General features: G+C 42.8%; 1 long non-coding RNA gene across 1 annotated transcript; it reads left to right on the top strand.

Moving 5' to 3' along the window:
• Positions 1 to 13,377: 13,377 nt before the first annotated feature.
• On the top strand, positions 13,378 to 108,784 carry LOC122817356. Its single transcript, XR_006367218.1, has 2 exons — positions 13,378 to 13,530; positions 108,325 to 108,784. It is a non-coding gene; the product is annotated as an uncharacterized LOC122817356 (long non-coding RNA).
• The last annotated feature ends 35,395 nt before the right edge of the window (positions 108,785 to 144,179 follow it).

The following is a 144,179-nucleotide window of genomic DNA, read 5'->3' on the forward strand; positions in this document are numbered from 1 at the left end:
GTCCAGCAGTGACACAGAGATGATTCCCGGGATAAACCTATGATCTCCCATCCACAGGTCAAGATTTCTCTTGAACAGAGCCAGCGAGGTGCTCTGCCTCACATGGAACGGGATTTTATTCCACAGCATAGGGAGTCTCTGAGTGATAAATCTATCCCTCCAGCACGTCCTATTTATATCCGTGCTAAGGTTTAAGTTGCTTGCTCTAGTGGTTTTGGTGGATTTGGATTTTTTGAGGTGGAGCATGTCCATTAATTCCGGGTTGGACATGGCCTTGTATGTCAGGCACATGTCACCTCTGAGCAGACGGTATGCAACTGAATAGAGCTGGAGTTTCTTCAATCTGGCAGCATATGACAGATTTTGGAGTCCCTTTATCCTTTTGGTGAGGAACTTTTGGGGTCTCTCCAATTGCTGCAGATGTCGGGTGAGATACATCCCGAATGGGGCATTGTACTCGATCATTGGGTGTAAGTGTGGGTGTAAGATGCCTAACTCGGATACGCATGCTCGTTGTGTCTACTGTTTGGGCGTGGATCATATTAAAGCTGACTGTGACATTTATGCTAGTTTTAGTAATCTTACACTACCAGAACGTAAAACTAAGCTTATTTTAAAAGGCTTAATCAAGACACCTTTTTCAGAGGCTCTATTTGGGTCAGAGGTCTCATCCCCTCCAAAGACTAAACAATATAAGGAAAAACAGAGTCACTCAGTTCCTGCATCTCCATCAGTTATGGAACCAAGTCGGCTCCGTGCTTCGCCGGCGCCCTCAGCGCAGACCTCTTCGGCAGCAAGCTGTGTATCTTCTCCCTCGGTGCCATCCAGGATATTCACCCCTATTTCAGTTCCAACCTCGGCACCACTGACTTCGGTGCCATCCTTGGTTCTGACATTGGCTCCTATGACTGCACCTGCCTTGGCACCATCCCCGGCCACAGTGCCGACAGTTTCTTCGGCTCCATCGGCTCCAAAACTTGAATATCTGTGAAGGGCAAGATACTTGCGACCATTTTTTGGGTCAGAGGTTTAGCCCCTTTCTAGAAAGACCTGATTCTCCTTCAGCAGCCTTCTTTAGATCCACTAGGAGTTTTTCTGAATTAGATTTAGTGCTGGTTGTGGACCAGCTTCTGGCAGCTAGGCGATTGCCTATTCCAGCTAGACCTTCCGTCCCTCTTGGCTCAGAATCTTTTACTATATCTTCCCCTGTTTATCCTCTTCCGGCCTCTACCCAGATCCTGGAGATCTTGGTACCGATGTCCACTCCAGAGCATACAGTCTCAGCTGCGATAGTTTTTCCCCTCTCGGCACTGACTACCCTTGCTGCATTGGCTCCAGTGGAGCCGATGCTCTCTCAGAGCAGTGCTTGGACCGTCTGTACCTTGGTACCTAGCCTGGTGCTATTTTCTCTCTGATGCCATCTATGTCCACAGCTCTGATGGCTTCCAGTCCTCTAGGAGCTCCTCAGGGCGGGGTGTGACCCTGGTCCTGAGGTTGTCCATCCCGGTTCCAGGCTCCCAACCCTCCTCGGGCGGGCCTGCTGACCAAGTGATGGAGAAGGTACTTGACTCCACAGGCTCGCAGTCAGTACCAGTGACATCAGTGTCAGAACCCTCCCTAGCATGCACCTCTCCCTCTATTTTGGGAAACTGGGCACGGGAGTCGCAAGACCCCCCCTTTGAAGGGAACCCCTTCTCTGGAGTCCTCCTCAGAAGATCCCACTGGGGAGCCACCCCAGAAGAAACGCTGCAGGAGGAAGCACCTTGATTCCCCGGAGGAATCTATCACTGAAGACACTGATTGTGATGAGGGGGAAGGATCCCCCACTGTCTCCCTCAGACGATGTCTCATTCGGAGCCATTCTCAAAATCCTCAAGCAGCTGGGAGATCGGAAGTCCTCTAACCCTTCTTTTGAGGAATAGGTGTTCTTGCAGGCCTTCCGTGCCTGATCATCTACTTCTTTGGTGACCCCACCTGCAGATGACCTTGTTAAGCTCATTGTGCAGCGTGCCTGGAAGGCCCCGCTCAATGTAGAACCTGTCCCCTGGAGACCAGACAAAATTTTATCTACACCTGAAGACCAGCCCCACTGGTCCAAACAGTTGACAGTTGATTCTGTGGTCGTCGTGGCGGCCACCAAGAGGGAACTGGCAAGAAAGTTCCACTATCCATCCTCCGAACAGGGAGTCCTGGTCCATGGACAGACTAGGGAAGCGGACCTATGCTTCAGCAACCTTCGCCATTCGTTCGCTGAACTATCTGGCACACTTTACTCGCCTCCAAAGAGATCTAATTTCCGAAATGTCTTCCTCTTTGGTGGGGGTACTGCCTAATGAGGTGTGTGACACTGTCGCCTTGCAGCTAGCGACCCTTGAATCCTTCTCCAACTCCTCGATGCGTTTGATATCTTACACCACCGTGGGGGCAGCTCGAGCTGCCACATCAGGCATTGTCATGAGACGCAATGCTTGGATGCGGTTGTGTGACTTTGCAGACCCCTTTAAATCTTCTTTCGTCAATGCACCTGTGGACGAATCTGCACCTTTTGGACCCAAAGTACGAGACACATTTGCACATAGTGTGAAAGATGGAAAGACCTTGTCTGCTGTGGGCATACGCTTTTCCAACCCCCAGAGGTCTTACTCCAGGAACCAGAAGGGAGGAAAAATGTGGTTCAAGAAATCCCAAGGATCTCTTTGTGTCACTCGTAGTGAACAATCCCCCCGGGGCAGAGGGGGCAACTGATATGGAAGACTCCCCTTTCGGGGTAGAGGGTGTCCGCATAACCAGTGCGCTAGAGATTCTTTCTCTGGCAGACCCTACCAGCGCTCCTGAAGAGTGGCCAGATTGCTTTCCTCTGGAAGCAGATGGGGGGGGTCTTTTCTCTCTGCACCTAAGAGCCTGGCATCTTATTATTACCAATGTTTGGGTGCAGCGAATAATATCCAGTGGCTACCAAATACCATTTGATTTAATTCCCAGACCCGTCAAATGAATCCCCGATGTACCACCCAATCAGAGGAAATTAGCAGCGTTAGAAATAGAAAAGCTGCTAAGAAAAAGTCATCCAACCAGTCCCACCAGAGCAGACAGGATTCGGGTTTTACTCGAGGTTCCTTTTAGTGCCAGAAAAGATGGGACTGGAGACCAATCATGGATCTCAGCCTACTAAACAAATTTATCAAACCTCAAAAATTCTGGATGGTCACAGTACAGTCCATTCTTCCCTTCCTAGGGAGGGACAACTGGATGTGCTCTATAGACCTCCAGGATGCGTACTACCACATAAAGATGGATCATCACTCCTGGAGGTTTCTCCGCTTCCGGCTGGGAGCCAATCACTACCAGTTCAGGGCAGTGTCATTCGGTCTCTCGACAGCCCCCCAAGTGTTCACCAAATGTATGGCAGTTGTGGTAGCTCATCTTCGACTACAAGGATTCCAGGTGTTTTCCTATCTAGACGATTGGCTCCTTACTGCTCCGACCAGGAAACTCCTAGTCCGCAGCCTCTCTTAGACTCAAGGTCTCTCTCCGCTTGGGGATTACAATCAACAAGGACAAATCTCAAATGTCCCCAACGAAGATACTGGAATTTATTGGAGCAGTCTTCGACACAACATCCTGTCAAGCTTCTCTCCCCTCTCACAAGCTTTCGAAAATAATACACCAAATCCAAGACCTTCTTCCTCAGACCTATGTACCAGCACGTCTTGTACTGCAACTCTTAGGCTCCATGGCAGCTGCCATTACGTTAGTACCACTGGCGAGGCTGCACATGAGAATCCTGCAGTGGCTCCTTTCCACACAATGGTCATTTCTAACTCACCCACTCAACCACATGATACGTCTTACAAACCGTTGCAAGGAAGAAATGCTATGGTGGATGAAGCCACAAAAGAATCTTTGGTGTCAACCGTTCTGTCTTCCTCAGCCCACGGCCATGGTGACCACGGATGCTTCCCTGTTAGGGGGGGGGGGGCATTTCCAGGGAAAGACAGTCCAAGGCACCTGGTCTCCCATGGAGGCCAATTTGCACATAAATTTTCTGGAAATCAGGGCAGTTCTCTTAGCGTTGCAAGCGTTCCATGCATCCCTACCCTCTGAGACCGTTGCAATTCAATCAGACAACATGTTGGCCGTCTGGTTTAGCAAAAAGCAAGGTGGAACCAGGTCTTATCCCCGCTGTTGGGAAACCATCAGGATTTGGCACTGGGCGATAGCTTCCAACCACTTTCTTAGCAACGCACATTCCCGGGAGCTCCAACCTTATTGCGGACAATCTGAACAGGAACATCCTGATGCTTCACAAGTGGTCCCTCAACCCTGTAACTGCAGAATGGATCTTCCAACCCTGGGGCAAGCCTTGCTGCGATCTGTTTGCTTCCCCCATAAATTACAAATGCAGAAGCTACTTTGCCCTGATTTCCCCCTCAAGGGGAACCCCAGAGGGATGCTCTAACGCACGGTTGGCCTCTGGGTCTTCTGTATGCCTTTCCCCCCGTTTCCCCTCATTCCAAAATTTCTCCAGAAAGCTCAGAGGTTGTGAAGCAAAGTGATCCTCTTTGCCCCCTTCTGGCCCCGTCAAGTCTGGTTCCTGTTTCTATGGCCTCGTCTGATTCACAGCCCGTGGATCCTGGATCATTCCCAAGACCTGTTATCTCTTCCTCAGGGGACTGATTCATCCGAACCTCCACAGTCACAAGCTCACAGCTTGGTTCCTCCACTTCCAGTGATTGCCAGGCTGCCTGACATCCCGTCTCCTGTTCGTGAAATTCTTCTGGCTTCACACAAACCTTCCACCAGGAAAGTTTATTCTAGTAAATGGACTAGGTTCTCTATTTGTGCCAAAGATCAGAACTTAGACCCTTTCTCTATGCCTATTCAAAAGATCCTACAATACCTGACTACTGTTTTACATGTAGGAGCCTCAGCATCGACGATCACTGTACATTCAGCAGCTATCACCAATTCTCATAATGGACTTGATAATTCTTCGATTATGTCACACCGCCTATGCAAGACATTTTTGAAAGGAGTATTACATGTTAAAACTCCGGTCAAGCCTCCCTTAGAACCCTGGGACTTAACTTTGGTACTTAAGTCTCTTACAGGTCATCCTTTCGAGCCCTTTGATTCATGTGATTTAAAATTTTTGTCATGGAAGACCTTACTTCTAGTAGCACTACCTCGGCAAGAAGAGTATCTGAGCTGCAGGCCTTGAGTGTCAAGAGACCTTACTTGATCTTCCACACGGATAGGGTGTCCCTTCATACTGACTTTTCTTTCTTGCCCAAGGTCATTTCTGGATTTTCCATTAACCAATCTATTGACCTGCCGGTTTTCTTCCCTCAGCATTCTAATAGAGGGGAATACCTTTTGCACACCCTTGATGTGCATCGGCAGCTTCATTGTTACTTGGACAGGACTAAATCTTTCAGTAAAATGGATCAGTTGTCTGTGGCCTTTGCAGGACCCAGATTGGGTAAACCTGTTTCCAAAGTGACTTTATCCTCCTGGCTTAGAAACATCATTACCTTTATCTACCAACAGAATAAGCTATCCTTGCCTTCCAGAATAAAGGCTCATTCTTCCAGATTTATGGCTATTTCCAGATCCTCTATGGATGATATCTGCGCAGCAGCCACTTGGGCAAGACCTCATACCTTTATCTCTCATTACAAATTGGATTTGGCCTCCAGGAGACGAGCATCTTTTGGTTCTGTGGTGCTCAGGAATATCCTTCCTTAGGGCCACCCAGAACTCAAGTAGCTGGGGACTCGGTCCTAATAGTAATTAATGAACAAAGTTTTACAACAACAGATAAAGAAATTGTCTTACCATAACGTTCCATCTGTGTGGTAGATCTTTGTTCATTCATTACTTCCCGCCCTCCTTCCCCCTGCCTGGACTCCTGGTGAACTTTAGGAACTCCTGGTTAGGATATTTGCTCAGAGCCTTCTACTATTTTTCTATTACTACATCTATTATATAGGGGTGGGCAAACTTGATCTGGAGTAACTAAGAGAGGGGCATTATGGGTAGGTCTTAGCTGAGAGATTTTGGCTGGCGCGAGCTTGGAAACGGTCATATCGGTTCCGAGGACGGAACCGAAGTCCTAATAGTAATGAATGAATGAAGATCTACAACACAGATGGAACGTTATGGTAAGACATAACTTGTTTTTCATTGTGATTTGAGCAGTAGAACTGAAACATGAGTTTCCTGATTTCTTTACTAACTGTACCTTGTTGCATATCTACTCTGTAACTTGTCTTAGATGCAAATTCAGTGTTTCTACAAGGCCAAATGTGTTTTCATATATTGTTTTACTGAACATGCACTTTTAAACTGTATGACACATTTGTTGTTTTAGATAAAGCTTATATAAGTCAAACTGTTCAAAACATTAAAACCATTTGATGCAAAAAATAAAATGTTTGTCATTTCTTAGAAAAATTTTGAATATCCAATTAAAATTGTGACATCTTTGTAATAAAAAATCTTTAAATAACCTGTTACAATTGGCCATAAAAGGTCAGAGGTTCCAATTGCTAGTTAAATGTTCTTTCAAACTGACAAGTATGACAGTTCTAGAATAATGCTTCCCTAGCTGCAGATAGGAAAAAAGAATTGCTGTTGGTTATTAGAAACATAAAAACATCATCTGCTTTTCTTATAATGACAGTGTGTTACTTCTTAACATTATCATTTCCACAACAATATAAACATAAACTTCCATATGGATTCTTCTGTATTTAAATGAAATAAATTGTGGAGATGCATGTCACTGTAATTGTGTAATCCTTTTATTTAGTATTGACTATTTTCATCAGATTCAACTGTGGGTCGTCAGATCCAACCAGATCCGACATCAGCACTGCTTCTGAAGCTCTTCTGTTCCAGGGCTCTGACTCCTCCCCTACCCATTATTCCCTGAACTCTACCTCAGTACTCAAGATCTCATGTGCTGCCTGAAGTATTCAGTTGTGTCATCAAGGGCTCCAAATTTCGATATCCTTTTTAGTGTATTTCTAACTGATCTTGCCATTAGCATTCCTCCTCCCTCTACTAAGAGAAAATTTTCTGTCCAGCTAGTATTACAGCGGTTGTTACAGTTTGTGGTATTTAAGAGTTGGGTAGATTAGAGCAGGTTAGTCATATAAAGTGTGCTGTGTTCTTTTTTAGTAGATAGTTCATTCTTGGCATGTTCATAGATGGTTACGTAGGTAGATTCTGTGTGTGTGTGTGTGTGTGTGTGTGTGTGTGTGTGTGTGTGTGTGTGTGTGTGTGTATCATTGTGTGTGTGTGTCAGTGTGTGTGTCTGTGTGTGTGTGTGTGTGTGTGTGTGTGTGTGTACCTCAGAAAACGAAAAGCTCACTTACCTGACTTTCAAAAGACCGAGATGAAAATAAACAAACCTCCAGAACACTGACCGCTCGAATCATCGACATTTCACTACAGGTAATTAACCACTTGGACAACCTAGCAAACAAACTAAAAGCAAAGAAAACCCATCCATGTGAGGGGGGGGGGCTTTGCCCTCCACATTCCCCCTAACATATGCCAACTCTGACATTGCACTGCTGCTGAGGTAAGGGGCAAAGGTCAACATGGTGGCCAAGTGGTTATTCACCTGTAGTGAAATGTCGGTGTTCTGAGCGTCCGGTCTTCTGAAGTTTAGTTTTTTTCATCTTGATGATTTGAAAGTTGGGTAAGTAAGCTTCCGGGTTTCTGAAGGGTCCCCTCTCTCTCTCTCTCTCTCTCTCTATATATATATATATATATATATATATATATATATATATATATATATATATATGTGTGTGTGTATATATATATATATATATATATATATATATATATATAGATATATATATATATAGATATATATATATATATATATATATATATATATATATATATATATATATATATATATATATATATATGATGCCTTGTGATTTTGGATTATAGTTACCATAGATGAATTTTGTTTGTAATTTTTGTGGTCTGTGTGTATGTTTGTTTCCTGCAGTTTTATAGTAATGGCTGACAGGGATTTAAAAAATATATAGTGTGTGGTCACAGGCTCCCAACCCAGGACTGAGTGTTTACTGTTTGGGAGCTGCCCATCTCAACAGAGTACCAGGCCTGTTCTTCTTTAAGCTCCACGACTCTTCAAATTAGGAGGAAGAAATTAATTGTGAAAGTTTTCCTTCCCCCTCAGACAGGGTCTGTCATGCATTCCACTTACTTCACTGCCTTCCATCCTGCAAGCAAAGACAAGAGACCCAAGGGCAGGCAGAAAGAGAATGAAAAAGAAGTTGTTGAGAAAGCTAGACAAAAAAGACAAAGAGAAGATGACAAAGGAAAAATCGGACTCTGAGAAGCCCCAAAAGCACTCCCTGGATCTGACTGTGTTGTCTGATTAGGATCCCCAAAGTACCATGACACTTGAAGCCAGCAGTTCCTAAGATCCATCCTTCACCACCTCGGTTTCGATTATCCATGGATTGGGTGAGTCACAGACTACACTCACTGATGCTCCAAGAATGAAGGTACTCAAGACCATCTTCCGTGGCATCGTCAACTCAGTCAATCCATAAGCCTGACCGAACAGGAAGTTGACAGGATAATGAAGAAATTCCTCAGAACGTAGATTCAACTTGTGAGTCTCTCAGTGCCAAGTTCTGGGAGTGTACCCAAGTGTTGGGCAATCTAGCCTTCCTCCTCTTCTTTATCAAGTCCTGGTTTGCCCCTCATACCCAGCTGCCACAGATCTGATCAGTCCCGTAGCACCTTTGTCAAAGCTGACAGTACAAGTGACTTCAACTCTTACAGGTTCCCTTCCTTTTTTGGTTCCAATATGTTCAGATCTGGAAGAGACTCTGAGCTGTAAGCTTTGGTGCTGTGGCTCCAGGGGATGGGTCAGTATTGAAGTTGTTGGAGCTATCTCTTCTCCTCAGTACCTCAGCTCTCCATACCTTGGCACTGAGGTTGGCCTCATAGTTTAGACCTCTTGGTTCTGAGACTTACTTCCTCTCTTGGGACAGGAGGGCTCTGGCTGTCCTGGCACCCTCAGCCTTCAAGGCTTTTGAGTGGGTTCTTTTGATGATGAAGGAAAGAGCGCATCCATCCAGTTTGGTTTCATCTGAACCTTGGCTAGAATTGGCTTCTACTTCCCATCATCCTGACAGACAGGGGCAGTCAGTTCCACAGGCTTCCCAGGCTACATGCTGCATGTGCCTCAGTCCATCCCCCTAACAGGGAGTCTAGGGCTATGGTTCAATTTGGGAAACAGATGTACACTTCAGTAACTTTTGCCCTTAGTGTACTGAATTATTTTAGCCCATGTTACCAAATTTCAGAGAGACCTGATTAAGGAGATTTCCAAGTCTCTCTCAGGTATCCTGCCTGTGAATGTTTCAGAAAACAGTGGACTCCCAGTTTTGTACCCTCCAGTCTACTTCCAACATAACCATACAACTGCTTTTTAACACAGATGATGACATGACCAGAGCAGCAGGCACCGGCATTACAATTCGTTAGCACACCTGGATGCATCTTTGTGATTTTGCAGAAAGCTTTTAGATGTTCTTCTTTAATGCTGCCTTTGATGGTTCCACCTTATTTGAACTCAAAGTGAAAGAAATACTGACCAGGAGTCAACAAGATGGTAAGACTCTCTGTGAAGGGGGAATCCACTTCTTTGGTCCTCAGAGAACCTATTCTAGGCATCAGTGGACTGAGAAGATGTGGTTCCAAAAATCACAGAGCTTTTATCAAGAAATTCCTGGCTATGGACCTCCTCATGGCAGAGGATGAGGTAATAACAATGGACATCGCCCTGAAGGCAGACTGCATAACCAGGGCTTTCATGATCCTTTTACCAAAAAGCCTTTTCAGTACTCCTGAAGGGTTTTTCAGCTGCTACACTTTAGAGGCAGTTGGGGATGTTATCTCTACACTTGCAAGCCTGTCAAAACATAACCACAGATTCTTGCATGCTAAATATAATTTCCAGAGGTTACTCCATACCATTTTCCCTTCCTGCTATCAAGAAGAAAGTTCCCAGTGTTCTACCCAGACATTGGGAACTTGTAGCAGCAGGTATTTCCAAGCTGCTTGAATAGAGAGTCATCCAGCCAGTCCCAGAAGACCAGTTAGAATGCAGAGTCTGTTTGAGGTTCTTTTTAGTGCCCAAGAAAACGGGGGATCTCAGACCGTTCTGGATCTGAGCCATTTAAATTGGTATATCAAACAGACAAAGTTTTGGATGGTCATACTTCAGTCCATTTTGCCTCTAATGAGGAAGGATGATTTGATGTGCCCATAAATCTTAAAGATGCTTATTATAATGTGAAAATAAAGAAATGTTCGAGGAGATTTCTCTTTTTCCAGCTGGGAGACCGTCATTGTCAATTCAGAGCCCTGCTGTTCGGTCTCACATCAGCCCCCATGGTGTTCACCAAGATAATGGCAGTGGTGGCAACACATCTTCGCCTGATAGGGATACATGGCCTTACCTTGCCAATTGGCCCCTGAGCACTGCTTCCAGCAACCTGTTGTCAAATCATCAGGATATTTTGCTCTGTCTGATGCAAGACCTAGGAATCTTGGTCAGTCTAACCAAAAGTCATCTTATGCCTACTCAACAGATAAAATTCGTCAGATTCTAACTGGATACAAGCTTGCAGGTCGCCCAACTTCCCAACTCCAATGTGCTCTCACCGGCACTTTACTGCCACTGAAGCTCTCCATCACCCCTCTCTGCCAGTGAGACTAATTCTTCACCTATGAGGTCTAATGACTTGCACAATCATCATGGTTCCAGTGGCCATATTTTGCATGAAAGGGGTTTAGTGGACCCTAGCAGTGCAATGGTCCCAATTTTATCATTCACTTCATGCCAAGAGTCAATGCTGCCAAATTTGTAGACAACACATCCTGATGGGTAACGTCTCTTTCAGTGACAGAAGGGTGTCCATTCCTTATGGACCACCCTGTGGTGGTAGTGACAACAAATGCATCCCTTCTAGGGTGGGTGGGGGCATTTCAAAGGAAAGACTGTCCAAGGCATTTGATCACACAGAGATTCAACCTTCACGTCAATGTACTGGAGAAGAGGGCAGTCCTAGCACTGCAGACTTTTCAGAACACCCTCCCCAGGGGTATGGTATCAGTATACACAGACAGTGTGTTGGTGGTTTGGTACATCAGCAAACAGAAAAAACATGTTGCTATCCCTGGTGTTGAGAAGCCAGAAGAGTCTGACGATGAGCGTTGTCTTATATCCCTGGGTCATCCAATGTACTGGTGGACAAATTAAGCAAATCTTTCTTGATGCCTCACAAATGGTCCCTCGGTCTAATAGTGCCAGCTTTGATTTTCAGTCACTGGGGCCAACCTCTTATTCTACCTAAAGAACAAGTGCAGCAGTTACTTTGCCCTCATCCCTCTGTAAGGACGGTCAAAGAGGGGTGCTGTAGCCCACAATTGGCCCCCAGGTCTCCTCTGTGCCTTTCCCCCATTGCCTTTAATAAACAAGTTCATACAGAATGCAGGAATGTACAAGGCCAAGGTCATCCTCATTGTCCCTTTTTAGCCTCTACAAAAGTGGTTTCTTTCCTGTGACCTTCTGGTAAATCCTCCACAGTTGCTGAACCATTATCCAGATCTACTAACACACCCATCCAGACTGCCTCCTCCAGACCAGAAAGTCATAAAGATGGTTCCTCCGGTTCTAACCTTAGGCAGGCATTCCAGACTTCCTACTTCGGTTGTTCAGATCATATCAACATCTCAAAAATGGACAGCTGTGAAAACATATCATAAATGGAAGAGATTCTCTGTTTGGGCTATGTCAAGTGGTTTAGACCCCTTCTCTGCACCTATTCCTTCCATTTTAGAATTCCTGTGGGAACTTTCCTACAGCCGCTCCAGTTATTCAACTATCAAAGTTAAGAGTCTCTAAGGCCTTCTTGAAGGGAACTTTGCTCTTATGGCAACCTATCAGAGATGATGCACCTCCATGGGACTTTGCTATCATGTTACAGGCATTGACTCAGTAACCCTTTGAACTGACGTCCTCAGTTGATTTGAAGCTCCTCACTTGTAAAACAATTTTTCTGGTTGCAGTTTCTTCAGCCAAACTGATTTCAGAGATGCAAGCACTTTCCTGCAAGTCTCCCTATTTTGTCTTTCGCAAAGACAGTTTCCCTAAGAACTAATGTATCTTTCCTTAATAAGGTAGCATCCAAAACTAATTTAAATCAGTCAATAAGCCTACCAGTCTTTTTTTCTAAGAATTTCGAACAAGGGTGAATACATGCTATATATGCTGGATGTTCATCGTCAGCTTAGGTTCTGTCTTCACAGGACTAAACCATTCAGGAAACCATATCAATTGTTTGTGGCATTCTCATAACCTAAATTAGGCAAAGCAGTGGATAAGGTTACTCTGTCTGGATGGTTATCAGAATGCATCTCTTTTGTTTACAATAAATAGGGATTGTCTTTAAAATCTAAACCTAAGGCTCATTCCACAAGGGTTGTGGCTGCTTAAACAGCCCTTTTCAGTAGATTACCAGTTGATATTTTTGCAGCAGCTACTCAGTCAACAGTTCATACATCTGTATCTGTATAAGCTTGTTGAACAATCTAGATCACAGTCATACTTTGGTTCCACCATTCTCAGAAATATCCTTTCTCGATACCATCCAGGTCCATATGCTTGAGAATATGTCCCACAGATGAACTGGACGAAAACAGACATCATTGAATTTTAAAGTTAATTGCTACCCATAATGGTAGATCATCCAGTTCAACCTCCCTTCCCCCCTTCCAAATTGTCACAAATGGATTTCTGATGACTGAGTTGTCTCTGGTATACCCTGTCTGTGAGCAGTCCTTACTGCCTGTTTCTCATAACCCTGCTGGGTTTTTTTCTTTCCTATATTCTGGGGTTAGTCTTGAACAGAGATTTTATGATTGATATGCACATGTATAAGTTTACATGTGGATATACTTTCTAATGGGGTGCAAACTCGATCTGAGTTACTGAGGTGGAGATCAGAGAATTATGGTTAGGCGAGGATTCAGAGCTCTGAAAGAAAAGAGCTTCAGAATCGGTGCCAAGGTCAGATATGACAACTCATAGTTGAACCTGACAGAAATCAGACAATATAGAGCTGTCGTTATAGTAAGTAGATAACTAATTTTTTTAGGGTTTGCATTCAGTAAGAAGAAAAAAGCAAGTCAGTTTTTAGCGATTCTTATGTGCTTTGAATAACATAATGCTACTAAGAGGATGCAGTTAAAGGAAGATGATGTTGGAGGAATGATATCCTTGGAATATGATTTTTCTGTGTTAGGATGGAACCCAAACTAAAGGCGCTACAGAAGAAGTATGCAGAACTACAAGAGAAATCAGCAAATATGAAGAATATGACACAATTCTTAAACGACCTGCAAAATCTACAGGCAAAATATATGAAGTACTTAGAGAAAAATCCAAAAGAGGAGGAAGTGGTAAGAAATATTTACAGTATGGTTAAGTAAATTCTAAATAAAAATGCAGTGTTGGCAGCATTTCTACCCAGCCAGTCATTATAGCTCATAATGGTAATGCTTATTAGTTTAGTTTACAGGTAAGCATTGTCTTGTCTAGCCTTACCTGCATTTTTCTATACTATTTCTGTTTTAACATAAACAGCTTTTAGATTTAAGAAGCATTTACCATTACCTGCATTTGACATTTTTGTTTATGGGACATTAGTTTATATTTTTCATCAGACAGGAAAAATAAAGTGGAATCGTTATTCAGTCCTCTGGCCTGAAGAAATGAAGTGTTGTAACGAGAAAGCAGTAACCAGAGGAGTGTCACAAACATCATCATTTGAGGGTACTTAAATGAACTATTACAATGAAGTATAAGTAGTTGTTGAGAGAAAGAACAGTTAAGTGACACACAACTGTACATTTTCAAGAGAGTATTGCAACAGTCATTAATAACAACTGGGTATGTCTTAACTCTTGTAGTCTAAGTTTAGTCCAACATATCCCAGCAGTGCACATGGTCCCAATTTGACCCTTTGTCAGTCTTCTGGCTCTTTTTCAAACCAGTCCAGGCTCATCCTGCTTGATTGTTCTTTGCAAAGATGGTCTTTCACCACTGAAATTTAGAGTACAGTAGTTAAGTAGGATAAGATGATACTTATAATAAGGTAGTTTTTGATTAACTGGTTTTAAGGAATACACTTTACAGGTATGCATTTAAAGCTTATATACATAACACAAGCAGAAGGTTATAAATCAGAGTGGAAAGGAATGATGATAAAAATTGTGAGTGTCTAAGAAATAAGGAAATAATGGTCCTAAGGAGAAGTTGACTGTTTTATGAATAAACTAAATAAAATAACAATACAGAATATCATCAAGTAACAGAAAGCATTCTAAGAATTAAGCCAACAAAGGAATGGTGAAAGGAGATTTTTCCAAGAGGGATTACTTCAAGCAGGGATGTAGAAAATAGGCAAGAGGGGTCTGGAATTTACTGGAGAAAATTATCAATGAAACCAAGGTATTGGGAACGAATAACTAGAGATGGAAAGGTAATACTAGAATGGGATGCGGCCAAGCAGAAATTTGGACTGCAGATTAGAGACAAGAGTATAATCAAGGAATTTTTCAGTATTTTGAGCTTTAGAAATTTTGGTCTCGGTATTTTGAGTTTAGGGATTTTGAAAGTCAGTATTTTGAAGTGGACCCATATAAACCTCTCTCTTTCATTCTGTTTTGTTGTTTCATTATGGCTGACAGGCGTACCAGCTTTAAGAAATTTACATTCTGTGGGCATAAGATCCCTAATTCTGATGCCTGCAAGGAATGCGTATTTTTTTGGGTGCTGCCCATCTAGAAATTGACTGCTCTGTTTGCTCGGAATTCAACTCCTGTGCGTTGAGTGACAGGAGAATAAGTTGGTGTTAAAAGGCTTGCTACCTCCTTCTGCTGATTCTGTCTTGGCTGAGGCTCCATCCCCATCCCCTAAATCTAATAAAGGGAAGCATGACTCAACTCTAAAAGAAAAGGAGTCCAGGAAATGGTCCCCTGACCATTCTTCTAATTTGGCTGTGATTCCTGAGGCTCTAGCTAAAGTATCCAAGAAACCAGATCCAATGTCAATGTCGGATCCTACAATTTCAAGCACAAAATCTCCCTGAATCCAATATCTCCTCAGTTCCATTCACCTTTTTTTACAAGAGATACTAAGGAAGCACGTCAGGCCACCTTCCACTATTTCATCCATTAGGTCTTTCAGGAGCTTATCTGAGGCAGAGGTGGATAGGATGATAAGGATGTTTCTCAGGGCTCAAATTGAAATGGGTGTAATTCTGGCTCCCATCCGACCTATGAGCCTTCCCTCATCTCAACCTCATGTTATATCTCCTTCTTCGATCTGACCAGTGGTTTCAGATCCTTCAAGTCTGAGATCTTCGAGGATGTCCCTGTTGGATTTGTAGACTGGCCATTCTTCCACTCCAACCATGCTTCTGACTTGCCCTGGAGCCAGTGTAGGTGCCGGATCCAGGGTTTAGGGTTGATTCCGAAGCTGTCGGAGCCATCATTGCCTCTTGGCACCTCAGTGTTGGATACCTTGGCTCCAACTCCTTCCTCAAGGCGGGGATGCACGGGGATTCATAGTTATGTGAAGGTAGTTTTGACACTGATGCGACTGGCTGTTTCTCCTGTACCTTCTGCCTTTAACACAGTGGAGAGGGCTTTCTCTGTACCCAGAGAGAGGACACCCCTTATCCTCTTTGGATCCTATTCTTCTTCCTCCGTCAAATTTAAATTCTGAGCCTCTCATGCCTACTCCACTGGGACAGCCATCCCATACTAGCCTTCAGACAGTCCTCATCCAGGACTCCATACCCACTTCTGATACCTCACCAGACCATTCGACTGATGAGGTCCTTAGAAAGAGGGTGTGCAAAAGGAGGTACCTAGATTCCCCTCAGGAATCTGTCGTTGAAGACACAGACTGATGAATGCGAAGGGTCCCCAAGATCTCCACCTGTTGATGTCTTCTTTTCAGGGATCCTAGAAATTTTCTAACGGAGAGGTAGATGGTCTCCTGATACCCCTTCCCAAGAGGAGTCAGTGTTTCTGGGGGCTTTCAGGTCTGGCCCAGCAAAGTTCTTGGGTGGTCCCTCTGGCTGACAATTTGATCGACCTTCTCTCATGCCAAGCACAGAAGGAGCCTGATACAGTAGAACCCATACCTAAGAGGTCAGATAAGTTTTTAGCTGTACCCAAAGATAGGGCCCACTGGAGCAAGATAGTCCCAGTAGATGCCATGGTGATGGTGGCAGCCACTAAGAGGGAGTTTGCGAAACAGAGCTCATCTGTCCATCCCCCTAAAAGAGAGTTTAGGGTCTTGGACAGATTTGGTAGGTGCTTTTATGCCTGGGTGACCTTTGCTGTTCGATCAATGAATTATTTGGCACACTTCACCAGATCACAAAGGGATTTGACCCAAGGAGCTTTCCAAATCTCTGTCAGTGTCCTTGTCTGTGGAGGACAGAAAAAAATTTCTTCACAACTGGCCACCCTTCAGTCTGTTTCCAATGTGTCCATGAGGTTGATCTCTCATGCAGCAGAAGGTACCTCTTGGGCAGCAGGTTCAGGCATTGTGATCAGGAAGCACTCCTGGGTGCGCCTTTGTGATTTTGCAAAGCCCTTCAAGTCTTTGTTCATCAGTGATCCTTTTGATGGATCATCTTTGTTCAGCCCCAAAGTTAAGGAAACGCTTCTTAGACGTGAGCAAGATGGAAAGACCTTGTCTGCCTTAGGAATCAGTAAAAAGATGTGATTTTGCAAGTCCCAAGGGCCTTTCCAGGAATCATAAGAAGATGGTTTGTGCCGGGGCAGACGCTAACGGAAGATGCCATCCTTGTGGCAGGTGTGACCAGCAAAACCAGGTCTTCAGAGATGCTTCTTTGAAAAGCCCTACCAGTGCTCCTGAAGTGTTATCCGACTGCTGTACTCCTGAGGCAGTCGGGGGGGGGGTGCTTATTTCTGCACCCAGAAGCCTGGGCATCCATCACACAGCACACTCGGGTACAGTAGATTATATCCAGATGTTATTTCATACCATTTTCCCAAATTCCGACAGCAAAAACAAAAAACATTCCCAATGGTTCACCCTGTCAGAAGGAAACAGCAGCCTTGGAAATAGTAAAACTGCTAAAAAAAAGTGTCATCCAAAAAGTACCCCCAGACCACCAAGAATATGAAACTTAACTCCAGATTCTTTTTAGTGCCAAAGAAGATAGGGGACTTGAGAACAATTCTGGATCTCAGCCATCTAAACCAGTATGTAAAATATTCAAAATTCTGGATGGTCACAGTTCAGTCCATTTTACCTCTACTGCGAAAGGACAATTGGAAGTGCTAGACAGATCTTCAGGATGTGTACTAGCATATCAAAATGAACAGGCACTCTAGAAGATACTTGTGCTTCTGACTGGGAGCTACCCATTACCAGTTCAGAACACTGCCCTTTGGCCTCACCACAGCCTCCAGGGTGTTCACCAAATGTATGGCCATGGTAACAGCTCACGTGAGACTGCTGGGGTTCCATGTATTTCCATACCTAGATAATTGGCTCCTGGCTGACTCATCCAAGCATCTATTAATTCAAGCAAGGAATTACTTGCTTCACTATGTAATCAGTTGGGCAATATGGTCAGTTAAACCAAATCACAGATTATGCCTACTCACTCCCAGGAGTTCATAGGTTTTCATTGAGACACGATCAACTAGATGGCTTCACTTCCTCTAACAAAAGCAAGTTCATATTGTCAGGTTACAGGTCATGAAAGTGATCTCCCTTTCTTGTATTACAGCAAGGCTAATCCTTCAAGCATTAGGTTTGATGTAGCAGCAATAACTCTAGATGTGAATTTGTTAAATCTCGCTGTTTATTCTCACTGATGGGTTCGGAGCCAATCCTCGGCTCCAACACGGCCGATAGCAAAGCTCAAGGTTTGCCAGTAGCTTGAGACCAAGCCCTTATCCCACAATGCACTGCTGGAATTACCTCAGATCTAGTTTGCTGCGGCAAGAGAGATCTCTGTGATCCAGCTAGCTCGGACCATTTTGTGAAAAATAGCAAGTTTTTTGATAAAAATTCTTCTTCTTTCTATTATATCTTATTCATCTAAACAGTTTGTGTGTTGTTAAAATTATAATACAGAAATACTAGTTTGTGGGTTAGTGCCCTGTGTTGGCTTAATCTTCTTGTGTGGGCCTTTTAGCCCTATTTAGAGTTAATAATAATTCTTCTAGTCAGGTTTCTCTCAGTGGGACTTTTTAGCCCTGTATTTGAAATTTATAGTTTTACCTCTGTGGTAGATAGTGCCCGGTATGGGCTTAGTTTGCTTTCCTTACTTAGCGTTGGGTCTCTTTAACCTATTTAGATTTCAGTATACTGTTATTTGTACTCTACACGTTTGTACTGTTTAGAGCATGTCAGATAAAAAGTCTCATCCCAAATCAGGATTCAAGAAATGCCCAGATTGTGGGCAGAAAATGTCCGTCACTGACAGACACATCCAGTGTGTTTACTGTCTGGGGGCTAAACACCTCCAAGACACTTGCAGTATTTGCCATTCCTTTTCATCAAGATTTCTCTTGGAGAGAAGGAGGAAACTCATTGACAGGGGATTACTACAACATTCCTTTTCTGAAGTGTTGGGTAGCCAGGAAGGTGCCAGCACTTCTTCCAAATCCTCTAAATCTTCGGATTTGAAAGTTGTAAAAAAGGCAAGAACTTCAGAGGGTACAGAGTCATCGGTTCCACAGCTCTCAGAACAGTGTGTCCTTTGATTCGGAGCCAGGTCCCAGTCCTGGAGCCGGTCTCTGAGGTTCCCTCTTCTCCTCTGCTCCAGTCAGCACCTTCAGTGCATTCATCTAAGTCTTCAGTCAGCCTTTCGGATTTGGACATGGATCGGCTAGTGCAGAAGCTTTTACAGGCACCAGGACTTGCCAAATTGTTGTCGGCCCCAACCATTTCGTCGGAGCCAAAGAACATTTAACTGGATTTGTCTACTCCTCCTCTGAGCTGTACTGGACCCTCAGAGCCAAAGGAACCCGAACCGATTGTCGAATCTTTGGAGCCAAGACCCGCACCGGTGTTATTGGCTCCATCTACTTGGACGTCCTTGGCGCCAGCCGAAAACTCCAGGAGCCAACGCTCTCCCATTGGGTCCAGGGAGGATAGTCAGACTGATTTGTCGGCATCGACTCTTCCTCTTGGGGCTTCTGCTCGGATGAGCTCGGCTCCTACCTCTGGCTCAGAGCCCATGGTTTTGGTGCGGGAGGATCGGACGGTCCTTTCGGGTCCGTCTACCCCTTCTCGTCGGAGCCATGGCGCCTTCGATGCTATGAGGAGAGTCCTGTCTCCCAAGACTACGTCAGCATTGGTTCGGCATTCCCTCTCCCCTCAAGCTCCTGTGTCTGCTTCTTCATCTACCGGTCCCCCTAAGCGTAGAGACCGTGAGCCTCAAGTACCTCCACAGGGCATCCCCTGCTCTTCCGAGACCTCCCCAGATCTCCCCACTGAGGAGGTGCCCAGGAAGAGACTGTGCAAGAGGAGGCACTTAGACTCCCCACAGGAGTCTTTGACATCTGACACGGACTTGGATGAGTCAGAAGGGTCCCCTCAATCCCTCTCTGAGGATATCTCCTTTGCAGAGATATTAGAGATCCTTAGAGGGGCGATTGGCAGTCCTAGACCCCTACTGAGGACGAGTCCATGCTCTTGAAGGCTTTTGGGTCTCAACCTTCCACTTCGTGGGTGTCTCCGCCTTACGATGAACTCATGGAGCTGATTTATCGTAAGGCATGGGGAGTCACCAGAGGCCATGGAACCTGTCCCTCGCAAGCCAAATAAATTAATTTCTGCCCCAGTGGACAAGGCCTTTTTGACCAAAGGAGTGCCTGTTGATGCCATGGTGGTAGCTGCAGCCACCAAAAAGGAAGTGTCTGAAACATCCGGATCTATCCATCCTCCTAACAGAGATTCTAGGGTCATGGATAGATATGGGAAATGCATGTTTAGTTCATCAACTTTTTCTCTGTGATCACTGAACTACTTAACCCATTTTACGAGACTACAAAGAGATCTCCTGAAAGAGCTAGGAGATACTCTCCAGGGTACGGTAGCTGCAGGGGTTGCTGACAAAGTCAACACACAGCTCGCTACCCTAAACTCAGTTGTGAACTCGTCCATGCGTCTCATATCTTATGCAGCTGATGGTTCGAGTAGAACCGCCAGTTCAGTCATTGCTCTGCGAAGACAAGCCTGGATGCATTTCTGTTCCTTTGCGGAGCCCTTTAAGTCTTCTTTTATCAACACCCCATTTGATGGCGCATCACTGTTTGGGCCTAAAGTAAAGGAAACTTTAACCAGGTGTGAGCAGGAAGGCAAGACCCTATCTGCCGTTGGAGTCCATTTTTCTACCCCCTACTCGGCCCTACCCCAAGGGCCCTAGGGGAGGGAAAATGTGGTTCCAAAAAGCACAGGGAGCCTTTCAGGACACACGTGGAGAAACCCCCTCTAGAGGCAGAGGGAGGGGGTTATAACAGTAGATGCCGCTCCCGTAGCAGAGGGGGCCCGCAGCAACAGGGTGACAGGGGCCAGTTCTCTGGTCAACCCTACCAGCGCCCCTGAAAGGGGGCCCGGCTGTTAGGCTCTGGAGGTAGTCGGGGGTCGCTTGTCTTTGTACCCAGAAGCCTGGCTAAACGTAACATCAGATACATGGGTACAAAGCATCATTTCCAGAGGATATTTCATACCGTTCTCTTCCCCTCCCATTCCTGTAAACAGAATCCCACATGTTCCACCCAGTCTGAGGGAACAAGAGGTCCACAAATTGCTAGAAAAAAGAGTCATCCAACTAGTCCCAGCAGACCAAGTTGGATCGGAACTTACTCAAGATTTCTTTTGGTACCAAAGAAAACAGGGGACTGGAGACCTATCTTGGACCTCAGCAGACTCAACCAGTTTGTAAAGAAAGCAAAGTTCTGAATGGTCACCCTTCAGTCCATTCTTCCCTTCTTAGGGAAAGGCGATTGGATGTGCTTCATAGATCTCAAGGATGCGTACTATCACATAAAGATGAACAGACACTCCAGAGATCACCTGCATCATTACCAGTTCCGAGCCCTGCCCTTTGGTCTCACTACAGCCCCCAGAGTGTTCACCAAATGCATGGCAGTGGTCACGGCTCACCTGAGGTGTCTAGGATTCCAGGTGTTTCCATACCTAGACTATTGGCTCCTTGTCGCTACCACCAGGCATCAATTGACTCAGGCAACACAATACACTCTGACACTCTGCCATCAATTAGGCATTACAATCAATTTTGAAAGTCTGCCTTATCGCCATCGCAGCATACTGTTTTTATAGGAGCAGAGTTAGATACCTCAACCACCACTCTACGTCTTCCAATCGAAAGAGTCTCACTTCTCTGCCAACACATCAACTCACTGGTGTCAAAGAACAAAGCTACAGCAGCAGAGGTCTTGAAGGTGCTAGGTTTGATGGCGGCAGCAATCCTAGCTATACCACTCGCAAGGATGCATATGCAAATTCTTCAATGGCTCCTCTTTGCTCAGTGGTCTTATCAGAAACTACCGATGCACCACATGATTCTCATCACAAATTCTTCCAAGAGAGACCTTCGGTGGTGGTTGACGTCTCTTCGTGTCACAATCGGAAGACCCGTTGTTTCTCCCCCCCTAGTAGCCACTGTGACCACGGACGCTTCCCTGATAAGGTGGGGGAGGTATTTTCAGGGAAAGACTGCTCAAGGCACATGGACAGATCAAGAGTCACATCTGCATATCAATGTTCTGGAGTTGAGAGAGGTACTTCTGGCATTGCAGTACTTTCAGGACTCTCTTCCTCTAGGGGCAATTGCAATTCAGACAGACAACATGTCTGTGGTCTGGTACTTGAACTAGCAAGACGGAACCAAATCTTACCCCCTTTGTCGAGAAACCCTCAGGGTATGACAATGGGCTGTGTCATCCCAGCGTTTTCTGTTAGCAATGCACATCCCGGGGAAATCCAATGTGATAGCGGACAAGCTGAGCAGGGCAATACTTTTGCCTCACGAGTGGTCTCTCAACCGAGTTGTGGATTTGATTTTCCACAAATGGGGCCAGCCTTGCTGCGACCTCTTTGCCAGTCACATCAATACCAAATGCAGAAGCTACTTTGCCCTAATACCACCTCCAGAACATCCCCTGAGAGATGCACTCATGCTGCACGATTGGCCCCATGTCTCCTTTATGCATTTCCACCCTTTCCATTGATACCCAGGTTTTTACAGAAAGCAAAATCGCTAGGAAGGACAGTTATCCTCATTGCCCCCTACTGGCCTCGACAGATTTGGTTCCCCTTCCTTCACCATCATCTGCTGGAGAACCCATGGATCCTGGACCCAGTTCCGGACCTACTGACACACCCATCAGGGGACCACTATCCTTCACTGCAGTCCCTAAAGCTGACTGCTTGGCTAATCCACTTCCCCTAATTGCCAGGCTTCATTCTATCTCAGATGATACAAGACAAATCCTTTTGTCTTCTCATAAGCCATCCACCAGGAAACTGGACTGCAGTAAGTGGAACAGATTCACAATTTGGGCCAATATACAGAAACTTGACCCCTTCCGAGCTCCTCTGACGTCCATTTTAGAATTTTTGACAAAGATCTTTAAGGAAGGAGCAGCAGCTGCCACAGTTCAAGTCCAGTTAGCCCCCATATCAAATTTCCACCTTGGATTCGATGGGTTGAACGTTATGGGCCATAAGTTATCTAAGGCTTTTCTTAAAGGTGCCTTTCACATGAGACCTCCTGTCAAAATCCCGTATTCTCCCTGGAATTTGAATTTTATGCTGTCTCAAATTATTCTTCCCCCTTTCGAACAAGCATCTTCTTGTGATCTCAGATATTTGTCCTGGAAGACTATATTTCTGGTAGCCATTACTTCTGCCCTCAGAATGTCAGAACTTCAAGCATTATCTGAAAGGCCTCCTTACATGATTTTCCATGCTGATAGAGTATCTCTCAGAGCAAACCCCTCCTTTTTGCCTAAAGTCTGTTCTGAATCCAATATCAATCAGGTCATTGAGCTGCCAGTCTTTTTTCCCAACCACTCTAACAAATTGGAATACATGCTGCACAAACTTGATGTACACAGACAGCTCAGATTTTATCTTGACAGAACTAAGGATATTAGAAAATCAGATCAACTTTTTGTATCCTTTTCGGAGGCCAGAAAAGGCAATCCAGTGGCTAAAACAATTCTATCTAAATGATTATCAGATTGTATATCCTTTGTTTATGCGAATGCAAGCATGCCATTGACACACAAACATAAGGCTCATTCTGCCAGAGCCGTTTCTACGTCTTCTGCCTTTCAGGCTAAATTGCCCCTTGACAATATTTGTGCTGCAGCCACTTGGTCTAAGCCTCATACCTTTATCACACATTACAAAGTAGATGAGGCTTCCAGGGACAGGTCTTCTTTTGGTTCCACGGTCCTGAAAATGTACTCCCCAGGATTGAGGGTGCTAGGGACGCTACCCATCAGTGAGAATAAACGGTGAGATTTAACAACTTCACATAAAGAAGTTATGTACTTACCATAACGTTCCATGTGAGTTGTTTATCTCGCCTTTATTCTCACGTCCCTCCCTCCCTCCTGGCTGACAGTTGACTTAGAGTCTTGTATGTTCCTGGTTATTCAATACTTCTTCCCCTTCGGGAAGTGCTTCCTTGTAGAAATAAATAAAAGGGTATATATACTCGCAGCAAACAAGATCTGAGGTAATTCCAGCAGTGCATTGTGGGATAAGGGTCTTGGTCTCGAGCTACTGGCAAACCTTGAGCTTTGCTATCGGCCGTGTTGGAGCCAAGGATCAGCTCCGAACCCATTAGTGAGAATAAAGGCGAGATAAACAACTCACATGGAACGTTATGGTAAGTATATAACTTCTTTTTCCATTAGCCAGATTACATATGTGGGTCTTGCAGTGAACTCTTTCAGTACAGTGGTCTATTCTTCAGCATCCTTAATCACTCCAGTCAAGATTTCCAAAATTTGCAAGGAATATCTTCTTTGGCGGATTCTTTTAGAAAACGTATGTCAAAGTCACCTCTTTGTTCTCCCACAGTCAGTAGGCACAGTCACCACAGATGTCACCCAAATTGGAAGGGAGACATTTTTTGGGAAGGACAGTCCAAAGTGCATGGTCCCCAGAAGAGGCCAGTTTGCACATCAATGTCCTAGAAATGTGAGCAGTCCTTCTAGCATTGCAGGCCTTTCAAGATGTTATTCCTTCAAGGATGATTGAGCAATCAAACAGACAACATGTCAGTAGTCTGGTACATCAACAGATGGGAAAACCAGATCTTACCCATTGTGTGGCAGTTGGTGATCTCTCCCAGTGGCTTTCTTATGCAACACACATACCGGAAAACCAACGTACTTGCAGGCAGACTAAGTAGGTCCATTTTGATGTCTCATGATTGGTCTCTCGAAGAGTGGCAGAAAAGATTTTTCATCAGTGGGGCTAGCCATGCTGTGATCCTTTTACTTTTCCCCCCTCAACAAGTGCAGCAGGTTCTTCACCCTGGTCCCTCCATGGAGGGAGTTACCGAAAGATGCGCTAGTCCACGACTGGCCCTCTGGTCTCCTTTGCTCTTACCCTCTTTACCTCTCATCCCCAAATTTCTACAGAAAGTATACCAGTTGAAGATAGCAATCATCCTCATTGCGCCCCTGAAGCCACTGTTGCAACCGACAGGGATGAAGCACACGGACTTCAGTGGCCTCAAGTTGACCCATATGGTTTCCACAGTTCCGGTGATGGCTAGACAGTCCAGGCTTTCCTTCCTATTTTGACATATTCTTTTGTCCTCTTTGAAGCTTTCCACCAGGAACATTTAAAAAAGTAAGTTGAACAGATTTTCAGTTTGGGCCCTTCGGTGACACCTGAGCACTTTCCCTGCCCCAGTCTCGGTATTTCTCAATTTTTTGACTTCCATTTATAACAATAGGATGAGTTATTCTACTGTTAAAAGTTCAGTTAGTAACTATTTTAAATTTTCACTCAGGTGAGAATCATTCTTCCTTGGCTTCTTTAAAACTTTGCAAGGCCTTTCTTAAGGGTACCTTTTTACTCAGGCCCCCTGTTAAAAATCCTACCCTTCCTTGGAATTTGACTATTCTATTACAAGCTCTAACCCAAACTCCATTTCAGCCTTTGGCTAAGATTGACTTCAACAACTTGTCGTGGAAAACAGTTTTTCTGGTAGCTATCACTTCTGCTAGATGAGTACTGAACTCCAAGCCCCCTCCGCAAGATCTTCATACTTAAACTTCCATATGGATAGGGTTTCATTACGAATGGACTCTTCATTTTTTACCTAAAGTGGCTTCTGAATCCAACATAAAAGAGGTTATCAATTTACCTGTGTTGTTTCTGAAAATTTCCATTGAGAATACATGCTGCCTCTTTTGGACATACATCAGCAGCTTAGATTTTATCTGCACAGAATCCAAGATTTTAGGAAAACTGATCAATTGTTTGCATTTTTCTTCAAGAACAAATTGAGTAAAGCAGTGTCTAAAGTGACTCTGGCTAAATGTTTGGCTGATTGTATATCCTTTGTTTCTAAAGGAAGAGGTTTATCTTCACCTAATCCCCAAAGTACATTCCATGAGGTCTGTAGCCATCATCAACCCCCCATTTCCTATTTTCTACATGGGGTTGGGTATCGTGTTAACTGTTGCCATCTCTTTCAATTCAATGCTACACCCCTGACTACTTCGACATTCATGCCTGTCGCAGATCTTCTGTCACACAGTCCATCCACCTCTTTGCTAAACATCCTTCTTTCCTCTTACCTTCTTCCTGTCTGTCCCAAATCATCTTCACCAGATTGTTTTTTTGCTTTTCTGCACATGTCCAAACCACTGTAATCTGTTATATTTGATCTTTTCTGCAATTGCAGCTACTTTGGCTTTTGCTCTTATGCCCTCATTTCTTTGTCCCACAGTTGCATCCTACTAGCCTTCTCAGACACTTCATTTGCATCATAGCTTCCTCATTTGCTTTGCCTTTACTCTCCAAGTTTCTGTACCATACAGTAGTACAGTTCACACCACTGTCTTCTAGACATTACTATTCAGCTTCTTTCTGTCATTCACTACACTTGAGACTGTATGCAAGTTGGCTGTAGCCTCTCTGATTCTAGCTTTGATCTCTTCATTCAGAATTCCCTTCTCCTCAACCACCCATCCCAGGTGGGTCTATATTAATTAATCGAAATACGTATTCAGCAAAGGCTAAACAGCAAAATTCAATACAGTGAAGCAAGTAGTTTTTCCCAGGGTTAGGAACCACTCACCCTGTAGCACTCCAGAACACACACTGCACTAAATCAAACCCACCCAAGTGGGCTCCCCCCCCCAACTATATATACCAACTCCACGATCACATTATGGGGGGGGAAAGAGCAAAGTTGTGCTGATGGCCCAGCAGTCAGTATTATTACTTCCCTTTTCCTTTTGTCTCTAATATTCTGCTGAATGTGTATCCTGAAATCATTTCTTTGTCAAATTCACATGCTCATTCTTATCCAAATTTGTCTCCTGCAACATTGCTATTTGCACCCTACATTTCTTAATATAATTCATTTTTTCTGTTTTTTTTTTTTCAATACCTGTAAAGCCGTTTACATTACATGATAATATGGACAAAGTAACCATTACCATAGAAAACTATTATTCTCACTTATTTTATATGACAGTGATTTTGAAGGTTTATTTCTGACTTTTAGTTTACATGGAGACAATAACATTTGGCAGGCTGATCTATTATGTAGTTGCTTCTTCTCATCTCCTTTTTAACCTTTGTCACATTTTTCAAGACATTTTGTTTCAATGAAAGCACTCAAACAAAAAACTAAATGGATACCAGAACCCCAGCCCCAACCCTTTTTAATTTAGAACAAACATGCAAAACCACGTACATTCTACCCCTCCAGATAGTAGCAGTTGTTCCAAATCGACAGCAGTACTCGTAGGTAATACCTAAACTAAAATTTAAGTTACCCATCCTAAAGTGCATGTTCATAGATTCATAGGGTGGTACTAGGCTATCGGCCCTAGGACCTATACAAGCCTAGCTATAAAAATTCCCTGGCTATTTCTTCCCACAATATTTACTTCCCTGGACCCCTGTGTAGCAGGTGACTGACATGATCCCTGGGGTAAATTTCCTATCTCCCATCCAGTCGTCAAGGTTCCTTTTGAAGAGGGCCAAAGAGGCACTCTGCTTGACATGTATGGGCAGTCTATTCCAGAGTCTGGAGAGTCTCTGGGTCAAGAACCTCTCCCTCCAGCATGTTTTGTTCATTGTGATGACAAGGTTTAGATCCCTGGAGCGTGTGGCTCTGAGGGTTTGGGATTTCTTTAAGTGTAGCATGTCCAACAGCTCTGGGTTTGACATGGCCTTGTATGTTAAGCAGAGATCGCCTCTGAGTAGATGATATGCGACAGAGTATGGCTGGAGTTTTTTTTAGATGGTCAGCATAGGGCATCTGCTTTAGGCCTGTGATTCATTTAGTGAGGTATTTCTCCGGCCTTTCCAGTTGTTGCAGATGTCTTGAGAGGTATTCTATATTAGGTCTAATAAGGGATGAGTACAGTGGGACAATGACCTCCTTTTTTCTGGATGAAAGCCCTTAGTGATGAAGTGTGCCACATAGAAGGATTTCCTGACTGTTGTGGCGATGTGGTTATCGAAGGTGAGACCACTGTCCACCTGTGTGCCGAAGTCTCTTATCACACTTGCGGTGTTTAGTGTACTGCCACCTATGTGGTAATTTACGGGTACATGTTTTTTCCCAAAGGGGATAACTATACATTTCTTGGCATTGAGCTTGAACCCATGGCTCTGGCACCAAGCATCTGTTTCTCTAAGGCCCTTTTGTAGAATATCCACATTATTTGGGGATTCAGTAATGGCTCCCAGTTTGCAGTCATCTGTGAGCTTTGTTAGCCAGAGTCATTTAGTGTTGGCCTGTACTTCAGAGAAGTAGATGCCAAACAAGAGCGGTCCCAGGACTGCACCCTGAGGTATGCCACTTGTCACTTGTCTGGAGCTGGATTTGGAGTCGGCTACTTTTATAGTGTGTGTTCTGTCAGTAAGCCAGTTGACAACCCATCAAGTGACATAGGGATTAATGCCCAGCTTAGTAAGTTTATCTATGATTTCAGAGGGGATGGTGTCAAAGTCCTTGGCGAGGTCCAGATAGGCTGTGTGGGCTGCCTTACCCTCATCCACAGCTCTGGAGACTGATTCGAAGAAGTCAGTCAGGTTCAGAAGACCAGATCACGAACCCAGCCTGGGTGGGGTCCAGTGTTTGAAGGTTGCCAATGTCTTTGTTTACAGCCTTTGTTCCCACTTATACAAATTGCTTGTCTGTTCTTTTCTTATCTTTATCCTCATTAATTAGTTTTTGTGTGTTTGTGATTGAGTAGAAAGAAATTAATGGTAGGCTGTATTCTAATGTGGGTATAAGGACTTTTTTATTACAGCTAGAAGTGATTTAAGAAAGAAGCTGAGAGATTTTATAACAAAGGTTTAATTATACTACTGTTTTGTTTACTTTCTTGTCAGTATGTTGCATAAAGCTTAGTGCTGGATGCAGTGTAATCCCCAGTTATCTTTCCTCAAATACTTGAATAAGATGCAACCTTTGTTATCCTTGACCTGATTAGAAACCTAAGATCATAACTGTTGATTTAACTGGGTTCATAAGAAGTCTATTCTTGCAAGCCTGGATAAACAGGTTTCTGCAATTGTTTTGCAACTTTTGTTGGAGGTCATTATGACTTTTGCTGTATTCTGTAAGAGGATGTCATCAACATATATATATATATATATATATATATATATATATATATATATATATATATATATATAGTTAATTTTGTGGTACATAAACTAGGGGGTACTAGATCTTATTCCTTGTATAAGCTGTCCATGACTGCCTGGGAAGTGGCATCTCAGCACAATCTCTTCCATTAGGTAGCTTACATCCTGTCAGAGTAGAACTCAGTAACAGACACTTTGAGTAGATCCAGGACAGACCCTCAGAAATGGATCTTAACACCCACATGTCTTTAGGATATTGTTCACCTGTGGGGAATGTCACAAGTTAATCTGTTAACCTCCATTCACAATCGGCAGTTACAGAAATTCGTACCTGTAGTCCTTGAAACAAGACTGGAAAACAGACGCCTTCTGTTTCCTGTGGATGGGAATGTTCTCTATGCTTCCCCCCTCTGATTACCAGAGTCTAACTAAAGATCAAGAAAAGACTCTTGTGAAGGATATAACTGGGAACATATGTTTTGGGAGCGTAATCAGTTGGCAGAGTTTACAAATTCCATACAGGGTACTCTTGTCAGGAGTACTGGACCAGCAAATGAGTTTAACTAAGAAAATTATTTTTGAGCTGGGATACAGACTCTGCATTGACTGGACATAGTAATTCTGGTGGCTGCCTAAAAATCGAAACAAACTATACTTGAAGTAGTGAATATTGTAACAGAGATAAAAAAAAAAACAGGAGGTGGGATCTTTAGAAAAGGGTAGGAGTAAATTACATAGAAAAAAATGGAAGTTGTGAAAACAATACGTGCAAAAATGTTTTGGAGGAGAAATGACATTTAAAAGAAGGCATTGATTGAATAGTTTATGTAATGTTGCCTAGATTATAGGGTATATAATTGTGTGATGTACAATGTTTGTAATTGTGAACTTGTTAATATGGTTTGATTACTTTTATATAAGTGTATGTTTGCCTATGTCACAAGTGATAATTCAGTAAAGGTGTTTAAAAAGTAAGTTCTTCCAAGATTGTCCTGGTAACTCCCCGTTTGTCCAGACAACACCAGTTCTCCTTTCTCATAAATCTGGCCATGAGCAATTACCAAAAACTTCCTCAAAGAATGAACCTAGTCACATAAGACAAGGGATCTCTCATCCACTCCAGTATTCTGAACCTGACTGTTTGTGTGACGCGGTTTTTGATCCCTTTAAGATGCATCTTTACAGAGGAAGTACAACAAATAATAAGTAGGCTGGAAAACCTACTGAAATCTTTTTAGCTAAATGGAAAAAATGTCTAGCAGGCACTGAACCAGAGACTAGAAACTATCCCAGGCAGGTGTGCCACTGCATTTCCAGTATCTGAATGAATTGCTCAATTCTGGCCTATATTACATTGCAATCAAAATATACCTTTTGGCTGTTTCAGCTCATCTGCCATTAGATAACCCCCTTCCCCTTCTTTCCTGATTAAGCAATTCTTGAAAGGATTGTTACATATTGGACCACCTAGGAAACAGGTGGTTCCCCATTGTGATCTGAATTTTGTTTTGAAGAAACTGTTCCTCCATTTAAACCTTTGGCTAGTATTTTCATAAAATTTTGTATCTACTTATTACTGTCTTAAAAGAGTATCTCAGTTGCATTCCCTGATGTCTGCTTAACCTTTTTTTGTCTTTAATAATGAGAGAGCAGCTCTTGAAACAAATCCATCATTAATGCCTAGGTGGTTTTTGAGTCGATGCCAAACCAGACAACCCACCTTCCTGTTTGCTTTTCCCAGCTTAAAAGCAGACAGGGAAGAAAACTTAATTCCCTAAATGTCCACAGACCACTAAAATGCTACTTGGACAGGACAAAAGATTTCAGACTGGGAGACCAACTCATTATTATTTTTGAAGGTAAGTAGAAAGGGTAACCAGTTTCAGAACAGACATCTCCCACATAGTTATCCCAGGCTATTCAGTTCTTCTATTTTCAGTATCCCCCCTCGAATGTTACTTAACTAGAGACATGGTTAGTTGTGGGGCTTTTTGGAAAGGGGTAGATTCTGTACCCATTCTAGAGATAGCAGCTTATCCTCATAGGTGTGTACTATGCTAATGACCCTTGGGCCTTTACAAGCCAAGCCATAGGATTACCCTGGCATAGCGCCACCCGACCTTAGTTCCCAGTGCCTCTATCAAGTAGAGCCGCTGGAGTTATCGCCGGGGTGCAGTTTCTGTTTCTCATCCACTTATCAAGATTTCTCTGAAGAGGGTCAGCGAGGTGGTCTGCTTGACATGTATGGGAAGTTTGTTCCATAGCATGGGCAGTCTCTGGGTTATGAACCTGTCCCTCCAGCATGTTCTGTTAATTGTGGTAATGAGGTTGAGGTCTCTGGAGCATGTGGTGCGGAGGGATTTGGATTTCTTTAGATGTAGCATTTTAACAGAGCTGGGTCAGACATGGCTTTGTAAGTAAAGCAGAGATCGCCTCTAAGTAGGTGATATGAGACAGAGAATAGTTGGAATTTGTTGAGTCTGTCCATATAGGGCAAGTGTTTAAGGCCTAGGATGCTCTTTGTGAGGTACTTTTGTGGCCTCTCCAGTTGTTGCAGGTGTCTAATGAGGTACATGCCAAATGGGGCATTGTACTCAATGATTGGGCTAATGAGGGAAGAGTAGAGGGAGACAATGACCTCTTTCTTCCTGGATGCAAAACCCTTAGTAATGAGATGTGCCACATAGAAGGGCTTTCTGACCACAGTGGCAATGTTGTGGTCAAAAGAGAGGTTGCTGTCAACCTGTGTTCCCAGATCTCATGATGCCTTCTGTGTTCGGTAATTCATGGGAACCAGGTTTTTCCCAAATGGGATGATGACATATTTTTTGGCATTGAGCTTAAGGCCATGGTTCTGACACCAGTCGTTGGTCTCAGTGAGGCCATTCTGTAGGATGGCAATATCACTTGGGGGAGTTAATAATAGCTCCCAACTTGTAATCGTCTGTGAACTTTGTCAGCCAGAGTCCCTTCTTGTTGGCCTGGACTTGAGACGTAGATACGCAACAGGAGAGGACCCAGGACCGAACCCTGTGGGACTCCATTCGTGACTAGTCAGCAGTCTGACATGGAGTCAGCTACTATCACACTGTGGGTTCTATCTGTGAGCCAGTCTGCAACCCACCTAGTGATGTAGGGGTTGATGCCAAGCTTAGTGAGTTTTTCTATGATTCCTGAGTGGGGAATGGTATCAGAAGTCTTGGCCAGATCAAAGTAGACTGTATGAACCAACTTGCCTTCATCCACAGCTGTGGTGACTGACTCAAAGAAGTCGACCAAGTTGAGCAGGCATGATCTACTGTTCACAAAACCAAACTGTGTAGGATCCAGAGTTTGGAGATTTCCTATATCCTTGTTTATTACGTCCATGATGAGGCGTTCCATAGCTTTGCATATCAGATTCATCAGGCTAATGGGGTGATAGTTCCCAAGGTCTGTAGTCACTCCTCCTTTGTGGAGAGGGATAACTGTAGCAGTTCACCATTTGGTAGGGACAAAGCCTGAGTTGAGGCTGTGACTGAACAGGGTACACAGGTGAGATGCCAGTTCACTCTGTAGTTCATGTAGAACACAACCAGGGATATTGTCAGGTCCTATAGAAGCTGTATTCTTGGCCTTGGACAGTGCTGTTTTAACCTGTGCAACAGTAATACTGGGTGCCTGGCAATCTACTGGTATTGTGATTGGTCCTTTCGGGGGGTAAAGTTGGCACTGAATCTGCAATATCTGTTTGCTCATTATAGGAGGTATCATTGTGCAGTAGCTCAGAGCAAATCTTGGTATTGCCGTGGAGATTCTTTACATAACTATAGAAGGCCTTGTGGTTGTATTTACTATCTGCTGCAATTCTGTTTTCATAGCTAGCTTTAGAGGATTTGATGAGGGATCTCAACTTTTTGATGAGGCTGATAAGGGAGTTTTGCAGTCTTGGGACTTCGCCTTATTTCGCAACAGTTTCCACCTTCTGTTGTAGAGTTTGTTTATGGCAGGGAACTACCAGATTGGCTTCCCTTTTTTGGAGGAGAGTGTGTTGGTTCTATTGGGTATGGCGAGATCCATGTATTTGTGTATGTGTTCGTACAGTGCACTGGTGTATGATTCTGTGGTCACGCAACTATTCCCCATTTGCATGAGTGCCGCAAAGTTAGCCACCTCTGTTTTTAGGAGCCCAGAGTTAGCTTTGGAGAAGTTTTTCATGGTGGTTACCTGTGAGGGGGAGGGGTGGATTTCCAAGGTGAGTAGTGTGGTCTGATCTAACTAGGGAGGAGCTGACTATTGGTGTAGAGCAATGGTCACCCATGTTAGTAATGGCCAGGTCAAGGATGTTACTACCTCTAGTGGGGGTAAGAATGAGCTGGTCCAGGGCATTGGAATTAATGAACTCCAGGAAACATCGGGCATGTGTATTGGTACATGAGTAGTTTATTGCACTTCTGGTACCTCAGCTAACAAGCCTTCAAGGAATAAAATGTTATGCTATAGCAGCCTTTTTAAATCCCATCAATTTCATCTGCAAATACATTTCATTCATTAACCATTTAATTGATACAAATCACCACCCAAGCTTAAAGGTGTATTTACCTTATGTGAAAGAAAAGACAAACATATATTAAACCTTGCTATGAACAACACTATAACAATATTTCACAAATTATGCACATAATTAATAATAGTTCTTTTACTATTTTATTACTTTGAACTATGCCAAATTTAATGCCTAACTACCTTTCTACCTTCATTATTATCTAACAAAATTTGTGACCTAACATTCCCCCTTTAATTGCACATACATACATACATATATCTAGATATCTATATATATATATATATATATATATATATATATATATATATATGCACACACATGCAAACAAAAAAAAATCTAAACATCCAGTGAACTAATAATCCAGGATGAATTAAATTAATTTCATTAAACATCCCAATTTACTTCTAGATTCAATCCACGTGGATGTAGGGTTCCTTAGGTAATAATAAATTGTTTCCATCTTTAATAACCTATGTATAAGTTCATCCCCCCCATATTATAAATTCCAAAGGGTCTGACCAAAACACTGAAGAAAAAACTATCCACATTTCCCTCATGAACAGAGCAAAAATGTTGGGCCACTGGGCTCTCTAATCTCACATTTCTAACATCACCTGTGGTCCAATATTCTCAATTTAACCTTCCTTTTTGTTTGCCCAATATACCACATTGTTAGTGTGCATCCACACCCAGTGATGTAAATGACCCCACAAGAGTTGCATCGAAATTAATTTTTAGGTTATATGTAAAAAATCCAAGAGATGCAAAGTTTTTTGCAATTCCTAAGTTGCAGAAATCACTTACTAAACCCCCTGGGAGACAGATAGTGACGGGGGTGGGAGCATTTTTGCAAAACACTGACAATTTTTTTGGATTCTCAACTTAAGGTATTTCTTCCCAGGGGGTCAGACATATGTTAAAAATACTGCATATGTTTTGGAATGTATGGAGAAGATTCAGTGGAGTTCAGAGTATTACCTTGCTTTTGTGGATGTCAAATCACTCTGTACTAATATTAGAATAGAGAAGGGTTTAGAAGCAATCGTTAAAATGATGGGGGAGGGACCTAGAACTACTTACATTTGTCAGTTGTTGGAGTATGCCCTTACACATAATTATTTTGTCTTCGAGCATTTTATTTGCAGTTGGAGGGGACAGCAGTGAGGGCAGCTTTTGCCCCCTCTTATGCCATGTTGTTTATGGCTTTTTTTAAGAATTTGTTTGTCTACCCCAAATGTTTTTTCAAAAATAATGTGATTATGTTTAAACGTTTCATTGATGACTTGATATTTGTGTGCAAGGGAGATCAAAAGGAATTTGTAAATTTCATGGCCAATTTAAGTCAAAATTCTTTTGGCTTGGAGTTTGCATATAGAATTAGTAATAGAACTACGCAGTATCTTGATGTAGAGTTTTATGTAGATAAGGATGGAAAGCTTCGATATTGTCCTTTTCGTAAAATAACAGCTGCCAGTAATTTTCTAGAGGCTAGTAGTTCTCACCCATTGCATTTGATAAAGTCCTTACCCTATGGGGAATTCAAGTGTACCCTTATTAATACATCAAATAAACAAGTATTAGAATAGGAATTTGTTAGGGTAAAGAATAAGTTGCAAAGGAGGGGTTATAAGGACACATACATACAATCAGCAATGGATAAAGGTTAGAGGTATACCAAATAGAAAAAGTTATCAAGAGGGTTCCAGGAATGATTTTAATGCAAATGATTCAGAGGAAGTGGAGCCTATGTTTTATGTAACTAAATTCTCCCCTTTCTCAGATACCATAAGAGATTTGGTAAATAAATTATGGCCAGTAATTTGTAGAGATGAGGTGATAGGGAAGATATTCCCAAAGAGAGTTACCTTCTCATATGGTAGACTCAGCAATTTAAAAGAATTGCTTAATCAGAGAGTACAGAATACGGTGAGGAAAACATTGGAGGCTTTTCCTTGTGGAAGTTGCAAAGTGTGTAATAAAATTAAACATTTGGATGCTTCTGCCACTAATGGAAAGAAATTTTGGATTAAAAATTAATTTAGATGTGGCTCTTGTGGGGTCATTTACATCATTGGGTGTGGATGCACACCAACAATGTGGTATATTGGGCAAACAAAAAGGAAGGTTAAATTGAGAATATTGCAACACTTGGGTGATGTTAGAAATGTGAGATTAGAAAGCCCTGTGTCCCAATATTTTTGGTCTTTCCATGAGGGAAATTTGGATAGTTTTTTCTTCAGCGTTCTTGCCAGACCCTTTGGAATTTATAATGTGGGGGGGGAGAATTTATACATAGGTTATTAAAGTTGGAAACAAAATTTATTATTAACTTAGGAACCCTACATCCACGTGGATTGAATCTAGAAGTAAATTGGGATGTTTAATGAAATTAATTTAATTCTGTTTAGATGTTTTTTTTTGTTTGCATGTGTGTGCATATATATATATATATATATATATATATATATATATATATGTGTGCAATTAAAGGGGGAATGTTAGGTCACAGATTTTGTTAGATAATAATGAAAGCAGTAAGGTAGTTGGGCATTAAATGTGGCATAGTTCAAAGTAATGAAATAGTAAAATAACTATTATTAATTATGTACATAATTTGTGAAATATTTTTATAGTCTGTTTTTCATAGCAAGGTTTAATATATTTTTGTCTTTTCTTTCACATAAGCTAAATACATCTTTATGTTTGGGTGGTGATTTGTATCAATTAAATGATTAATGAATGACATGTATTTGCATATGAAACTGATGGGATTTAAAAAGGCTGCTATAGTATAACATTTTATTCCCTGAAGGCTTGTTAGCGGACGTACCAGAAGAAGTGCAATAAAGTGCAGCTATTCGCTTGGTTCCTGATTGTTTTTTGGAAACTTTATGGTCCTGTTGAATTTTGTGCTGTGTGTATTTGACTACATGAGTAGTTTACCCAGTTAATGGAGGGGTAGTTGAAGTTGCCTAGTAAAAGAGTGTTAGGTTGGACCATAATATTCTCCAGGGTGCTTAGGAAAGTGGAGTGCGAGTCTTGCGACATGGTTGGGGACCTGTAGCAGGCTACGACCTGAATCGCTGTCTTGCCTAATGTTAGCTGCACTTAAAGTATCTCTGCTGCATTATGTTGGGCTACCAGTCTGGAGGTGTGCACATCCTTTATGAATATGGAAACACCACCACCTTTGGAGCTTCGGTCCAAGTTCTGGTGCCAAAAGGTGCAGAATGAGTTATAGTGTGGTAGTGCAGGGGTGCTTCCTGCTGCCTTGAACCAGGTCTCTCTGTTACAACACAAATGTCGATGTTCTCCATTTTAAGGAGTACTTCGAGCGAATGCATTTTGAGATTTAGACTTCTAGCATTGAGCAGCACAACCCTCAGATTGCATTTGTTTGTAGCTTTTATGGTGGTAATTTGGTCTTTGGAACACCGCCTAAAAAAGGCACTAGAGGGGTGGCAAGAGCCTTGGTCAGTATCCCGAAGCTCAGGGGTGATGGATGCAGGCCATCTCTGGCAAAGCATCGAGGTTTGTCAATCATGTCATCCCAGGCAGACTGATACTGGCTCCCCATAGAATGACACCAGAAACTTAGCCAGTTGTTGAAATCCATAATTTTCTGCTTGTACTGTGTTATCATTCTAGGAGATGGCAGGATGCTGCTCAAGGCTAGGGTCATACCCACCTGGGCCACATAATCTGAGAGCCCTCCATGTGTCTCTTCACGTAGTCCAGGGAGGTACATCTCAGGTCCTTCACACCCACATGTACAATGACAAAGTCATATTTGTACCTGTTGTTGAGGGACCTGACTGCATGCATTATGTGACGGATCCTGGCACCTGACAGGAGGAGTCAGTGTACATGAGGTAGTTGCTAGATTGCTTCAGGATGCCCAAGTTCACCCACGTTTACCAGGTTAATAGGAGAAAGCACACAGAACTGACCTTTAGACATGCCTGGAAGGGTGGGCATTGATAATAAGTGCTGGATCTGTTTCCTTGTAGAACGTTTAGTGCTGGTAGCACTAAATGTTCTGCAAGGAACATTTAGTGCTGGTAGCACTTTGTAAAGTGCTAGACTAATAAGCTAGTATAAGTGCAGGAGAGGAGAGAACTTGTAGATCTAAGGGAAAAATTGAAGAGCAGACTAAGACACCGCTCAGAAGTTTACAAACAGTCCTGGATACAGGAAGTCTGTATCTGGAGTAGACAAGTTGCAGGAAAGGCAGGAAACAAGTGCAAGCTCGGGCTTTTAAACCGGAAAGTTGAGAGAGATGGAAAAACTGTCCAAACGGCCAATGAACTACAATTTCTGGGCCAGGAACCACTCCTGTTGTGGTAGATAGGCTACCTAGTGCTTACCACTCCCACTGATAAGCTAGAAGGCTTCCCTCCAACACAGAAAGGCTTGGGTGGGGGGGCTCAGAAGTTTACGGACTTGGACACAGCAAATCTGGGCTAGAATAATTACAGGAAAGAGGGAAACAAGTCCAGATGCAGGCTTTAAAGCCAGAAAGTTGAAAGATGGAAGAAACTGCCCAAAAGGCCAATAAACCACAATATCTGGGCCAGAAACCACTCCTCTTGTGGTAGATAGGCTGCACAATTTAACTAACTCTATAAAACTGATTCCTTTTCCAGAGCCAGAAGAGCATTTGCTAGATCTTTCTTCAGGGCTTCTACTCTGTGGTCCCACATCCCCCAGCCTATCTGTCTAAGCTTTTGCAAATGTCCCATACAGCTTTATGCTACTGCAACAGTGATCTAATGATGAACATAGTACAATTGTAGAAGCAAACTTGCAATAACAGTAGATAATTGAATGGATCACTCTTGCAGTATTAGCACCCTCCCTCCATCCTCCTTTTTATTTTTATATATTTTATATTTTTCATTTAGCCAGGGTGAGGTTCCCTTACCCTTTTACTTAGCCTTATGTCTCCTTTTATACCACCACATCCTAATGCTTCAGCGGATGTATAGTGTACATGGAAGACACCCAAAAGCTTTTGTGAACTGGACAGACACAATTCTTGGCAGGATATGCTCCATAATAGCTTTATGCTGCCGCAACAGTGATATATATGAACATCTACATTTATGGTAAATTTAGTTACACCGCTGTACTGTGGGCTTGGATATAGGCAGACTTTTCTGCATAGATCTCTCAAGTTTATGCTGCAGTATCATTTTGTCCTTCGATGATGGTGTGGATCTTGCCAAATCTGCAGAATTACTTAATTTGTGAAGCTGTGAATTAAATCCCTGAGTGTATCTCTACAGAAGCAGATATTTAGTGTTGTTAGTGACATACTCAGAGCCCCTTTTACTGACCGTGAAGAAAGTTCACTACAGTCTATTCTATTAATGACTGTGGTTCATCTTTCCATATACTGTATATGCGATTGGCTTAGTTAAACTTTATTTCACATCGCAATATCCAGTCCAGACAGGACAGTCTGTCACTTTTGTACTGCTAGTCTTGTGTTTTTCATTCTTCGTCCAAAATGATGCCTCCACTTGAGAATTATTAGTTTGTAAATTAAATCACTGTGCATTACAACAGGCATACATACTATTCGGTAAAAGTGAATATATAGTGTCAGTGGCGCAAAGGGTTGCACACTTGCCTTTTGTGCAGAATGTTGTAAGTTTTATTCCCACACCAGGTAGATCGATTTTTTGACACTGCAGTGCAGCATGAAGTAGTGCTGCACTGCTGTGTGCCATCCTACTTGAGTTGGTGGTAGCTTGGCAGGTGGATAATACTGCACCTGTAGAAAAGTATAAGGATCATTTTTTACAAAATACATTATTTACATAGTTACATTTTTTAATTCTTAGATATGTACATATTTACAAAATCATACAATTATTTGAATAATTTCATTTTCATTCTTGTATGCATACTTAATTCAATCCTCACTCCTTTATCCATAACCATAATCTGATTTTTCTTAACATTGACAACATCCATTTCCCATTAAACATTCTATCATTTATTCTCTCATTCCATAAAACTCATATTTCATAAAACATTTTTATCCAAATGTAATTCTGATTATTTACTTCTTTTCTTACAATACCCATATTCAATCATATCCATATTTATAAAATTAGTCATTGAAATCTCTGAAAAAAATTATATGCATAATTTATACCATATTTGTTTTACTCTCTTACATTTCAAAAACACATGTTCTGTGGTTTCTTCTTCACCACAGTGCAAACATATTCCTTCAGTTTTTCTTTTTGTGTGGCTTATTAGCTTTTCTGGTAATTTCTTTATTCTCTGTCTTCATAAAAATTCTTGACATTCTGTTTTATCACTACATGCATTTATTTCTTTTACTGGTTTAATCTTTTTCTCTGATGCATCTTTTCTGTGGATTAACACAATAACAGTCTCATAATATTTTCATACCATGCTTTTCTATCTTCTTCCATTTCATCAATCTTTATTTTCCACATTTTTATCTTTTGTTACTAATTCTCGATTTCTTCATTATAACATTCTTTTATTTCTTCTTATTGATTTCCCAAATTCTTCATACTTATATTTAAATAATATTGTTACTAAATGGTCATTTTTCATTTATCCATTTAAAAATCGTATACAAATTTAATGATGAAGAGTACAGTACTGGATTTAACATACCTAGTCTTCCTCCTCCTTAGTTCATGTACAGTACTCCCCTTTAAACTAGATTTAATCTAGCTGAAAAGGTGTGCACATCCTTTATGAATATGGAAACACCACCACCTTTGGAGCTTCGGTCCAAGTTCTGGTGCCAAAAGGTGCAGAATGAGTTATAGTGTGGTAGTGCAGGGGTGCTTCCTGCTGCCTTGAACCAGGTCTCTCTGTTACAGCACAAATGTCGATGTTCTCCATTTTAAGGAGTACTTCGAGCGAATGCATTTTGAGATTTAGACTTCTAGCATTGAGCAGCACGACCCTCAGATTGCATTTGTTTGTAGCTGTTATGGTGGTAATTTGGTCTTTGGAACACCGCCTAAAAGAGGCACTAGAGGGGTGGCAAGAGCCTTGGTCAGTATCCTGAAGCTCAGGGGTGATGGATGCAGGCCATCTCTGGCAAAGCATCGAGGTTTGTCAATCATGTCATCCCAGGCAGACTGATACTGGATCCCCATAGAATGACACCAGAAACTTAGCCAGTTGTTGAAATCCATAATTTTCTGCTTGTACTGTGTTATCATTCTAGGTGATGTTAGGATGCTGCTCAAGGCTAGGGTCATACCCGCCTGGGCCACATAATCTGAGAGCCCTCCATGTCTCTCTTCATGTAGTCCAGGGAGGTACATCTCAGGTCCTTCACACCCACATGTACAATGACAAAGTCATATTTGTACCTGTTGTTGAGGGACCCGAGTGCATGCGTTATGTGGCGGATCCTGGCACCTGACAGGAGGAGTCAGTGTACATGAGGTAGTTGCTAGATTGCTTCAGGATGCCCAAGTTCACCCACGTTCACCAGGTTAATAGGAGAAAGCACACAGAACTGACCTTTAGACATGCCTGGAAGGGTGGGCATTGATAATAAGTGCTGGATCTGTTTCCTTGTAGAACGTTTAGTGCTGGCAGCACTAAATGTTCTGCAAGGAACATTTAGTGCTGGTAGCACTTTGTAAAGTGCTAGACTAATAAGCTAGTATAAGTGCAGGAGAGGAGAGAACTTGTAGATCTAAGGGAAAAATTGAAGAGCAGACTAAGACACCGCTCAGAAGTTTACAAACAGTCCTGGATACAGGAAGTCTGTATCTGGAGTAGACAAGTTGCAGGAAAGGCAGGAAACAAGCGCAAGCTCGGGCTTTTAAACCGGAAAGTTGAGAGAGATGGAAAAACTGTCCAAACGGCCAATGAACTACAATTTCTGGGCCAGGAACCACTCCTGTTGTGGTAGATAGGCTACCTAGTGCTTACCACTCCCACTGATAAGCTAGAAGGCTTCCCTCCAACACAGAAAGGCTTGGGGGGGGCTCAGAAGTTTACAGACTTGGACACAGCAAATCTGGGCTAGAATAATTACAGGAAAGAGAGAAACAAGTCCAGATGTAGGCTTTAAAGCCAGAAAGTTGAAAGATGGAAGAAACTGCCCAAAAGGCCAATAAACCACAATATCTGGGCCAGAAACCACTCCTCTTGTGGTAGATAGGCTGCACAATTTAACTAACTCTATAAAACTGATTCCTTTTCCAGAGCCAGAAGAGCATTTGCTAGATCTTTCTTCAGGGCTTCTACTCTGTGGTCCCACATCCCCCAGCCTATCTGTCCAAGCTTTTGCAAATGTCCCATACAGCTTTATGCTACTGCAACAGTGATCTAATGATGAACATAGTACAATTGTAGAAGCAAACTTGCAATAACAGTAGATAATTGAATGGATCACTCTTACAGTATTAGCACCCTCCCTCCATCCTCCTTTTTATTTTTATATATTTTATATTTTTCATTTAACCAGGGTGAGGTTCCCTTACCCTTTTACTTAGCCTTATGTCTCCTTTTATACCACCGCATCCTAATGCTTCAGCGGATGTATAGTGTACAAGGAAGACACCCAAAAGCTTTTGTGAACTGGACAGACACAATTCTTGGCAGGATATGCTCCATAATAGCTTTATGCTGCCGCAACAGTGATATATATGAACATCTACATGTATGGTAAATTTAGTTACACAGCTGTACTGTGGGCTTGGATATAGGCAGACTTTTCTGCATAGATCTCTCAAGTTTATGCTGCAGTATCATTTTGTCCTTCGATGATGGTGTGGATCTTGCCAAATCTGCAGAATTACTTAATTTGTGAAGCTGTGAATTAAATCCCCGAGTGTATCTCTACAGAAGCAGATATTTAGTGTTGTTAGTGACATACCCAGAACCCCTTTTACTGACCGTGAAGAAAGTTCACTACAGTCTATTCTATTAATGACTGTGGTTCATCTTTCCATATACTGTATATGCGATTGGCTTAGTTAAACTTTATTTCACATCGCAATATCCAGTCCAGACAGGACAGTCTGTCACTTTTGTACTGCTAGTCTTGTGTTTTTCATTCTTCGTCCAAAATGATGCCTCCACTTGAGAATTATTAATTTGTAAATTAAATCACTGTGCATTACAACAGGCATACATACTATTTGGTAAAAGTGAATATATAGTGTCAGTGGCGCAAAGGGTTGCGCACTTGCCTTTTGTGCAGAATGTTGTAAGTTTTATTCCCACATCAGGTAGATCGATTTTTTGACACTGCAGTGCAGCATGAAGTAGTGCTGCACTCCTGTGTGCCATCCTACTTGAGTTGGTGGTAGCTTGGCAGGTGGATAATACTGCACCTGTAGAAAAGTATAAGGATCATTTTTTACAAAATACATTATTTACATAGTTACATTTTTTAATTCTTAGATATGTACATATTTACAAAATCATACAATTATTTGAATACTTTCATTTTCATTCTTGTATGCATACTTAATTCAATCCTCACTCCTTTATCCATAACCATAATCTGATTTTTCTTAACATTATTGACAACATCCATTTCCCATTAAACATTCTATCATTTATTCTCTCATTCCATAAAACTCATACTTCATAAAACATTTTTATCCAAATGTAATTCTGATTATTTACTTCTTTTCTTACAATACCCATATTCAATCATATCCATATTTATAAAATTAGTCATTGAAATCTCTGAAAAAAATTATATGCATAATTTATACCATATTTTTTTTACTCTCTTACATTTCAAAAACACATGTTCTGTGGTTTCTTCTTCACCACAGTGCAAACATATTCCTTCAGTTTTTCTTTTTGTGTGTGGCTTATTAGCTTTTCTGGTAATTTCTTTATTCTCTGTCTTCATAAAAATTCTTGACATTCTGTTTTATCACTACATCATGCATTTATTTCTTTTACTGGTTTAATCTTTTTCTCTGATGCATCTTTTCTGTGGATTAACACAATAACAATCTCATAATATTTTCATACCATGCTTTTCTATCTTCTTCTGTTTCATCAGTCTTTATTTTCCACATTTTTAGCTTTTGTTAATGATTCTGTATTCCTTCATTATAACATTCTTTTATTTCTTCTTATTGCTTTCCCAAATTCTTCATACTTGTATTTAAATAATATTGTTACTAAATGCTCATTTTTTTCATTTATCCATTTAAAAATCGTATACAAATTTAATGATGAAGAGTACAGTACTGGATTTAACATACCTAGTCTTCCTCCTCCTTAGTTCATGTACAGTACTCCCCTTTAAACTAGATTTAATCTAGAACCCCATATAAATGGGAAAAAAAATCTGTCTCATTTATTTTCAGAATCATAACTAAACTCGATAAGTATGCGCTTTTGCCTTTTAATACTGAATCAGTAAATTGTACTTTCTTCTTCTAGGCTATTATATATGTTTTCCATAGAGCACATTTTTTTTAATTCCTTTATTACTGTTTACTGTGATGTTCTTCGTGTTTCACCCTTGCAGTCATCACATTTGGGTTATCTGCCTGCAGGTAGCCCTCAGTCGGCCTGAATACCAGAGTCTTAGGATTTCTGTGTCGATGCTGTCGCTTCTGCCATGACGTCAGGTCATCAGGGGTACAAAACATGCAGCTGATGCCATTACATCAGTCTTTCTTGATGACTTGATGCACTATCAGTTCTCTGCACTTCCCTTTGGCTTATCTACTGCTCCCAGGGTATTCACAAAGTGCCTAGCTCCAGCCATTGCATTTTGCAGGCAAAGAAATATTCAGATTTACCCATACTTGACGACTGCCTGATTCAGGTGGAAAGTCAGGACTTGCTATTACAACACCTGGCATTTGTAAATAAACTTCTAACTTCACTGGGGTGCACCATCAACGAGAAGAAATCGCACCTAGTACTCTGCCAACAGATTGTATTCCTGGGAGCAAGCTTGAACATAACTTCCCAGATGGCATTCCTCACTCCAGAGAAACAAATTTATTTGACAACTTACTTCAACCTACTGGCCACAAAAAAACTGCTATCTGCAAGGAATACTGCAAGCTCTGTGGTTCATGGCCTCTTGCATTCTGTTAATTCCATATGCAAGACTGCATATGAGGAAACTTCAGTGGTATCTAAAAAGTCTATGGTGTCAACATTCGCAGGACCTGGAAACAATAATTCCTATCATCCATTGTCTGAGGGCAGAGTTCCTTTCGTGGGCAGAGGCCTGCAACCACAACAAGGGGCTCCCTTTCACTCTACCTCCTGCCGTCCAAACCCTAACAACAGACGCATCAGACTATGCATGGGGAGCTCACATGGCAGGGCAGTGCATTTAGGGCAAATGGAACCCAAAGCAGATGCACCTGCATATCAATCAAAAAGAAATGTTAGCTGTACAGAGTGCTCTGACAGCCTTCAAAGACCTTATTCTTCCAGGACAACTATTGGTAAAGACAGACAACACCACAGTTATGTCGTACATAAAATAGGCAGGACGGAACCCATTCCTACCCACTCTGCAGACTAGCCATGGCTCTGTGGAACATAGCCTTGAGCAACAAAGTGCACTTTCAAGCGCATTTCCTGCCAGGCAAACTAAATTCACTGGCAGATGACTTAAGCAGAAATTTCATGGACCCACACGAATGGAAACTGGAACCCAAAATATTCAAGCTCTTGAGGAATAAATGGGGGAATGGAACAAATGGGGGAATCCGGAGGTAGACCTGTTTGCCTCCCCTCAGAACTACCAGTTGAACAAATACTGCACCAGAACTCCCCAAAGTCAAGCTTGGAAAGTGGATGCCCTGTCCCTTACCTGGGAAAGCCTCTCAGTCTATGCCTTTCCCCCCCTGCCTCTCCTGTCGAAGGTTCTACTAAAGATCAAACAGGCAAGCCAAGGACAATCCTGATTGCACCAGAATGGCCACGCCAGCACTGGTACCCTCTTTTGCACAGTCTGACAGCCTGGCTAATCACCTGAGCTCATCTCTAGCAACCCTCAGGTGCTGGATGTCATTCTTGAGGCAAAGAGGCCTAGTACTAGAAAATCCTATTCAGAAAAGTGGAAAAGATACTGTTTCCGGAGCCAGTCTCAGGGGATGGGCACAACTGTGCCCATCTTACCTCATATACTAGATTACTTAACAGAAATGCTCCACAAGGGCCTATCATCCTTCTTTTCAATTAAGATTCATGCCTCAGCCATCTCAGCTCACTATAATACTGAGCCACCCTTCTTCTCTCATCCTCTGTTAAAAAATTCCTTAGGGGGGCCAAAAATTTAAGACTCCCCCCTCCCCAGGAGAGCTCATACTCCTACCTGGGACCTTAACTTTGTATTGGAAAAACTTACTCTTCCCCCCTTTAAACCAGCTGATACAGCAGAGTTGAAATTCCTCTCTTGGAAAACAGCTTTACTTTTAGTCATCACTTCAGCTAGAAGAGTGTCTGAACTGCAGGCCCTTATGGCAGTGGAACCCTTAGTTATCTTCCACAAGGACATGGTTTCCCTCAGGACTAACCCATCTTTTATGTCCAAGGTGGTGTCCAGTGTGGCCTAAAACCAGTCCATTCATTTGCCTACTTTTTTTTCCCTAATCCTCAGAATAAGGGGGAAAGGATACTGTATTCTCTGGACATGCACAGACAACTTAGATTCTATTTGGACAGGACTAAGCCTTTCAGAAAATCTGACCAGCTGCAAGTCAGCTTTGTTGCAGGGGCAGATGGGAAGGCCATTTAAAAGCAAACCATTTCGAAATGGATAGCACACTGCATCCATTTCTGCTAGAAGCACCATGGCAAACCTACCCCACAGGGGATAAGAACACATTCCACTAGGGCTGCATCTACCTCTACTGCATTTCTCAGAGGAGTCCCTACCAGGGACATCCTGGAAGCTGCAACCTGGAGCTCTGTGCATACTTTCACCAAGCATTACCACTTGCCTATTTTCTCTATATCCAGAGCTGGATTTGCCACAGCAGTCTTACAAGGCCTGATTGCCAGCCCTAATGCTTCTTAATCTACCTCCACCCTTCCTTAGCTTTGGGAATCAACCCAAATGTGATGACTGCAACAGTGAAACACGAAGAACATAGTATAGTTGTGTACACTTACCATAAATGTAGATATCCGAGTGTATTTACTGTTGCATTCCTGGTTACCCTCCCTCCAGCCCCCTGATTGTCTTTGCTTTCACCTATCCTTTTGGTTTGGCATATTTTGTACTGTGTGTATTTGCTTTTTGCTGGGTGTGTTACACACCATATAATTACTTCCTACTGTGGGGGCACCTGACATCTGGGGCAAGAAAAACTGATTTTATGGCGTCGGCTGCCTGTTTTATACCCTTGACAACCTGACGTCATGGAAGAAGCGAGACCATCCAGTGCAGAAATCCCAAGGCTCTGGTATTCCGGCCGACTGAGGACTACCTGCAGGCAGATAACCCAAATGTGATGACTGCAACAGTGAATACACTTGAACATCTACATTTATGGTAAGTGTACGTAACTGTACTTTCTGTTCCCTCCCTTATCAAAATGTATTCCTAATATCGAGATTTCTTTCATTGAAAACTGTATACTTGCTATTGTATCTCATTTCCTTTACTGTTATTTTATTAATTTATTTATTTATTTACATTTGTTGACCAGGAGAGTCCGACTGGACACAGGTCCATTTTCAGTGGAGGCCCGGGGAGAAAAGCTCCACATTAAGTTTATTTAAAGACATACCTATTTCTTTCAAACAATCCACTAAACAAAATATAACTTCTCTAATCCATTCTCTGCTTTTAGTTGTTATAATAATGTCATCTGCATCTTTCATTAAAACTGGAATTTCAACTTCTATTTGAGTTGCATAGTTTTCATTCTATAATTCACCTCACTGACTACTATATTAATTCCTAAAGCAAATAAAATACTACTCATAGGGCACCCTTGTCTTATACCATGTATTTTTTTACTTAACCATCCATTCACTAAAATTTTTACTTTATTGTTGCTGTACTCTGTCATAAACACTTGTTTAATTTTGTTAATAACATCTTCATTTCCCACAACATATGTTGAATTGAATCAAATGCTTTATTAATGTTATGTACCATAAGTTTTTTTTATCCTCTCTCCTATTTATATAATTCATTATTTCTCTTACTATCATTAATAATAATTGACACCTTTTGCCTTTCACACCATGTGCACTGTCCTCCATTATATATTCCACCTTATTCTCAAATATTTTTTGTATTATTTCCATAAATATTTTATAATCTATGATCTGATGTTGTTAATCTTCTTTCCATTCATCACTGATGGGTTCGGTTCCGAGCCCTCGGAACCGAGTCGGCCTATTACCAAGCTCGCGCCAGCCAAAAAAAGTCTCGAGCTAAGTCTCTACCAAAAATGCCCTTCTCCCTGTTACCCCAGATTTCATTTGCCACGTAGCCGTAAAGCCACTTTTCAGCCGAGCTCTCAGCTAAGTACAATCTTTTTTGATATTTGTGTAAAAGTTTTTGGATATCCTCATATTCTATTTTATAATCTATGATCTGATGTTGTTAATCTTCTTTCCATTCATCACTGATGGGTTCGGTTCCGAGCCCTCGACCGAAATGATGCGACCTATTACCAAGCTCGCGCCAGCCAAAAAAAGTCTCGAGCTAAGCCTCTACCAAAAATGCCCTTCTCCCTGTTACCCCAGATTTCATTTGCCACGTAGCCGTAAAGCCACTTTTCAGCCGAGCTCTCAGCTAAGTACAATCTTTTTTGATATTTGTGTAAAAGTTTTTGGATATCCTGATCGAAGGAAGGACACTCAGCAAACTCGGAGCTACAATATATAACATTAAGTATCCTGTTTTTTGTTTATTTTGTTCTTTATTTCTTTGTTGTTTATAGCACTTTGTGTACTGTGTATTTTTCTAGCTAGTTTCACTGTGTGTGAGGTATTAACTGGAAATTGTCCACTCTTATTAAGCATCTGTTGGGTTGTTTGTTTATGATAACTTGTTGCAGTTAAACTCTTTTTTCTAGTGGCTCCTTTAGCTGTTTAAAACTTTCATTTAAAGGCTCACTGCTGCTTTTCAGCTGGGAGTAACATTTCTGCAGTTTGTTCTAAGTAGTGGGGATATTTGTAGCATTTCCATAGTCAGGCTTGTATTTGGGCCTAATGTTTGTGGAGGCTGTGTGTCTGAGCACATAATTCAGGGACATCTTGTTTTAGCCAAAGCCATCAGGCATTTCAGTGAGAGAGAATTGTTTGAGGTCATTGGCTGACTGAGGTCTCCTGGACTACAGCTTAGACTAAGCACCTCATTGGTTCTTTTGAGATTTCTTTCTTAAAAGCTGTCTCAGGTTTCAACTTTCTGTTACCTAAGAAGCTCAGTTGTGAGTGTTCAGCCATTTTACAGTGAGCTGATCGAAGGAAGGACACTCAGCAAACTCGAGCTACAATATATAACATTAAGTATCCTGTTTTTTGTTTATTTTGTTCTTTATTTCTTTGTTGTTTATAGCACTTTGTGTACTGTGTATTTTTTCTAGCTAGTTTCACTGTGTGTGAGGTATTAACTGGAAATTGTCCACTCTTATTAAGCATCTGTTGGGTTGTTTGTTTATGATAACTTGTTGCAGTTAAATTCTTTTTTCTAGTGGCTCCTTTAGCTGTTTAAAACTTTCATTTAAAGGCTCACTGGTGCTTTTCAGCTGGGAGTAACATTTCTGCTATTTGTTTCCCACCCTGCCTCCCTGTTGGTATAGTGTTTTTATAGTTGGTGGCTTTGCAGTTGCCCGCCCCTAGTGTAAATTTGATCTGGGACCCTCCTCCCAGTCTAGTGTCATCACCTCATTCTACCCAGTACAGGGAGAGCATTTGAGAAGGCCAATCAGCTTAGTTTCTGCTACTCCTTTCTCTCTTTCCTTTCTCTCTTTACAAAAAAAAAAAAAAAAAAAAAAATTATCTGCTTTTACTGTATTTGTGTTTTTTCCTACATTATTTTGCTTTTGCATCATCTTAAAAGTACTCAATTGTATTTATTACTGCTTGGTGTAACTCATTGTAAGCCTTTTAGTTTAAGCACCTGGGCTTCAGACCAGTTTTACATTAGGAAGGTTTGTGGTCTGCACTGTAGTGGCAGAACAGGTAGCTTACATCCTTCTAAGTTGGGAACTGCTGATTGAGGGCTCAGTGTGTGTTATTCTAAAAGTGTATTAATTCTGGTTTAAGCACTTGGGCTTGAGGCCAGTTATTTTACATTAAGAGGGTTCGTGTTCTGCACTCTTGTGGGAGGCAAGGCTGGACTCTGTCCTTCTGAGCTGGGAATTTCTAGTTAAAGCTTATAGTGCCTATATATTTGAACTGCTTCTTACTGAAATTGGTACACCTCGTTTGCTGTAGCATAGACTAGATCCAGGCCTGCTGAATCTAGCTTTGTTTGTATAACTTGAGCACTAATCCAGGCATTCTTTAAAGTATTCAGTTGTATTTATTACTGCTGGTAGTAACTTGATTAAAGTGTAGCTATCATTTCTAAGTCTTTTGGATTAAGCACTTGGGCTTCAGACCAGTTGTTTTACATAAGGAAGGTTTGTGGCCTGCACTGTGGTGGCAGGACAGGTAGCTTACATCCTTCTAAGTTGGGAACTGCTGATTGAGAGCTCAGTGTCTGTTATTCTAAAAGTGTATTAGTTCTGGTTTAAGCACTTGGGCTTCAGGCCAGTTATTTTACGTTAAGAAGGATTGCGGTCTGCACTCTTGTGGGAGGAGAGGCTGGACTCTGCCCTTCTGAGCAGGGAATTTCTGGTTAGAGGCTTATAGTGCCTGCATATTCTAACTGTTTCTTACTGAAATTGGTACACCTTGTTTGTTGTAGCATAGACTAGATCCAGGCCTGCTGAATCTAGCTTTATTTGTATGCTTGTTGTTTGTTTATTTCCTGAAACGCTAATTCCACCTAAAACGCGGCCTTTTAGCACTTCTGTGGATCCCTAGTGATATCTGCATTGCTTACTGTACTTATTTCCTTGTTTCACTTGAAAGAAAGTTACTGTTTGTCGTTTTTGCATTTAAGTTACATGTAACACATTGCATTTAAGTTACCTGGCACTTGCTCACTAAAGCAATTATATAAGTCAGCTCTAAAAATTAAAAGCACTACACCCTCACAAACTCCCCTTGAGTACCTTGTTCCCCATTGGCCCTTTTTTCAATTATAAAGGAATTCCCAATACTATTCTAGCATGTCCAAAGGTCAGTTGTCAATCTCCTCTCCGGTCCAGCTGGTGAATCTGGGAATCTTGAGGCAATGTTACAACTGCCTCATGTACACAGACAACCCTCTCCTCCTCCCAACAAATTCCAACACATGTGAGAGATGCAACCATATAGCCAAACTGGAGGCTAAGCTCTCTCAACTCAGTACTGGCGTAACCAGTCAGGAGGAGAAGGAAACCACACTCACTACAATTCCAGTCTCACATAGACCTACCACGACAACAAACCAAACACATAAACACACAAAACATACTCGAGGCTCTAAATAAAAATCTGCCTAAGCAGCAGAGACCTCCAAAGCAGACATCCAAGCAACCGCTACCCCAAAACAAAACACGTGCAACACATAGCTCACAAAGCCAGTGTGCCAACAGTCACAGCCCTTAAGGCTAAACAACACACCTGATACACTTGTAATAGGTGACTCTATCGTCAGGCACACTGACGCCCGCCACCAGGCTGAACAAGGAGAAGGTCACGGTGAGCTGCCTGTCGGGCTAGGATCCACCACATAACACAAGCACTCAGGTCACTCCAAGGCAAGTACAAATATGATTCAGTCATTGTCCATGCTGGTGTGAATGACCTGAGACGCACCTCCCTGGGCTACATGAAAAGAGACATAGAGGAGCTCTCTGACCATGTAGCCCAGGTATGACCCTGACCTTGAGTAGCATCTTACCCTCACCAAGAATGATGCCACAATATGAAGACAAGATGATCAATTTCAACAATTGGCTTAAGTGTTGGTGTCATTCAAAGGGGATCAATGCCTGTCAGCCTGGGATGACATGCTCGACAAGCCACGATGCTTCGCTAGGGACGGCTTGCACCTGTCACCCTGGGCTTTCGGATATTGGCAAAGGCTCTTGCTACCCCATAGTGCCTTTTAGGCAAGGCTCAAAAGACAAACCCACCTCCATAGGTATCACAAGGGATAAGAAACTAAGAGTAATGCTACTCAACGCCAGAAGTCTAAACCTCAAGATGCACTTTTCGAAACTCTCCTTAGCATGGAGAACATCGATATCTGTGCAGTAACAGAAACCTGGTTCAAGGCTCCCGAGAGCACCCCAGCACTACCAGGTTGTACCTCATACCATGCTTTTCAGCCCCAAAACTTGGACCGAACCACAAAAGGAGGGGGAGTATCAATATTTGTCAAAGATACCCACACCTCCAGGTTGGTGGCACAGCACGAAGCATCAGAGACTATCCATGTGCAACTAACTGTGGGTAAAACTGCCTTCCAGTTTATAGCCTGCTACAGACCACCCTCCCAAACACAGGAACCCCACTTGGCCTTCCTGAGAATACTGGAAAATATGAAGGTCTCTCCAAACACCATTATATTGGGCGACTTCAACTACCCAAACATAGACTGGGAGCATTACTCTAGCTCCAACACCCTAGCCCAAAGATTCCTAGAATGTATAAACTCAAATGCTATGGAACAACTTGTTACCACTCCCACAAGAGGGGAAAACATACTGGACCTGATCATCACCAACATGGGGACACTATGCTCCAGACCAGAAGTGTATCCCTCACTGGTAAGATCAGACCATAAACTAATCTCACTGGATATTCACATCCCGACCCCACCCCCTGCCCAGAAAACCACAGTGAAAAACTTCTCTAAAGCAATTTCACGCCTCAAAACCGGCTGAAATCCTTCAAAGCCCCGGCCTGTGGAAAATACGCCCAGACCGCAGAATCCTTTATAAACACATTCTATGAACACCTTCAGGAATGCATGGATCATGCAATCCCAAATAAAACCAAGACCCAATCCTCCAAAGGCAGACGCCCTGTCTGGTGGACCCCAGCCATAAACAAACTATACAATAGAAGGAGGAAGCTACTACATGATAGAGCAAAATCCCAAAAGGGAAGGCATCTCTGATGAGTATTTGCAAAACTACGGGCACTCATAAAATCGTCTAAGGCCAGCTTGAGAGAAAAATTGCACAGGACACTAAGGATAATCACAAGGCTTTCTTTAGTTATGTTAGGAACCTGGGTGGGAATTCCCAGATATGCTCAGAATTAGTCCAAAATGACAAAAATAAACCGAGCCCACAGACATTGCCAACATCCTAGCTGACAGGTTCAGTGCAAACTTCTCCCCTCTCCCCACCAAAAGGACAAATATCTATCCCAACAGAGTGCTGCCCCTGACATCTCAGATGCTCAGGTAAGAGCCGCCTCTCCAAAGCAAAAACACAGCATCAATGGGACCAGATGGTGTCCCGGCTGCGCCCTACATGAACTCCAAGAAGAGCTAAACCCAAACATAAAACTACTGTTCAATCTTAGCCTTACTACAGGATATGTACCCAAAGAGTGGCGTACAGCAACAGTGGTCCCTCTCCACAAAGGTGGTGCCTCAACGGATCCTGGAAACTATCGCCCCATAAGCCTGACTAGCTTGGTCTGCAAAGCTATGGAAAGGATCATCATGGACCTCATAAATAAAGATATTGGGGACCTACAGACACTGGATCCTACCCAGTTTGGCTTTGTTAAGGGCAGATCCTGCCTCTTAAACCTGGTCGATTTCTTTGAAACAGTCACCAAGGCCATTGACGAGGGAAGGTGGTCCACACAGCCTACCTGGACCTCGCAAAAGCCTTCGATACAATACCCCACTCGGGCATTATAGATAAGCTCACCAGCTTAAATATAAACCCCTATGTCACTAGATGGGTTGCAAACTGGCTCAAGGACAGAACCCACATGGTTAGAATTGCTGGAGCCATGTCAGACTCCAAACCAGTTACAAGTGGCCCCACAAGGCTCAGTCCTGGGACCTCTCTTGTTCGGTATATATTTCTCGGTACAGGCCAACACGGAAGGACTGTGGCTGACCAAGTTCGCAGATGACTGCAAACTGGGCCATAATAAACTCTCCAGCCGACACAAGCATCCTCCAAAAGGGCCTCATAGTAACAGACAACTGGTGCCAGAGCCATGGCCTCAAGCTTAACGCCAAAAGTGTATAGTCATCCCTTTGGCAAAACAAAGTGCCACAAATTACCACTTAGGTGGTAATCCATTAAGTACAGAAGAAGTCATTAGGGACCTGGGGACCCAAGTTGATAGCAATCTCTCATTTGACAACCACGTGGCCAAAGTGGTTAGAAAAACATTTTATATAGCTCACCTAATCATGAAGGATTCACATCTAGATCAGGGAGGTCATCGCCTCTTTACTCATCCCTCATCAGGCCCATAATTGAGTACAATGCCCCTTTGGGATGTACCTTACCAGACACCTGCAGCAACTGGAAAGACCCCATAAGTACCTCACCAAGAGGATCAAAGGGCTCAAACAGATGCCATATGCTGCCCGGTTAAAGAAACTCCAGCTCTACTCAGTGGCATACCGCCTGCTCAGAGGCGATCTGTGCCTGACGTATAAAGCCATGTCCAACCCGGAATTAATGGACATGCTGCACCTCAGAAAATCCAAATCCCATCGAGCCACGCCGAGAGACTTGAACTTCAACACTGAAATAAATAGGACATGCTGGAGGGACAGATTCATAACCCAGAGGCTGCCTTCACTCTGGAATAAAATCCCAGTCCAGGTTAGGCAGAGTCCCACATTGACTCTCTTCAAGAGGAATCTTGATGAGTGGATGGGAGATCGTAGGTTTACCCTGGCTATCACTTCTGTGTCACTGTTAGACAGAGGCACAGTATACTAACCTCAAAAAAAGGCATAGCAAAATTAATTTAAAATGGGTGGCGAAAGCCAAACACACTCTGGCTAGGCTTATAAATGCCCTAGGGCAGATAGCCTAGTATGAACCTATGAACCTATTCTACTAAACCTTTAGTATTTCTAGTGTCTCTTCTTCTATCTGTATATTCTCCACTCTACCCGTTGTTACCATTGGTAAACTTAAGTACCATTGTTGGTACGGCCTTCTTCCCTTACCCTTATGGTATTTCTTCAATACCATAGCTGGTATTGCTTTCTCTTACCTAACCTGTTAACTTTTTATCTCTATTCAGGTTTTTCCCTTTCTTCACATATACAGTGTGTTGTGATAATGGTATTTTTTTCTTGTGATTTCTTGTGTTTTCTTGTGTTTTTTTCCGAACCAAGTGAATTCATTATCGTTGAATTATACAGTTAGTTGTGGTGTCCTTTCTATTAAAATGGCGGGTAAGAAAGGTACCTCTAGCTTTAAGCATTGTACTTGTAAGGGCAAGTTACCTGACAGTGACTTGCATGATGACTGTGTCTACTGTTTGGGAGTGGCCCACCTTTCGGTGCAGCCTCCATGTGATATTTGTCAAAGTTTCAGTCAATGCACTCTTAATGACCGCAAAAATAAACTCATTCTGAAGGGGTTACTCAAGTGTCCCTTCTCAGAGGCCATTTCTAAGGAGAAAAAGAGATCCCAATCTGTTCCTTCTTCACCATCGGGTGATCAGAGCAAACCTGAGAAATCTAAAGTCGCCGAGTTATCGTCTGAGCATAAATCTGCCTCTTCGGCTCCGACCGTCTAAAATCCTTCAATACCGACACCTGTATTGGCACAGACCCTGCCTCTGGCACTGATTATAGATCTTACTACACCTATTTCGACTTCAGCACCTGTAGCTACTTTGGCTCAGGGCACAACTTCGACTTCGATTTCCATTTTGGAACCAACCGTTTCCACAACTGCAAGTGCTACTTCGGCACCGAGTCTCCGGTCTCAAAACTAGAGACTTCGGTGCCGGCAGACATTGCACCATGGACCCGATACTCTGCCTCAGTAGACCTGTTTCTGGGCAAGTGTATAGCCCATTTTTCGAACATACTGACTCCCTGTCTGGATTATCCACTAGATCCAGCAGGAGCCTTTCAGAACATGATGTGGTGCATCTTGTGGACCAGCTGTTGGTAGCTAGGGGGATTCCATCACTTTCTAAAACTCATTCACCTGCTGGACTTGGGTCACCTTTTCCACAAACTCCATTTTACACTCCTCCTTCAACCATCTAGGTTCCGAAGCCTTCTGTTCCGACATTCTTCTTGGAACCCACCACCTTGGCGCCCACGGTGCATCTCTCTCTGGCTCCGAATTTGTCCCTTTGGTCTTTGGTTCCCACCGAAACAGTCCTTCCTCAATCTGGGGATTGGGGGATGGGCGCGTCGCCCCGGGGTATGGTGCCGACTTCCTCGTCGGCCCCCTCCTTGGCGTAGATGGCTGCATCTGTGCTGATCTTGCTTGAGCCTCCGCCCGTGGGGGCGGGTCTGTCGGAGTGGGGTATGACTCCAGTCCCGAGGTTGTCTTTCTCAGTTCCGGGCTCCCATCCCTCTTCGGGTGGGCCTGCTTGCCACACGATGGAGAGGGCTCTTGCTTCTGGTAGCACTCCTATGATGTCGGAATCCCAGTTTTTGCCCCCTGAGCTGCAGCTGTCACAGACTACCTCCCGTGACACCGGGCAGAGAAGCCGCAGGATACCCCTGTTCAGGATACCCACTCTTCTGAGTCCTCCTCAGAGATCCCCACTGAGGACCCACCTCGAAAGGAGACGTGCAAGAGGAAACACGTGGACTCGCCTGAGGAGTCCCTAACGGAAGACACAGATTACGATGAGGGCGAAGGGTCCCCACAGTCACCTCCTGATGATGTCTCCTTTGGAGATATCCTGGAGATGTTAAAATGGCGAGGTGACTGGAAGCCCTCCAACCCTTCGTATCCATGTTCCTGCAGAATTTTCATGTCCAGCCATCTACCTCTTGGGTGACCCCCGCCTGCTGACGAACTCGTCTAGCTCGTTGTGCAGTGTGCGTGGAAGAACCTGATTCCACTGAGGCGATCCCCCGGAGACCAGACAAGATTCTGTCCCCTCCTGCTGAGAATCCACACTGATCCAAAGGGTTACCAGTTGATGCTCTGGTGGTGGCAGTAACCATGAAAAAGGATTTGGCTGAGGAAAGTCCTGCTCTCCTCCCACCCAACAGGGAGTCTCGGGTGCTGAACAGACTTGGGAAGCGTGTTTTTGAATCAGGGACCTTTGCTATACAGTCCCCTGAATTGTTTGACACACTTTACGAAGCTCCAGAGGTACCTGATCTCCGAACTCTTTGGGACACTGGCAGGACAGTTGTCCGACGAGGTCAGGGACAAAGTAGTCTTGCAGCTAGCAACCCTGGAGTCAATATCCAACTCGTCTATGAGGTTGCTCACACGTGACCGAAGGGGTGGCTAGAGCTGCGGGTTCAGGCATTATGAGGCGTCATGCCTTTATGCGCATCTGTGACCTCGTGAATCCCTTCAAATCTTCCTTTCTGAATGCTCCCATCAAAGCTTCATCCCTCTTTGGCTCCAAAGTGAAGGACACACTGGCCAGGTGCGAGCAAGATGGAAAAACCCTGTCTGCCATAGGCCTACGATTTTCCAACCCTCAATGTACCTTCTCTAAGAATCAGAGGAGTGGGAAAATGTGGCATAAGAAATCTCAGGGTCCTTTCTGTGCCACACGTGGTGATGATACTCCCAGAGGCAGAGGGGGGTAACAACTCTGGAAGATGCCCCTATAGAGGCAGATGGTGGGGAGGTCCTCACAACCAAGGCTCCAGGGAATCTTTCTCTGGACAGCCTTATCAGCGCTCCTGAGGGCGGCCCGATTGCTTACCTCTGGAAGCAGTCAGGGGTCGTTTCTCTCTACACCAAGCTGCCTGGTGCTCTATGACCACCGATCATTGGGTGCAGAAGATTATCACCAGAGGTTACACCATTCCACTTTCTTGTCAACCAAATTTTCCAAGAAAACTTCCCGATGTGCCACCCAATTAAAGGGAAGCAGCAGCTTCAGAGATTATAAAGCTCATCCAACCAGTCCCACCAGACCAGCGCAGAGCCAGATTTTACTTGAGATTGTTTTTGGTGCCAAAAAAGACAGGGGACTGGAGACCCATTTTGGATCTCAGCAGCTTAAACAAATCTGTCACCCAAACCAAATTCCGGATGGTCACGGTTCAGTCCATCCTTCCCTTTCTAGGAGGAGGCAGTTGAATGTACTGTATAGATCAACAGGACGCGTATTACCACATCAAGATGGACAAACGCTCCAGGAGTCTGCTTCGCTTCCGGCTAGGAGTCGGTCATTATCAATTCTGTGCCCTGCCGTTCAGTCTCTCTACAGCCTCCAGAGTGTTCACAAAATGCACGCCAGTGGTAACAGCTCACTTGAGACTAAAAGGATTGTGAGTGTTTCCATATCTAGATGACTGGCTCCTTACCCACCCCCACCAAGCATCTTCTGGTAACTGCCCTACAACATACTGTCTCTGGCGAAATTGTTGGGAATAAAGATACGTTGGGAGAAATCAAATCTTATCCCTGCACAACAAATAGAGTTCATTGGAGCAGTCTTCAATATACATTCCTGTCTGGTATCACTCCCTCTTCACAGACTCCACTGATTGAGGCTTCAAATCTGAGTGATTCTTTCTCAAACATTAGTCCTTGCAAGACAAGTTCTCCAAGCTCTGGGCTCTATGACTCCGGCAATTCCAATAGTGCCTCTAGCAAAGCTACATATGCGAATCCTGCAATGTCTCCTCCTGTGTCAATGGTTCCCAAACTGTCATCCCCTGGATTACAAGATTCGAATAAGCAACTCTTGCAAGCAGGACCTGTTTTGGTGGAAGAGGCCAGACGAAGACATTTGGAGATGACCTTTTCAACCCTCCCAGCCCACAGCCATTTTGACCACGGATGCTTCCCTGATCAGGTGGGGAGGCCATTTTCAGGGAAAGACTGTCCAAGGCACATGGTCCACCTCAGAGGCCTACCTGCATACGTGTCCTAGAACTGAGGGCCATGCTGTTAGCGTTGCAGGCATTCCATGCGGCTCTCACCTCTGAGACAATTGCAATCCATTCAGACAATATGTCAGTGGTCTGGTACATCAATAAGCAAGGAGGAACCAAGTCCTACCCCCTTTGTCGAGAAGCCATGAGAATCTGGCAGTGGGTGATAGCTTCCAACTGCTTTCTGATAGCAACGCATATCCCGGGGAGCTCCAACGTGATTGCAAACAGATTGAGCAGATGCATCCTCATGCCCCATGAGTGGTCCCTCAACCCTCAGGTGGCATCTGTAATCTTCAGCCACTGGGGCCAGCCTTGCTGTGATCTTTTTGCCTCCCCATCAAACACCAAGTGCAGAAGCTACTTCACCCTACTTCCCCCACAGGGGGAGTCACCGAGGGACGCTGTGATCCACAGTTGGTCCACCGGACTTCTCTACGCCTATCCTCCCATTCCTCTGATCCCACAATTTCTAAAGAAAGCTCTTCGGTTGAGATGCAAGGTGATCCTCATAGCCCCATTCTGGCCTCGGCCAGTTTGGTTCCCCTTTCTTCGGCCTCACCTAGTATTCCTGCTGTGGATTCTGGATCCTCTACCAGATCTGATCACTCAATCCCAAGGGCTGAGTCACCTGAAGCTGTCCATTCTCAAGCTGACAGCTTGGATTTCCATTTCTGCTAGTCGCCAGGCAGGCTAACCTCTCCTCACCTGTTCAAGGGACTATATCAGGATAAATGGAAGAGGTTTTCCATTTGGTTCAAGGATAACATGTTAGATCTGTATTCGGCTCTAGTTACTGCAGTACTCAATTTCCAACTTCCACAATGGTATCGATAGTACTCCTCTTATTTCACCAAGGCTTTCCTCAAAGGGACCTCTCATCTCAGGGATCATGTTAGACAGCCCATAGTACAATGGAACCTCACTATCCTTTCTTCCCAAAGTGGTTTCTGAATTCTCTGTTAATCAGTCCATTGATCTACCTTTGTTCTTTCTGAATTTTGACAATAGAGGACCGTGCCACCAAACTATCCATAAATCTGAACAGCTTTTCATCTCCTTCTCGACCAAAATGGGAGAGGCTGTTTCCAAGATAATGAATCCATGCAAAAGTTAAAGCCCACTCCACTAGATCTATAGCAGCTTCCATTACAAATTGGACCTGGTCTCTCCATCTGTGTTGTTCATCTTCTTCAGAACTAAACCCATCAGTGATGAATGAAAGAAGATGAACAACACAGATGGAATGTTATGGTAAGACATAACTTTCCATATGATTTTAATATTCCACTACATAGTTCCTTATGATTTAAGCCTTCATTTAACTACTCATTAATGACACATAAAAGATAACAATTTGGACCAATTGTTACCATTTTGTTTAAATGTGTTTTTATATTATCTAATTTTAATATATATTTTTAATTTAAATTTTTTTTTTTTTAACTTGGTCTAAAAATTTAACTTCCCAAATTCTTGTGCATTCTGTCTTTTTTCTTTCTAAATATTTCTGCCACATAACTTAAAACAATTTCCATTATTTGATGTTGAATTTTTTTTTAATTTCCCTTTTTATCTTTCATCTCTCATTATAGTAGTATTCGTCTTCACTATTGTACTTAAACATGCTAATACTTCTTCCTTTTTACCTTGTAAAAAAAATGCCTTTGTTCATGTAATTCCTCGATTACTTTGTAGTTTCTTTTATAAACTTCTTTTTCATAATATTCTCTATTGTTGTTTTCTAAATTCTCAAACTTGTCTCTATATGTTTTGACACATTCCTATTTTTCTTCCTTTCTTATTTTAATCTGCCAATGGAAAAAAATCCTTTTATATTTCCTTCTAGAAATAATCCACCATTCTGACCAATTATCGTAAAATGCCCTCATATTAAAATGGTCCTTCCATAATTGTGCAATAAATTCCTTTCCTTTTGTCATGCCATTCTTTTTCATTTATTCTTTTTACACCCTTTCCTATTCAAATATATTCTTTATTGTTATTTATTTCCATCCATATTGCTAAGTGATCTGTAAAGCCTGTTGCAGTAGTTTTTCCTTCCACTGTCAGCTCTGAGTACATTGACTTATTTTTTCCTCTAGGTTACTAGAAGTCATGTCTTGCACCAAAGCTGGAGCTTGCACTGCTTTTTGCTAAACAGCTGTAAAAGTCTTCCAAGTCCGTGTTTTTTCCTCACGTTTTGTGATTGATTTATTTTTCAGGTTGTCTGAATTTCTTTTTTGCTGACATCTGGGCAGTGGACCTACTAGTCAGTTACTGAAATTTACCCCAAAATATGAGTACACTGGCTGTCTTCTGAGTTTCTGTTTTCACACACGGAGAGCTGAAATTAAGCTGTTACTCAATGTGCAGCCATCTTGGAAGTCCCCTTGTATATAACTATTGATGTGAAGTTGTTCAATCTCACCGTTCATTCATCACTGATGGGTTCGGAGCCGATCCTCGGCTCCAACACGGCCGACTAGCAAGCTCAAAGTTCTCCAGTAGCTCGAGAGCCCACCCCTTATCCCACAATGCACTGCTGGAATTACCTCAGATCTAGTTTGCCGCAGCACGAATCTCTTGGTTTCCAGCTTAGCTCGAGACTTTATTGGGAGTTTTTCAACTTTCAGCAAGTTATATTTTTTTTCTTTTTTTTATATACCCTTGTTCTATTCTTAGTAGCAGATATACTAGATAGTAGATAGTAGTTTTTTTCTGTGTTTATACCCCTTTACTCAGTATTATCTATCTTGCCTTCAGTCTTTTGGCCTTAGGATTAGTGATTAGTTAGCGATCTGTTTTGGATCTCTTATTGCTGTTTGTAGTTGTTTAGTTGTTAGTGCCCCTTTTGGGCTGTGTGTGAGTTACTTAGTTTAAAACAGCTCTTAGTTAATCAGTGTGCTTGAGTTGTGTAATGTCTGAAGATAAGGACAAGCATCCAAAGTCTGGGTTTAAAAAGTGCCCAGACTGCGGACAAAAAATGTCAGTCATAGATGCCCATGTGCAGTGTGTTTACTTTTTGGGTGAGGTACATCTGCAAGAGTCTTGCAGCATATGTCATTCCTTTTCCACAAGAGTGTTAGCTGAAAGGAAGAGGAAATTGACTGATAGGGTTATCATTAAAACACCCCTTTTCTGAGGCATTGTCTGACCAGGATGGAGCCAGTAAATCTAAATCTTCTAAGTCTTCCACTGATTCTAGATCCAAAAAAGAAAAGAGGTCAGAGAGTTTGGTGACTTCGGCTCCACTGCCCTTGGAGCCGACACTCTGCTCTTTTTGGAACTGGGACACTGCTTTGGAACCGGTTGCCAAAAAACCTCCTTCCATATTGCTTCAATCGGCTCCATCTGTCCACTCTTCCAGGTCCTCTGTCAGCCAATCTGATCTGGATATGGACAGGCTGGTTCAGAAACTTTTAAAGACACAAGGCCTAGTTAAATTGCTGTCGGCTCAGACACATCTGTCAGAGCTGAAGACAACTACCTTTGAATTGTCTGCTCCTCCTCTGAGCCATATCAGACCTTCGGAGCAGGAGGAGGCCAATCTGATGATTGTGGATCCCTTGGAGCCGACATCTGCTCCAGTGTAGTCGGCTCCATCTGCTCAGACATTCTCGGCGCTGACCGGAGACTCTAGGAGCCGACACTCTCCGGTCGGGTCCGGGGAGGATAGCCGTGCCAGCTTGTCGGTGCCGACTTTTCCTCTTGGGGCCTCGGCTCGGGTGAGCTCGGCTCTTACCTCGGGCTCGGAGCCCACAACTTCGGTGCAGGAGGAGATCGCGGCTCCATCGGAGCCATCGACTCCTTCTCATCGAAGTGGAGATGCATTCGATGCCATGAGGCGAGTGTTGTCTCCCAAGACTTCCTTATCTCAAGGTCTGGCCTCCTCTTCCCCTAAAGTGCCTGTGTCTGTTTCTGTTTCCTCCGGTCCTCCCAAGCATAGAGACCCAGAGCCACAGGTAGCCCCACAGGGCGCTCCCTGCTCTTCTGAGACCTCTCCAGAAGTTCCCCCTGAAGAGGTTCCCAGGAAGAGATTATGCAAGAGGAGGCTTTTGGACTCCCCCAGGAGTCTTATCACATCGGACACTGACCTGGATGAATCAGAAGGGTCCCCCAGATCCCCCTCTGAGGACATCTCCTTTGCAGAGATTCTTGAAATCCTTAGGCAGAGGGGTGATTGGCAGTCCAAGAGCCCTACCGAGGATGAGTTGGTTCTCTTGAAGGCGTTTGGGTCTCAACCTTCCACCTCTTGGGTATCTCCGCCGTATGATGAGCTTATGGATCTGGTCTCTCGTAGGGCGTGGGAGTCTACAGAATCTATGGAACCTGTTCCTAGGAGGCCTAATAAGTTTATTTCAGCCCATGTGGATAAGTCTTTTTTGACCAAGGGAGTCCCTGTTGATGCCATGGTGGTGGCGGCAGCAGCCACCAAAAAGGAAATGTCTGAGACTTCCTCATCTATCCATCCTCCTAATAGAGAATCTAGGATCATGGATAGATATGGGAAACGCATGTTCAGTTCAGCGACTTTCTCACTCAGATCACTGAACTACTTGACACATTTTACCAAACTGCAGAGAGATCTCAAGGAGTTGGAGGTATTCTTCAGGGTGCTGTAGCTTCGAGTGTATCCGACAAGATTGCCACTCAGCTCTCTACCCTCAATTCGATAGTCAACTCGTCCATGTGTCTCGTATCATACGCAGCTGATTGTTCGAGGAGAGCCGCAGGTACAGGAATTGCTCTCCATAGGCATGCCTGGATGTGACACTGTTCCTTCGCAGAACCTTTCGAGTCTTCTTTTACTAATACCCCATTTGACAGCTCATCTTTGTTTGGACCAAAGGTGAAGGAGACTTTGACGTGGTGTGAGCAAGAAGGAAAGACTCTGTCTGCCGTCGGAGTCCGTTTTTCCACCCCCACTCAACCCTTTCCCAAAGGTCAGAAGGGAGCAAAGGTGTGGTTCCGGAAAGCCCAAGGAGCCTTTCAAGACACACATGGAGAGCCCCCCTCCAGAGGCAGAGGAGAGGGTTTCAGTGAAAGATGCCACCCTCGCAGCAGAGGGGGTCTTCAACATCAGGGTGACAGAGATCACTTATCTGGTCAATCCTACCAGGCTCCTGAAGAGAGGCCCGGCTGTCCTACTCTGGAGGCAGTCGGGGGTCACTTATCTTTGTACCCCAAAGCCTGGTTAAATATAACAAGTGACAGTTGGGTACGAAGTATCATTTCCAGAGGGTATTTCATACCATTCTCCACCCAGCCTCTTCCCGTCAAAAAAATCCCAGACGTTCCACCCAGTCACATGGGACAAGCAGCAATAGAGGTACGCTGATTGCTACAAAAAAATTCATCCAGCAAGACCAGACAGGATTTGGAACTTACTCAAGGTTCTTTTTGGTTCCAAAGAAAACAGAGGACTGGAGACCCATTTTGGATCTCAGCAGGCTCAACCAATTTGTGAGAAAAGAGAAGTTCTGAATGGTCACGCTACAGTCCATACTCCCCTTGTTGAGGAAGGACAATTGGATGTGCTCGATTGATCTCAAGGATGCGTACTACCACATAAAGATGGTCAGACCATCCAGAGATCACCTGCGTTTCCGGCTGGGAGCCAATCAGTATCAATTCCAAGCTTTGCCCTTTGGTCTCACTACTGCCCCCAGAGTGTTCAAGTGCATGGCAGTAGTCATGGCTCACCTGAGGTGCCTAGGATTCCAGGTGTTTCCGTATCTAGACAATTGGCTCCTTACCTCCACCACCAGGCATCAACCTCTTCAAGCGAGAGAAGCTACTCAGACACACTGCGATCAGCTAGGCATTACAGTCAACTTCGAAAAGTCTGCCTTGTTGCCATCGCAGCATATCGTTTTTATAGGGACAGAACTAGACACATCAACCACCACTCTCCGCCATCCGCCAGAAAGAATCTCTATTCTTTGCCAACACATCATGTCCCTAATATCAAAGAACAGAGCACCAGCAGCAGAGGTATTGAAAGTTCTAGGATTGATGGCGGCAGCTTTTCTAGCAATCCCGTTAGCAAGGATGCATATGAGAATCCTTCAGTGGCTTCTATTCACGCAATGGTCTTACCAAGAACTTCCAATGAGTTACATGATCCTGATAACAAATTCCTGCAAGAAGGATCTTCGGTGGTGGTTGACGTCTCTTCATGTCAAAATAGGACGTCCTTTCATGCTTCCCCCTCCAGTTGCCACTGTGACCACGGACGCTTCCCAGATAGGGTGGGGGGGGGGCTATTTCAGGGAAAGACTGCCCAAGGCACATGGACAGATCAAGAATCACATCTGCATATCAATGTCCTGGAGATGGGAGCAGTACTTCTAGCATTGCAATACTATACTTTCAGGGCTCTCTTCCTCTAGGGACAATTGCAGTACAGACAGACAACATGTCAGTGGTCTGGTATCTGAACAAACAAGCCAGGACCAAGTCTAATCCCCTTTGCAGAGAAGCCCTCAGAGTATGGCAGTGGGCACTGTCATCCCAGTGCTTTCTGTTGGCAATGCACATCCCGGGCAAATCCAACGTAATAGCGGACAGACTAAGCAGAGCAATCTTGTTGCCCCATGAATGGTCCCTCAAACAAGAGATTGCGGACAGGATCTTCCGCAAATGGGACCAGCCTTCCTGCGACCTCTTCACCAGTCACATCAACAACAAATGCAAAAGGTAGTTTGCCCTAATTCCCACGCCAGGTCACTCCCCGAGGGATGCTCTTGTCCACGATTGGCTCCCGGGTCTCCTCTATGCATTTCCACCAATTCCCCTGATATCCAAATTCTTACAGAAAGCAAAGTTGCTGGGACGGACAATCATCCTCATTGCCTCTCATTGGCCTTGGCAGATTTGGTTCCCGTTTCTTTACCATCATATTCTAGAAGATCCATGGATCTTGGACCCAGTTCCGGACTTGTTGACACATCCGTCAGTGGGTCTTCACCCGTCATTGCAGACACTGAAGCTAACCGCTTGGCTGCTCCAATTCCCCGCATAGCCAGACTCTATAATCTTTCCTATGACACTAGTCAGATTTTGTTGGCTTCCCACAAACCTTCCACCAGAAAATTCTAAAAGTAAGTGGAAGAGATTTTCTATTTGGGCTTCTTCCCACAACATTGACCCTTATCAAGCGCCATTGTCTTCTGTCTTACAATCCTTGACAGAAGTCTTCAACAAAGGAGCAGCGGCAGCTACGGTACGAGTACATTTAGCTGCTATATCTAATTTCCATCTAGGAATTGATGATTTGAATATTGTGGCTCATCAATTGTCTAAGGCTTTTCTAAAAGGTTCCTTTCACATAAGGCCTCCAGTGAAGACACCTTATTCCCCCTGGAATTTGAATTTTATGTTATCCCGTATCATTCTTCCTCCTTTCGAGCCTGCATCATCTTGTGAACTAAAATTCTTGTCATGGAAGACTATCTTCTTAGTAGCCATCACTTCAGCCCGTAGAGTGTCAGAGCTCCAAGCCCTTTCCATCAAGCCCCCCTACATGGTCTTCCATACTGACAAAGTATCTCTCAGAACTAATCCATCCTTTCTGCCCAAAGTACGTTCTGAGGTTAACATTAATCAAGTCATTGAGTTGCCCGTTTTCTTCCCTAATCATACCAACAAATTGGAGTATATGTTGCATAAACTCAATGTTCATAGACAACTTAGATTTTATTTGGACAGAACCAAAGGCATTAGGGAATCAGATCAGCTCTTTGTGTCCTTTTCTGAGACCAGGAAAGGTAAACCAGTTGCTGGCTGTCAGATTGCATCACCTATACATATGCTTGTCATAATATGCCATTGTCTAGTAAGGTAAAGGCTCATTCAACCAGTGCAGTTTCTACCTAGTCAGCCTTTCAAACCAAATTGCCTTTGGATAACATCTGTGCAGCAGCCACCTGGTCTAAACCTCACACTTTTATAACTCATTACAAAGTGGATAAGGCCTCCAGGGACAGGGCTTCATTTGGTTCTACGGTTCTGAAGAGTGTACGTCCGTGATCCACCCAAGACCAGGGTGCTAGGGATGCTACCCATCAGCGATGAATGAACAGCAAGATTGAACAACTTCACATAAAGAAGTTATGTACTCACCATAACGTTCCATGTGAGTTGTTCCATCTCGCCTTCATTCTCACGTCCCTCCCTCCTTCCCCCTCCTGGCTGCCAGTTGACCTGGAGGCTGTCTTCATCTGGTTTTTCAGTGTGTATTCATTCCTCGGCAGATAATTATTGTACTATTATATGGTACGCAGCAAACAAGATCTGAGGTAATTCCAGCAGTGCATTATGAGATAAGGGGTGGGGTCTCGAGCTAGTCGGCCATGTCGAAGCCAAGGATCGGCTCAACCAATCAGTGATGAATGAAGGTGAGATGGAACAACTCACATGGAACATTATGATGAGTACATAGCTTCTTTGTATTCCAACTTTACATAATGTTACATAACCTCACTTCTCCTCCAGAGTGTTAATCTGCATGTAGTGTTTCCACAATTTCCATCTTTTATGTAATTTGCTCCTATGCTTTTCTAAAGCTCCCACTTCCAGTTCCTTTGTTTGTGTTACAATATTCGGTACTTCAAATACAGTTGGTTAAGACTTTGATTTCATTTTGTAGTAATTGCTTTTTTTTGGCAGCCACAGAATTAAACTTAGCAAGGTCTTATTATGTCTGGGCAATTTTGATCGTGTATACCAGCTCAAAAAAATAAATAAATAATTTCCTTAGTTACACCCATTTGCTCACCCAGTATTTGTGAGTACTTGGTAGGAAACCATACATATCTCCTTCTATTGTTTCCGTATGAATTACTGCTCTCCGTTCTTTTGATATCTTGGTTCTCCTCCCAGATGTGAAAAACAGCTTGCATGGTTTTGGTAAGCATTAGCTTTTATCCATAAGAAAAAGTATACTGCCTGCCTTTAAATAAACTAAATTTTGGAGTGTTCTGTTAAATGCATTAATGTGTTAAGACTGCTGGAGAGACTAATACTTCTTATTCACTTCCCACAGTTTTAAACTTTATTTTCCACTAACTTCCTTGCAACTGTACTTTTAAATGTTTACATCTCTCTCAGCAGAGTACTCAGAACTCTCAAGATTAATTGCTTACACCTGCCAGCAGCTCATTTCCAAGTAGAAGCATTCAACAATGAGAAAGAAAAAACAGTTTATAACTTTGCAGAATAAACATTGTACATAACAATCATGTAAAATTAAATTTTTCTTGAAATTTCGATGAGCTCTGTCATGCAGTTGCAGAACTATTAGCTGGCGTTTTGTATCTACCAGCAGCTCTTTGCAGTTACAGATGAACTATCTGCTGGGATGTGCTGATTAATCAGAAAGTGATGAACCAATTACTTTGAAGAATATGTATGGGGAAACACTAAAACTACTACTTAAAGAAGTGACAAGTAGTGAAAGCAAATTAAATCTGACATATTGAAGGAATACAAACAGATGCAAGCCTAGTAATATCAACCTATTCAGTATAAATCACTACATTGCAAAATTTGTTCATTTAATGATATCCGGGTTTTCTTTCTTAAAGCTGAGAATCAGTTAAATGAGACTATGCAAGCTGCTTTTAACATCATGAAAAAAAGCTGAGATGGGACAAGAATGGATGTTATGAGGGCAGAATGGAACACAGGCTGTAACATTTGTTAGCATGATTAAACAACTTTAGAATGAGTAAAAACCGTTGGTGTAGTTTTATTTTGGGGCATTTGCCCATATTTGTAGGGGTATGGTCCCTTTTTGGAAAGTGAAATAGTTGTGTGAGTTAGCTGTGAGTTAAAAGGGGTTGTATGGTTAAAAATTAATATGTTCTTAGTTTTTTGTTTCATGAGTGTTTTTATTGAAACAAAAAATCTGGGAAAATGTGACAATGGTCCTGCTGGACATTAATATGTGCACGGAAGTTGCATGATGGAAACATATTTAAAAAAACTGTTATGCAGACAATGCAAATATAATAGCGTCTTATCAGAATGACTGCCATGTCAATCATTTCATGGAATGTGTATGACAGTCTAGGTATGGGCAAGAAGCAAAGAGTGTTGAATTATATTAAGAAGTGTAGTGTGCAAATTGTTATACGAGACAAATTTAGATAAAATGAGCATGTGAAAAAAGAATTTCACAGAATGGTATTCAGCAGAGTATCAGAGCTCAAGGAAATATGTTTAATAGTGCTGATATTATGATGGGCTCCAGTAAAAATAGAGGAAAATAAGAAATGAAACATTAGTAAAGTTGTGGTAATAATGGGTTATTGGTAGGGAAGAAGCACTACATTAGCATATATTTATATTCTACTTATAACTACTATTAAAGAACTTAAGTGAACTATGGGAGAGATAATTACCCATCAACAAGGACTATTATTCATTGGTAGAAACTGGATATGCAGTATTGAAGACGTACCTGGGAACCTAAAAGGGAAAGTATAACAAAAGAGGGTAGATTTATGAAGCAATACATGAGAACGTTAGCTCTAGATGATTGTCGGTGTTGATGTGACACTCCAACCCCATGTGCAAAAATGGGGTTATGGATAGATGGATATGAAATTGTTTAGGACAAAGGATATCAAACCATAGCAGAACCTCAGACAGAATTTATGTATTATTCCTTAATGTACAATAACTGGGTTAGACTGAACATAAATTATATTTTCCAGGAGTGTGGGTATCTAATTGAAAGCTTTGAAATACATCCCAAAACTATTTCAGCCGTTATGCGGCAATAAAGACCAAGATAAAGATTCAGGGTAATCAAACAAAAATGAAACCCTGGCACTTTCCTACTTACCTATTAAAAAGAGGAATTTAAGGAATGGATAGTGAAAATGTGTAAACAGTTGCTAGGAAAATGTATACATATTTCTTCAGAAGAGATAGCCAAAGAGTGGGACACAATGAGACTGGAATTTAAAAATATGGTAAATATGAGGTAGATGTATTGGACAGGAATTATTTAGAGGGATTATCAAAGGTTAAAGTATTGCAGATGAGGGGAAAATCTGATGGAAAAAGAAAAGCAACAGTTGTTGGGTACTAAAGGAAAAGTAAACGTGTTTGCTATTAAGCAAGTATTTTTGATAACCCAGAGCACAAAAACTATAAGTACAATGACTTAGGAAACAGAAAATAGAGAGGTAGGGACCTTTCGACTAGAAAAATAGCCAGACTCTGTAGAGATATTAGAAATTCTATGAAAGTCTGTATAGAGCAGAGGAGATGGAACTAAGAAAAAGACCCAAATGGAAATACTTATACATACCAAGATTTGAGGATGATGAGGCTGAAGAATTAATAGCTAAGATGAAAGGGCTGAGATAAAAATGGTGATGTATAATCAGGCAACAGGGAAGTATCTAGGAACCAATGGTATTCCTGTAAAAGTTTAAAGATGAGGAGGGAAGAAACTGATAAAGATCTGGAAGGTTATGTTTAACAATATTTTAAAGGAGGAGCAGTAACAGCAAGAAAGTTGTGTTGGCTGTACTACCCAAAGAGAGTAAAGACACTTTAAATCCAACTTCATATAGGTCAGTTCCAATTCTGAACCATGATTATAAAGTATATATGTACTAATTAAGAAAATTGCTAAGGTGTTGCCAAAACTGATAAATAGGAATCAGTATGGCTTTGTGGAGGCAAACATTTGACAGCATTAACAGAATGAAGGAAATGTAAGCAGACCCCTTTATTGTTGTTGGGTCTTAATGTGGAGAAGGCATTCAGTAGAGTTAGTTGTGATTTTTATGAAATGGGTAATGGCAGCATTTATGTTTTTTAATAGAATAATGGGGTCTATTAGGAAGGTATATGAAGGGTCAGAGGCAAGAATCAAGTTGGGAGAGTTCCTCTCTGACAAGCTGTGTTTGAACAGAGGAGCCAGGCAGGGATGTCTTCTGTCCCTGTGTTATTTGCCTTCTCTGTAGAGCTATCAGCAAAGAAAGTAATGGACTCACAAATTCAAGGGTACAACTGGTATGGTACTCAAAAAAATTAGCCATTTTTGTACTTGATGAATCTAGAAAATTATATTTTAGTGTTCTGGAACATTCTGAGATAGTGTCAACTTTTTCAAGATATAAACTGATGAAAACAAAAAAGCTGTAACAGTAAACAATACTCCCACATTAAGAATTGGTTCAGCAAAAGCTGAAGTATTCAAGTGATTCGATTAAAAGGGATTATGTTATGGCAGCTAAGGATATGTGACAAGAGACTAAATAAAATATAATACAAAAACTGAGAAATTGGAAGCTGCTGACTATAGATATGGTTAGTAAGATACAAGCAATGAAAGTGTTTCTAGTCCCTTTAATACTGTATGCAGTTCAGGCATATTTGTATCAGCAAATAGTGAAGCTGGGCTTTCCATGTTGTCTGCACACTGAGTAACAGCTTAACTTCATTCAGCTCTTGTGTGAAAAAAGAAAAGGAAGGACAAGGACCAGGGACTTTGTCACTTTTAGTAAATCCACTTACTGGGTAGTAAGTACACTGCCTGGATACCAGCAAAGAAGAAACTGACAGAGACTGGAAGAAAATAAACCAGAAATGTCGAAGAGGAAACACTGACTGGGAAGAATTCTGCAGCTGTTCAGCAAAATGCAGTTCAAGCTCCAGCTTTGGTGCAAGACATGTCTTCCTAATGTAGAGGAAACAGTAAGTCAAATGTGCTCAGAGCTGAGCTAAAATAAATGAAACACTGAAGGAGTATATCAGCTCAAATCGCACAAAAATGGAAGAAGCTTTAAACAGATATTCACATGATCTGATAAAAATGCAAAAATCAGAGGTTAAAATGAAGAAAAAGCTTGTTGGCTGTGAGACTATTTAGGAGGAGATGTTGCAAAAATGGTAGAATTAGAGGACAGAGCACATATGGAAAATCTAAGATTTTCTACTGTACCAGAGAAACTAGAAGGAGCAGACTGTATTCGTGTTCTGAAGACACAAATAAGCAACTGGACTAATATTCCACAGCAGGGAAGTGTTAATTTAATGGGCATACTGTGTTATGCTCCAAACCTGGCCATGAGAAAGTGACCAAGATCTGTATTAGTAAAGATGCAAACCCACCAGCAGAAAGAGTTGATCCAGGTAAAACAGTAATGAAAGGGCAAAGTATTGTAAGATGGAGACAATAGAATGTTTGTGGAAAATGATTATTCACTGTATGCCAGGCAGAAGAGAAACAAATTTATTTCAGCCATCAGGGAATGTCGAGAGCAGGTGTGAGATTCAAGCTGCTGTATCCAGCTGTCTTCAAAATGTTTTTTTCCTGGTGGATCAAAGTCATTTTTTTAATGCAGAACAGACTAAGGAGGGAGTACTAAAGTTTGACAAAAAGTGAGCCATCAAGCAGAAGGAGAGTCAGCTTCTCATTCTTCTGATAGTAAAGTACACCAATAAACTTTGCCAGTGAAACCTTTTCAATTGTTCCAAAGGAAAATGCTTGAAAGACAGAGAAAAGCACAGGAGTTGACTAGAAGATTTGGGAGTAACTTGGAATAGAACCAGATTCTGGAGAAGGGAGATGGAGATGAACAGGAAGACCAGCATCATGGAAATGAGTGAATAAATGTGAGAATGCAAATCCATCCGTCACATTTTTGAAATACAGCTGTACGAGACAAAGTGGAAAGAGTGGACTTTTTTATGTGATTAAACTTGTGTGGGTAACTGGAAGACATTTGCTTCACTTCATGTCATTAATGTTTGGAAGGACATTGAGGGTGGAGGAAGGGTAACTAAATAAAACAATTTCTGTTCTTAACAGTATTTCTATGGAACCTTTCACACTATAAATTGCATATTTTATAGTAAAGCATTCTTAGTTCTTGTATGTGATAGATACTAAAGTAAACAGACCTTTTATCCTCTTTGTTTCTTCTTTTTTAGTAAAAAGAAATGTAGGCATTGCATTGCAAAAAGAGAAAAAAGGCTAGACAAAATCACGTTTCACTTAATAGGCTGTAATCTTGGTTTGTTGAGGTGGGGGATGGTGTACAAAAGTACATAGATCACAATATATGTAGAGCTGATATCTTTTCGTTTACTTTTGCATAGGTGCATGTCTGGATTAAGCGTTTATTCCACCTTATGGAAAGATGAAAATAGCGAACGCTATTTCATCGAACCTAAAATATCTAAAGCACATAATATTGAACATTCAGAACAGCAAATTTTTTCCTTGGAAAAAAATTTGCTATTCCAAAACACATACACACAACACAAGCACACCTAAAAAACATCAATGCACACACATACACTTATAATCCTACAACTAACTCTACACTAAACTATACATACACTACTATCTATCCACTTACCTTAACCCAAACCCTAACCCTAAGGTCTGTCACTATCGCACACTCACCTAACCCACGCTTTAACCCTAACTCACTTAACCCGCCCCTAAACCTAATTCACCTAACCCATGCCCTAATCCTAACAACCGCACACTTACCTGAACCCAACCCGTAAATCTCCACCACAGCGCTGAAAATAGCGAAGCCACAGAACCGGCCAACCAAATTCTTTCCTTAGGAAATAATTTGTTCTGCAACTTCGCTATTTTTAGTGTTCGATTAAAATGGGTCGATATTAGAACATTCGAAGTTTTAAAACTTCGATGTTCTGATATAGACCCTGGATTAAGACCCTTGGCTTAATCTAAAAAAGAATCCTAAAAAGAAAAATACCACTAAACCACTCGAGACTTGTCCACTAAATTCCAAAAGTATTTAATATGATAAGTGCTTTCATTTTAAAAAGTGCAAAACTTCATCATATAAATTCCTTTACAAATCATTTTCATTTAGATAGCAAAAAACAAATCACATGGTCCAATTACAATCAGTTTCACCCGTCATTAAAACAGTTATGTAATGAGGTGAATCTCGCCTTTATTTTCACTGATTGGTTGGATCCGATTCATCGGATCCGTCTTGGCCATTTCAAAAGCTCGAAGCCTTCAGTAAAGTTCGCGGGCGTTTTTCCTTATCCATAATGCAACTCATTAACTTGCCCAGATCTCGTTTGCCACTCTGCGAAGGAGGTTCTGAAGCAAGCTCTGAGCTAAGTGCTTTCACTTTCAGCACTTACATTGTTACTACTATTGCAATCATTGTAGTTTATTTTATATATATATTTTTCTTTACCCTGTTTTTCTGTAATTTAGATTGAGTGTTAGCCCTTTACTTTCCCTCGTTAGCATTCGTTTCAGTTAGAAGACAGCTAACTAACGTCAGTTTAAGTTAGAGAATGTTTACCTTTCCTTTCTATCCCCTTACTCCTTTATCATCCATTTTTAGTTAGAGGCGATTTCCTTTAAAAAAAGGGGGTTCTCTCTATCTTTTCAAAGTTTCTTCTCTGTCCCTTTAAATTAGTGGACTTTCTGGTCTACTTGTGTGTATTTTTTCTCTTAGTTTTTTAAAATGTTGCAAAAACAGGAAGGGAAACCTGTTGGTTTCAAAAAGTGCACGTGGTGTGGAAAGAAGATGCCCCTCAGTGATTCACACACTGTGTGTGTGTATTGTTTGGGGCCTCTTCACCTCTAAGAGTCGTGCTCCACATGCCATGGTTTCAACCAGAGGACTCTTATGGAGTGCAAAAATAAGCTGATTTTGAAGGGACTGCTGAAAACTCCCTTCTCTGAGACTATATCACCAGAATCAGCTAGCAAATCTGACAAGTCTGAGAAATCTCAAAACGTACTTCTACAGTGCCAAAGTCTTCTCGGAGCCAAAGCAAAAAGTTTCTAGACTGTCTGCTCCAACAGAACCTCAGAGTAGACAGTCATCGCTGGATCGAAGACTTCATCGGAACAGTTGGAACCCTCTGCTCCAACGTCTTTGGCAGAATTCAGCTATTGGAGCCATTCACCTTCATTGGAACTGATAACTTCTCGGCTCCCATCACCCTTTTTGACAAAGTCAAGATCTCCTACCCTTTCTATTCAATCCACCAGGACTTTGTCCAACAAAGATGGGGATAGGGTAGTGCACAGACCACAGGCTGCTAAAGACACTGGCCCTAGCCAAGCTGTTATTGGATCAGAACCCAAAGGAATTGGATGAGACACAGTCCACCCCTTCGACACTTGCTCCTCCTTAGATCCGTCCCTTGGCTTCGGGGCTGGAAGATTCCAATGTCCATCTTGTGTCTGTATCGGATATAGGACCCATAGGTTTTTTGGATCCAATGCCTGCCCCAAGAGTTTCTGCCCAGTTGGAGCAGTAGATGTCTAGGAGCTAACACACTCTGGTCAAGTCCGCGGAGCCAGTTCGGATATCTCTGGATCCGACCCTGCCTCTGGGGCTTTGGCGCAGGTGAGTTTGGCTCCTATATCTGCTTTGGAGCTTCTGTCCCCTTAGCTGGAGATTCCTTCAGCCCTGACAACCCTTTTTTCAGATCCGGGTTGTTGTTCAGAGCAGGGACAAACTGTGTTTGAAGTCATGAAGAGGGTTTTGACTCCATCCCAGTCTAAGACGCAGCCTTTCTCGGATCTACCTCCCATTTCTTCGCAGGTGTCTTTGTCTTCTCACATACCCTCTCCACAGGACGGCAGAGACCCCAAACAGGAGAAACCTCCCTCTTCTGAAACCTCCCCAGACTATCCCACTGAGGGAGGTCCCTCGGAAAAGGACTTGCAAGAGGAAGCATCTTGACTTCCCAGAGGAATCTATCACATCCGATACTGACCTCAATGAGGCAGAAGGGTCCTCATGATCACCTCCCAAAGATGTGTCCTTTGTAGACATCCTAGAAATTTTAAAGCAGAGAGGTGACTGGCAGTCCACATCCCCTTCAGCTGAGGAGTCGGTATACCTGAAGGCTTTTGGGTCTCGCCCTTCAACCTCTTAGGTGATCCCTCCTTCAGATGAGATTATTTAATTAATCTCTCGGAAGGCTTGGGATACCCCAGATTCCATAGAACCTACTCCTAAGAGGCCAAATAAGTACAAGGCTGCCCCAAACGACAAGCCATTCTTAACAAAAGGTGTAGCAGTTAATGCCAGGGTCATGGTGGCGACCACTAAAATGGAACTACCTGAGACCAGTTCCTCTATCCATCCTCCAAATAAGGATTTCAGGACCATGGATAGGTATGTGAAGCATGTATTTTCTTCAGTGACCTTTGCCTTACGGTCTCTGAGCTACCTTACCCACTTTACCAGATTACAGACGGACCTGTTGAAGGAACTTTCAGATTCTCTCCAAGGAGCCATAGCTGACGTAGCAGCAGATATTCAACGCTCAGCTCGCCACCCTCAATTCAGTCATAAACTCTTCCATGAGGCTGATATTTTATAAAGTAGATGGAAGGAGTAGGTGGCGGATTCAGGCGTCTCTCTCTCTCTCAGGAGGCAGGCCTGGATGCACCTTTGCGATTTCACAGAGCCGTTAAAGTCTTCCTTCATTAACACCCCTTTTGATGGCTGTTCTCTTTTGGGGCCTAAAGTAAAACAGACACTTATCAGATAGTTAGAGTGGATTTTTCCATACCTACCAGACCCTTTCCCAAAGATCAGAGAGATAGTGGGAAGATGTGGTTCAGAAAATCACAAAGGTCTTTGCAGAACACACAGGGTGAAAGTTCCCCTAAAGGCAGAAGGGGAACAATAATGGAACATGCCATCCGTGAGGCAGGTGAGGCCCGCAGACAATGGGCTCCAGGGAATATTTCTTTGGTAGACCCTTTCAGCACTCCTGAAGGAGTGCCCAATTGCTCACCTCTTGAGGCATTCGGGGACAATTTTCTCTGCACTGTTAAACCTGGCAAAATATAACAAATGGGTGCAGGACATAATATCTAGGGGATATGTCATTCCCTTCTCCTTCCCCAATCCCATAAAAAGTCAGTTCCAGATGTTCCACGCAGTCAGAAGGAACAAAAAACATTTGAAATTCAAAAGTTGCTAAGAAAAAGTCATCCAAGAAGTCCCACAGACCAGAGAGGATCCGAAACTTGACTTAAGATTCTTTTTAGTTCCAAAGAAAACAGGGCATTGGAGACCCATCTTAGATCTCAGCAATCTGAACAAATCTGTCAAAAAGACCAAGTTCTAGATGGTGATACTGCAGTCAATACTTCCATGCCAGGAAAAAGACAATTGGATGTGCTCTGTAGACCTTCAGGAAGTGTGCTACCACATACGAATGGAAAGGCAATCCAGAAGGTACTTGCACTTCTGGCTAGGAGCCAGCCACTTCCAGCTTCAAGCTCTGCCCTTTGGTCTCACTACATCCCCCAGAATGTTCACCAAATGCTTGGCAGTAGTGGGCTCACTTAAGATGCCGAGGATTCCAGGGGTTTCTGTATCTGAACGATTGGCTCATAACCACCCCAACCAGGCATCTTCTGATAAAAACAGGGATTATACTCTACAACTCTGTTCCTCCATAGGTATTACCATAAATTATGAAAAATCTGCTCTAGAGCCATGTTGGAGCTTGGTCTTCATAGGAGCAGAGAAAAACACAGCTACAATGACAGCAAAATTTCCACAAAACAGAGTAGACAATCTTCACCATTATGTAAGTCTCTTAATCAGGAAGAAACTTAATCAGGAAGAAATGACCTTCTGCAAAACTAGTTCTCCAAGTACTAGGAAAAATGGCTGCTTCAATTGTACTCATTCCCTAGCTCATCTCCATATGAGAATACTTCAATGGTTACTTTCGACACAATGGTCAATTCTGGAACTCCCTGCATTGCACAAAATCATGATAACCAATTCCTGCAAAAAGTATCTCTAATGGTGGATTTACTCTCTGTTAGTATCTCAAGGCCGTCACTTCATTCCCCCTCAACCCCAAGCCACAATGACCATGGACGCTTCCCAGATAGGGTGGTGGGCATTATCTAGGGAAGACAGTTCAGGGCATCTGATAACAACATGAGGCTCATTTGCACATACACATCCTAGAGATGAGGGCAGTGCTTTTGGCGTTGCATGCATTTCAAGACTCCCTCCCTCTGGGAACGATAACAATCCGGTTGGACAACATGTCTGTGGTCTGGTACATAAACAGGGGGCTGACGAGATCTTACTCCCTTTGTCAAGAAGCCCTGAAGGTTTGGCAATAGGCAACAGCTTCCAACCGCTTTCTGATAGCAATGCACGTCCTGGGGAAATCCAACGTATTTGCAGACAAATTGAGCAGAGCCATTTTATAGCGGCACGAGTGGTCTCTCAGTCAGAAAGTTATGGAAGAGATCTTCCGAAAATGGGGCCAGCCTTGCTGCAATCTTTTTGCATTGCCCACCAGTGCCAAATGCAGCAACTACTTTGCCATGATCCCTCCTGCAGGGGAGTCACCAAGGGATGCACTTGTCCATGATTAGCCCCTGGGACTTCTTTATGCTTTACCGCAATCTCTCTGGTTCCCAAATTTTTGCAGAGAGCAAGTTTGTTGGAGATGGCAGTAGTACTAATTGCCCCCTGTTGGCCTCATCAAATCTGGTTCCCCTTTCTTCTGACTAATGTACAGGACGAACCATGGATTCTAGACCTTGTTCTGGACCTTCTGACTCACCCATCAGGAATGATTCAGCCCAAACTAACAGCTTGGTTGCTCCAGTTCCCCTGATTGCTAGGTTTCCTCTCCTCTCCAGTTAAACATATTTTGTTATCTCCCCATAAATCATTCTACACAAAAATTGCACAGAGGTAAATAGAATTTTTGGGAAAACATTTCAATGAAGGTGCTGCTGCTGCAGCCACTATTAGAATTCAGTTGGCAGCTATTTCAAATTTTCATATAGGAGAAAATGATTCTTGAATCATGTCAAGCATTTGTAAGGCATTCCTGAAAGGAACTGCAGTGATGAGTCCTCCATACAAAAACCCATGACCGCCTTGGGATCTAAATTTCATCTCTTCAAACATTCTCTCTCCTCCCTTTGAACCATCTGCTACTTGTGAATTGAAGTATCTCTCCTGGAAAGCACTCTTCTTTGTGGCTATTACTTCAGCAAGGAGAGTTTCGGAATTGCAAGCTTTGTCTACCAAGCCATCATACCTAGTATTTCTTAAGGACGGAGCTTCTTTATGCACTAACCCCTCATTTCTACCCAAGGTTGTGTCGCTAAGTAACCTCAGTCAATCTAGCAAGCTGCCAGTTTTCTTCCCAAACTTCCAAAATAAAGGAGAATATTCACTGCATCTTCTGGATGTTCATAGACAATTACGTTTCTACTTGCACAGAACTTCAGAAATAAGAAAGTCAGATCAGCTCTTTATTTCTGTTTATGACATTAGAAAAGGCTAACCAGTGTCCAAAGTTACCTTAACCAAATGGCTTTCAGAATGTATATCCTTCATTTGGAATTCTAAGACCAAAACTCTTTCTAACCCTGTTAAAGATCATTCCACTGGGTTGGTAGCCACTTCTGCAGCCTTTCAAGCTAGGCTGCCTTTGGATAATGTCTGTGCTGCAGCGACATGGGCAAAACCTCATTCCTTTACTCATTACAAAATTGATTTGGTGTCTAGGAGTAGACCATCTTTTGGTTCTATGGTTCTGAGGAATATTCTCCCATGAGCCACCCAAGAATCAGGTAGCTTGGGACACGGTTCCATCACTGAGAATAAAGGCGAGATTGACGACATCCCATAAAGAAGTTATGTACTTACTGTAACGTTCCATGAGTGTTGTCCATCTCGACCTTTATTCTCACAACCCACCCTCCATACCCCCTGCCTACACTTCTGGAAGACCAAGTAGTACTAATTGGATATTGCAGGACTCTATAGCCTCAGAAATAATGTTTACATATATATACACACACACACACACACACACACACACACACACACATAATAGTTAGCACCATATGAGTTGTCTGGGGCAAACAAGATCTGAGGAAGTTAGAGAGTTGCATTATGGGTAAGGGAAATGCCCACAAGCTTTGATGAAGGCCTTGAACTTTTGAAATGGCCAAGACTGATCCGATCGTTTGGATCCAACCCATTAGTGAGAATAAAGGTCAAGATGGACAACACACATGGAACGTTATGGTAAGTACATAACTTCCTTTTTTCCTCCCATTGTAGGATCATAGGAGATTACTAAGCTTTCAAACCGGAGGTCATTTTAAGTCTAGCTGTTTCAACCCAATGTAATACCGTACAAGTAGTACTAATCAGTACCCAAGATTGCATTTAGTGATGACTTCCCATGTCCAGGAGGGTTGTGGGAACTATCCCTAGTAAGAATTTACGGTGCCCCATCCACTCATCCAGGTTCCTCTTGAACAGTGTCATAGAGGTACTCTGTTTCACATGAATTGGTAGCCTGTTCCAAAAATGTGGCAGTCGCTGGGAGATAAATCTGTCCCTCCAGCATGTCCTGTTTAACATGCAGGCCATATTTAAGTCCCTGGAATGGGTAGCCCTAGACCCATTTAATTTACGGATATGCAGTAAGTTCATTAGGTTTCGGTCTTGGGTTACTCTGAAAGCCAAGCATAAATCTCCCCTAAGAAGTCTATATGATATGGAGTATAGTAACAAGGTTTCTAGTCATTCCGTGTAAGGTACATGCTTGAGGCCCTTGAGCTTCTTTGTTAGAAACCTCTGAGGTCTCTCTAATTGCTGTAGGTGCTTAGTATGGTATATACCAAATGGGGCGATATACTCAATTATGAGCTGGATAAGTGCCAGGTACAGGGGAGTTGTAACTTCTTTTGCTGTTGAGGCAATGCCTTTACTAATCAAGTGAGCTATGTGAAAAGCTTTCCGTACAATGGTAGACAAGTGATGGTTGAAGTTAAGGTTGCGGTCAACCTGTGATCCCACATCCTTTGCCACTTCATGGGTACTTAGGATATTGTTATTGATTTGATAGTGTGAAGAGACAATGTTTGTGTCAAAGGGAATGATGATGCATTTCTTTGCATTCAGTTTGAAACCGTGACTAATACACCAGTAGTTAGTCTGGGTGAGACCCTCCTGGAATATACTGACATCTTTTGGGGATTCAGTGACTGCACCTAGTTTGTAGTTGTCTGCAAACTTGGTCAGTCACAACACTTTAGTTTTGACCTCAACTTCTGAGAAGTATATACCAAACAGTAAGGGGCCCAGCACTGACCCCTGTGGCACCCCGCTGATAACAGGTCTACTTGTTGATGTGGAGTCACCCACTTTGATAGTGTGTGTCCAGTTTGTGAGCCAGTTGGCATCCCATCTTACAACAAAGGGGTTTACATTCAGTTTGCTAAATTTATCAGTAATGCCTGAACATGAGATTGTGTCGAAAACTTTTGCCAAGTCGAGGTATGCTGTGTGCACAGATGTGCCTCATCAATGCCCTTGGTCACACTTTCAAATAAATTCACCAGATTTAACAGGCAGGATCTGCCCTTCAGAAGGATGAATTGGATGGGATCCAGGGTATGGAAGTCACCTATGTCTTTATGAGATCCATCATGATACATTCCATGGCCTTACAGATGAGGCTGGTCAGACTTATGGGTCTGTAATTCCCTAGGCCTGTTGCTAGGCCACCTTTGTGGAGGGGAATAACTGTAACTGTTCTCCATTCCGCAGGAGCAAAGTCTGTGGTTAGGCTGATTGAAAAGGGTACTTATTGGTGATGCTAGTTCATGTTTTAGCCTGTTTAGAACACAGCCTGGGATGTCATCTGGTCCCATAGTGGCCATGTTTCTTGCCTTGGGCAGGGCTTTGAGGACCTGCTCTTCAGATATGTAAGGTGGTGTGGGGAGTTTGGGGGAGGGTTTGCTGTAAGTTAGGAGGGGATAAGGGAGTGAAACTTTTGCCATATCTATCCACTAGCAGGTGTGCTATCTCTGTGAGGTCAGTGTGTGTGATACCATTTGCCACCAGTTCTGCACTTGCTTGGATATGGTTATCTATGGCAGTACTTGCTAGATTTCTGTCAAAGGAGCTCTTGGAGGATTTGACAAGTTGTCTTCTGTGCCCATTAATGCTGAGGATGTTGCTTTTCCATTGTTGGGTCATTGTCTTTGTTTTCTTTGACAGCAACTTTTTGCATTTATTGTAGAGTTTGTTGATGCTGGAAGCCCATCATGGCGGCTTGATTTTACTTGGGGCTGTGGCTTTGAGTCTATCTGGTACAGCCAAGTTTATACACTTATGCAAGTGATTGTACAGAGCTTTAGTGTATGCTTTGGTGTAGTTACCACTTTCAGCTTAGGGTGGGGCTTGGAATGCATTTATACCTTCACTTAGGAGGGTATAGTTTGCCTTGGTGAAGTAGTTTAGTTTGATTTCACCGTTTGAGTCCTGGTTGATTTTTACTTAAAAAAATATATATATTTTTAGACAAAACCCTCACAAGTTATCATAAAATAACAATGCATAAAAACATACTATTCATTTTAATTACTGCAGTTTTAATAAATATACTACTACAAAAAATATACATTTTACATAAACAGTAAATAGGCCAGCTGTACATTAACCAGTTAAAAGGTTTACCATAAATAAACTTTTCCCCACTTGTTTTTGGTGCTAAATTTTATATATAAAAATAAAGTAGATTACATTAAACATTATGTAAACAGGTTCATGAGTTATAAAATGTACTCCACCTATTTTTTGAGGTAATTTAAAAAATGTTTTTTGTAAAATGTAACATAGTTTCAAATGATGATACAAAAAAACTATGCCTGCCAAACAGTTGTGCATGTATCACAAAAGCTGGAAATGGACAATAAAAAACTGTTGTATACAATAGGTGGGACTGTTGACTTCTTATGATAATGGTGATACTTTCTATATTAGCTTGGAATGTGAATGGTCTCACAGCTATAGACAAAAAGAAGAGAACATTTAATTATATTAAGAAATGTAGACTGCAAATAGCACTGCTGCAGGAGATGTACTTGGAGAGAACTGAGCATGTGAATTTGATCAAGAAAGGGTTTCAGAGTGGATATTCAGGAGAATATCAGGGACAAAGGAAAAGATCAGTACTTTTATTAATTGCTATAGAAGTGTCAATAGTGATAGAAGTGGGGAAAAAGATAATAAATGCAGATTTGTAGTAGCAAACGGTTACTGGCAAGGAGTGAGGATTGTGATGGAATATATTTATAATCCATCTAAAACTGCTATTATGGAGTTTAAAAAATGTTGGGAGAAATAATCAGCTTTTAGCTGGGAATAGTACTTATAGTTGGTGACTGGAATTTTAATTGCAACAATGAGGACGCATCTGGAGACCCAGAAGGGAAACTATAACAAAAGAAGGTAGATTTCTGAGGAAATTTACGGAAATATTTGGTATGGAAGACATGAATTCAGTTGTAGGAACTCTGAGTGAATTTACATATTATTCCCCAAGGTACAATAACTGGGCTAGACTAGACAAAATTTATAATTCACAGGAACATGTACATTTACATGATGTATAATATCTATCTATAATAATATCTATCACTCTGATAGATTCCCAAAAAAGGGGGTGGTGTAGCCATCCTCCACTCCAATAGCCTCAATCTCTCACCTTTCTTCACACCCATCCCTGGCTTTCACCCAGCTGAACTCATCGTTCTTAATTGCCACCTTAACTCTCACAAAAAATTAGCTGCTGCTGCCATCTATATCCCTCCTGGAAACAATTCATCCACTCTAGAGAATATCTTATCCTGGTTTTCCCACAATATTCCCTATGAAACCCTCATCTTAGGCAATGTTAACCTAGATTGGTCTAAACTTAAAACTGACTCTCCACAACTCAGCATCAACCTGCATGATTTCCATCAACTGATATCTTCGCCCACCCGCCTCCATAAAAACTCATCTTCCGGCTCCATAATTGACTGGATATTCACCAACTCCCCATACCACTACCACAACCCCACTACCCTACCAGACCAACTTAGCGACCACCTCCCCACTTCAGTCCTTAGATGCACCATCCAACCCCCCCCCCCCAAAACCTTTATAGAGATTGCCGAAAACTCTCTACTTTTAATGTAGTCCAATTCATCTCTATTCTGTCCACCATTAACTGGTCCATCCTTAAAGAAATCTCTCTCAATGACGCAGTTACTAGGTTCAATAGCATCTTTCTGAATACCCTGAACTCCCTTGCTCCCTCTAGGAAGGTTAGAATAAAACCCAATTATGCTCCCTGGCTCTCAAAAGAAAATAAGTCTCTTATGCTAAAAAGAGATAGAGCTTGGAAAGCCTGGATCAAAACAAAGGAAATACCTGTGCTACATAATTATAGACACCTCAGAAATCTTACATAAAAACAAACCAATAATGAAAAAAAGTCCTTTTATAACTCTGCCCAATTCAATAACAAATCAAACCCTCGCACATTCTGGTATACTATTAACAAAATTCTCTCTCCAGGCTGCCCCTCAACTCCCTGCCCCCCTACCCAAATACATCTCCTCTGGAAACTGCTACTCTTCTCTTTATTGAAACCATACTCATACCTTCCAGCTGTAACAGAACTTCTCTGCCTACCCCTCCCAATCCTTCTAACAAATAACTATTCTCTTTACATCCATTTCCTACATCAGCTCTCTTCTTCACAAACTCAAACCCAGCTCTCCTTCCACTGACAATCTACCTCCTACCTTCCTCAAACTTGCTGCTCACTCCAAGATCTATTCAGGAATCCACCATCCCTACCCTATGGAAATCCTTTTTTACTATTCCCCTGCATAAAGGTGGAAACTCTACAGACCCATCTAACTACCAACTTATAGCTATTCTATCCCCCCTCTCTAAGATTCTCAAAAAATGTATCCACTCAGAACTACTCAACTACCTCCTCCAGCATAACCTCCTTACTCCCACTCAGCATGGTTTCCGTCCCAATCACAGCACATCTACTGCCCTTTTATCCTTTACACATACCTTTGCCAAGCCTCTAGACAATAACAAACTAATATCAGTCTCTTCTTTGACATTTCCAAAGCCTTTGATACAGTCTCCCATCGCCTACTGCTGTCTAAACTTGCAGATCTCAATCTATCTTCTTCATCCCTTGCCTGGTTGTCCAGTTACTTATCCTGCAGGCAGCAATCTGTTAAATGGCTCTCTTCCATTTCTCCATTCATACCTGTCTGATCCGGGGTACCACAAGGTTCCATCCTAGGGCCCCTTCTATTTAATGTCTTTACCAGTGATCTCTATACTTCTTGTAAACAATCCTCCCTCATCCAATATGCAGACAACTCAACTCTCATCTTAATCTCAGACAATATCCCCAATCTCCACACTCTGTTACTCAACAGGCCTTCCTATCCACTGAACAGTGGTTGTCCAGGAATCTACTCATTCTCAACCCTAAAAAGACCAAACTCTCATTATTTTTCCCCTGATCTCTCTTTCTCTCTCCTCAAATCCACCTTTACTATTACATCCTCTAATAGCATTGTTATCCAACCTGAAGCTCACACTAAACTCCTTGGGGTCATCATAGATGATGAACTCAAATTCAACTTGCACACCCTCCAAAGTATAAAAAAGACTCACCAGAAACTTGGTTTACTGTATCGCAACAAAAATTTTTTAGCTACAAATGCCAGACTCTCCCTTGCACAAGCTCTTCTCCTCCTCTCCCTTCTATATGCTGCCCCAGTACTCACCAACATCCAACCTACTACTTTAAACAAACTCCAACAAACTTACCACAATATAGGTAGATTTATCACAAACTCCATACAATACACATAACTGCCTTATCCTAAATACTCTCCACTGGTTAGAACTCCCCCATCTGTTACTGGTATCACAACTGCAAATGTTACACTTCATTCTTTACAATCTTTCATCTTGCCCTGCTCTCTCTTCCTTCATCTCTATCTACACTCCTCTGCAGACTCTCCGTATCTCTAATCAGCAACTACTACAAATCTACCAACCCAAAAATATAGCTGGCAAACTCCTATATAAACACGCCGTCGCCCAAGCCTGGAACAAACTCCCAAGAGACATTTGTTCCATCATTCACCCATCCCACTTTAAAGAAAAACCCAAACTTCATCTACTCAGCTCCAAAATATATCCTTGTCAAGCCCCTACTTAAGCTCCCCACACTCCTACTATATACCTTTTCAGTCCCTCCACATACTAGCTAAGTACTCCACTGTTGTGGATACTTATTAAACTCCACAATCAATACTGTTGGACTTGACTCTTTTTGTAAATATGTAAATACATTTTTTAGTTTGTAAAAATATTGATATGTATATATCATGTGTTTGCATTTCTGCTTTGTCTCTCTAGCGTTCTTGTATAACTGCTTTTGACCATATCTTTGACTCAGTGTTTGATTCTCTGTAAACTGTGATTTTTTTTTTGGAGCTTTTCTCCTTGGGTCTCCACTGAAAGTGGGCCACAAGCCCAGCTGGACCAACTCGGTTAACAAATGTCAATAAATAAATAATTGAGATCTTTGACACATACACAGCAACCATTTCAGATCATGCACCAGTAATTACTAAGATAAAAAATGCAGGCTAATGATGTAAAGATAAGACACAGGTGCTTCCCCACCTACCTTTTAAAAAGAAAGGAATTTAAGGAATGGATAGTGGAAATTAGTTATTAGGAAAGATAGAAAGTACTCCATAAATTATAGCTAGTGAGTGAGATAAAATGAAAGTGTGGTTTAAAAATAAGATAGAAATAAAAGTAGAGAGATCTGGTTAAAAATTAAATATTACAAAAGAAAGGGAATTTTACACAACAAGAGGAGGCACAATTACAGAGTGCTAAAGAAAAAAAATAGAGTACCTGGATGATATGCATGAATTTAGAAAGGTTGCTGTTAAGCAATTGTTTTTTTATGACGACTCCAGATCACAAAAACTTTTGGCACAATGACTTAGGCAACAGAAAGTAGAAAGGGTAGTTGCCAAACTTAGGGAGGCTTCACAAGAAAAAACTAGAGATCCTGTAGAGATTTAGCAGAGAAGTGGGGAAACCAAGAAAAAGCACAAGTAGAAATATTTATGGAAGACTTTAGAGGTAGACGAGGCTCAAAAATTAACAGTTAAGATAGGAGATGATGAGATAAAAATGGTGATGTATAACCAGCTGCAGGAAAGTCTCCAGCAATACATGGTACTCTGGTGGATGTTTGGAAGCTAGGAGGAAAAAAAGTGATAAAGATCAGGAAGGTTTTGTTTAACAGTGTTTTAAAATGAGGGGAGGCACCAGAATTCTGGAAAAAAGCTGTGGTGGCTATAAAGCCTAAAGATGCAAAAGTCAGTCAGATCCTGCTTCATTTTTACACTTTATTCAGCTGCTCTTACTTGTAACTGTGTTCTACCTACTTTATTACCTTATTTTGCTTTGCTGTGTGCTCTTAAGCGTTCAAGTGCTCTTACTCTGCTGCATTCATTACTGCTTGTTAGTAGCCTGATTAAATGTTTCTGCTATTCTAAGCATCTTAGTTTTGGTTTTAGCACTTGTGCTTTAGGCCAGTTAGTTTACATTTAAGAAGGTCTTTGTGGTCTACACTTGTGGACAAACCCTTATCAAAACCCTTTCTCCATAAGTCCGCCAAGTATTCCGAACACTATGAACAATTCCCATCAGTTTCTCCTGCCAGCCTGGCTGACATGGGCATACTGAGACAGTGTAGCAACTACCTCATGTTCACTAACAGCCCTCTTCTCCTAGCACATAATTCTTCTACTTACGAGAACTCCATCTACATCAGTAATCTGGAATCCATACTCTCTCTTGCCACAGTTAACGCTCCTGACAAAGAGGAGATTGCCATCACAAATGCCACACCACCCACATCACATAACCAAGCACAACATATACCCACCTATGCTGAGGTCCTCAATAAAAACTTACCTAAACAGCAGAGACCTCCAAAACACACTCACAGGCATTCCACACACAACACCAAACACATCACACACAGCAAACACACCAGTGTCTCTCAAACACAGCCCATAAGGCATGACAATAAACCAATGCAGCCCATAAGGCGTAACAATAAACCACACATACTAGTCATTGGCGACTGAGTTGTGAGACACACTGATATCCCCCTCACCAGGCTTGACGAGGAGAAGGTGACTGTTAGTTGTCTGTCAGGTGCCAGAATCCACCACATCACTCACGCACTTAAGTCTCTCCACAACAGGTACAAGTATGACTCTGCCATTGTCCATGTTGGTGTGAATGACTTCAGCCATACCTCCCTGGACTATAAGGAGAGAGACATGATTGAGCTCTCAGAGTATGTGTTCCAAAGAGGTATGACCCTAGCCCTAAGCAGCATCCTAACTTCACCAAGAATGATACCACAATACCAACATAAAATAATTGACTTCAACAATTGGCTGGGATTCCAGATCCTGGCCAAGGCTCTCTTGCCTCCCCATTGGACCTTTTTTATGCTATGTCCTAAAGACAAATCTTCCAGCATAAAAGATCTGTCAAAAAAGCAAATTGAAGGTCAACCTGAAAGTGCACTCACTGGAGGCTCTCCTCACACTGGAAGATGCTGATGTCTGTGCGGTCATGGAAACTTGGTTTAGGACTGCGGACAGCATACCTGCCTTACCAGGCTATACCTCTTTCCACACATTCTGACCCCAAAATGAGGTCGGGAAGACTAATGGTGGTGGAGTCTCTATCTTCATTAAGGACAGGCACAACTCCAGACTGGTTTGCCAGCATGACGCACTGGAATTACACCCATCGAAGTTATAGCCAGCTATAGACCCCCTCTCCATGACTCAGGACACCCACTCCTCCTACCTGGACCTACTTGACTCCATCAAGGTACCCCCTAACACCCTGATACTTGGTGACTTCAACTATCCCACCATAGACTGGGTGAACTATTCATGCACTAATGCACTGACCCAACAATTCCTTGACTTCATCAATTCTAACACACACTAGACCAGCTCATCTCATCCCCCACAAGGGGATATAACATTCTGGACTTGGTTCTCAACAACATGGGGCGACCACTGCACCACTCGCATAGCATGTTCTTCATTCAAAGTTTCTATCCCACACCCCCACACCCCAAGCCATACCCAGGCTAAAAAATTCTCAGAAGCCAACTACAGCCTCCTAAGGGAGGGTATAGGCAGTTTCACACCACCGCCCCCCTCAGAGGATGTAGACAACTATGCTGAACAGTACGCTAATGCAGTATACAAGCGCTTATACAACTGCATGGACTCAGACGTACCCAACAGAACTAAAACCTGCTCCTCAAGGAAACACAAACCTGTCTGCTGGACATCCTCTATCAACAGACTTTACAACAAAAGGAAGAAACTGTTGTCCAGGGATAAAAAGTAACAAATTCCAAATTGGATCAACTCCCTTCTCAGCCTCAACAAGCAAGTTAGATCACTAGTGAAAACCTCCAAAGCCGGTTATGAATTGAAACTAGCCTCCGAAACAAAGGGAGACCACAAAGCCTTCAATTACATCAGAAACCTCCATGGCAAAGCTCAGATTTGTTCCGAAGTAGTACTTAACGGTACCACTTACACTGATCCTGTTGACTTAGCCAACCTGCTAGCAGATAGGTTCAGCCCAAACTTCACCCCCCCAAGGCCCATTCGACATCCCCAGTACTTGTCTAGCACCTTACATCTCTGTAGATCAAGTGTTAATTCCCTACCCAAGGTAAAGAACACAGCTTCCATGGGACCTGATATTATCATAGGCTGTACTCTGCACCATCTCCAGCAAGAACTAGCTTCGCCATTGAGCATCCTATTCAACCACAGCCTAAGTATAGGCTTCATTTCAGCAGAGTGGAAAACTGCCATTTTCATCCCTAACACAACAACCACAATCCAAGGAAAATCCAACACCAATAACAAAAAACCTTGTATAGCTTGAGTCAGCAAGGAAATCACACAGTACTAGCGTCCACTCTGTTTATTAACCACTTTCATCAAAAAATACTTCAGTCATTCTTTTCTTTTGCTTATACATCATATGTATTCTTCTATATGATATGTTTGTAAATGTGAAGTTAATATGGTTTAATTACTTTTTTTTATAAACATTTGCCTGTGTCACAAGTGATAATTCAATTAAGGTGTTTTTGAAAGGGTTATTACATATTAGACAACCCAGAAAAGGTGGCACCTTCCTTGTTTTAGAAAACTTTACTCTTTCTCCCTTTGAACCAACTAGCCAATTCTCCCTCTCACCAGGCTACATATAAGGAAGTTTCAGTGGTACCTCAAATCCATGTGGCTTCAACATTGTAATCCCCTGAAATTCCCTGTTCCTTTTCTTCCTTGTCTCAAACTCTAGCTTCATTGGTAGATTCATCAATCTCTCAACCAGGGCTTCCCTTTCATTGTCCAATTCCCTCTCAGGATCTGTGCAGAGCTCCTCTCAGGAGCTATTCAGACTTGGGGTAGGGAGGCCCAGGGTCTCTAGGCTCCTCATCAGAGGTCAGACCATATCAACATAATGCACAAGGTCCGCTCCTTTGCAGACTAGCTCTTCAGGTCTGAGATCTAGCTATCTACTAGCGAGTGGCTTTTCAGGCAATTTACATTCATTCAGAGCACAATCTTGTGGCAGATTCTTTCAGAAGGGCCAGAATGCTTCACAAAGAAGTGTTCTGGGCATAGCCCATCAGTGATCTTTTTGCCTCCCCTCTGAACAGGCAATTTCCACTATTCTGTTCCAGAGTGCAAAGTCCTCTGACTTGGAAAGTGGACACCCTGTCTTTTCTTTAGAAGAGCATGTTTCTGTACACTTCTGCTTACCACCCCCCCCCAAACTTTATTTGCTGCCATTAGTCCTGCACAAGATCAGGCAGGACACTCTCAAAATCTTGCTGGTGACTCCCTTTTGACCCAGACAGCAATGGTTCTGCCCTTTCTCACTTGGTCAGAGGCATCACCACAAGTTACCTCATCAGATGGATCTTCTCACACAAGACAAGAGATCCCTTATCCATTTTCACCTGTCCAGTCTTCAACTGACACTGTGGGTGATAGGGTTTAGATTCCTTTTTGGCACCTCTTTCCTGAGGACATGCTCCAGGATCTGTAGGAGGCTGGGTGACCCAGTACCAGAAAATCATACATTTCCAAATGGAAAACATTTTCTGTCTGGTGCGCCTCTCTCCCCTATCTGTTGAGGTTCCTGTGATTCCTCTTGTTTGTGTGGTCTGCTCCATGCTGGGTTAGCATATTCTTAGTTAAAGCTTGCCAGTTTCTGCTTGTCTGCCCTTGAATTCTCCTCTGGCCTCTCGTTTGCAGGTCAAGCAATTTCTTAAAGGTATTCTTCATAACAGCCCTGCCAAGAAGCCTATTCCACCTTCTTGGAACCTCAGTTTTATACTTGAAAAATTGACCCAGGGTTTGAGTATGCTTCTTCAGCTTCCTTGCAACATTTTACTTGGAAAACTGTTCTTTTAGCATTTGCTTCAGCAAAGAGAGTGTTGGAACTTTGGCTGTTCCTCCTTTTTTAGTTTTTCACAGAGGCAAGGTGGTAAGTGAGTTGTCCCTTAATCACTCTGTTCATCTTCCTTCCCTGCAGTCTAGCAGTGAAAATTTTGTGCACAACTTGGATTTGCATAGACAGCTCAAGTATTATTTAGATAAAACTAAATTAATTTGCACGTTTGAGAAGCTTTTTTGTTTCTTTTCATCTTAGGACAGTGGGTCTGGCTGTTTCTAACCAAACTATCTCCTACTGGATTTTTAAGGCTGTTTTTTGTTATTCTTTTCATGGCAAATGTCTTTCTTCATCTGTAAGGGCACATTCTTTCATGGCATTTGCCATCTTTGGTGTCTTTTTCAAGGTTTTGGATGCAAGTTCCATCCTTGAGGCTGCTACTTGGTGCTCTCTTCTTTCTGTCACTAAACATTACTAGTTGGATGTTATTGCCAGGGCAGGTTCTGTCAGGGCTATGCTGCATTGGTTTGTAAAGGGCTGTTCTTTGCCTTCCACCTCCCAGGCTTCTTCTTAGCTCTTGTATTCTCCCTTATGTAAAGAAAACTGCAACAGTCTTATTGAATGACACAATACAGTTGTGTAAAATCTTACTGTAACAGTAGATGTCTTTCTTTTCACTGTTGCAGTATTCAGTCCCCCTTTCCTTCACCTTTTTTTCTAGCTCTTGCCTTGTGTTTCTATTGCCCTCCTGGACAAGGGGTCATTATGCTTTTTCCCTTATAGATGTACATGTTCCCTTTTGTCCCTGAGGGTATTATGTTCCTTCTTGGGACTTTTCAGTTCTGAGTGTTTGCATCCATACATCACCTTTATACCCTGTGCCATGTATGGGGAGCCTACATGTGATGTACGGTGCTTATAAGACCTAAAGGCTCTGGTATACTGGACAGATGTTGGGCTATACTTGGCAGGAGATCCCTTATGTAAAAAATAGTGCAACGGTGAAGAGACAGACATTTACTGTTATGGTAAGATTTTAGACAGCTGTACTTTCTCTTATTTACTTGTTTCCACTTATAAGTTATTACTAGATTAAGCTAAGAGTCTTAATCCATTCACCTATGCAAAAGTAAGAGAAAACATATCAGCTCTACATATATTATGATCTGTGTACTTCGGTACTTACATCCCCACCTCAACAACCGGAGATTGCAGTCTATTAACTTAAATATGCTTTTGTCTAGCCTTTTTTCTTTTCTGCCTACATTTCTTAATACTAAAAAAGAAGAAAGAAAAAAAGGCATCTGTTTACTTTAGTATCTTTATCACATACAAGACCAACTAAAAATGCTTTCCTATGAAACGTACAATTTACACTGTGAAAAGTTTCAACAAAATACTGTTAAGAACAAAAGTTGTTTTATTTACAGTTACCTTTTTTCATTTGTCTTCCCCTTCCCTTAGTGTCCTTCCAAACATTAATGACATGAAGCGAAGCAAATACCTTTCGGTTCCCCACAAGTTTAACAAAGTCAACAAAAGTCCACTCCTTCCATTTTTGTGTTATACAGTCATATTTCACAAATGCTTTGCAGTCTCACATTTATTCACTAATTTCTGTGTTGCTGGATATCTTCCTGTTTATCTCCATCTCCCAGCTCCAGATTCTGGTTCAGTTCCAAGGTACTCCCAATTTTTCTAGTCAGCTCCTGTGTTTTTCACTGTGTCTCAAGCATTTTCATTTGGAACCATCGAAAAAGGGTCACTAGCAAAGTCTCTGTGTGCTTTATCAGAAGAATGAGAAGCAGAGTCCCTTTCTGCTTGAAGGCTCACTTTTCATTGGACAAACTTTTGTATTTCCTCCTTAGCTTGTTCTGCATCAACAATTACTTTGATCCTCCAGGAAAAATATTTTGAACATAGTTGGATACAGCAGCTTGAATCTTTACAACTATCTCTCAACATTTCCTGATGGCTGGAATAAAATTGTTTCTCTTCTTTCTGGTATACAATGAATAATAATTTTCTCCACCACTCTATTATCTCCAGCTTTTAGTACTATGTCATTGTGCCACAGTTTTGTCAGAATTGACTCTCTCTGCTGGTAGGATTGTATCTTTACTATTATAGATCATGCCTGTTTTCTCATGGCCAGGTTTGGAACATACACATGATGTCCCCTTTCAGTTAATTTTTGCTGTAGAATACCAGACCATTTGCTTATTTGTGCTTTCATAAAATTAATACAGTTTATTCCTTAGAGTTTCTGTGATACAGCAGAAAATCTCAGGTTTTCCGTATAAGGTATGTCCTCTAATTCTACCATTTTTTAAATGTCTCTTGAGCAGTTTCATACTCATATTCATTTTGACCTCTGATTTTTGCAGTTTTATCAACTCATCTGAATATCTGTTTAAAGCTTCTACTATTTTTTCCAGACTTTTGTTATTTGAGTTGATGTACTCCTTCTGTATTTCATTTATTTTAATCATCTCTGAGCACATTTGACTTAATTTTTTCCTCTAGATTACTGGAAGCCATGTCTTGCACCAAAGCTGGAGCTTGAACCTTTATTATTATTTGCTGAGCACTGCAGGATTCTGCCCAGTCAGTGTTTTCTCTTCACCTTTTCTAGTTAATTTTCTTTCAGGTTCTCTCAGTTTCTTCTTTGCTGGGAACCAAGGGGAGTGTACTTACTAGCCATTAACTGAAATTACTAAAAGTGACAAGAGTTCCTAGCCCTTGACTTTTTTCTTTTTTCACACGGAGAAAGCTGAAGTTAAGCTGTTAGTCAGTGTGCAGCCATCTTGGATAGTCCAGAATACTTTATTTTTCAGGTTGCAAATAAAATCATGTGTTGTATACAAAAAGTTGCCTTTGGAGTTAATGCTTTTGCTTACTTCCTTTAAAATCTTTCACACTTTGTATATGTTGATCCACTCCTAAGAAGTGTTCATAGAATTTAGCTAGGTTTTTCTTCTTCATTGGAATGTTGGCTTTTAGTGTGTCACTTTGCATTTGTTATGTATGCTTATTACTACCAAAGTAAGTTGGTTCATAACTGAAGTAAAAGTAAAAAATCGAGAGTACGTTGGAAATGAAGCAGAGACAGGATTTGGGAGATGGAAACGAGCAGTAATAGAAACATTAACTGGATGTGGGATTACAATGCAGTAATTATATTTGTGAAATATGACAGAACAAAAAAATCTGGAAACATTGGACTTTTTTCAGAATTTGTTGGACTTGTGATATACTGTAACGTATATGCCCTACCTCATGTCATTAATGTTTGGAAAATTGCTTTGAGAGGGGAAAAGAAGGGAGAAATTTAATTGTAAGTAAAGTAAAGAAAACATTTTTTCTTAATAGCACTATTTTTGTGGTGTATGGTTTTCCTTTGCATGCTATAAAGTTTTCTCAATTATTTTTAAGTGTAATGGAGACTGTAAATAGGTGCTGCTGTTCTTTTTTTTTTCCTTTTCTTTCTCCCTTCTCTCTCTCCTTCAGTTTTAGAAATGTAGACACTGTGGTGTAGAAGGGGAAAAAGGCCTGGTTAAAAGAGCATGAGAAAAGAAAAATCAATGTGCTTTGTCTCTTTCTTGCATGGGGCGATGACTAGATTAAGGACCTTAGACTGGTTTAGTAACAAGTTTTAGGAGAAAGCAAGTAAATGAAAAAGAATATTGAATATTATGAGGTTTTTTTTCTAGCAAATGAATGTATGCTTAGTAGCAAGCCCATGGAAACAATCTGATAAAGAGAAATTGTCTCCATGGAGACATGAGAACCTGACAGTCAATCTGATAACGAGAACTTGGCTGTCTGGTTCTCATGTTTCCATGGAGGCAATCTGATAAGGAGAAATTGGTTGCAGCCTGGTGGAGAGTAATTAACTGGAGAAAAAAAAAAGAAAAGAGAAACTGGCTAGGAGATAATGTTCTCAGAAAGCATTCAGGGTTTTCCCAGCTGGGAGAGATATAAAGATGAGACAAAACCAGTTAGCACTTACTAGAAGCACAGGCTGCACCGTGCATCTTAGCATAGATAACCTTTCTTTTAGGTTAACTCAAGTCTTTGAGTGTGGCTGTCAGTTTGGGACATTTGTTCCTGATAGGAGGGAAAAACTTCAATATTTGAAGATGTACATAGCTTTATATGTTAACATTAAATTAATGTTTTTTGAGGGCTTTCAATAAAACAAAAAGTTTTGTAAGATGCGACATAGGCTTAATCGATATTACAAGGAACAACTATATAAAAGTTTAACCTACCAGACAGTGTATACATGTAACACAAAAGCTGGAACTAAATATTTAACAAAAAAGATGTTATACATAAAAGGTGGGAATAATAACTTTTTCATACAAAGATGCTTTTTGTAATGGCTTTAAATGCCAATGGTCTTACAGATAAATGCAAAAAAAGAAAGAGTAGTGAACTATATTAAAATGTAGAGTGCAAATAGCTATTTTGCAGGAGACACACTTGGAAAGAACTGAATGTGAATTTGATGATGAAAAGTTTTCAAGATGGTTGTTCAGCGGAATATCTGGGACAAACGAAAAGAGGAGTATGTATCTTAATTGCAAGATGAGCTCTAATAGTGATAGAAGAAGATAAAAAGATAATAATGGCAGATTTGAAGTGCTAAGGGGCTGCTGGTCAGGGAGGAGGATTACAATGGTATGTATTTATATTCCACCTAAAACTGCTATGGTGGAGCTTAAGAAAATTCTGCGAGAAATAATCAGTTCTCAGCAAGGAATATTACTTATAAGTGGGGACTTGAATTTGATTTGCAGCAGTGTAGATGTGTCTGAGGGGTCCAGAAAGGATAAAACCACATCATCAAGCCTGAAAGGATGGAACTGCCACAAAATATATACAAGAAAGTTGTATTAATCACAAGATCAAGGGCTTTCATTAGGATATAGGCAAGACTTTATCAGAAGCTAATAAAAAATTCAATATCACAGTTAAGTTCCCTGTCAAAAAAATCACATATTCTAAAAGCACAAATTATTTTTTTATGCACTTCAATTAAGTTTTTGTATTTTAAAATTGAACAGTTGTTAAATACTTAAAAGCTCATTTATAGTTTGTAATAAAATTAGTACTTTTAGCATTTTAAATAATATATAACTTAATAAAAAGTATATGTGTAAAGCAAATTCAGGTGTGAAGTAAATGCTCCAATTAACTTGAAACAGATAAGACTGTAACCTTAAAGTACTAGCTATAGACAAACTTTTATTAAGATGAGGGGAAGCTAAATTAATTCTTTGGCTTTTATCAAGTCAGCCCAAGGACCCCCTAAGATCTTTTTCGAACATATCTACTCGAAAAAATGGGAAATTGTGTGCTGGAAACTTGGAAATATGCTTAAACAAAACATTGTTCTTATTTTTACATTTTGTTTCATAAGAATCTTCATAAATATGGTCCCTGAATTTGCGCTGGGTCTTGCCCACATAGAAACAATTACATTCCATACATTGGGCAATGTAAATCAAGCAAATTACAGGTACAATGAAAAGTTGTTCAAACTGTCCTTTCGTTAATAATAATGGCATCCTTCTCCAATAGATGTTTACATTGAAAACAGAACCCATATTTGACGGTACCAACTTTTTTGTTGCTAAGTTTTTATGGAACATTTTTTTGAATTCCAAGTAGTTTTAGTAGATTTTCCTTTTCTAAAAATAACATGTGGTTCACCACCCAAAATGTCAAAAAAGATTATTAAAACATGAAAAGGCTCAGTGTTGTGGTTTTATCGTATTTCTTTTGTAGTTCTTGGTTTATCATGTGGGCCCAGAGGGGAAAGTATAACAATGGAGAGTAGATTTTTGAAGAAATTTATGAAGATATTTGGCATGGGAGATGTGAATTCAGTAATAGGAGTTTGGAGTAAATTTACATATTATTCTCCAAGATATAAAAACTGGGTTAGGCTAGACAGAATTTACATTTCACGGGAACATGTGCATTTAGCTGAAGGTCTTGATACGCACCCAATAAGTATTTCAGTTCATGTGTCAATAATAATTAAAATAAAAACACAGGGCAATGAAATAGAGACACTGGCACACTGGCACTTTCCCACCTATCTGTTGGAAAAGATAGGAATTTAAAGAATGGGTAGTGAAGATTATTCAGGAGCTATTCAAGAGGATAGAAATTGCTACTGAAAATATAGCTAGGGGAGTGGGATAAAATTAAGGTGGAGTTTAAAAATGGGGTGGAAATAAAAGAAAGGGAGCTATGGTTAAGAAGTAACAAGAATTATTTAGAGGGACTGACAAATGTTAAAATATTGTAGACTAGGGGAAATCCCACAGAACAAGAAGAGGATCAACTGCAGAATGCAAAATAAAATAATAAGGCATTACCTCAATAATATACACAAGTTTGGAAAGATTGCTGTTAAGCAACTGTTTTTTTTTTATAATAACGCTAGAGCACAAAAACTTTTAGCACAGTGGCTCAGGCAACAGAAAGTAGAAAGGGATGTTGCCAAGGTTAGGGAGCCTAACGGAGACCTCCAAAACATGTACATGCTGCACTAAACACAAAACCTAAAACACCCAGTACACATAATATGAGCACAAGTGTCTCACCATCCAAGCCCATAAGGCAATGTACATCCACTCCAAATGTCTTAGTCTTAGGAGATTCTGTAATGACACCCACTGATGTCCCTCTCACCAGGTTGAACAAGGAAAAGATTATGGTAAGCTGTCTTTCTGGTGCCAGGATTCGTCATATCACACAGGCACTCAAGTCTCTCAACAATAAGTACCGTTATGACTCTGTCATAGTACATGTTGGTGTGAGTAACTTGAGATGTACCTGTCTGGGACTATATGAAGAGAGAGAAGATTGAGCTTTCTGAATATGTGTCACAGGCAGGTATGTCTCTAACTTTGAGCAGCTTACTACCCTCATCTAGGATGATACCAAAATATAAACAGAAGATGATTGACTTCAATAACTGGTTTTAATTTCAAGTGTCATTCTAAGGGGATTCAGTACGTGTCAGCCTGGATTGATACGGTTGATAGACCTCACTGCTTCACCAGAGATGGTCTTCACCTGTCACCTCTAGGCTTTCGATTGTTGGGAAAGGCTTTGGCCTCCTCCATAGTGCCTTTTGTGGGCGAGGTCACAGCACCAAAACATATGATGTGAATATACAAATAAATTAATAAAGGTTATACTGCTAAACACTAGGAGACTAAATCAGAAACTGCACGTTCTAGAAGCACTCTTCTCACTGGAAGATGTAGACATTTGTGCAGTTGCAGAGAGCTGGTTCAAGGCCACAGAAAGTACCCCGGCCTTGCAAGGTTACAATGTCTTCCACACTTTCAGACCTCAAACTGAAGTTGTGAGAACCAAAGGTGGTGGAGTATCTATATTCATTAAAGATACTTGCGACTCTAGACTGGTTAGACAGGATAATGAAATAGAGTTACTCCAAGCCCAAATTACGGTGTTATTCTGAGTTGCAGGTCCCCTTTCCTGAACCAGGAGGAAAATACAGCTTACCTAAATCTGCTTGCGACAATCCAAGTAAAACCTAATACAGTAGTTATGGGTGACTTTAATTATCCCTCCATTAATTGGGAAACTTACGTGAGCTCTAACTTCCTCGCAGAGATTCCTGAGCTTTGCAAACTCAAATGCCGTGGAACCAATAGTAAAGCACTCCATTAGGGGTGGAAATATCCTAGACTTGGCCCTCACAAATATGAGTGACAAATGTAATATCTCTAATGTTGGTCCAACACTGGTTAAGTCTGTCCACAAATCAGTAACCTTTGAGGTAGCTGCAACTCCAGAACCCCCCAAAGGAGAAGTTGGGCTAAAAAACTTCAGCAAAGTCAACTATACCCTACTAAGGGATGCTATTAATGACTTTCAAGCTCCTGCCTTTTCAGGAGACATCAAAGACTACACCATGGCATACACTGATGCCCTGTATAAACACTTCCACAATTTTTTTTACACATTGGATAGGAATAAATCAAGATCCTCCCAGAAAAACAAGCCACCATGGTGGACATCCAGTATCAGTAGATTGTACAATAAGAGAAAGAAGCTACTGTCCAAAAACATAAAATTAAAACCCCAAAACTGGAAATGTATGCTCCTTGGACTAAACACGCAAATAAGGAATCTCGTAAAATCCTCAAAAGGCAGCTACTCACAACCACAGCTAAAGATAGCTTTAGCTACATTCGTAACCTAAAAGGTAAGACCCAGATGTGTGCTGAACTAACTGTGCAGGGCACTACATACACAGACCCTGAGGAAATTGCAAGCCAACTAGAAAAACGTTTGGCAAAAACTTCACCCCCTTACCACCTATATCATACCACAAACCGTGCCAACATCATCTCCAAACCGGAAGTCATAAATGCGCTCTCCTACATCATCTCCCAGCATCTCCAACGAGGAAGTCAAAAATGCGCCCTCCAAGACTAAGAACACAACATTTGTGGGGCCAAATGGCATTCCAGGCTGTGTTCTTAATCTATTAAAACAAGATCTAACCACCCTATTAGGCACTTTATTCAACCATAGCCTGCACAATGGCTTTGGCCCACCACTGAATGGAAAACAATCGTCAGTCTCCCTCCATGAGGGTGGATTGACAACTGACCTGGGAAACTATAGACCTGTAAGTTTAAGTAGCCTCATCTGCAAGGCCGTGGAATGAATCATCATGGACCTCATAAAACAGGTGACCTCCAAACCCTTGATCCGTCCCAGTTTAGCTTTGTCAAAGGAAGGTTTTGCCTACTAAACCTAGTGGATTTCAGTGAACAAGTGACCAGAGCCATAGACGAAGGCAAAGTTGTGCACAGAGCATACCTGGACCTGGTGAAAGCCTTTGACAGAATCTCTCACTCTGGCATCATAGACAAACTTACCCAGTTAAATAACCCCTTTGTAGTCAGGTGGGTTGCAAACAGGCTTACTGACGGATCACACACTGTCAAGGTGGGATACTTCATCTCTTCCAGCAGACCTGTCACCAGTGGAGGCCCTCAAGGCTCAGTACTGGGCCATCTCCTGTTTGGCATTTATTTCTCTGAAGTCAAGGCCAAAAAGGATGGACTGTGGCTAATCAAGTTTGCGGATAACTGCAAATTGGGGGCAATCATCGAGTCCCCCAAATGATGCTACCATACTACAAGAGAGTCTTAGACAAATGATTGGTGTCAAAGCCGTGGACTCAAACCAAATCCAAAAAAATGTATTATCATACCCTTCAGAAATAACACTGTCCCCAGCAACTCTAAAATAAACAATACCCTAAGCACCAACTCAGTAGTGAAAGACCTGGAGCCACAGGTTGAGACTGTGTGCGTAGGGCATCTGTTTGAGGCTGGTAATCCTCTTTGTGAGGTATTTCTGTGGCCTTTCCAGGTGTTGTAGATGTCTTGTGAGGTACATACCAACAGGGGCGTTGTACTCTATAATGGGTCTAATGAGTGATGAGGAGAGGGGCACAATGACCTCTTTTTTCCTGGATGAAAAACCTTTTGTGATGGTGTGCCATGTAGAAGGGTTTCCTGACTACTGTGGCGATGTGATTATCAAAGGAGTGACTACTGTCCACCTGTGTCCCAAGGTCTCATCACACTTTCAGTGTTAAGTAGACTACCGCCTATGTGGTAGTTCATGGGTACAGAGTTTTTACCAAAAGGGATGACAATGCACTTTTTGGCATTGAGCTTTAGGCCATGGCTTTAACACCAGGCATCTGTCTCAGTGAGGCCCTTTTGTAGGATGTCCAAATCGTTAGAAGTTTTGATTATGGCTCCTATTTTGCAGTTATCTGCAAACTTTGTCAGCCAAAGACCTTCTGTGTTAGCTTATACTTCAGAGAAGTAGATACCAAACAGGAGAGGACCTAGGACTGAACCCTGTGGTACTCCTTTTCTCACTGGTCTGAAGTTGGATTTAGTCTGCTACTTTCACAGTGTGGGTTCTGTCAGTGAGCCAGTTTGCAACCCATCTTGTGACATAGGGATTTATACCTAGTTTAGTGAGTTTATCTATAATTCCAGAGTGGGGGATGGTGTTGAAAGCCTTGGCGAGATCTAGATAGGCTGTGTGAACCACCCTACCCTCATCTACGGCTCTGGTGACCGCTTCAAAGAAGTCTGTCAGGTTTAGGAGACATGATCAGCTTTTTACAAACCCAAACTGGGTAGGGTCCAGAGTTTGGAGATTACCAGTGTCATTGTTTATAAGTTCCATGATGATACATTCCATAGCCTTGCATACCAGGCTCGTTAGACTAATGGGGCGGTAGTTCCCGGGGTCCGTTGTGGCTCCCCCTTTGTGGAGTGGGATAACCATTGCTGTGTGCCATTCAGTGGGCACAAAGCCTGAGGTGAGGCTATGATTGAACATGGTACGTAGGTGGCGTTCCAGTTTGTTCTGTAGTTCATGCAGAACGCAGCCTAGGATGTTGTCAGGTCCCATGAATGCTGTGTTCTTAGCTTTGGAGAGTGTGTTTTTCACCTGTGCAGCTGTTAATACAGGAACTTTGCCTTCTTCCGGTATAGAGATGGGCCCTTTAGGGGATGAGAAAGGGGTAAAGTTAGCACTGAACCTATCTGCCAGGATGTTGGCAATATCAGTTGGTTCTGTATATTTAGTGCCATTGTGCTGTAACTCAGAGCAGATCTGAGTGTTGCCGTTGAGATTCTTGACATGACTATAGAATGCTTTGTGGATGTCTTTAGAATCAGTGGCTATTTTGTTTTCGTAACTAGCTTTGGAGAATTTTATGAGGGATCTCAGCTTCTTACTTAGGCTGACCACGGAGTTCCTCCAATCATGGGATTTTACTCTTTTTTGCAACAGTTTCTTTCTTCTGTTGTAGGATTTGTTTATGGCAGGGGACCACCGATTGGCTTCCTTTTTTTGGAGGATAGCATCTTGGTTCTGTTAGTGTTTGCACGATCCATGCACTCATGTAAGTGCTTATAAAGTGCAGTTGTATAGGATTCAGCAGTCGTACCTCTGTTGTCCGTCAGCATGGGTGTCATGAAGTTTGCCACTTTTGTCTTAAGCGTGAAATTGGCTTTGGAGAAAGTTTTTATGGTGGTTTCCCTAATGGGGGTGGGGGTGAGATGTGGATGTCTAGGGTGATTTGCTTGTGGTCGGATCTGACCGAGGAATTGACCTCTGGTGTGGAACACCGGTTGCCCATGTTGGTAATGACCAGGTCTAGGATATTGCTGCCCCTGGTGGGGGTGTGGATATTTTGATCCAAGGCGTTGAAATTTATGAATTCCTGAAAAAGTTAGCACAAGAGTTAGTACATGAGTAGTTTTCCCAGTTAATGTTGGGGTAGTTGAAATTGTCCATTATTAGGGTGTTAGGTTGTACCCTAATATTTTCCAGTGTATCAAGAAATAATTAGTGGGACTCCTGGGGCATGGTGGGGGATCTGTAGCAAACTACAATTTGGATTGCGGTCTTGCCCAGAGTTAGTTGCACTTGGATAATCTCGGATGCATTATGCTGAGCAACTAACCTGGAGGTGTGGATATCCTTAATGAATATGTACACGCCTCCGCCTTTAGTGCTTCGGTCCAGGTTAGGTGGCCGAAAGGTGTGGTATGAATTATAGCCTGGTAATGCAGGGGTGCTCTCTCAAGCCTTTAACCAGGTCTCTGTCACTGCACAGATGTTGATGTTCTCCATTTTAAGGAGTGCCTCGAGTGAGAGCATTTTGAGGTTTGGACTTCTAGCATTAAGTAGCATTACCCTCAGATTTTGCTTGCTTGTACCTGTTACTGTGGTGAATTTGTCATTTGAATCTTGCCTAAAAAAGGCACTATAGGCAAGAGCCTTAGCCAGTATCCGGAATCCCAGTGGCGACAGGTGGAGGCCATCTCTGGCAAAGCATCGTGGTTTGTGGCTGTGTCAACCAGCTGATATAATGCATTGGCATTGATGAAGTCGAGAAATCTCTGAGCGTTCGTGTTTGAGCTAGAATAGGTCTTCCACTTGGTTTACAATCAAAATGTCGAAATTCAGTTACATGACAGGCTCCTCCTCGAACATGGTAGGAGCGACAGTCAGAATGTCAACATTCATGTGTACGTCCATTAAGAAGGACGCACACAAGGCAGGGACACGAAGCATGGTTGGCAATGGCAGCTACCAACATTAATACCGACAGAATGTTGTCGCTCTTGCTGCATCGACCTTAGGACCTACTTAATATTTATGAGTTGAGGATATGCATCATGGAAACCTCTGTTCGCGGTTGTAAGTTTTGAGCATTTGATAGTAAACCCTTCCACTCTACGGTTGGGTAGTTAGTCGCCCAGGATCAGGTTAGAGGGTTGAATCTTGATGGATTCAAGTAAGCTTAGATAGGTGGAGTGGGCCTCCTGAGTCATGGCTGGGGGTTTGTAGCTGGCTATGATTTGAGTAGGTGTTTTGTCAATAGTTAACTGCACTTGGAGTGTCTCCTGTGCGTCATACTGTTTGACCAGCCTGGAGGTGTGTATGTCTTTGATAAAATTTGAAACTCCACCTCCTTTGGCTTTGTAACCCTCTGTTTGGGGTCTGAAAGTATGGTAGGACAAGTAACCTGGTAAGGCTTGAGTGCTCTCCACAGCTTTGAACCAGGTTTCAGTGACTGCACAAATGTCAGCATCTTCCAGGGCGAGGAATGTTTGCAATGAGTGCAGTTTCATGTTAAGACTCCTAACGTTTAGCAGCATGACCTTTAAATTTCGTTTAGAAGAAATTTTCACATTGGTAATTTTGTTCTCATGACTTTGCTTAAAAAAGGCACTATGGGGGAGGCAAGAGCCTTTGCCAGAAGCCTGAAGCCCAGGGGAGACAGATGAAGTCCATCTCTGGCAAAGCATAATGGTCTGTCAGTCATGTCCTCCCCAGCTGTCAAGTACTAGATCCCCTTGGAATGACACCAGAAACTAAGTTAATCATTTTTTGTTTGTACTGAGGCATCATTCTGGGTGACGGTAGGATACTGCTTAAGCCTCGGGGCATACCTGCCTGGGACACATATTCAGCAAGCTCAATCATGTCTCTTTTCATATAGTCCAGAGAGGTACGTCTCAAGTTATTAACACCAACATGGACTATGACAGAGTCATAACAGTACCTGTTGTTGAGAGACTTGAGTGCATGAGTGATATGGTGGATTCTAGCACCTGACAAGCAACTTACTGTGACTTTCCCCTTATCTAGCCTGGTGAGGGGCACATCTGTGTGTCTCCCGATAGTCTCCTATGACTAGTATGTCGGGTTTGTGGCTGGGCCTTAGAGGCTGTGAGACACAGGCATGTGAACTATGTGTGGTGCTTGGTGCGGTGGATTGTGGTGTGTGTGTGTGTGTGTGTGTGTGTGTGTGTGTGTGTGTGTGTGTGTGTGTGTGTGTGTGTGTGTGTGCTTTTGCCACGGAGGTCTCTTTTATTTAGGTATGTTTTTTTGAGAACCTCCACATATGTAGGAATGTACTGTACAGGTGTGGGTGGTGTTAGAGGTGTGGTGCTTGTGGTGTTTGTGCAGATAAACCTTCTCAGTGCCAAATGTACTGACTTGTGGTTGAGACAGCAAGGATTCTAGGTTCTTAATGTAATTGCATCTCTCACATATTGTGTTCCTAGGTGGTAGAAGAAGAGTGTTGTCTGTGCACATGAGGCAATTGCTACACTGTCTCAGGATGCCCATATCAACAAGACTAGCAGGAGAAACCACAGGAAATTGTCCGTCCATGATTGTCAGAATCTGTAGAAGAGAGGTAAAGGATGGTAGAGTGGGTACTGTCAGAATAGAGTACCTATAGGTGTGAGTAGGGCTAGATGAAATTACAGTAGTTGCAAGGGAGGGTGTCATTTACACAAGAGTGCTGGTAAGGGAAAAAATGCGACTGGGATACCTCGCAATGGGTTAAAACAGAGCAGAGGCAGTGCGATTCCTGGGGCTAGACATTGCATCCTGTCTAGTAACTATCTAGTACCATGTTTGGTTTTAACAGCTAGGTTTGACATGACCCTGGGATCAAAAGCCTAGTAATTATCTATGAACCTATAACAAGGAAAGTAACAAGAGATCCTGTATTGATATTAGAAATATTTTGGAAATTCTATGAAAGTCTGTATAAAGCAGAGAAATATAGAAATCATGAAATGATACAAATGGAAATGATTATGGAAGAATTAAATATGTCAAGGGTGGAGGTAGATGAGGCTCAATTACTAACTATAAGGATAGGAGGAGATGAGATAAAAATTGTGATGTATAACCAATGTGCAGGAAAGTACCCAGGAATATATGGTATTCCTGTGGAAGTTTGGAAGCTAGGAGGGAAAAAACTGATAAATATTTGGAATGTTTTGTTTAATGGTATTTTAAGAGGAGGAGAAGTACCAACATCCTGGAAAAAAACAGTGGTAGCTGTATTACCTAAAGAGAGTAAGGCTCCATCAGATTCAGCTTTGTGTATAGACCCATTTCACTACTAAACCATGATTATAAAGTGTTCATGTCTATAATGGCTAAAAGAATGACAAAAGTAATGCCAAAATTGATATATGTGGATCAGTGTGGTTTTGTGAAGGGGAGGCAAACATTTAACAACATTAACAGAACACTGATGATCCAAAGAGAAGCAGAATGCAAGAAATACCATTGTTGATGGTGGGTCTTGATACAGAGAAAGCATTTGACATTGTAAGCTGGGACTTTGTGAGCAGGACAATGGAAGCATTTGCATTTCCTGAAAAAAATTATAAGGTTGATTAGGAGGATATATGAGGGATCAGAGGCGAAAATTAAAGTGGGTGGAGTCCTCTCTGATAATTTCTTCATGAGCAGAGGAACCAGGCATGGATGTCCTCTTTCCCTTTTGTTGTTTGCATTATATTTAGAGCCGCTGGCAAAGAAAATAATAAGGGACTTAGAAATTCAAGGATATAATTCGTATGGAAGTCAAGAAAAGCTGGGTCCTTTTGCAGATGATGTAATTTTATACCTGACAAAATCAGAATGAGACATTACAGTGTTGTGGAACATTTTGAGACCGTTTCAAATCTTTTCAGGATACAAAATTAATGAAGCTAAAACAAAGGCGATAGCAGTAAATTATGTACCACATGTGAATTGGTTCAGCAATATCCATATTTATGGGGACGTGATAAAATGAAGTGTTTAAGAGTGTGGATTAAAAATGATTCTGATGTGGCAACTAAGGATGTGTGAGAAGAGAATACAAAAACTGAGAAAAATGGAAGCTTTGTTATATGGATATAGACAGTAAGATACAAGCAGTTAAAATGTTTTTATTCCTGTTAGTCTTATACACAGGTCAGGTATATTTTTATCAACCAGAAGAGAAGTTGTGGACAGCAATTACTGGAGTTGAAGGACTTTATCTGGGAGGGGAAGATGACAAGTGTCAAGTGGGATAAGATGATTCTTCCAGTAGAATATAACACAAGCAGAAAACTTTAATTCAAAGTGGAAAGGGAGGATGATGAAACAGGGGGGTAGCTCAAGAAACAAGGAGAAACTGGGATTTTGGATGCAGGCTTTTAAGGAGAATAACAATAATCATGCAGAATATATAAAGTAGCAGAAAGTATCCTAAGAACTAAGCTAACACAGGAATGGAGAAAGGAGATTCCGCCGATAGGGATGACTGCAATTACTGGTATAGACAGTAGGCAAGAGGGACTAGAATTTATTGGAGAAAATTGGCAAAGGAACCAAAGTATTGGGAGCAGATAACTAGAGAGGGAAAGATGATAGAATGGGAAGATGCCAAGAATTTATTTGACTGTTGGTTAGAGATTGCCTTCCCTATCAAGGATTTATATAAGAGTATAGGCAAAGAGAAAGAAATAGGAGGGCTCTAAATGAAAGACCAGCTCTGGTAGAGTTTTTAGTAGAATCTAGAACAGAAGCTGATATTAAAAAAGGGATGATTAGTACAGCATATAAAATATTGCATGCTAACTATAAGAATCAATCAGAGGAGGTTAGAAAGGATTGGGAAGAGAGACTGGATAAGCAATTCACAAAGAAACAATGGGAGGATTTATGTATGTCTCCCAAATATGCAACAAACTCTAGAAGATTTTGTATTTTTGTTTGGAAATGTTTAAATACATATTTTTATACCTTAAGTAGACTCCAGAGAATTTTTCCTCAGATAGACAGCAAATGTTAGAGGTGTGACAGGGAAGAAAGAGGTCAGTTGGAGATGCTGGGTGGACAGGTTTGTGTGAAGAGGGAGATAATTCTTCTAACCTATGATACAGAATTGGAATTGCGTAGACATGGTAAGGCCTTGCTGTGTCTAATTATGGTGGCTGCCCAAAAAACAATTACTAGAAAATGGAAATCAAAATCTAAACCAGCTATACTAAAAGTAGTGATTATAGTAACAGAGATAAAACAACTGGAACTGAGATCTTTAGAAAAGGGTAGGAGCAAACTACATAGGGAAAAATGGGAATTGTGGGAACAATACATACAGGAGATGAATGTGATTTAAAAGGCGGCAGTACTTAAATGAACTATGTAATGTTTGACTGAACATGATTGGGTAGATTATAAGTGACGTATAATATTTGCAGCTGGGAGTTTGGTTTGTGATGTAAAATGTTTGCAACTAAGATTGTGTTGGCGTGGTTTCCTTTCATTTATATAAATGTGTGATTGCCTATGTATAAGTGATGGTTTAATAAAGATGTTTCTTGTTTAAAGAGCGAGCAGGAATTGAATAATTTATGCAGTGTTGCTTAGGTTATATGATATATAGCAATATATGTGAAGTATGTTTGCAATGTGAACTAAAACAGTTTGTTTTTATATCAGTGTAAATTTTATATTGCCTATGTGACAAGTGATAATTCAATAAAAGTGTTTAAAAAACTGAAATAAAAGTAGTAGTTGTTGAAACTGAAAATCATACAGTAAATCAATGATCATTTTCACATGGCAGTACCAAAAGTAATGGGACATTTTTTATTCCTTTTAAGACTGTTGAAACAAAATACATCACAATAGTGTTTGAGGTGTTAGAAACTTAAAAACAGCATATGTTATCATATTTTGTAACCATTCTGATGCATTTGCCAGTGCTATTTCTAATATACTTTTTTCCTTCTGTAAAAAGTATGGAGCTGCCAGTATGCCTGCGATGTTATTAGATGCACGTGGAATTTTAGGAGCTGAAAGCCATTTGCGGACTGTTAACACAAGACTAAACAACCAACTGAAGCAGACAAGCAAGTAACACATTTGGATAAGAATTTTAACGTACATGTTCCACATTTTCAGCAAGTTTTAGATTATTTTCCTTCTGCACAAAAGGACAAGTTATGTAAGTTCAGGACTGACGAGACAACTTCTTTTCTGCATATATCTGTAATGTTTGTAAAAAAAATTCCAGTTGTAATTTAAGATCCTGTATATTAATAAAGTCAGAATATCATTGTAATTATTTTCAGAGTTTGTTAAAGTATATAAATGAAAAATTCATTTTAGTGCCTTACTGTGGTTTTAAATGCACCTGTGAGATTTCACCGATTGTGAAAAGGGGACATTTCAATAAACATTATTTCTATAATTGTAAAGCTGCTGCTGTTTTTTCTTCTCTAACTTGTTTTACTGTAGATACTGCTCTGCACATTGTACTGCTACCCTCGCTAGTTGTAAAATGTGTATTTTGGTTGCTGTCAAGCATTTTGGATGCTAATTAATATGAAATTCACCTAATAAGAGGGGCCGACATGCAAGCACAGCAATGCTATCACTACAAGGCTTTTTTTTCTGTACATATCAGTTTAAACAGAGTAATTGCCTTTAAAGAACAACTGTGGGGACATTTTTTTTTTATCTTTTCATTCCTTTGTTTGTAACTTCTAAATACCCTCCTGCAACCAGACATCCTGATGACTGTTTCCTGAATAGGTATACTAAGGACACAGTTAAGATTAGGAAGTCTTAGGGTGGACTGTCAGATCACACTTCCATTCACTTAGAATGGAAGAACTAAAAAGTATTATGAAGACTGAGCCCTCAGTGAAAGTATAATTTACTAGACTGCAGTGACACTTACAAATGTGTTTTCTACTGAGGTGTTACAAATTCTGTGAAATAGCAACTAATTGCTGAGATAGTGGACTTTTGTGCGAATTGAACTTTTCTGAATCTCATTTCCTGCCCAAGTTATTTTTCCGATATTCCGTCCCTCAGCCAGTGAAAGTATCGCATTTCCTGCCCTGAAAGTTTCATCTAATTGGTTACCTATGCGGTCTGTCTAGTATACCAGTAAAGGTGTTCCCTCATGTCTCCTTAACTCCTGCCATCCGAACAGCACTTTCACAGTAAAAAAAATGGTACAGAATGTTTTTATGTGAGCTGTAAAATACACAGACTGAAATGCATAGTGGCTGGCTGCTCACAAACATAACATGGAAGTAGTCTTTTAGCATTAAATGAACAGGTCTTATTCCATGGAGAGATTTACCTAGCAATGAAATGCTTCTGTGTTCCTTTTAAGAATTGCTACTTATCAGACAGTCTTGTAATGTCCGTTACTATTGCTTTATCTTGCACATATTTGTAGATGTTTACATTGTACATTCTTTTTGAGTTTACTCATTATTTTCCTCACTAAGCACACTTCACTGCCAGCTATCACTGTCCCTACCGATGTGCGCAGTTTTCTTGCTTAATTAATGTCAGCAGTGTTTTACAATGTACTTTGCTACAATCAGTTATTTTCACTGTTATCCAGACTTTTGTTAGCCCCTTGGAAACTGAAAGCAGTTGACTTTTGCAGACAGCATATTTTCCTCCACAGTCATTTTGAGGTTATATGCAGTTTACCATGCAAGAGTTTCATTTCTATTAATTGTATTTTGATAGGACTACTATGCTTATTCCACAGTTTTTATCCTCTCCCACTCAGACCTTTGCTCACTTTAGTTAATAAGTCACCCACCATAGCCACTAGGCAGTTCGCCTTTACAAGCGACAAAATCTGACAGGTATGCTGACAAACACACTTCATAGAAACATGCCCAGAGTATTTGTGAACCATGTAGAGATGACTACCTATTTTCAAAACAATAAACTAAGTAAATAAGTAAAATGTGGCAACAGTTAAAATGAGCCAACAAATATCAGTTCATGACCCCATATAGTTGTAGCAGTAACACATACCACATCCCAGTGAAATCAGCTGGCAAACAATTGGCACCAGTAGTTAGCTGTCAGTGCAGCTGTCCTCTACAGTTTTCTGTTACAATTTCCACAGTGCGCACACACACACACACACACACACACACACACACACACACACGTAAATAAAATGTACCACCTAAGAGTAAGCCAGTCTGCACCTCTTCAGAAATTACTGTTGTAATGGCCAAGGGACAAAACAAGTGCCTCAAATCGGGTGAATACACCAATAACCATGCCAGTTTACCATGATGGGAAACACATCACAGTAGCACAACCCACAGTCGTGGACACACACACATTTGTAACCACAGAGAGACAACTTCTTCAGTCCCTACCCTCACAAAGAGAAACATGCTGTTACACCCATGGCCACACGTAGAAATGTGCATACACTGCATTCCCACAGTCCCTCCAGTATATACCACCACAATCCCACATATGCAGGAGGAGAAGTTAATATCCAATGAATGAAAGGCAGACATTCTATTAATGCAACATGTGCTTCTTACAACATTCTGACTTGACATTTTAAAGCTGATGATATGACTAATGCAGATGAATAAACTTAAAAAAAGAAAAAAATAGGCACACACACAATGTGCCAGTGAAACATGCGGCTTTGCCCATCTCTGCACAAACCAATGCTGCAATAAGTATAAAGGGGACCATAACTACTGAGGATCTTAGTTGACATCCCCTCGGCTGTCTCACCAAGCACATTGCACTGCCACCCCAGGGTGCCTCCCCACCAGGGTAGCAAGCATCAGTCCAGCTGTGCTTCACAGTTCTCCATTAGACTATCAACACAGTGTACACACACACACACACACACACACACACACACACACACACACACACACAGTGTACAGGTGACCCATGACTTTGCCTGCTTCTCCGCAAAATAATGTTGCAACAACTAGGGGGGACCACAGCTGTCAATGAAGACACCCCCCTGTTGTTGAAGCAAACTCATTCTGCTGACAAAAGCAACTGCCCCACCAGGGCAGATGTCAGTCCAGGTTTGCTCCACAGTTCCCCATTACACCATTCTTGCAAAAAAGACACACACACACACACACACACACACACACACACACACACACACACACATACATACACACATTGTACTGGTGAGTCGTACAATTTTGCCCACTTCTCCAAAAAACAGTGTTGCAGTGGCTAAGAAGGGACCACAGCTTGTGACGATCTCAGTTCAGAACACTCCACAGTTGTTGCAGCAAGCCAACTATTCTGAAACTGCCACACCAGGACAGGAAACAATGGTCAGTCTAGCTGTGCTCCACAGTTCTGAATTCTACCATTTACACAAGACATATTCTCTCTGTCTCTTTCTCTCTCACACACACACCCACTCACCCACCCACACTTTGTATGGAATAACCACAGAGGGAATCAAGCAAAAGGGATTACTGGATGAAGCTCCTAAACAACTGCCTTATGCCTTTGATCAGCACAAATGTGTGCGTGTTACAAATCTTGTAAGGGGTGGCCGCTGCTCCCTTTTGCTCCCCCCACACACACAAACACACCGTATTACAACTGAAATGTCTGCCTTTTATCTTTTCTTTTGTTTCCCTTGCTGTTGTCAAACGCTGTGGTCATTACTAATTCAGAATTCCTTACAGTGATGCTGTTTTGACAGGTCATATAAGCAGTCACTCAGATTCTATCACTCATGTTCATGAATCCATGAAACCATGCCCCTAAGTATATTTTTTGCACTTAATCTTAACTGTTCAGTGTTTCCTAATAGTACTGCACTGTTCTTATTTGCTTGACTGAATTATTTACTTTTCTGTGTCTGCATTTATATATTTGCTGACCTGTGGTTGAATTTTGTTTCCTGATCTGTGCTGAAATGTCTTTGTTTTTGTTCTAAGGCATTTGGCAGAGCACTTCAGCTTGGACTAACTGATTCCACATAAGGGGGTCTTTTACAGCTCTCTCTGGCAGCAGGGAATTTGTAGTGAACTCATTCCAGGATGGAAACACTGGTCAAACAGCTTCTGTGTTTTCTGATTGCCTCAAGGTGCGGCTTTGAAAGGGTCTTTTATCTTGCTGGTATAAAAATTTTACCTTTGTGTGAATTTCTGATTATCTTGCTAGAAGCTCCATTATGCCGGACTGAGGGTGTTTCTTAATCTGGAATTACAGAGCTGACATAAGTATATTTGTTGCATGTTATCTAACTGTTCAGTGTTTCTTAATAGTACTGCACTGTTTTTATTTATTTGCTTAACAGTACAGCACTGTTTTTATTTATTTGACTGAGTGAATTATTTACTTTTCTGTGTCTGCATTTATATATTTGCTGACCTTTGGTTGAATTTTGTTTTTCTCCCACCCAGCTGGGGTCTATATTAGAACATCAAAGTTTCAGAACTTCGAATGTTTCTAATATCGACCCCTATTCAGTGAACGCTGAAAATAGCAAAGCTACAGAAAACTGAATTTTTTCCTAGGGAAAGAATTTGGTTGTCCGTTTCTGTCGCTTCGCTATTTTCAGCACTGTGGTGGAAAATTATGGGTCGGGTTCAGGTAAGTGTGCGATTGGGCGCGTGTTAGGTGAGTTAGGTTTAGGGTGTGGGCCAGGTAAGTGTGCGATTGTGTGGACGTGCGGGTTAGGGTGGATTTAGGTGGGTTAGGGCGCGAATGAGGTGAGTGTGCGATAGTGAAGGACCTTAGGGTTCGGGTTAAGGTAAGTGGATAGATAGTGGTGTATGTACAATTTAGCGTAGAGTTAGATGTAAGATTTTAGGTGTATGTGTGTGGATTGCTGTTTGTTTGGTGTGCTTGTGTTGTGTGTATGTGTTTCGGAACAAAGTCTACATGTTCAATGTTTTCAGCGTTCGCTGAATAGGGGTCGATATTAGAACATTTGATGTTGTGAAACTTCGATGTTCTAATATAGACCCCCCCCCAAGCTGCTGTTGTGCTCTTGAAGTTGGTGGCTTTTGCAATTGCCCGCCCCTACTGTAAATTTGATCTGGGACACTCCTCCCAGTCCCATCTCATTAGCTCAATTAGCTCATTCTTTCTAATACAGAGATCATTTGTGAAGGCCAAACCCCTTAGTTCTTTAACCTTGAATTATCTTCTGTTCCTCCTCTCTTCCTTTCCACTTTACTGACTAACAAGCAAACACAAAAAACTGCCAGAGAGAGCTGTAAAAGACTTGAACAATTGGCTTAGTTTCTGGTGTCATTCCAGGGGGATCTAATACCTGACAGCCTGAGAAGATATGATCGACAGACCGTGATGCTTTGCCAGAGATGGCCTGCATCTGTCTCACTTGGGCTTCAAGCTTCTGGCAAAGGCTCTTGCCTTCCCCATAGTGCCTTTTTTAGGAAAAGGGGTGACATTTTTATGTTGGTAGTTTTTTCTTATCCCTGGAAAATGCTGACATCTGCACAGTCACAGAAACCTGGTTTAGAACTGCAGAGAGCACCCAACCGTACCTGGTTACTCATCCTATCATACATTCAGACTCCAAACTGTGGGCAGTAAAGCCAAAGGAGGTGGAGTTTCAATGTACATTAAAAACATGTACACCTCCAGGCTGGACAAACAGCAAGATACATAGGAGACATTCCAGGTGCAGTTAACCATTGATAAGACACCTACACAAATCATAGCTAGCTACCAGCCCCCCCCAAATCTGACTTAGGATGCCTAATTCACGTGTCTGGACCTCTTCAAATCTATCAAGAGTCACCCCTTTCCCTGATCTTGGGTGACTTTAACTACCCAAACATGGATTGGAAGAACTACTCATGCCAGAACACAAATGCCCAGAGATTCCTCGATTTTGTCAATGCAGATGCCTTGGAACAGCTAGTCGATGCCCTCACAAGTGGTGATAATATCTTGGACTTGGTATTAACCAACATGAGCAACCACTGCAACATCCTTGCAGTATCATCCTCCCTGGTATGATCCAACCATAAAGCGTTCACTTTCGAAGTCACCATCTCCCCTGACACCCTTCTAGCTAGGGTCAAACAAAAAAACTTCTCCAAAGCTGATTACAGCCTCCTGAGGGATGATCTAAACAGCTTCATAGCCCTCTCCCCTCTCTATGAACTGGCACCATCCAAAACTACACCAAAGTACTATACGAACATTCTTATAGCTGCATGGAATCAGGAATACCCGAAAGGACAAAATCATCATCCTCCTCAAGGGAGAGTAAACTTGTCTGGTGGACATCTGCAGTAAATAAACTCTACAATAAAAGAAAAAAAATTGCTGTCCAGGACCAAGAAGGAGCAGGTGCCTAATTGGAAGCAATCTCTCCGTAGCCTGAACAAGCAAATAAGAGCACTAGTGAAATCCCCTAAAGCAAACTTTGAGTCCAAACTGGCCACATCAACTAAAGACAATCATAAGACCTTCTTAACATATGTCCGCAGTGTCAAAGAAAGCACCTAGATCTGCTCAGAACAGGTGATCAAGGACACCACATACACAAATGCCGTAGATATAGCCATCCTGCTGGCAGACAGGTTCAGTGAAAACTTCATCCCTCTGTCACCCCTATCAGTAAATCAGGACATCCCCAGTACCTGCCCCCCTCCCCTTATCTGTAGGGAGCAAGTCATCACTGCCCTCTCAAAGGCAAAAAATACAGCCTCCATGGGACCTGATAATATTCCAGGCTGCATCTTTCATGAACTCAGGCAAGAACTTGCAGCACCATTAGGCACCCTATTCAACCAAAGCCTGAGTACCGGCTTTGTCCCAGCCAAATAGAGGACAGCCACTGTCATCCCTTTGCACAAAGGTGGAGCATCCACCAATCCAGGAAATTATAGACCCAGCAGCCTTACTAGCCTGGTCTGCAAGGCCCCGGAGTGGATTATCATGGATCTCATTAACAAGGACATTGGCAACCTCCAAACACTCTATCCCACACAGTTTGGTTTTGTCAAGAGGAGGTTATGCCTGTTAAATTTGGTCGACTTCTTTGAGACAGTCACCAAAGCCATGGACGAGAGGAAGACTGTGCACATTGCCTACCTTGACCTGGCCAAAGCATTCGATACTATTCTGCACTCAGGTATAATAGATAAACTCTCTCAACTAGGCATCAATATATATGTTACCAGATGGGTAGCAAACTGGCTCACTGATAGAACCCACTTAGTTAAAATTGGTGAAGCCACCTCAAGCAGTAGACCTGTAATGAGTGGCATACCCCAGGGATCGATCTTGGTGCCTCTGTTGTTTGGAAAATACTTTTCGGAGGTGCAGCCCAAAACCTGTGGGCTATGGCTGACCAAGTTTGCAGATAACTGCAAGCTGGGTGCTGTCATCAATTCCCCACATGATGTGGACATACTCCGAGAGGGTCTCACCAAATCAAATGACTGGTGCCAGAAACATGGCCTCAAACTGAATGCCAAAAAATGCATAATCATCCCCTTTGGGGACAGTGACATCCCCAGAAATTATCACATTAATAATAAGGCCCTAAGCACACAGTCAGTCATGAGGGACTTGGACACGCAGGTTGATTGCAAACTGACTTTTGACTACCATATTGCCTCCATTGTACGGAAACCTCATTAGTAAAGGTATCTCATCCAGGGACAAGATGGTCATAACATCCCTATATTCTTCCCTTATAAAACCCATTACTGAGTACAATGCCCCTTTTGGGTATGTACCTTACAAAGCACATGCGGAACCTGAAGAGACCACAGAGAGGTTGCTCACCATGAGAATCCAGGGCCTCAAACATCTTCCCTACACAGATAGGCTAAAGGCCCTGTCCCTCTACCAGTCTCCTACAGACTCCTCCAAGGTGACCTCTGGCATACAAAGCAATCTCAGACCCCGCCTTGATGGAACTGCTGCATGTCCTCAAGTCAAGCTCCACTCGAGTAACCCGCACGTGCGACTTCAGCCTGGTCTGTGACATCAATAGGACTTGTTGGCGGGACGGATTTGTGTCCTAGAGACTCTCCCTTTTGTCGAATAGGCTCCCTGTCCACGTCAAGTAGAGTACCTCATTAACCCTTTTTAAGCGCAACCTGGATAACTAGATGGGGAACAGAAAATACACCCCTGGGATTCCACCTGTGTCCCTGCTTGGACAGTGGCATAGGGTGCTGACTTGTGGGAACATGGGCTAAATTCTTGACTTGTAAGGTCCTCAGGGCCAGTAGCCTAGTAACTTCGTATGGTCCTATGTAATGCCAAGCTGAAAAATAAAATAGCTTTGTTTCCTCTTAACAACCTCCCAAGCCTCTTATGGGACCCACTAGTTTCTGTTATGATTGCTTCATGCAGATTGTCTTAGTTGCACAGTTGCAAGCATATCTATCATCCTGTCAGCACAGACTCGTGTAGAAAGGTTCCAATTCAGAAACCTTTCAAAATACCACTACTACTAATTTAGTAGGCTCACAAAGTAATGCTATGTGAATTGGCATCACTTTTATAAAACACACTCTTAAAGTGCAATAAATGTCATTATTTGTTCATGCGACTCCAACACCTTATTCGAAAACCAATATGGATTGTACTATGTCAGAGCATATGTGTAATCCAAAAGTAGGGACACTGGTGTGGATTTTGACACCCCTGCTACTCAAACATTCCAACTCTGAGATCGCACTACAGGGAGGAAAAGGGAAATCTCCCATTCCGCACTATATGCAGATCTCCATTCACAACTCCCATTTCGCACTGTATGCAGATATGTATATATATATATATATATATATATATATATGTATGTGTATATATATATATATATATATATATATATATATATATATATATATATATGTGTGTGTGTGTGTGTGTATATATATATATATATATATATATATTTTTTTTTTTTTTTTTTCCTTTTTAAATTTTAAATACACAGACCTTCCCAAACAAATGTGTAGAACAAATATCTATATGGAAAAACGAAATATAGCTCATATAATATATTTGTGTGTACGTACAAACACCCCCCCCCCATCAGCTATTCAGCTAGTGAATCCATTCATTGAATTCAGAGAGACTTCAATGTCAAATTTAATGAAACTGTTGTCTTTCATAGGTGTGTACTAGGCTAATGGCCCTGGGGCCTTTACAAGCCTAGCCCATAGCAGTGCCCTGGCATTGTGCCGCCGCCTGTCCTTTGTTCCCAGCGCCTCTATCAAGTAGAGCCACTGGAGTGATCCCTGGGGTGAACTTTCTATTTCCCATCCACTCATCAAGATTTCTCTTGAAGAGGGCTAGTGAGGTGCTATGCTTGTCATGTATGGGAAGTCTATTCCGGAGCATGGGCAGTCTCTGGGTTATGAACCTGTCCCTCCAGCATGTTCTGTTGATTGTGGTAATGAGGTTGAGGTCTTTGGAGGATGTGGTGCGGAGGGATTGGGATTTCTTTAGGTGTAGCATTTCTAACAGAGCTTGGTCAAACATGGCTTTGTAAGTCAAGCAGAGATCGCCTCATAGTAGACAGTATGAGACAGAGAACAGCTGGAGTTTTTTGAGTCTGTCCGTGTAGGGCATGTGTTTAAGGCCTAGGATCCTCTTTGTGTGGTACTTTTGTGGCCTCTCCAGCTGTTGCAGGTGTCTACTGAGATACATACCAAATAGGAACTTATAATCTGTGATGAGGAAAGAGTAGAGAGAAATGATGGCCTCTTTCTTCCTGGATGCAAAACCCTTGGTAATGAGATGTGCCACACAGAAGGACTTTTCTGACCACAGTGGCAATATGGTGGTCGAAGGAGAGGTTGTTGTCAATTGGTGTCCCCAGATCTCTTATAACACCTTCAGTGTTCAATGGGCTCCCATTGATGTGGCAATTATTGGGAAATGAGTTTTTCCCAAAGGGGATAATGACACAATCTGAAGTAGTTAACTTCATTTGTTCATCAACCTGTGGGTATCGGATCCGAGCCGGCAGCTTTATTCAGCTAAACTCAGAGCTCCAAGCTCCTCCCTCTTACCCATAACCCCCTGCCATCCTTCTCTTTCCTCAGATCTCGTTTGCCACGGCTTATTCAAGCACCTAGAATGAGTTCCAGGCGTAGGGTTTCGTGAGTTTTTGAAGAACATTTTCTCTGTTTTTTTGTTAACAAGTGAGTGTTGTTCCCTTTGGTAGTTGATTTAGCTAATTTTTGTTACTAAAACCTTGTATTTTTTTAGTTACTCTAGTCTCCCTCTTCCCGTGTGTGTGAAGGTGTGTTTGGGTTAGGCCCTTTCTACAACTATGGCTGAGGCCCCTAAGACTTTCTTTTCTAAATGCACCAAGTGTGGCCATAAGCTATCCCCGGCGGATGGCCACACTCGGTGTGTTATCTGCCTTGGGGTTGATCATCTTTCTTCAGGCTGCACAATTTGTGCAGCCTTCAACCCTAGGGCTTTGAGGGATAGGAGGTTGAAGTTGATTCTGGCGGGACTTCTGCCCCCGGACTCGGCTTTGTCCTCTTCTCCCTCGGCGGCACCAGCTGCTACCACAGCGGCGCCGCCTTCCATCCCTGCTCCCCTGGCCGGGACTCACCCTCCCACCGAGGCTCAGGAGGAGAGGGAATCTAGGAGGGAGAGAAAAAAGGACAGGCACCACAAGTGGTGAGCCGAAGCTTCCACTTCGGCTCCGCCAGTGAAGCAGCTAGTCTCTTCTAGGGCCTCCGGGCCTTATCCTTCCCGGCTCCATTCACCCCGTTTTTCCCCGGGACCGGAGGAGGAGGAGACCTGGTCGCCTTCGTGGTCTTCGATGCGTCACTCCAGGCCTGCCTTGGTGGCCTCGTCAAGATCTACAAGAAGATTGTCAGATGCAGATATGGACCGGATGATGCTTAGGTTTCTCCAGGCCCAACTACAGATGAGTGATCCTGCCTCCCCCCCTCCGGGGGGGGAGCTCAACCCCCTTTTTCGCTCCGATTGCTCCTTCTCCAACCCACTTCCGGGGTTCGGAGTCATCGGATCCAGGCAGCGTCGGAGCCGGGGGAGGCTCGGCGCCGATAGTACACTTTTCTTCAGCTCCGACCATACCCTCGAGCTTGTCTGGTCCCTTTTCGAATTCAAGCTCTCGGTGCCGTGAGTTGAGCTTCGGATCCGGAGGTGTTAGTCTTCAGCTCAGTCTCGGTCAGAGCACACTGGCACTTTGAATCCGACTGCATCGGTGCCGGCCCCGGTCCGCACCTCGGATCTGAAGGAGCTGCTCTCGGAGCTTAGAGAGAGCAGTTCTCCTTCGGCGTTCGATGTTGTGGAGAAGGTCTTGTCGAGGGACTCGAGGCCCCAGGCTCCTGCTGCAGTTCCACCCATCACTCCATCTCAGACGGGCCTACCTTCCATCACCCGGCCCCAGGGACAGCCTGCGCCTACGTCCCAGATAGTTCCCTTAGAGGAACAGGATGTGGTTGGTGAGGCATCCTCGGACAGCCCCTCCGAGGAGGTTCCTCACAAACGTAAGTGCAAGAGGAGGCACTTGGACTCACCTGAATCCCCGACAGAGGACACAGACTTAGAGGAAGGGGAAGGTTCCCCAAGGTCACCCCCCCCCCCGAGGACGTCTCCTTCGGAGACATTATGGAAATGCTTCGTATTAGAGGGGGTTGGTCAGCCCAAAAGCCTTCCTCCGATGAGTCTGTGTTTCTGGAGGCATTTGACGCAGGCCCATCTACCTCTTGGGTGTCCCCTTCCACCGATCGCCTGGTAGATCTGATCACTACCAGGGCATGGAAGGAACTGGACACTGTGGAGCCCATACCAAAGAGACCTGACAAAATTCTTAGTCCACCCACAGATAGGACGGTTTGAAGCAAGGGTGCTCCAGTAGATGCCATGTTGGTGGCGGCTGCCACCAAGAAAGAACTGGCCCAGGAGAGTTCCTCGGTCCATCCTCCCAACAAGGAGTCTCGGACAATGGACCGCATAGGGAAGCGGATGTTTGCTTCAGCCACCTTCTCTGTAAGGCCGCTGAACTACATGGCACATGTGATACGACTCCAGCGGGATCTTATCAAAGAATACGCAGGGTCGCCCCCAGAGTCCATGTCGGCCGAGGATAAGAAAGTATTCTCAGCCCGAATGGCCACTCTTAAGTCCATTTCGAACACATCTATGCGTCTCCTTTCCCATGCCACGGAAGGAGCCGCTAGAGCTAGTGGAGTGGGCATTGTCTTACGGCGACATGCTTGGCTCCGCCTCTGCGACTTTGAGGAACCCTTCATTCGCAAATGCCCCTTTTGACGGCTCTTCGCTGATGTTCTTCGTCTCCCATTGCTGCAGTCCTTACATATGGGTATTCCGCTGTCCACCATCGGCCCGAATACCAAAGGGCTAGAACCCTGCCGGTCATCGGCGCCCGAGACTGACGTCAGTACGTGCCAGTACAAATGCGCATGACCGATGCCATAACCTCAGTCTTTCTTGCCGCGTTGTCCGAAGCAGAAGCAGCATTTGCCGCTCATGCTCTGGAATTGTCGGTTTTGAGTTTCAGACCGGAGACCAAGTTGGGCTAAGTACCCCGTTGGGGACACTTTTGTCTTTTTCTTGCCTCAGTATTGACGGATGTCAGAAAAGGTTAATAACTGTATTTCTTGTGGGAAACAGATTCCTCATAGGGATTACCATTCACTCTGCATTCCTTGTTTGGGACCTGAGCACGACGTTGTTGGGTGTCGCTTTTGTGCTACTTTTAACAAGCGTACTATTAAACGTCGGTTGGACTGTGCTAGGCTGGTGTTTGGTAAACGTTGTAATTACAACATCCCGTTGGATTCTCCGACGACTGGTTCTTCTAAGAAACGCAAGGAAAGGTCTTTGCGGTCCAAACAGGATGAGTCGTCCACTCCGGACGCCGGTTCTGTAGCACCACTGGCTACTTCAGCGGCTCCTTCTGAAAGTTTACCTGAGTCTCAAGGGGAGCCTTTGTTAGTACAGGAAGTGGCTTCTCCTGTGTTAGGCCAGGCTGAGGGTGCCTCTCTGATGTCGGTGGTTCCCTCCCCTCATAGGGTAGTTAGGCCTCCTCCTTCTCAAAGCAAAGCCCATTCTAAGTCTAAGTCTGCCCCTGCTGGTGCTAGTCCCCAGGGTCCAGCTCCTAGGAAGCACATGTTAAAGATGGCTGAAGATTTGATTACTTTAATTAGGGGTTCTATGTCCCCCCCCCTGCGAAGAGGCCCAGGGTAGAGACAGAGTTGGAGGGTTTGGTTCAGTCTTCCAATGAGTCAGATTCCTCTGTAGAAGAACTTCAGGATTTCCTCCCTATTCTGATTCGGAGGCTGAGACACTACTCCCTCTGCGGCCCCTCCAGAAGATTTTTCTTTCTCTGAGACTTTGCATTCCATGAGGGAACATTTCAAATGGGAGGGCCAGGATTATTCTGATTCTCGTAAAGGCTAAGAGAATTCTTGTTTTGCCTCAGCATAGGCCCTTGGCTATTCCCCCTGTACTGGATGTTGTTCAGGATGTATTTTCTGAGGCTGCCCTTAACCCAGATTCTCTGCCTCCTGCCCCGGTTAAACCAGATAGATACTACAGGGTTCCGGAAGCTCACAAGTACTTATATAAGAGTCCTAGGGCTGATCCTGAAACTATTACTCAAGGCCCCAAAGGTGTTAGGGCTTCTGTGGTTAGGAATCCAGTTCCTTTGGACAAATATGCTAGGGCCCTGGATAGGTGGGGTAAAAAACTGTATACCTCTTCTACTTTGGCTATGAGAGCTTTAAATTGTCAGTTTCATATGCTCAGGTATCAAAATTATTTGCTGGGCCAATTGAAATGTAAAGTAGATGCTTTAGCTGAAGGTATTGAATGTAAGGAGCTTCAGGATTTAGTGCATGCTTCAGACCAAGTTGGTAAGCATTCTTTGCAGTGTGGTTTTGATGCTTTACAGGCTTCTTCCAGGGTGGCTGCTACTAGTTCAGTTGTTAGGCATGCCTGGCTTAAAGATCAGACCTTGTCAGAGCATGTTAAGGCTCGAATTATCGATGCTCCTCTACAATCTGATGTTCTTTTTGGTCCTCCAGTAGAATCATTTTTGAAAAAAATGGAGGAAAAAGCTAAGTCTATGCAGACAGTTAAGGACTTTTTGCAGGTTCAGCCCCCTAAGTTCAGTAGGAATTGGCCTGCTAAGGGATGGTCTTTCCCCTCTTCGAATTATCAATCTAGGGGCAGGTCGAGGTAGGGCTTCCTCTCAGGGCCCTGTTACTTCTAGGTCTTTGAGTTCTTCTACCCTTCTGCTGGGGAGGGCAGGGGTCAGTCCTTTCGGAAACAGGCCCAATGACCCGTGTCTTCAGCTGCCGGACTCTGCCTTGCTGGCAGCTTCTCTAGGAGGAAGACTGGGACTTTTCAAAAGGAATTGGCATTTGGTTACCCAAAACAAATGGGTATTGGACATAATAAATCGAGGCTACAAATTTTATTTTCACACATTCCCTCCTTTCAAAGGTATGCCGGATGTGCCTCATCAGCAAAGACTGGAAGCACAGCCACAAATTTCTTCTCTGCTTCAGTTGGGATCAATACAGGAAGTACCTTCTGCAGAAAGAGGCACAGGGTTTTATTCCCGTCTTTTCTTAGTGCCAAAGAAAGGAAATACTTGGAGGCCAATTCTGGATTTGTCCATTCTAAACACCTTTCTGGAAATTCCAAAATTCAAGATGTTAACACTGCAACAGCTGTTACCTATGCTGGGCAAAGATCACTGGATGGTGACTCTGGATCTCAAAGAGGCCTATCTTCACATTCCTATCAGGCCCGGTTGCAGGAAATTCCTGAGATTTCAGAATGGGAATTTGCATTATCAGTTCTCTGCATTGCCCTTTGGCTTGTCTACTGCGCCCAGGGTATTCACAAAAGTCCTGGCTCCAGTAATAGCTTTTCTCAGACTAACAGGAATTCAAATTTATCCTTATCTGGACGACTGTTTGATTCTGGCTCAAGGCAAGCACGAACTTCTTCAACATCTGCAGTATGTAATGACAGTTCTAAGATGCCTAGGGTATTCTGTGAATGAAATAAAGTCCAGTTTAGTACCCTCACAAGAGATGTGTTTTCTGGGTGTGAGACTGAATTCAGCTGCTCAGATGGCATTTCTTACCCCGGACAAACAAAGAAATCTTCACCTATACTTCCAACAGCTATCGGTAATGTCCAGGCTGACTGCAAGGACAGTCCTTCAAGCCTTGGGGTTCATGGCATCTTGCATTCTAGTACTTCCCAATGCCAAACTGCATATGAGGAAGCTACAATGGTATCTCAAAAGCGTTTGGACTCAACACAGCCACGATTTGGACAATGTCATTCGGATTCTACCTTGCATTCAGAAAGAATTTCTGTGGTGGGCTCAGGAATGTCACCTAAACAAGGGGCTCTCTGTGACCCAACCAGAGGCAAGTCAGATATTGACGACAGACACCTCGGAGTCAGCCTGGGGAGCTCATTTCAGAGGAAAATGGATTCAAGACCTTTGGCCCCCAGAGCTACTTCACTTGCATATCAACATGAAAGAGATGCTGGCAGTTCAATTTGCTTTGGAAGGGTTCAAGAGCCTACTTCAACCAGGACTGGTGTTGATTCGAACAGACAACACAACTGTCATGTGGTACATCAACAAGCAAGGGGGAACTCATTCTTACCCTCTTTGCAGACAAGCAATGCTGTTATGGGAAACTGCTTTGAATCTGCACATCACTCTTGGAGCACAGTTTCTGCCAGGAGCACAAAATTCTTTAGCAGATGTTCTGAGCAGACAGATTGTGGATCCTCACGAATGGAAATTGGACCCTCAGGTATTTCTTCAGTTGACCATGGCTTGGGGAACTCCAGACATAGATCTGTTCGCCTCTCCTCTGAATTTCCAACTGCCACTGTTTTGCACAAGGCTATTTCATCCGAAAGCCTGGAAAATAGATGCACTATCCTTCAGTTGGAGCAACCTTCACGTGTATGCTTTTCCTCCCTTGCCTCTTCTTCCAAAGGTGCTGTTGAAAGTCAGGAGGGACAAACCTTGCATGATCCTTATAGCACCGGATTGGCCTCGCCGGCATTGGTACCCTCTGTTGAAGAGCCTAATTCATGGAACACCTTGGCCATTACCACAGGTTCCTCACTTATTGTCTCAGGAAAACAATCATTTTCTCAATGTCAGGGTGCAATCCCTACACCTGACAGCCTGGCGCATTCTGTTTTAGAGAAGGAGGACCTTCAGCTCCCTCAACAAGTTTTGGATGTTATTTTGGAAGCCAGGCGTCCTAGTACTCGAAAAGTTTATGCTGGTAAATGGAAGAGATTTTTTCTTTGGAGTTCAGCTAAAGGCTTTGATGTCGAATTGCCTAATTTGAGTTGTACATTGCAATATTTGACTATTTTATTGGACAAGGGTTTGTCCTTCTCTTCTGTAAAAGTGCATGCTGCAGCTATTTCTGCTCACTATGATTGTGACCCTCCTTTATTTTCACATCCATTGGTTAAACAGTTTCTTAGAGGGGCAAAGAATATAAGACCCCAATGGAGGCGGAGGGCTCCTACTCCTACCTGGGATCTTAATTTTGTTTTGGAAAAGCTGACTCTGCCTCCTTTTGAACCTGCAGCTACAGCTGAATTGCAGTTGTTGTCTTGGAAGACTGCTTTTTTATTGGCTGTTACTTCTGCTAGAAGGGTATCTGAATTACAGGCCCTCATGGCAGTGGAACCTTTTCTGATTTTTCATAATGACAGAGTTTCCTTACGTACTAATCCTACTTTTCTGCCTAAAGTGATTTCTAATGTGGCATTGAACCAATCTATACATTTGCCTACTTTATATGCTAACCCCCAAAATGAAGGGGAAAAAGTTTTGCATTCTTTGGATGTACATAGGCAGTTAAGGTATTATTTGAGCAGAACCAAAGAGTTTAGAAGATCTCAACAATTATTTGTTTCTTTTGCTTTGACTACACGAGGGAAGGCTGTCTCGAAACAGACTATTTCCAAGTGGATTAGCCATTGTATTGCTTTTTGTTACTCTCATCATGGCAAGGATGTTCCAGTTGGGATCAGGCCTCATTCTACTGGGGCTACGGCCACCTCTACAGCTTTTTTGAGAGGGGTAGCTACTAAAGACATTCTAGAGGCAGCTAATTGGAGTTCTGTACATACCTTTACAAAGCATTATCATTTACCTCTTTATTCTAGGTCTAGGGCTGGGTTTGCCACTGCTATCTTACAGGGCATGTTAGCAGCCCCTGATGCTGTTTAGTTGGCCAGCCTCCCTTTTTTTCGTTGCTCTGGGATTCTACCCATATGTAAGGACTGCAGCAATGGGAGACGAAGAACATAGTACAGTTTTGTACCTACCATAAATGTAGATGTTCGAGGATCTCCATTGCTGCAGTCCAATTTTCCCTCCCTCCTTCCCCCCTTTTTCTTTTTAGGTTGGGGTTTGGGTGGTGATGTTCTTCATCTCACATTGCTGCAGTCCTTACACTTGGGTAGTCCGCTGTCCTCGGTCGGCCCGAATATCAAAGTATAAGGCTGACGTCGGTCAAGGCGCATTTGACTGACATCAGGACGTCAGGGTACAAATGCGCATGACCGACGTCATATCCTCAGTCTTTTTTGCCGCATGGTCCGATGCAGAAGCAGCGTTGCAAGTGCCGTTCGGCGTTCTGAAATTTTTCGAATTCGGAGTTTCAGACCGAGTCAAAGTTGGCTAAGTACCCGTTGGAATATTTTAGTTTTTCTTGCCTCAGTGGTTTACCGGATGTCAGAAAAAGTGAATAACTGTATTTCTTGTGGGAAACAGATACCGCATAGAGATTATCATACTTTGTGTATTCCTTGTTTAGGGCCTGAGCACGGCGTTGTTGGGTGTCGCTCTTGTGCTAGATTCAATAAGCACTATAAAGAGAAGGTTAGATTGTGGCAGGTTAGTCTTGAGCGGTGCAATTATAAAATGCCGTCGGATGCTCCGCCGAAGAAGCACAAGGACAATGCAGCTAAGCCTAGGCTAGAAGAACCGTCCGGACGCCGGTTCTTTAGAGGTGTCGGTGGAGCCGGTGGTTCCGCCGGAGGTTTCTTTGGAGTCCCAGGGAGAGACTTTGTTATTGCAGGATGTGGCCTCTCAGGAGGCAGGTCAGGCTGGAGGGGCTTCTCAGGTTACTGTTCTCCCCTCCCTTCCTAGGGTGGTTAGGCCCTCTCCTTCTGTTTCCAAGGCTTCCCCCAGAGGCAGGCCAGGTTTAGCTTCTGTTGGTGTCACCCCTAGTTCTTCAGGAACTGTGCCCAAGAAGCATATGCTTAAAATGGCAGAAGATTTGATTACTTTGATTAGAGGTGCTTTGCCCCCTCCTGATAAGAGACCTAGGGTGGAACCTGAGCTAGGGAGTTTTGAGCAGGCTTCGGATGTTTCAGAGTCTGCGTCTCAAGACTTGCAGGAGTATTCTCCTTATTCTGATTCTGATGTGGATGATTCTAATCCTTCTGCTTCTCCTGCAGAGGATTTTTCTTTATCAGAGACTCTTCATTCCATGAGGGAGCATTTTAAGTGGGAAGGTCAGGACTTCTCTGATTCCAGGAAAAGGCTTAGGGAATTTTTGTTTTACCCCAGCATAGGCCTTTGGCTATACCTCCTGTTCTGGATGTGGTGGAAGATGTTTTTGCAGAGGCTTCTCTTAATCCTGATTCTTTGCCTCCTGCTCCTGTTAAACCGGATAGGTATTACAGGGTGCCTGAAGCTCATAAGTATCTTTTTAAGAGTCCTAGGGCAGACCCAGAAACTGTTAGTCAGGGGCCTAAAGGTGTTAAGGCTTCTGTTGTCAAAAATCCGGTTCCTCCAGGTAAAGAGGCCAGGGCTTTGGATAGATGGGGAAAGAAAGTTTATACTACTTCCACCCTAGCTATGAGGGCTTTGAATTGCCAGTTTCACATGTTGAAATACCAAAACTATCTCCTTTCACAATTGAAGTCTAAGGTAGATGCTCTGGCGGAAGGTATTGAGTGTAAAGAGTTACAAGATTTAGTACATGTTTCTGAACAGGTGGGTAAGCATTCTTTGCAATGTGGTTTTGATGCTGTACAGGCCTCGTCTAGGGTGGCTGCCACTGGGTCAGTTCTTTGCAGGCACGCCTGGCTGAGGGATCAGAACTTATCTGACCATGTTAAGACAAGGATTTTAGATGCTCCTTTACAATCTGATGTGTTGTTTGGTTCTCCTGTTGAGGCAGTCTTAAAGAAAATGGAAGACAAGGCTAAGTCTATGCAGACTGTTAAAGATTTTTTGCAGGTTCAGCCTCCAAGTTTAGTAGAAATTGGCCTACCAAGGGGTGGACGTATCCTTCTTATGATTCCCAGTCTAGGGGTAGGTCTAGACATGGTAGGGGCAGAGCTTAGGGCTCTTTCAGGCCTAGAACAGGGAGTTCACCTGCACAGTCTTCGGGTGAGGGCAGGGGTCAGTCCTTTCGTAAACAGACCCAATGACTTACCTTTTCAGCTGCCAGAGCCTTCCCTGCTGGCAGCACCTTTGGGAGGAAGGTTGGCACTTTTCAAGGAAAATTGGAGCTTAATCACCCAAGACAGATGGGTTTTGGATATCATACACCACGGTTACAGGTTTTATTTCCATACCTTGCCTCCTTTCAAAGGCATGCCAGACGTTCCTCCTCAGCAAAGAATAGAGGCTCACAAACAAATTTCTCTGTTACTTCAAATAGGGGCCATACAGCCGGTCCCTATGCCAGAAGTGGGCCTAGGATTTTATTCTCGCCTGTTCCTAGTACCAAAGAGGAACACGTGGAGACCATTTTTGGATTTATCTACCCTCAACACTTATCTGGACATTCCCAAGTTCAAAATGTTGACGTTAGAACAGCTTTTACCTCTGCTGGGCAAAGATCATTGGATGGTAACTTTGGATCTCAAGGAGGCTTACCTTCATGTTCCTATCAGACTGAGTTGCAGGAAGTATCTGCGTTGGCTGGGACTTCTCATTATCAGTTCTCTGCATTGCCCTTTGGCTTATCTACTGCCAGAGTGTTCACGAAAGTTCTGGCTCCAGTGATAGCTTTCCTCAGGCTACAAGGAATACAGATCTATCCTTATTTGGACGATTGCCTGATTCTGGCTCAAGGAAGGGACGAGCTTCTTCATCATTTGGAATATGTGATAGCAGTGCTAAGATGCCTGGGGTATTCTGTGAACGAAATAAAGTCCAGTCTAGTACCCTCTCAGGACATGTGCTTTCTGGGTGTAAGACTGAATACAGCATCCCAGATGGCCGTTATGACCCCGGACAACCAACAGAACCTTTCGCTTTACTTTCATCAATTGTCTCATCAGTCCAGGCTGACTGCAAGGACAGTCCTTCAAGCCTTAGGGTTCATGGCATCTTGTATTCTGGTGCTTCCCAATGCCAAACTGCATATGAGGAAGTTACAATGGTATCTCAAAATGTATGGACACAGCACTGCCAGGATCTGGACACTGTCATTCAAATAATACCTTGCATTCAAAAGGAATTGTTGTGGTGGGCTCAGGAATGTCACCTAAACAAGGGACTCTCTGTGACCCGGCCAGAGGCGAGTCAGATTCTAACGACAGATGCCTCAGACAAAGCTTGGGGAGCTCATCTGAATGGAAAGTGGATACAAGACAAGTGGCCTGCCAGACTACAACATCTACATATCAACCTGAAGGAGATGTTAGCAGTCCAGTTTGCATTAATAGCTTTCAAGGATTTACTTCTTCCAGGGCAGGTGTTGATTCTAACAGACAACACAACTGTCATGTGGTACATCAACAAGCAAGGGGAACACATTCTTATCCTCTATGCAGGCAAGCAATGATTTTGTGGGAGACTGCTCTCAGTTTACAGCTAAATCTTCAGGCAAGGTTTCTGCCGGAGCACAGAACTCCTTAGCAGATGTGTTGAGCAGGCTAATTATGGATCCCCACGAGTGGAAATTGGATCCTGATGTATTTCAGAAATTGACAGTGTCATGGGGAACTCCTGACATAGATCTGTTCGCTTCTCCACTAAACCACCAGCTGCCAAAGTTTTGCGAAAGGTTTCATCCCACAGCTTGGAAAGTGGATGCTCTTTCTTTCAATTGGAGCAATCTTCATGTGTATGCCTTTCCACCTCTGCCTCTCCTCCCAAAGGTACTACTAAAGGCCAGACAGGACAAGCCAAGGATGATTTTGATAGCTCCAGATTGGCCTCGACAGCATTGGTACCCATTACTGAGAAGCCTGGTGCGGAGCCTCCATGGCCTTTGCCTTGATTCCACACCTGTTGTCTCAGGAGGACAGTCATTTGCTCAATGTCAAGCTTCACTCTCTTCACCTAACAGCCTGGCATATTCTGTTTTGAACCATAGTGGGTCTCAACTTCCACAGCAAGTTTTGAATGTTATTTTGGAAGCTAGAAGACCTAGTACAAGGAAAGTGTACGCAGATAAATGGAAGAGATTTTTATTTTGGAGTGCAGCAAAGGATTTTGATGTTTCTGAGCCTAATTTAAGTGTGGCTCTTCAATATCTTACTGAGTTACTGGACAAAGGTTTGTCCTTCTCTTCTATTAAGGTTCATGCTGCAGCAATTTGGCTCACTATGATTGTGACCCACTTTTGTTTTCTCATCCTTTGTTCAAGCAATTTCTTAGAGGGGCAAAGAATATAAGACCCCCGTAGAGCTCCTACTCCTGCTTGGGATCTCAATTTTGTGTTGGAGAAACTTACTCTACAACCTTTTGAGCCTGCAGCTAGTACCGAGTTGAAATATTTATCATGGAAGACTGCTTTTTGTTGGCCATTACCTCTGCAAGAAGGGTTTCTGAGTTGCAGGCCCTTATGGCGGTTGAGCCTTTCTTAATTTTCCATAAGGATAGGGTATCTTCATTACTAATCCTTCCTTTATGCCTAAAGTGGTTTCTAGTGTGGCTTTAAACCAAACTATTCATTTGCCTACTTTTTATGCAAACCCCAAAATAAAGGGGAAAAGATTTTGCACACTTTAGATGTACACAGGCAGTTGCGATATTATTTGGACAGAACTAAAGGGTTCAGGCAGTCTCAGCAGTTATTTGTTTCTTTTGCTTTGAGTTCTCAGGGCAAGCCTGTGTCAAAACAAACTATTTCTAAGTGGATTGGGTTTTGCATTGCTTTCTGTTATTCCCATCATGGCAAGGAGATTCCAGCTGGGATTAGGCCTCATTCCACTAGGGCTACTGCCACTTGACAGCTTTTTAAGGGGTGGCAACTAAAGATATTTTGGAGGCAGCTACTTGGAGTTCAGTGCATACTTTCTCTAGGCATTATCACCTTCCACTTTATTCTAAATCTAGGGCTGGTTTGCCACTGCTATTTTGCAGGGCATTTTGGCAGCTCCTGCTTCCTTATAGTTTTGCCATCCTCCCTTTCCTCTGCTTTGGGATTCTACAAGTGTAAGGACTGCAGCAATGTGAGATGAAGAACATAGTACAGTTTTGTACCTACCATAAATGTAGATGTTGAAGATCCACATTGCTGCATCCTCCCTCCTTTCCCCTCTGTAGTTAGAGGCGGTTGTGTGGGTTGGGTTGTCAATATGGTGTATATTGTATATATTGTACATATTTTTAGTGCAAGGGTGGTTGGTTGGTTGTTTGCTGTCTTTTGGTTTTGACCTTTCTTTTAGGGTCTTCTGTCATCTGGGTCAAGAAAAGACTGAGGATATGGCGTCGGTCATGCGCATTTGTACCCTGACGTCCTGATGTCAGTCAAATGCGCCTTGACCGTCAGCCTTATACTTTGATATTCGGGCCGACCGAGGACAGCGGACTACCCAAGTGTAAGGACTGCAGCAATGTGGATCCTCGAACATCTACATTTATGGTAGGTACAAAACTGTACTTTTGGCAAGACCGTCCGTGACACGCTGGTCTAGATCGAGAAAGACGGGAAGACGTCTGCCATCGGGATCCGCTTCTCGGCTCCCTAGAGGTCCTTCTCCAGGAACCAAAGGGGACAAAAGAAGATGTGGTTCTGGAAATCTCAACAGTCCCATTTCGCTCCGGACCCCTCGCCCTTCAGAGGCAGAGGAGGACAGGGTGGATGCCGGCCCAGAGGCAGAGGGGGACCGAAGAATTTCGGGTCGAGAGAACCCTTTTTGGATCGGCCCATGCAGCAACCCTGAGGGGTTACCCGGCTGCTCCACTCTGGAGGCGGTCAGGGGCGCTTCTCGAGGCACCTAGCAGTTTGGGAGTCAATTACAACGAATCACTGGGTATTTCAAATCATATCCAGAGGTTACACTATCCCATTTCTGAGTCGTCCTCTCAGACCCCGGAGCCTCCCCGATGTCCCACCCAATCAGAGGGAGGCAGCAGCCACAGAAATAAAGCAGCTGCTAGAAAAAAGAGCAATCCAGCCCGTCCCCCAAGACCAGTCCGGATCAGGCTTCTACTCCAGGTTCTTTTTGGTGCCAAAAAAGACAGGGGACTTAAGACCAATCCTCGACCTGTCCCTTCTGAACCTAGCGGTTGCCAAAGAAAAATTCCGGATGGTCACCATTCAATCCATTCTCGCACTTCTACAGGAGAACGACTGGATGTGCTGTATAGACCTCAAGGATGCATACTGTCACATTTTGATGGACAGACGATCCAAGAGGTTTCTCCACTTCCGGCTGGGAGCCAGTCACTATCAGTTCAGGGTCCATCCCTTTGGTCTCACCACAACCCCCAGGGTGTTCACCAAAGTGATGGCAGTTGTAGCGGCCCACCTGAGGCTTCAGGGAATTCAGGTCTTTCCGTACCTAGACGACTGGCTCCTCACCACCCCCACCAGGCATCTACTCTGTTCAGCCAGGAATTACTTCCTTCACTTGGCCTCTCATCTGGGAATTTCTATCAATCTCAAGAAATCCTCCCTTCAGCCAACTCAGACTTTAGATTTCATGGAGGCCAGGCTAGATACAAACCTGTTGAGGGCCTTCCTATCTCCGGACAGGCTTTGAACTTTGACATTCCATGTGATGGCTCTCTTACAATCCCCGGCCCCCCCAGCGGAATTGGTCCTGAGGGCACTAGGTTCCATGGCGGCTGCCATCAGTCTTTCACCATTGGCTCGTCTGAACATGAGGGTCCTGCAATGGACATTGCAGGTCCAATGGTCCATCCTGCAACATCCGCTAAGTACGGCTATCCCCTCAGCAATGCTTGCAAGAGGTCCCTACTCTGGTGGATCCAATCCTTGGATCTCCGGGAAGGGCGCCCCTTTTCGATGACCCCACCCCAAGCCACGGTGACCACAGACGTTTCTCGCCTCGGGTGAGGGGGCATTGCATGGGCAGAACCGTCCAAGGCACATGGACACAGAGACCTTGTTGCACATCAGTGACCTAGAGATGAGAGCGGTGCTTTTAGCGTTGCAAGCACTCCAGGCCCTTCTTCCCTTAGGGACAATTGCGATTCAATCAGACAACATGTCAGTAGTCTGGTATATCAACAAATGGGGGGAACCAGATCCTACCCGCTGTGTCGAGAGGCCATGAGAGTTTGGGAGTGGGCGATCACGACCAACCACTTTCTCATAGCAACGCACATTCCGGGTCAGTCCAACATTTTGGCAGACAAGCTGAGTCGAACCATCCTCTCACCTTACGAGTGGTCGCTAAACCTGAGAGTAGCGAAGCAGATCTTCCTCAAGTGGGGTCAACCTTGCTGCGATCTTTTCGCGTTGCCTTCGAACACAAAGTGCAGCGAGTACTTCGCTCTACTTCCCCCACCAGGGGAATCCCCCAGAGACGCTCTAGTCCATGCTTGGCCATCCGGTCTACTTTATGCTTATCCACCTCTTTCTCTCATGGTAAGATTCTTGCAGAAAGCTCGTCGGTTGGGGAGCAGAATGATCCTCATAGCCCCATTCTGGCCTCGTCAAACGTGGTTCCCTTGCCTATGGTCTCATCTGGTCAGTCCTCCATGGATTCTGGATCCCACTCCAGATCTGATTCCTCACCCCCTGGAGTTGACAACTCCAAACCTGGACAATCTCAAGCTCACAGCCTGGTTGATCCAGTTCCAGTCATAGCTAGGACTCCCGGTATCTCCTCTTCCGTTAAAGCTATTCTAGTAGCCGCTTATAAACCTTCTACCAGAAAGGTCTATAAGAGCAAATGGAAATGTTTTTCGATCTGGGCGGAACATAGACATATGGATCCCTTTACAACCCCGATACCAGCTGTATTAGAGTTTCTGTCGCACTTATTTGATCAAGGTGCCAGCTCCTCTACCGTCAAAGTCCAATTAGCAGCAATTTCACACTTTCATGTGGGAAGTGATATAGGCTCTTTAGCTTCCTCCAAGATCTGCAAGACCTTTGTAAAAGGTACTTTCCTATTAAGGCCTCCCGTGAAGGATGCAGTTCCTCCGTGGGATTTAACCCTTGTTCTTCAGGCTCTTACTGGCCCCCCCTTTGAACCTGCAGCTTCGGTAGACCTTAAATAGTTATCTTGGAAGACGGCTTTTCTCATTGCCATCACTTCAGCTAGAAGGGTTTCAGAGCTTCAAGCCCTTTGCGCCAAACCCCCATATCTGGTCTTCCATAAAGATAGAGTTTCCCTCAGGACCAATCCCTCCTTCTTACCTAAAGTCGCCTCTGAGTCCAACATTAATCAATCTATCAATTTACCAGTGTTTTTCCCGAATTATCAAAACAAGGGTGAATACAAATTACACTCTTTAGATGTCCACAGACAGTTGAGGTTCTATTTACACAGGACTGCTGGTCATAGAAAATCTGAGCAACTCCTCCTATCCTTTGCTAAACCCTTTTTGGGCAAACCGATGTCAAAAGCTACGTTGTCCAGATGGATTTCACAATGTATGCTTCTTGCATGTAAGAGTTCTGGCCGACCAGAACCTGTCTGAGTTCACGCCCATTCCACTCGATCGATTTCAACTTCTGCCTTTTGGTCGAGGGTGTCCTTGGATGATATTTGTTCTGCAACCACTTGGGCTTCATCCCATACCTGTATTACACATTACAAGCTGGATTTAATTTCCAGAGGAAGGGCGTCCTTTGGCTCTGCAGTGCTCTGGAATATTCTTCCATGAGGACCTCCCAAGTTTAGGTAGCTGGGGACTCTGTCCCACAGGTTGATGAAAAAATGAAGTTTACTACTTCAGATAAAGAAGTTATGTACTTACCATAACGTTCCATCTGAGTAGGTAACTTCATTTGTCAGCAACCAACCCCCCCTCTGTCCCCCTAACCTGTAATTCGTCCCTTTTAGGACCTTGTGCTTTCTGTACCAGATGACATCAGGTTAGGATGTTTAGTTGATCCTGATTGTACTAGTTTATAAGGCTAAGCAAACTCGATCTGAGGAAAGAGAAGGATGGCAGGGGGTTATGGGTAAGAGGGAGGAGCTTGGAGCTCGGATCTTAGCTGAATAAAGCTGCCAGCTCTGATCCGATTTGGATCCGATACCCACAGGTTACCTACTCAGATGGAATGTTATGGTAAGTACATAACTTCTTTTTTTTGGCATTAAGCTTAAGGCCATGATTTCGACACCAGTCATTGGTCTCAGTGAGGCCTTTCTGTAGGATGTCTGCATCACTTGAGGAATTAATGGCTCCCAAGTTGCAGTTGCCTGCAAATTTGGTCGGCCAGAGTCCCTCCGTGTTGGCCTGGACTTCTGAGAAGTAGATGGCAAACAGGAGAGGACCCACGGCCAATCCCTGTGGGCTCCACTCGTGACTGGTCGGCAGTCTGACTTGGAGTCCGCTACTTTCACACTGTGTGCGCTATCTGTGAGCCAATTTACAACCCACCTAACGATATAGGGGTTGATGCCTAGTTTGGTGAGTGTATCAGTAATTCCTGAGTGAGGAATGGTATCAGAGGCCTTGGCCTGATCGAGGTAGGTTGTATGAATTGCCTTACCTTCATCCACTGCTCTGATGATTGACTTAAAGAAGTCAACCAGGTTGAGTAGGCATAATCTACCTTTCACAAAACCACAATGGGTTGGATCTAAAGTTTGGAGATTCCCTATATCCTTGTTAATTAGGTCCATGATGATGCGCTCCATAGCCTTACATATCAGACTCGTCAGGCTGATGGGGCGATAGTTTCCAGGGTCTGTAGTCGCGCCTCCTTTATGGAGAGGGATGACTGTAGCAGTGCGCCATTCGGTAGGGGCAAAGGCTGAGGTGAGGCTGTGAGGGAACAGAGCAAACAGATGTGTTGCCAGTTCACTTTGTAATTCGTGTAGAACACAACCAGGGATATTGTCGAGTCCCATGGAAGCTATATTCTTGGTCTTAGACAATGCAGCTTTAACCTGTGCTGCAGTATTGGCATTCTTCCGGTATTTAGATTGGTCCTTTAAGGGGGGAGAGACGGGTAAAGTTGGCACTGAATCTGTCGGCCAGTATGTTGGCAATATCTGTTGGCTCATTATAGGAGGTACCAGTGTGCAGTAACTCAGAGCAAATCTGGGTTTTTAGTGTCTGCCGCAATTCTGCCTTCATAGCAGGCTTTGGAGGTTTTGATGAGGGATCTCAACGTTTTGTTGAGGCTAATAAGGGAATTTTTCCAGGCTTGGGACTTCACTTTTTCTGCAACAGTTTATTCCTTCTGTTGCACAGTTTATTAATGGCAGGGGACCACCAGACTGGCTTCCTTTTTTTGGAGGAGAGTGTCTTGGTTCTGTTGGGTATGGCTAGTTCCATGCATTTTATGTATGTTTTCGTACAGTGCATTGGTGTATGATTCGGCAGTCATGCATCTATTTTCCATTGGCATGGGGTGCTGTGAAGTTAGCCACCTCTGTTTTTAGGAGTTCAGTGTCAACTTTGGAGAAGTTTTTCATGGTGGATTCCTTTGTGTGGGGTGTGGATGAGATGTGGATTTCCATGGTGATTAGTTTGTGGTAGGATCTAACCATGGAGGAATTTTCTAATGGTGTAGAGCAGCAGTTACCCATGTTAGTAATAACCAGGTCAAGGATGTTGCTTCTTCTAGTAAGGGTTAGAATGAGCTGGTCCAGGACATTGGAATTGATGAATTCCAGGAAGCGTTGGGCCAGTGCATTGGTGCTTGAGAAGTTTTGTACAAAAAGCAAGAGACAGCACCATATGAGTAAGTCAAACCTTCTTTATTGTGGCAACACCATAAAATCAGACCAGTTTCGGCACCTTTGCCATACATCTCCAAGACCATTGCACTATTTGTCACGGTTTCAGTAGTAGAGTTCTACAGGGAGCGTAAGACTAAGTTAATGGTCAAAGGTCTTCTTCCCTTTCAGCAAGCTTTGGATGAGGGCTCTAAGTCATCTAGAAAGAGGCCAGCTTCCACTCCAGATTCAGAGCCACAAAAAAAGATTTTGGAACCGAGGGCTCTTGGCTCCCGACAAGTCTGCATCACCAACCTCTTCAGCGCCATTAGTGTCAAAGGAGCCGACTGAGGTTTCTACTCTTCAGACCCCAGCTTTGGATCTAACTGTGGTGCCACCAGTCTTGAGATCTCCCATATTGCAGTCTAGATCATCTCCCTCTTTGTCGACCCGCTCCTCGAGGAGTCTTTCAGATTATGATGTAGAGTGGGTGGTGAAGAGATTGCTACACACACCAGCCCTGGCTAAATTGCTTTTGCCTCCAGGTCCAAAGGCATCGGAGCCGCCTGTCTCCGCTCCACTTTCTTTGATTCCTCCTCCGATTACCCTAGAGTCTTCGGAGCCGAAGGGTATGGATCTGATTGTAGTGGAACCATCGGCCCAGAGACCCTTGCTGGCTTCTTTGGTTCCGACTTCATTTCTGGTGTCTTCGGCTCCATCCGGTGCCGAGACATCTGGGAGCCAATGCTCTCTGGTTGGCTCCGGGGGTGAGACTCTGCGTAGTATGTCTTCTGATCCGACTCTCCCTCTTAGTGCTTCTGCTCGGTTGAGCTCGGTGCCTACCTCTGCCTCGGAACCGCCTCCTCGGAGCCGATCTCCAGCATCCTCGGTGCGGAGGTCTTCTCCAGAGCAGTGTGGGGGTTCTTTCGAGGTAGCGGAGAGGATGCTGTCCCCTCAGATGGCACCCCTCTCGGATCCACTCCCTATTCCCCACCAGGTGCCTGTGTCTATCTCTTCTCCACCTCCTCCTAAGCCTAGAGATCTGGACCCCCAGGTGACCACCGTGGGGGGTGCCCCCTCTTCCGGGACTTCTCCTAAGTATCCCTCGGAGGATGTTCCCAGGAAGAGGAAGCACATTGTCTCCCCTGAATCAGTCACTTCAGATGTTAACTTGGATGACTCCGAAGGGTCCCCAAGATCCCCCTCTAAGGATGTCTCCTTTGCTGACATCCTGGAAATCCTGAAGCAGTGGGGTGATTGGCAGCTTATCAACCCTTCAGAGGACGATTCAGTATACCTAGAGGCTTTCGGATCTCGCCCTTCCACCTCCCGGGTGACTCCTCCTTACGACAAGTTATTAGAGGTCATTTCCAGGAAAGCATGGACTTCGCTGGACACTGTGGAGCCTGTTTCGAGGAGGCCAAACAAATTTATCACGGCCTCTAAAGAAAAGGAATTTTTAACAAAAGGAGTTCCCATTGATGCCATGGTGGAGGCAGCAGCCACGAAGAAGGAATTGTCAAAAACCTCTTCATCTATCCATCCTCCTAATAAAGAATCTAGGATTATGGATAGATATGGCAAGCGCATGTCCTCTTCAGCGACCTTCACCTTGCGGTCACTGAGCTATTTATCCCATTTCACTAGACTTCAAAGGGATCTCATCAAAGAACTAGGAGATAACCTTCAAGGAGTAGTAGCTGCGGGGTCCACAGACAAGGTATCCTCACAGCTAGCCACCCTTACCTCTGTAGTGAACTCCTCCATGAGGCTAATCTCCTATGCAGCTGACGGAGCGAGTAGAATGGCTGCATCAGGAATCTCTCTCAGGAGACATTCCTGGATGCGCCTTTATAACTTTGCTGACCCTTTCAAGTCTTCATTTACCAAAGCCCCTTTTGATGGTTCAGCATTGTTAGGACCTGTGGTAAAAGAGATGCTGACCAGGTGTGAGAAGGATGGGAAAACCTGATCTGCCATGGGAGTCTCTTTTTTCTGCCCCTTCCAGACCTTATCCCAAAGGTCAAAAGGGCGGGAAAATATGGTTCCGCAAATCCCAAAAAGGCTTCTTGGATGCACGTGATAATTCTTCCCCCAGGGGCAGAGGGGGAAGTTATAATAGAAGACGTCACCCTCGCGGCAGAGGGGGTCTGCAGAATCAGGGCGACAGGGACACCTTCTCTGATGGGCCCTACCAGCACTCCTGAAAGGAGGCCCACCTGTCCTTCTCTGGAGGCAGTTGGGGGTTGCTTGTCATTGTACCCAAACACCTAGCAACAAATTTCCCAAGACAAATGGGTACAAGAGATAATATCCAGAGGTTACCTCATCCCCTTTTCTTCCACCCCTCCAAAACAAAAGTCCTTACCAGACGTTCCACCTGCGCAAAATGACTTGCCAACTCTAGAGATTCAATCGTTGCTAGACAAGAGAGTCATCCAAGAAGTCCCCACAGACCAGATAGGATCCGGAACTTACTCAAGGTTCTTTTTTGTGCCAAAAAAAACAGGGGACTGGAGATCCATCCTAGATCTCAGCAGATTAAACAAATCTGTAAAGAAAACAAAGTTCCGGATGGTAACATTGCAGTCAATATTCCCTTTCATAAAGAAGGACAACTGGATGTGCACTATCGACCTCAAGGACGCATGCTACCATATAAAAATGGACCGGCAATCTAGAAGGTATCTGCGCTTCCGGCTGGGAGCCAGCCAGTCAGTACCAATTTTGAGCCCTGCCCTTTGGCCTCACTACAGCCCCCAGAGTGTTCACCAAATGTATGGCAGTGATCATGGCTCACCTGAGACATCAGGGATTCCGAGTGTTTCCATATCTGGATGACTGGCTCCTCACTGCTTCCACCAGGCATGTACTATTTCAGCCCAGGGACAAAACCCTTCTTCTTTGCAACAAGCTGGGCATCACTATAAATCAAGAAAAATCTGCCTTGTTACCGTCGCAACATATTGTTTTCTTAGGTGCAGAATTAAACTCGAGACATGGTGGCAAGACTCACCCCAGACCAAATTCACTCCCTGCATCAACAGTTTTTACCTGTTGATTCACTCCCTGCATCAACAGGTAAAAGCTTTGATTTCAACAAAGAAAGCCCAGGCCAGACAAGTGTTACAGACCCTGGGAACCATGGCTGCTGCCATTCTGCTGGTGCCCATAGCCGATTACACATGAGACTCCTCCAATGGCTTTTATTCGCACAGTGGTCGATGCAAGATCTTCCTCTTTCACATCCGATATACATCACGGAGTCTTGCAAGAGAGCTTTAACTTGGTGGCTTCAGGCAGACCAGTTGTATCTAGGTCGTCCCTTTGTGTTTCCCCAACCAAAGGCAGTGTTAACCACGGACACTTCCCAGATCGGGTGGGGGGGGGTCATTATCTGGGAAGGGCAGGTCAAGGTTTATGGCAGGACCACGAGAACCATCTGCATATCAACATCCTAGAGATGAGAGCTGTGCTTTATGCATTGCAGGCGCTTCAGGATTCTCTCCCTCTAGGAACAATTGCAATTCAGACAGACAACACGTCGGTAGTGTGGTATATAAACAACCAAGGAAGAACCAAATCTTACCCCCTATGTCGAGAGGCATTAAGAGTTTGGCAATGGGCGATTGCTTCTCAACACTTTCTGATTGCAGCATACATCCTGTGGATATCTAGTGTGATAGCGGACAGACTCAGCAGGACTCTCCTGTTACCTCACGAGTGGTCCCTGAACTGAGAGATTGCGGAGATGATCTTCCACAGATGGGGCCAGCCTTGCTACGACCTTTTCGCTACTCCCAAGAATACCAAATGCAGCAACTACTTTGCCCTAATTCCCCCAAAGGGGAAGCCACCCAGGGATGGACTGGTTCATGATTGGCCCTCGGGATTGCTCTATGCCTTTCCCCCTTTCCACTCATTCCAGAGGTGTTACAGAAAGCCAAATAGTCGAGGAACAAGATGATGCTCATTGCTCCATACTGACCTTGTCAGGTTTGGTTTCCCTTTCTACAAACCCACCTCTTAGAGGAACCTTGGATTCTGGATCCAATTCTGGTACTTCTGACCCACATTTCGGGAGAGTTCCATCTGTCCATCCACACCCTCAAGTTGACAGCTTGGCTGCTCCAATTCCACAACTAGCCAGGTGTTATTCTTTCACGCCAGCAGTAAGTCATATATCCTAGCTTCTTCCCATAAACCCCCCACTAGAAAATTATACTCTAACAAATGGAAGAGATTTTCATGCTGGGCAGCTAAACGAAATATCAGTCCTCTTACCGCTCCTACTCCAGCAATTTTAGAGTTTCTCTCAAATCTATTTGAAGAAGGCGCTGCGACAGCTACTATTAGGGTACAATTAGCTGCTATCTCCAATTTTCATACAGGTGAAATGGTGTTCCCATTATGTCTCACAGATTATGTAAGGCCTTTTTCAAAGGTACCTTTCTACTTAGGCCCCCGACTAAGGAACCGATGACACCCTTGGATCTAAATTTGGTTCTAAATTTTTTGACTACATCTCCCTATGAACTTACTTCTACTTGTGATTTGAAATATTTATCGTGGAAAACTCTCTTCCTTCTTGCCATTACATCGGCCAGAAGAGTTTCAGAACTGCAGGCTCTTTCAATACATCCACCTTATATTGTATTTCATAAGGACAGGGTATCTCTCAGAACTAACCCTTCCTTCCTCCCAAAAGTTTATTCGAAAAGCAATATAAACCAGTCCATGGAATTGCCAGTCTTTTTCCCCAATTACACCAACAAGGCAGAATATAAACTACACCAGCTTGATGTGCAGAGGCAGTTGCGTTTTTACCTGCATAGAACAAAAGACATTAGAAAGTCAGACCAACTTTTTGTCTCTTTTTCTGATAAGAAGAACAGGATTACCAGTCTCTAAGGTGACCTTGTCTAAATGGCTTACGGGATTGTATCACCCTTTCATACCAAAAGAATGACATACAATTACCAGTGAAGATAAAAGGGCACTCCACTAGGTCAGTCTCAACTTCATCTGCCTTTCAAGCAAGGTTTCCCTTAGATTCGATTTGTGCAACTGCTACATGGGCGAAACCTCACACCTTTATCACTCACTACAAAGTGGAGTTGGCCTCCCGGAACAGGGCTTCCTTTGGATCCACGGTACTGAAAAGTCTTTTTTTCCTGAGCCACGGTTTAGGTGCTAGGGACGCTGTCCCAACCAGCAAGAATTACGGTGAGATGGACTACATAACATGTAGAAGTTATGCACTTACCATAACGTTCCATGTTTGTAGTCCATCTTGCCTATATTCTTGCGTCCCAACCTCCTTCCCCCTCCCGTTCCTGGAAGAAATGGTGGACACAAAAATTATCTACCTGCAGAGATATGATAAAGTTCAGCCTCTTTCTTGACTGTATTATAGTGATTTGTAAATATGTGTGTGTGTGTGTGTGTGTGTGTGTATATATATATATATATATATATATATATATATATATATATATATATATATATATATATATATATAAATTTTTTTTTTTTTTTTTATGTATATATGTTGTATACATATAGAAGATAAGGTGCTTCTTGCTGGTTTGCAAACAAGATCTGGATATGTAGCCTGGGGCATCATGGGATAGGGATTAGCCTCGAGCCACTGAAAGCTCTTGAGCTTTAGTATTCGGCCAAGTCACCCAACCAGCAAAATTATAGGTGCGATGGACTACAAACATGGAACGTTATGGTAAGTACATAACTTCTAGTTTTGTGGGTTGCTGAAAAATGATAAAACGAATATTAGTCAATTAATATTCAACTATTTTGCAGTAGTCAGATCATCTCTATATGGAACAGATGTCATATAAGTATATGTATATTTGTGTACTGAATAACTGAAAGTGTTCAGTTGGGGGAATCCAAATTTAAGTAGGACACAGTGTTCATTTGAAAGTTGAATTTGAGACGTTTTTGAGATGGATCTGGTTACCATCTTACAGGGTTTGTCTGTGGACAAACATGATTTACATGCCTTTGGGTTAGTAAAACCCGGGGAGCAAAAAGGTGACACTGGTGTTCAGAATTTGGTTGATCATTGTACAGAATTATTTGGCAAGCTACCCAGAAGTATGACCACCTTACATACTAATGTTTGGCATTTAAAATTATTCAAAGCCTGTCAGGCTAAAAATATTACACCAATGGGTTTAAGAGTTCAGATATTACCCTATGTTAGTATGGCAGATGATACATTGACCCAAGAGTGGGCTAAAGCACAGCAAGATGCATCAATGACTTTTGTCAATATTTTGTCATCATATTATGAGCGTATGATAGACAATAATTGTGCAGATGTGCAGCATGTTTGTGATGAACTTGAACCATATGAGGGGCAAACCCAATATCACGCATGTCTTACCAAGCTCACTAGGGATTTATTAACACTAGAAAAATCCCTTAAAAATAAAAAGATTCAGAAATTCAATTGTGAGATTAAAGATTATGAACGGGGTAAACCGTTTGATTTTTGGAAAAGTGTTAAATTTTCTGAGGGGGGTTGGGGTGATAATTTAGCAAGATCCAAGAGAAAAAGACCTAGGTCAATTCTTAAAAAATCTGGTGTAGACCATAGTAGTACATCTGGGGCCGATTCATCAGTCAAAGATGGTGGACAAGTTCTTACTCAGGGGTCCCCTATTTCTACGAAACAACGGGGTATGGACTACCCTTTAGGTCCAAACAACACAGAGGAGGTAGGAAGCATAGACAATGTGGAGATGCTGTTACAGACTTTGGGACATCGTTGAAAAATGTGTACAATTGTCACAATATTTCCTTTCTGATTTTAACAGAAGTTGAACAACAACTATTGAATAAAGGACTTAAATATATCCCCAGTTTTTTTGTTGATGAGGATAGTGTGGTTGATGACATTTTGGCATTATGTCGTAATCTCAATTTAAAATTGTATTTTGGTTCGCAGGATAGGGCTTAAAAATCGAATGACTTTTGTTTTCGAAAGTCAGGTTTTATGCCCCCTATGGATAAACATGCATCAATATTTCAGGAATCAGTCATCAAGGATTTACACTTCAAGAATTGCCAGGATATTGAATCAGAATTTAACAGCTGAGGAACAGCATGCATTTAGAAATCTGAAAAATAATACAAATATTGTAATTTTACCATCTGACAAAGGTGGGGCAGTGGTTATTATGGATACTAAGTATTATGTATCAGAAGCACATAGGCAGTTGAAGAATGCTAGACATTATATGTTTATGCCACTGGACCCCACTGTTTGTTTTAAAAAAGAGATTGATTCATGTCTTGAGCTAGCATGTGAAGAGGGAGTGATTTCATTACATACTAAACAACAATTGATAGTTGATGACCCCCAAAAACAAATCCTCTATTTGTTACCCAAAATTCATAAAAATTTGGATAAGCCACCAGGGAGGCCGATTGTGTCTGGCATTGGTTCCCTTACTGAACCCCTTTCAGTCTTCTTGACCCAACATTTACAGCCCTTACTAAAGGTAGTTGGTTCAAGAATTCAGGACATGACTGAATTTCTTATAGTAATATCCGATTCTCAGGTGGAGACAAACTGGCTGTTGTGCAATTAGATGTGACAGCATTGTATACCAGTATCCCTCATTGGGCTGGTTTAGACGCCATTAAGTACTGGTTGGAGAAAGTAGATATTTATCCACCGGGCTTTAACACATTGCA

Source organism: Protopterus annectens, chromosome 12.part0 (genome assembly GCF_019279795.1).
Source record: "Protopterus annectens isolate FY-2018-M chromosome 12.part0, PAN1.0, whole genome shotgun sequence".
Lineage (NCBI taxonomy): Eukaryota > Metazoa > Chordata > Ceratodontiformes > Protopteridae > Protopterus > Protopterus annectens.